Below are 144179 nucleotides of genomic sequence, written 5' to 3'. Positions count from 1 at the left end.
ACTCTCATACCGTAGCCTGGCCAGTCATTAAACTGGTTTTCAAAGCTTCTCTGATGTGCAGCGCTTCCTGGTGTGCTCTTCTAACTGCCCTGGTGTATGGCTGTGTGTAATCAGCAGTCAGGCGATTTGCCTCAACCTCACCCCCGCCATAAATGTCTCCCCTTTACTCGCACAGAGATTGTGGAGCACATAGCAAGCATCAATAACAACAGGAATATTGGTTTGGCTGAGGTCTGAGCGAGTCAGTAAAGTGCGCCAGTGTCCCTTTAAACATCCAAATGCATATCCTACCACCATTCTGCACTTGCTCAGCTTATAGTTGAACAGCTCCTGACTACTGTCCAGGCTGCCTGTGTATAGCTTCATGAGTCATGGCATTAAGGGGTAGGCTGGGTCCCCAAGGATAACTATAGGCATTTCAACATCCCCAACGGTTATTTTCTGGTCTGGAAAGTAAATCCCTTGCTGCAGCTGTTTAAACAGATTCGTGTTCCTGAAGAAGCGAGCATCATGAACTCTTCCCAGCCATCCCACGCTGATGTTGGCGAAACGTCCCTTGTGATCCACCAGTGCTTGCAGCACCATTGAAAAGTACCCCTTGCAGTTTATGTACTGGCTGCCCTGGTGCTCCGGTGCCAAGACAGGGCTATGGGTTCCATCTATCGCCCCACCACAGTTAGGGAACCCCATTGCAGCAAAGCCATCCAATATGACCCACACATGTCCCAGAGTCATTACCTTTGGTAGCAGCAGCTCAGTGATTGCTTTGGCTACTTGCATCACAGCAGCCCCAAAGATAGATTTGCCCACTCCAAATTGATTCCCGACTGACCGGTAGCTGTCTGAGATTGCAAGCTTCCACGGGGCTATCACCACTCGCTTCTCAACTGTGAGGGCTGCTCTCATTTTGGTGTCTTTGTGCTTCAGGGCAGGGGAAAGCAAGTCACAAATTTCCATGAAAGTGGCCCTACGCATACGAAAGTTTCGCAGCCACTGGGATCGTCCCACACCTGCAAACCTATGCAGTCCCACCAGTTTGTGCTTGTTTCCCAGGCCCAGAATGGGCATCCCACGGCCTGAAATTGCCCCATTAACACCATGATCTCCAAAGTGCCGGGGCCCGTGGTTTGAGAAAATTTTGTGTCCATGTCCTCATCACTCTTGTCGTCGTGTTGCTGCCTCCTTCTCACCTGGTTTTGCAGGTTCTGGTTCAGCATAAACTGCACGATAATGTGCAAGGTGTTTACAATGTTCATGGTTGCTGCGTTGAGCTGAGCGGGCTCCATGCTTGCCGTGGTATGGCATCTGCATAGGTAACCCAGGAAAAAAGGTGCAAAACAGTTGTCTGCTGTTGCTTTCATGGAGGGACGGGGAGGGGGATCTGACGACATGTACCCAGAACCACCTGCAACAATATTTTTTGCTCCATCAAGCATTGGAATCTCAACCCAGAATTCCAAGGGGCGGGGGAGACTGAGGGAACTATGGGATAGCTATGGGATAGCTACCCACAGTGCAACGCTCTGGAAGTCGACGCTAGCCTCAGTACTATGGATGCACACCGCTGAATTAATGTGCTTAGTGTGGCTACATGCACTTGACTTTATACAATCTGTTTCCAAAAATCAATTTATGTAAAATCAGAGTAATCCCATAGTGTAGACATCCCCTGAAATAATATAAGCAGGCTGATTCACCATTCACAGCCCCCAACTAAGCAGCAGCCAGAAGAGGTGGAAGGAGGAGGATACTTAAGACCAACTATATTTTACAACATTCAAATAGCACAGTCTGGAGCAGTTGTCTGGGATTTAGAGTCTAGAGAGTCAAGCAGTTAACCCAGCTTCTATCTCTGCTCATTTCTCCACACCAAACTATGAGGAAATCATCTCTATCTACAATACATGGGCTGAACCCTTTTTCCTGAACAGAGTCTATGTAAAGGTGCATGGCACAGGGTTGCATTATCAGGGATATAACCCTATTCCCTAAAACATGGGGGGCTACTCCACAGCTTCTGCTGTAACCTCGAGTTCAGGGGTCTCAAACTCTTTTTTCTGGGGCCCCTTTGAAAAAATTTCAGACTGTGAAGACCCCCCCACCCAAAAAAAAGTGATAGCAAATTACTGCACATACTCAAAGTATGTAGTCATTATTCCTGCAGTGAAAGGTCCTGAAGCCTCTCAACAAATGTAAAGCAACAGCATTCAGGAATAAATATATGGACATTTCAGAAACATGTTTTCTGGAAAAAAAAATAGACAACAGGATACATCTTGGGGAGCTCAAAGCCTTTTCCAGTGATTGTGGCAATAACCATAACGTTGTCCAAGGACTGTGGCTTTATACACAACTACATACAAACAAGGATCTAGACATTTAATGTGACGGGGTGCTGCTGCTGCTTTGAAGCACACAATTTTTTCAATCGTGCCTTCAGGGAACTGAGGCAACCCCTTAACTCATCCTCCACATTTGCTCTCTGGCCGCCCAGCTCTGAAGGCAGCACCGCCACCAGCAGCAGCACAGAAGTACGGGTGGCAATACCATACCATGCCACCATTATTTCTGCGCTGCTGCAAACATTGCCTTCAGGCCTGGATGCCCGGCCATCAGTCACCAATCTCACAACCCCCCTTTGGGTTGGGACTCCCAGGTTGAGAAAGGCTGCTCTAGTTTCTAGTAGCTACCATGGCAGCAGCATGTGTCCCTCTTACCCCCAATGCAGGGAGTGGGACTGTCTAGTGAATTTTCATAGTCATGTATCAAATGGGTTAATCTTGCAGCATCTCTGCATTCTGCCATGGCTGGAGCTCTTTGGAACACATCTCCTCATATGCTGATCCACCATGAACTGGAACTTCCCCAGTTCTACCAGCTATTGGGCATCACCCAGAGGAGAGGGAGCGGTTGGGTCTGACCCCAACTCATAGAGACTCTTCTCTTGAATTAGATGAATTAGAACCAATTAAAGCCTTCAACTTCTGCAGCAATAACCTACAGCACTAGGTTAATAGTGACGGGTTGCTTGGAGAAGACACAGCTTTGAAGGTTCCCTTCCACACACACACTGCCCAGTGGCAACAGTAAATGAGGGGTGAAAAGGTGACTTTGCTTGTTTGCCTTTTGGTACCACGATTACTATTAGTGCTATCCTGGAAAGATCAGCAAAAAAAATAACACCTGAAAAAAAACCCTCTTATGGTAATGTCTTTGAGCCATGTTTTGTTTGTTTTCTCTTTATCATGTATTTCTGAATTGTATTAATGAGGAGGATAATCGTTATTTAATATCCTCTTCCAAAAAAGCACTCAACCGAATCACATGAGGGCTTGAAATAATTAGGAAGCTATAATTGGGTACATTATAGAGGGCATGAAATTAACTGTAGTTAAATGAACTCCTCTCTCAAATGAGCATAAAGGAGAAATCACAAAGAGCACATCTTTCTCATACTAATTGGAAGCAGAGGGTTGTTGTACTTAGCTGCTTGAATTCTTCCTCTGAACCACAATTACACTTGTACAATCTCATGTGGGCCACATATAATTGTGGTCATCCCAGGCTCTACTCTCTTTCCACGGTACCGGGGCCTTTCCCACCTACTGCCTATAAATTGAACAACATACCAATGTTGACTTTCCACCTTCTGCTGTGATCCAGTCTAAGTCAACAACTGGATAGGAGACTTTCAAAGAATACTTCAATATATTGGCAATTCACTAGTTCAGTACTGGATCACTGCCCCACTACTAAGAAGGGACATTAAATGCTTTCTTTCTTAGGAGACATAAATCAGAAGCCTTGACTACTTGTGCTTAGAGCTCATGACACTTCTTGCATGAAGCACAGGTATTAGCATTAAGGCCCCAATCCTTCAAAATACTCATACTTGGGTTCAATTTTACTACCATAAATAATCCCATTGAAATTAATGGGACCACTCATAATAAAGTTCAGCCTGTGTTTAAGTGTTTGCAGAATGAGGTCCTAACAGTTGGGACAAATTCCAGTTTGAAGACTTAAATTTTGCCTTCTTAAATTTCTCCTGCAGTTTCACTGGGATGAAGTATTAATTTTCACCTCCTGTTCTCAAATAGTGTGCATCATTCAACAGCTGTTGTGTTTCACTTGAGTGTTCACTCTGTTTCAGGAGTGTCTGAAGCAATGCTTATATACAGTGCTAGTTAAAAACATTTCACTGAAAACTTTGGTGATGACAAATAACTTTTCGACAAAAACAAAAATTGTCACACAAAACTTTTGTTTTTGTTGGAATTTTTCATTTTTTTAATGGAAATTTTCTAAACAAAATGAAAGTTTCAGTTTTTACATTTTGTTTCAGCATTTTGGGTTTTCTCCCTTTCTCTAATCATTTTACTGCTCCCACTTTTCACTTTTGTCTCCCCTGGAAAAGTGGGGGTGGAAATAAACAAGGAAGGGAATAAAAGGGGGGGAAACAATACAAAATGAACAAAATTCCTGAAAATTTTAAAACAAACTGAAAACTGTTCGTGTTTTGAGTAAGCACCACCCAAAGCCTGCACCCCTGACCCCCTCCCATGCCCCAGCCCCAGCCCTGATTCCCGCCCTCTGAACTCCTCGGTCTCACTTATCACCAGATAAGTCTGCTCAATGGTCTGCGAGGAGATGTTGGATGGGATGGGAACTGAGTTACTGCAGAAAATTCCTTCTTGGGTGCTGGCTGGTGAGTCTTGCCCACATGCTCAGGGTTTAACTGATCGCCATATTTGGGGTCGGGAAGGAACTTTCCTCCAGGGCGGATTGGCAGGGGCCCTGGAGGTTTTTCGCCTTCTTCCGGCAGCGTGGGGCATGGGTCGCTTGCTGGTGGATTCTCTGCAGTTTGAGGTCTTCAAACCAATTTCGAGGATTTCAATAACTCAGTCCTGGGTTAGGGGCTGTTATAAAAGTGGACGGGTAGGGTTCTGTGGCCTGCCTTGTGCAGGAGGTCAAACTAGATGATCATATTGGTCCCTTCTGACCTACGAGTCTATGAGTCTATGAGTCAGCTTCCTGCACCCCAAACCCCTTATCCTCAGCCCCACCCCAGAGTCTGCACCCCTAGCTGGAGCCCTCACCCTCCACACCCCAACCCCCATGCCATCTTGGAGCCCCCTCCCACATGCCAAACCCCTCATCCCTGGCCTCACACCAGAGCCTGCACCCCCAGCTGAAATTCTCACACTTCTGCACCCCAACTCCCTGCCCCAGCCCAGAGCACCCTACCGCACCCTGAACCTCTCATTTCTGGCCTCACCCTGGAACTACACCCCCAGCTCAGAGGCCATACCCCTTTGCACACCCTAACCCTCTCCCTCAGCCCAAAGCCCCCTCCCATACTCCAAACACCTCAGCTTCACCCCCCAGCCTACAGTCCCCTGCTGTACCCCAAACCCCTCATCCTCGGTCCCACCCCAGGGCCCGCACCCCAAGACGGAGCCCTCACCCCCTCCCAGACTCCAACCCATTGCCTCAACCCAGAGCCCCTCCCACACCCTGAACTCCTCATTTCTGGAGCCCACACCCCCAGCCACAGCCCTCACCCTCTTCCATACCCCAACCCTGAGCCAGCCCAGTGAAAGTGAGCAAGTGAGTGAGGGTGGGGAGAGCAAGGGACGGAGGGGAAGGACTGAGGGGGGGCAGGGCTTGGAGAAAGGGCAGGGCCTCAGAGGAAGGGCAAGGGAGGCGGAGCAAGGGTGTTTGGTTTTGTGTGAGTAGAAAGTTGGCAACCCTACACTGGCCTGCTGAGTGGCCTTGGGTAAATCACATCGCTTCTCTGTGCCTCCATCTCCAATCCCATACTTTGTCTTGTCTATTCAGAGCATACATTCCTTGGGGGGAGGACTTTCTCAGACTGTGTGTTTGTACAGCTCATAGCACAGCGAGGCCCCAATTTCAGCCAGGGTTCCTGGTTGTTACAACACCATCAGTAATAATGAAGCAGTGAATATGCCTCATGGATGTTATTCCACAGCAGCTCTCATCAACAATCCCTCCCCCTGCCCCCACTTCAAAGACAGGGCACACACAATTCTGCTCCTTCAGTCCCATCATTGCATTTCCTTGACTGATCTTTTTCAATTGATTTTTTTTTAATATCTCGGTACTGATATTTGCAACCCATCACAACACAGCAAATGACCCCCAAACTCATCAAGAATATGGCACAATTATGCATTGAGCACCCAGTTCAGCAGCTCTTAGAAGACTGTACATGAAATCAAAAGCTTATTCGCATCACAGTCTTGCCAACCACCAGCAAAAAATCAGGAGTCAGGCCCAAAACAATCAAAGGATTGATTTAACAATCATTAGATTATAAAAAATAATAAATGTTGGGGGGGTTTAATTTGGCATCTGGGTTTTGTGCCTCTTGGATTCATAATTTCAGGTGTTTTTCTGCAGCTGAGAGGTCAAGAAACATCCTCTTTTTCAATGATAGCTGAGATTCTCACAAAACTGCTTGACAGCAGGAGCTGGTGCTTGAAGAAAATCACCAAGTATTGTGCAACTTGTGATAACAGTGTGAGAGTGGGCAACACTGTAGCAGTACAACATTATGATCATTGGTTCGTATTATGCAAATACCTGAGGGCCCAAATCAAGATTCCGCTCCCGCTGCACTAGGCACCACACAGGCACTTATTGAAAAGACAGTCACTACCCCCGAGAGCTACAGTCTAGATTACAAGAAAGGGACAAACAAATGGGGAGGGTTGATGGAGAGAGGTGAAGGACAAGGCAGCAGTAAACCAAGCACTGTGAGCGCTAGTCATGTTTCAGCACTTTACACAGTCATTCTTACTTCCTAATTGTTCTTTACTTTATTTGTGATTAATTATTTAGGTCCAAATCCTCAGCGGCTGTAAATCAGTGCATCTGCTGAACTCGGTGGAGCTATACCAGCTGAGGACCTGGCCCGTATTTTTTATAAGGAGCTCGATATCTTGGTCATGCTGAGTAACAATTAAATTCATCCCATTCCCCATTCATTCATGAGCCCATGTTTTCTCTCTGGGCCTGATGAAAAGCTCATTGACTTAACCGGGAGCCTTTCCATTGACTTAATTGGGCACTGGATCAGGGCCTATATTAATACTTTGTATTTCCGTGTGGGGCACCATGTTTTTCTCAGCCATGGAATTTGCACCCAGCAGCTCCCATCAACCTGGAAGAGAGCAGGAAAAGAAGCAGAGCTAATCAGGAGTGTATGGAGATGAAAGAGATTGATGCATTAGTAAAAGTGGAATGTGAAGCAAATTGGGAATAAATCCAGGTGTCTGGGAATTAAGACAAAACCCAGTATGGGAATAAATGGAAGAACAGAATTAGTAGTTGAAGATTCTCAACAGTTCTGCCCCTGTTGAAAAGAGAAAAAAAAATCATCTTTAATCTGCTCATGTGCCATTCGTTAGTTTCAGTTTGGGTTTTTCTAAGAGTAATTATGGAAAGATGTTTCAATGTCCGGCACTGCAGTGTGAAAGGATGACAATGGGCAGTGCTCTGTCCATGTGCTATTGTTCCTTCCTTTGCCTTTCAAGATGAGATGCTGTACATTACCTCATGCAGCTGACATGTAATGTGTGTCCTTTGTGTAAAACAAGGTGGGGGGGGGCGGCAGGGAATGGGGATTATTTTACTATAACTCAGTCTCAGCCAAGCACCTCTGAGGAAGGACAATAGCAAACATTTTTGGAGGCCTTCTTAGCCAGCATTAATACTGCAGCATAAATGTTATAAATATTTCAGATCGTCTCCTCTTAGGAATGAAACACTGATTCCTTTGCTTCTTGAAGCTACTCCCTGTTTGCTTTTTCTCAGCCAAAGACATCAACTTGCATGAAAGTGTTGGACAGGGGTGGATCTGAGACAACTGAACCAACATTATGGTTCACTGTCGACTAGGGACATGAAATACAGGGCTGAGAATTCAAGCCTTTCTGAGCAATAGGGTTGAGGAATATCACAAGACAGCTGAAATCAACATACATAATGATGCGTATGCTTGATTTTATAATGCCTGAACAGAAAGCAGTTTTTAAAGCCTTTAACTCCTAGAGCACTACATGATGTTTGAAGTCTGGGCCACCAGGGTTTATATAGCTATGATCAAATCCACTAGAACTTTAAAATGTACTGTCTGCAGCCAGAGAGCCATCCAGTTGTCTCTAATGATGACTTCAATTCTGTGGGGCCTGATAAAATAGGTATTGCAGCCACTTTAATTTTATAATAGACTGGACCACTGGAGTTCAAGTACACAAGAGTTTCCAAAATAGCAGCCACAATTTCTTTTATGTCCTTTTCATTTCTTTGATGAATAAAAGAAACCTGCCCCAAAACAGCATTCAATCTAGCTAAAATGACATACGATGGCAGGTGATAAACAAACACTCTTATTATTCGTTATTTGTTTTGCAAGCAGCAGTGAGGAGTCCTAGTCATGGACCAGGGGCCCACTGTGCTAGGCACTGTACAAACACAGAACAAAAAGACAGTCCCTGCCCCCAAAGAACTTACAGTCTAAGTAACCATTAGTGATGGCAGTAAGGGTTACAGCAACAAGCTCCCAGTTCAGCAAGGTGCTTCAGCACGAGCCTAAATTTAACCACAGGAGTAGTCCCTTTGATGTCAATAGAGCTACACACATGCTTAAAGTTAGATGTGTGCTCATATAACCTGCTGAATCGGTGCCTTACTTTCATTAGTAATGTGCACTCCACACTCCTCCACACTAGCACTTGATCCTACTCCCCTTGAGCCTCTGAGATTACTAGTTTATGAAAATTTACTCTCCTTTACGGTACCTATCCCCAGCTCCAATTCTACCTTTGTTTATCCACTTGGCTCATCTTTTTCTAATCCTAAACTTGGACCAACCAGGGGCAGGGACAGTTTTTGTGTTACTTGTTTTTACAGTACCTAGCAGGATAGGGCTCTGTTCCCTGTCTGGGGCCTCTAGGCACTACACAGCACAAGTGATAAATCATCATCATCAAAATCCTCGGAAAAATGCCTATCGACTTCAGCAGAAACAGGAGTGGGGCCTAAGGGTCCAGTCCCGATATGTGCTGAGCACCCAAAACTCCCATTCATTTCAGTGGGAACTGCAGATACCCATAACGTTTCAGGTTTAGGACCTTAAGGGTCTAGACTGCTGCCTTTGGCTAATATTTGTTCCTTAAACTCCCCAGCTGAGGGTATAAAGGATACTCTGAGCTTACAGGCCCCAAAATAGAAGGATCAGGAGAAAGCACATGCAAACTAATATTCAAACCTAAAACATTTTGGCCTCTACATTTTGGCTATCATTTGAGATTCCCAGGCTTCATGAAATAGCAAAAATCTGTATTTCTATACAACAAAATTCAGGCTCTTAGCTACGAGTCACCCATCCCTGGACAGCTTTTTGTACAGACAGACAGACTGATGTAGGTTCATGTAACGTGTACATTTACATTTTAGTTGAGCTGAAAGCACATTAATCTAAATCGTTTCTGTTATAGGCTTTGACGGCTTTTGAAAATTGCCATGCTACGTTATTTTGTTTGATCTTTCAACATCATTAGAGGTCATATAAGCAGGATACTATGAATATTTTTCAGTGACAGCCAGTATAATTCTAAACAAACATACTGTCACAGCCCCATCAATTCCTTGCAGCGAGCATGTTCAGGGACCTGTTTTGAGAACACAGCCCAAAGTTACTCACAGTAGAAAGGGCAGCCCTATGGATATTTCCCTTAGTAGCAAATTTACTCTCCTTAGTAGCTATCTAAGGGTTTTGTACAGTCACCCATCACCACAGTATCTAAGTGCCTACCATATAAAACAGATTGACAATAACAAAGTCCCTAGTGGGCTTCATAAGTTCTCTGGAACTTCTCCTTTCTCGGGTATTATCGCAGTATAATATGTAGTAAACAACATTGGGAAATCAATTCCGTGTACAAGTGCCTGAGACCAATGAAACTGAGAGACAGATTTTTCAGTGAGATAACAAGAACACATTTTCAAATCTTAATGATCAAATTAGTTATGGACTGCCATTCTGCAAGCATCGGATACCATGGTGATGGGCAACCACACCGCCTCTCTATGTCCGTCTGGTTACTTCGGGGAACTAGTCTGGCCGCGGGTTCTCCCACCGCTGCAGCAGTAGAGGCAAAACAATGGTTACTCACGTCCGGTTGGTAGGCAGTAGCGAGTCCTATGCTCCAGTCCTTGGACAGGGATGGAGCAAACTGTTAAGCAATAAGCCCGGGATCTGGGTTTGACCAGGCAGCAAAGAGTCCGTGGCTCAGGCCTGCAGGCAGGGCTGAGCTAACAATTAAATTCAACAGGCCCAGACTCTTGGCTCCAAAGGGCCTGGGAGAGGGGGAGACGGCCACCTGCACGTTGGGTGGCAGGGGGAACGCAGGCCCATCCACTCCACTGCGTCCCAGCCCGGGGCCCTAGCAGCGGCAGATGGCCTGTTGCTGTGCCAGAGGGGATCCTGGCTGCAACACACTGACATCAGCTCTGGGTGTGCTGCAGCCAGACTAGGGTCGGCTGCCCCCAGGCTACTTCCTACCTCCCCCTCTAGAGGTACCTGCATCTGGATGGTGTCTTTCTAGGAATCAAGCAGCATGGGCTCCTCAGGGTACACAGTGAACATTAGGCTTGGCAGCTTCTCTGGGTAGCTTGCCACAGGCAGGCTTAACAGCTTCTCAGGGGTCTGGTCAGCATCAGGCTTCAGGTCAGTTGCAAACTCCAGGAGTCTCCCAACCGGGAGCTAGGCCACAGACGTCTGGCTTCTCCGGCGGCTGGGGCTCTAGTGAGCTCTAGGGTTGGGCTTTTGTACTTCCTGTCCTGCGCCCTGACCTCTGGGGGGCGGACACAAGCTCCACTGGCTCCACCCACTTTGGCGTCTGGAGGGGCTTGTCCCTCTCCGGGGTGGCGGGGAACCACACAGTCTCACTACAGGGCTACTTTGCCCTTTTTAACCATTAATTTTTTTCCACTGATACAAGAAAAATGTTGGATTTATGGGGCCTGGATTAGTTTGTACCCTACCCATTTGTTTAGTCTGTTCAGTTGCTGCATATTCATAATCATTTAGTGAATGTAACACTGGCATCTTGTATATCTCCCCAGAGGAGAAACTTTCCTTTATTGGAGTAGTTCCACGCATCAGACTGAGGCCTCCCTTTGCCCTCCCTCCTGGGGACTTTACAAATAAGTTGAACATGATCATCTATAATTTCTGTGGCACATTCCACAACAGCTTTCTGCTAGGGGACTTCAGAGGGCTTATTTTGCTTGGGGAATTGGTATAAGCTACCTTGGCAAAAACACTCTTTGCTGGTATAAGCTATATCTCCACCAGGAGAGTTTGCCAATAGAGCTATACTGATATGGCTATACCTGCAAACCCTTAAGACAAGCCCTTAGACTGTAAGCTCCTTATGTCAGGGACTGTCTCTACGTTTTTGTACAGTACCTAGTACAATAGGGTTTTGATCTCAGTTGGTTCCTGTTACAATAAAGCAAACAGTAGTACTTTAGAATGGCAAAACAGATGAGAAAAGTGTGGTTACATCAGGAGAAATTTAGATGCTGAAGTACTATTATACAAGTGTAATGTAAATAGGCATGAGTATCAGGACTCACTCTGCTCCTGAGCTAGTAGGTGACATTAAAGGACTGCTAATACAGGGACAATTCAGCCCTTAGATGCATGTACACATCTCCTTTGGCCTTCTTTCAGCAGCTGGTACATAAGAACATACAAACAGCCATACTGGGTCAGACCAAAGGTCTACTGACAGTGGCCAATGCCAAGTGCTTCAGAGGGAATGAACAAAACAAGTAATCATCAAATCATCTGTCCCCTGTCTCCCATTCCCAGCTTCTGGCAAAGAGGCTAGGGACACTTCAGAGCATGATTTTGCACCCCTGCTAATAGCCATTGATGGACCTATCCTTCATGAACTTATTTAGTTCTTTTTTTAACCCTGTTATAGTCTTGGCCTTCACAATATCTTTAGGCAAAGAGTTCCACAGATTGACTAAGTGTTGTGTGAAGAAATACTTCCTTTTGTTTGTTTTAAAACTGCTGCCTATTAATTTCATTGGGTGACCCCTAGTTCTTGTGTTATGAGAAGGAGAAAATAACACTTCCTTATTTACTTTCTCCACATCCATGATGATTTTATAGACCTTTATCTTATCACCCCATAGTCATCTCTTTTCCAAGATGAAAAATCTTAGTCTTATTAATCTCTCCTCATACAGAAGATGTTCCATACCCCTAATCATAGGAACATAAGAATGGCCATACTGGGTCAGACCAAAGGTCCATCTATCCCAGTATCCTGTGCTCTGATGGTGGCCAATGCCAGATGCCCCAGAGGGAATTAACAGGTAATCATCAGGTGATCCATCCTGTCACCCATTCCTAGCTTCTGGAAAACAAAGGCTGGGGACACCTTCCCTGCCCATCCTGGCTAATATAGCCATTGATGGACCTATCCTCCATGAATTTATTTAGTTCTTTCTTGAACTCTGTTATACTCTTGGCCTTCACAACATCCCCTGGCAAAGAGTTCCCCAGGATGACTCATCATTTTTGTTTCACTTTTCTGTACCTTTTTTGAGATGGGGTGACCACATCTGCATGCGGTATTCAAGATGTGGGTATACCATGGATTTATATAGAGGCAATATGATATTTTCTATCTTATTATCTATCCCTTTCTTAATGATTCCCAACATTTGGTTAGCTGTTTTGACTGCCGCTGCACATTGAATGGATGTTTTCAGAGAACTATCCACAATGACTCCAAGATCTGTTTCTTGAGTGGTAACAGCTAAATCAGATCCCATCTTTTTATATTTATAGTTGGGATTATGTTTTCCAATGTGCATTACTTTTCATTTATCAACATTGTATTTCATCTTCCATTTTGTTGCCCAGTCACCTAGCAGTAGGAGACAGTCACTTGAGGGAGTAGCTTTCCTAGGAAGCACTAATATTAACAAATAAGAAGAGAAACCAAGTATGTATGATTATTATTTAGCACCTAAAAGGTAAGGTTCAAAATTTATTGTGGGAAAGAGCATTGACTGCTGGGGACAACATAAAGCCCATGTGAAAATATGTTAAAACAAAAGACGACTACTTTCACAATAGAACAATACAACTTTATTTAGGCAGGAAGCCAGTATTGTTTCAGATAGCTCTCTTCATACCTATTAAATACCAAGTGCTTTACAGAAATTACAAAGGGGATGGTTAGAGGAATAGATGAGTGAAAAATGAGATGGTCTTGGTTGAAATTTGGAATTTCCATGTAAGTGATGTAGATATTTAGAAAGACTTTCAAGAGGCAAGACCTGAAGAGGAGAAGGATCTCACATGTCATGTGCGGAGAGGCATCAGGGAAGCTAGATGAGTGCAAAGAGTGGGAGTGGAAGAAAAGGGAAACTGACTGAAAGTGACTGATAGTGGGTCAATCTTGGGATTCTTAAAAATGGGAGGCATTCAGGCTTTTAAAATGTGTATAATTAGACTAAATGAAGCTACTTTTCATGTCATGTCAATGTCACACTTCCTCTTGGCCAAGCAAGATAGGTGCCTTGTCTAATCATAAAATATCAGCTGAAGATCTGAGGACTTTGCAGTCTCTATTCACCTTCCTATCTCTCAACCTGCCAAGGCCCAAATGCCAGATGTGGTGTGTGACAGACTCCAAAGGAGGGACACAAGAAAAAGATTCATGCAGGAAATGTTGGACTTTCCTTCCCTTAGTAAAAGCAGCAAAGAGTCCTGTGGCACCTTATAGACTAACAGACATTTTGGAGCATGAGCTTTCGTGGGTGAATACCCACTTGGTCACATGCATCTGATGAAGTGGGTATTCACCCATGAAAGCTCATGCTCCAAAACGTCTGTTAGTCTATAAGGTGCCACAGGACTCTTTGCTGCTTTTACAGATCCAGACTAACACAGCTACCCCTCTGATACCTTCCCTTAGTGTAAATGGGTCTTTCTAGAACACACTGTTTCAGGGTTCTTGATTTCTGATGCAAGTAATTTTCAACAATAGAAGTGAGGCAACACCAAATTTGGTCAGAGTGTAGGCAATTTTGGCACTAAGACGAATGATGTACCTCATAATAAGGGCCTTTTGAGAGAAGAGCCTTATAGTACAGAAACAAAAACATCCAACAAAGACACATCCCCAAGTATTTCTCCATTCTCCATATACCAGGGCAGAGGAGAACACTCTCCAGAGAACATCATGAGTCAATTTATGTTTCATATCTAATTCCTGGAAAAGATTGATATTGCAAAAGTAATTTCTTTGGAGACTGCAGATACATATTTCCTGTCTAGCCGATCATTTGTCTGGCAGCCTGGAAAATGCCAGTATTCTAAGGGTTAAGTTGGCAAGTATAATACATATACTGAATCTTCCCAACAGGGAGATGGGGACAGCAGGGACTATTGAATAAAATGTTAACAGCATATAGCAGCATTTCTTTCAAATACAGTGTGTATGATTTGGAAAGAGTGTGCATGCAACTGTGGTCAAGCCTGAACTGATTACAACTTGAAACCCTTGCAAATCTCCGGGCTCATCTGCTCGGTTTGATCTCATGTCAACAATTGTTTGTTCAGAGCTCTGTGATAATTTCATGGCAAAAGTCTGTTTTGTGGGATTGGCGCTTTAACAGTAGGCAGTGTGTGATTGCAGAACAGAGCCTTCATTTGAATTTGAGTCTTCTGTTTATTTACTTCACAGATGAAGACTGTCACCAAAATGTAGCATTATTTTAGGCTGAGACTAGGGGAAGAAACAGCCCTGATTTTGAACACCTAGATGAAAACGACAGAAGAACTGGTCTATATTGGAGGGGTCTTGTGGTTAAAGCACAGGGCTGGGTATGAGGCAGTCAGGGGCAGGGGGTTTCTGGCTCTATCAGTTAACTTCTTGAATGACCTCAAGTAGCTGCTCACTCGAGCCCAGATCCTGCAAACACACGTGCTTAACATTCCTTACATGAATACCCTTGAATATAATTGGATACTCATGTGAGTTAAGTGCTTGCTGGATCAGGGCTTTGCCCTGTTATTTATTATTTGTGTTACAGTAGCACCCAGGATCCCCATAGACCAGGAGCTCAGGTGCACAAACACAGAACAAAAACACACTCCCTGCCCTAAAGAGCTCACAATCTATTCCCAAATTTCATCATTGCCAGCTTCCTCAGCTCCTTGCGTAAATGATTTCATGAAACCTTCCTGATTGGCACTCCCTGATTGTCATTTCATCCTACTTAGGAGATGGACAGCCTCCTTGTTTATGAGGTGTCGCTCATTCGTGAGCTTGTTATCTAGGCTCTGGTAGACTAAGTTACAGCATTTCCCTAGGGAATGCATTTATACACAGAGTTACTTAGTTATAATCCCTATTGCAAATGTTATCAAATGAATAAAAAGTGTTCTGATGAATCCCCAGGTACAGCATGGTCCAAAATCACTATAATTTTCTTCAATGAAGAAGGAAGAGAAGAAGAAACTCTTCTTCCTAAGACTAAACCAAACAGCATTTTTGTATTTCAGCTTGTATAGTCTCTCCAAAAGAAGAGATTTATGCATCCAAATCTCATTAGCAGGATGGACAGAAACACAAATGAATGTTCATGTATCAATCATTACTGTAATTATCATCATTCATGATGATTTATATTGTGTCATTTGTTTGTGTGGAATCTTTACAATCAATCTGATGCACCAGACAAAATAAGAGTATCTCTGCCCTGATGACTTTACAAATTAGTGAACTAATTCTGCTTCCATTGGCATGAGTGGGTTTTGGATATGGCTCTGTTAGTGAAGGCGGGTAAAATACAATACAAACCATGGACCAAATCTTGCAGTGCTCACTTATTATTTATATTGTGATAACACCCAGGGGCCCTGATCTCAGCTGGCACTCTATTGCGTTAGCCATTGTGCATGCATATATTAAGAAGAGAGAGTTCCTGACCCCAAGAAGCTTACAATGTAAACAGAAAAGTCATAACAGGAAGTATTTACTCACCTCATCAGCTAGGTGGGGAACTGAGGCAAAAAGAGATTTAAGTGACTTTCCCAAAGTCAGAGTCCGTGGCAGAGTGAAAATTACATTTTCACCTCCTAAGTCTCCAACCAGTACCTTAGAGACAAGGCCTATCCTTTCTTCTTTGCTAGGCAGAATTCCTAATGGGAATTTACCAGAGCAAGGGCTGAAAAGGCATGGCTGGATTTGGCCCGCTGCGTACACATGTGAAGAAGGTGAACGCAGAATGGCACCTGGTCACCACAGCTGAGCGAATTGATGAATAGCTGATGAGGGTATCAGCCTGTAAAGGAAGGGATCGTAAAGTGCTGCCTGCAATAACTATGGCATGCCCAACGTATAATAGAGCTGTATGAGTATTCTGGATAAAGAAAAATGTACTCTAATGTATAGCCAGAGAAAATAGATTAAATGGCACCCGGTCTTAATCCTGGTATTGATTTTCGAGTAGTTCCATTAACACGATACTGCAGTTAAACACTCTATCATTTTGACCAGTTTGGGAGTGTAAATAATTACATCACTATAATCCTAGCTGACAAATTTTACATCTCTCCTATATAGCCAGGAGTCGGTACATATCAATCAAAGCTGATGTATATTTTGACCTAGACCCGGCATATCTTCTTCACGCTTACCACCACAACATTCAGATAATAGCCATTTGAATCACTCTCTGATTCAAGCTTTGGATATGAATTGTGGCATTCCTTCATGCTGTCCCACAGGTTATTGAAATACATTGGCAATCTGCATGTGGACATGGGGAGAGCTGTTCTGAAGGAAGAGCAAATAATTGATCAGCTTGTTCTATCAAAGGTGTAAAATTGCTGGTAAATATTTTATACTCTTGCTCTATTTTCCCTTAAGAGAAAATGAGAAATCTGTTCTTAAGTATTATAAGGGCCTGGGGTGTGCAAGGGGAATGAGTAAAAGAGGGATAACGCTGATGTGGGTAAAGCTCAGAGGCAGAATTCAGAAAAACTGGGGTCTGTTCTTGGCTCTGCCACTGACTCCCTGTGTGACCTTGGGCAAGTCTCTTAATCACTGTGTGTCTCAGTTATCCTGTCTGTTCAAGTGGAGGTAATAACCTGCCACTGTGGTTCAGAGATTTGCAAATAAAGGCCTGAACCAAATCCCACTGAAGTTAGTAGGAGCCTTGAGTAGGCTTTGGATCAGGCCCCCAACGCACTATACATTAGTAATAATTGGTATTACAAGCAGTGTTTTAGTATAGCCACTAGAGACTTTGAAGGATGAGTGAGGAGCATCGAGTTGCTCGGCTCATGGTAGAATGAGTGCTCTGTGATAGCATTGCTGGAATATACAAGGAGATGAGTTGGCGGTGTTTCTGGTTGGCAAAGTGTGGGCTATTGGAGGCAGACGAGGGCTTATGTTTCAGTCAGAGGCCCGTATTAACAGGTTAATAGATCAGTGACCAAAATGTGGGAGGTGAGGGCTTGAGTTCAGTACATGGCAGAGATATTGTGCTACAGCACCGAGGTCAGCGACTGTAAATGGGTTGTTTGTGGGTAGACAGAGCTTGGGCTTTAATATGGGGTCATTTTTCAGGTGATTTCGCGAATCTTATCTATTAATTTGTCTCATTTATTTTCTAACAAATCCACAACATAGAGTTTGCTGGTATGATGGAAAAGTTCCAAAGAATTTAATGAAAATGATAATTTTTTAGTGTGTTTTGGACCATCCTGTAGAATTTAATTGAGAATTATAGCCCTTCTCTATATTTTAATAGGATGGCTCAAAAAACTCCACTGTAGAAATGATATAATCTGCTCTTAAATTCTATAGGTCTCCAGAGTAACTTCTGTAGAACCCCTATTACATTTCTATTGAATTCTATTCATTTATTCCCTATTCAATTCTACACGATTCCTCCACAGGGGGCTAGCTCTGGAGTTCTTTAAACTCTACAGGCCTTGTTCACAATCCCCATTAGATTCTCTCCCATCTAACCCAAGACTGGATGGCTCAGAAAAGGTCTGAGGATCAGGAAGTATTTAGTAAAAGAGCCATGGAATTGGAGCTTTGCAAGACTGATTCTCTGTCTAGCTTGGGTACTTATTTCCCCCGCCTTGTTACTGTAATATCTGAGCACATTGCAATCTTCTGTGAGGTAGGAAAGTGCTATTATCTCCTTTTTACAGATGGGGAAAGACCAGCTGATCTGTCTAAGGTCACAGAGGAAGTCTATGGCAGAACTGGAATCAAACCCAGGTTTCACAAATCGCAGGCTTATACCCTAACCATTGATACATCCTTCCTCTCATTCCTAACCTCCTCAGGAGTGAAACTGAAGGGACAATTCTCTCCTACCTGCCCTTCACAAATCCCTCCTACACCCCCCTCTCTCTCTCTCTCTCTCTCTCTCTCTCTCTCTCTCTCTCTCTCACTTCCATGGCCCATTTCTTCTCCAATTGCTCATCTCTCCAGCCTCTGCCTTCCAGCCCAGAATTCAGCTGGACCAACCAGCTTTAAGAAAGCTTCAGGGACAGCCCTCGAGATTTCCACTCCCACTTTCTGCAGTTCTCTCTCCTCCAGAAAATGTCAAGTAACCTTCCCAATATCACAGAAGAAGCCAGAATTAGTGTGCTTGGCCCACTAGACCTTACCCTTCCCTCTGTTCCAATGAATAAATAATAGTTAGGAATGTCATTTATTCATGAAAATTAGAAAAATGAAAACTATCCACCTGTTATTCATTTGATTCACCTACCACAGATTAAATGTATATGTCTTAAATATACAGTATATCCTGACAACCTCTTATTTCTACTTTAACTATAGGACCCCACAAAAGAAATAGACCTAAGTGCCACTGCTTTAGATTCTTATTTTTAGTTGTCACAGAATCGTTACCTGAGATACAGTAGAATCCACTTCAATCAATACCCGTTAAAGGAATACACCTATTAAAAAAGGCAAAGGTAAATTACAAGAATAACTCAACTTGTAAAGGGAATAAAACTGCTAGAAGGATACACATTTGCACTTTAAATTAAATAAATAAAAAATAATAATAATAGTCATGTGAAACCCTTCTAAACTAATAATTCATAATGGACAAAACAAAGTTCAGATAGATTTTCTGTGAACAAAGGTTAATCAGCCAACCAATTTTAAATGTGTACATGATGTGTGGAAATCAGTTTGTACCTTTGGGCAGATAGCGTGTATAAACATACATAAAAGCAATGACTAAAATAATATTCTGGCTTGAAAGTGCTCAGTAGGTGCGTCTTATCTACTATGTTTTCTGACTGAAAAGCCACAGACATGATTTGCTGAGTAAACAGTGGCCCTCGGGTACCAGAATTGTTCAATAACAAAGCATTGAGCATGGTCTAAATCCTGAAGTCTTTGCTCTGGTGAAAGCTTCACTGAAGTCAGTCAGAGTGTTGCTTGAATAAAGATGCCAGCATTTGATCCCTCTGTGCAACTTTTTGCACGCACAAAGAAACATTCACATCTCCCTCACCCTCAGACAATTCCACTTTCATTAACAGTGGGTCCAGCTTGTGACCTGAGGTGTCCAGCATAGCCCACACTGAAAATGCCAAGGTCAGGCCAGGCTACAAAAAGGAGAGGAGATTCCCCCCCCCCAAACTGGTGGTTAACACTGTAGTTATATTCACCAACCAGTCACAAACTGTGCTCCAGATCCCCCTCCCCCCACCCCCGGTTATCAAGAAGTTGAAAACCGAAATCACACAGCCCCCTTTCTTTCATTCCAGTTTCTGGCTTCCAATCAGCAGATAGGTCCAGTAAAGTGATAAGCTACTTGAAACTCTACTCGCTATACAAAATGTTCTTCTAAGAACGACGGTACTGGGTCAGACCAAGGGGCCAGCCACATTACCTGATCAATACTAGTTTGGATCTTACCCAAAATACCATGCTGCCAGCCAATCCTTTAGTATCTAAAACCGAAGGTTTATTATAAAAGAAAAGAACAAGAAGAGAGTTGTTCAATGGTCAAAGCAATCAGATACATACATGTGACTTCAGAATCCATATATCAGATTCTTAGCAGCATTGGTGAGTTTGCTGACTTGTAAAATCCCTCTGAAACACTTTCAAAGTTTGGATGAGTCTATCAGCCCTTTGTTCAAACTTCAGTTTGTAGAGAAGGTACTCCAGAGGTGAGAAGCAGGACTGAAGACAAAATAGAGGTTATGCAGTTGCCTTTGTATATTCTCTGCCATGCGGCTTGTACATCCTTTGTCTCAAACACAAACTCACAGCACATGAACATGGAAAAGGTACTTGGAGTCCCTGGTCCATAGGCATGTCCCTACATATCCTGCTGGCTCAAAGCATAGCCCCTGGCTTCTCTCAGTGAGTTAGTTGTACAGCTGATTGACCATGATAGGCCATCGTGTAGGCTGGATAGTGCTGATGCCAATCTGTCTGGGGGGTGTCACCCAGATACGCATCACAAATTTGAGATACAAATATTCCACACATATTTATAACTGACGATACAAAATTGATACATACATATAAACAAGCTTATCGTATTTAGAAAATCATAACTTTTCTACTGACACCTTACATGGCATATCTCATAAGATTCATTGCAACTTTGTAATATTGGTATCAATAATATTATAAATGGTCACCTGTATTCCATACAGCATCACACAATTCACAAGTACCTTTCTTGTTTTTAAAATTCTTTATGGACTTACTCTACATGCAGATGACTTCCTTGTGGGGAAAGGGTCTTAAAGAAAGAAGAGCTAATTCACTAATGCCTGAGAAATACTTAACATGAGAGCAAGGTGGACATCGGCCAGCTGGTTACAGCTCCCTGATTCTCTGGGCAGGTCTGCACTAACACCAGCTCTGGTAAACATTACAGTAGCCTTAAGGGCCCCACTGTAATTTATACTAACAACATGTAGTCCCATCTGATGATTGTCATAGTGTAGTGGTGATCTGTGCCACCCATACTCCACCTGTCCTGTTCCCATGCTCACTTCCTCCCCAGACACACCCACTCAGAATACTGCCAAGACTCTGTCTCCATGTGCTCAGAGTGAGTAGCAGGCTGGTTGAGTTGCCAGAGTCAGCCAGGTAAGGGAAATATGATCGCAAGCACTAAGAGAGCATATTACAAGAGCCCATGGGAAGGCCAGTATGTTAGTTGCACCTAAGTCAAAGCAGTTGTATCAATGGACTCAGGGATCTCAAAAGTATGGAGGAGTCTTTAAGAGAATGGAATAAAAGGAGGGAAACATGAAGTCTGAAATTGTGGAGAAGAGGGTTAGCGTCTAAAAGTAGGGATGGTGCTTTTTGGGGAATGAGTCTAGAGGAAGTACTTGTGGCAGGTGAGGCAGAACCCCATGGAAGTTCTTTCATCAGTTAGTGAACCTAGAGGGAGTCATTGGCTACATTAGCAAATAAATCAGAATGTCTTTGGGAAAAGAATTACCACATAGCTTCTGAGGATCATGTGTTGCCAGTCCAGAACAGACAGACTGAATCAATTTTGAATTGAATGCTGCCTTTCTCTTGTTTTCTATGGCATTGTGATGATGCATTCCATAATGTTTTATAAAAATATGCTTATAAGTGTAATATGATGTAACTAGAATATGCTTTATGCAAAACGTCTCTTGTATCATTACAAAGCTTATGATCTATTGAGTGTGTTCATCCTATCTGTTTGATGCATTATTTCTATGTCTGGAGTTAGGAGAATAAGATATAAACTTGTATTACTGATGTAGGCATATTAAATGGAAGCCATTAAGGGTGCTTCAGAATCAATGACCTGTAAATAGCTCTGTTTACTTGCAAACCTTCCTGGGTATGTCTGGGCCAGCCCTGGAAGAATGAAGACTGTGGTCTCAAAGGACATGTAAACATGTCACCTGTCAAGATTTTTTCCCCACTTTGAACTTTAGGGTTCAAGAAGTGGAGACCTGCATGATCACTTTTAAGCTTAATTACTAGCTTAAATTTGGTACTCTGCCACCAGCCAGAAGTCTGTGTCTGGCACACTTCTGTTCCCTCAAAACCTTCCCTGGGGAACCCAAGAACCAAACCCCTTGGGTCTGTAAAACAAGGAGAATTTAACCATCCCCCTCCTTTTCCCCCATCCCCTCTCCCCTCCCTGGGTTGCCTTGGGAAGCTTCACACCGATCCAAACTCCTTGGATCTTAAAACAAGGAGGAATTAATCATCCCCCACTCCTTTCCCCCCACCAATCCCTGGTGAGTTTAGTTTCTTAAAAAGAAAGCTTTTATTTAAAGAAAGAAAAGGTAAAAATAATCTCTGTAAAATCAGGATGGAAAATGCTTTACAAGGTACTCAGATTCATATAGACTAGAGGGACTCCCCCACCCAGCCTGAGATTCAAAGTTACAGCAAACAGAGGTAAAAATCCTTCCAGCAAAAAGACACATTTACAAATTAAGAAAACAAACATAAGACTAATACGCCTTGCCTGGCTATTACTTACTATTTTGAAATATGAAAGACTGATTTAGAAAGATTGGAGAACCTGGAACGATGTCCCGTTCCTCTCAGTCCTGAGAGCGAACGACGAACCAAACAAAAAGCACAAACAAAGACTTCCCTCCACCAAGATTTGAAAGTATCTTGTCCTCCTATTGGTCCTCTGCTCAGGTGTCAGTCAGGTTCACTGAGCTTCTTAACCTTTTACAAGTAAAAGAGACATTAACTCTTAACCATCTGTTTATGACATAACCTGATACTAGAATCCATCTAAAACCTGCTGCTTTTCCATTTAGAAGAAGGGTGGGGCCCCAGAGAGACAAAAGATTCCCACCTTATGCCAATGCTATAAAAGGGGGTGGAAGAGAATAAAGGGGGCTGCCAGTCATGAGAACACCCCTGCTTTCCAACTAAGATGTCTAGGACTGTACCAGGGGAAAGGATTGGGCCCAGACTAGGAAGGAGTCTAGTCTGTGAAAGCAGCTTATTGGAACATCTCTGAGTGTGAGAGTTTACCTGTAAACAGTTTCTTAATGTATTAGGCTTAGACTTGCATGCTTTTGCTTTATTTTGCTTGGTAACTTATTTTGTTCTGTCTGTTATTACTTTAAACCACTTAAATCCTACTTTTTATTCTCAGTAAAAACACTTTTGTTTATTATTGAAGCAAGAGTAAGTGATTAATACCTGGGTGAACAAACAGCTGTGCATTTCTCTCTATCAGTTTATAGAGGGCGAACAATTTATGAGTTTACCCTGTATGTGGTTTATACAGAGTAAAACAGATGTATTTGGAGTTTGGATCCTGTTGGGAGCTGGGTGTCTGGGTGCTGGAGAAGGTAGCCTACTGAGCAGTTTTTTGGTTAAAATCTGCAGCTGTGGGGGCGTGGACTAGACCTGAGTCTGTGTTGCAGCATGCCAGAGTGTTGGGCTCAACAAGGCAGGGTTCTGGAGTCCCATGCTGGCAGGGAAAACGGGCTTAAAGGTAACTTCAGCACATCAGGTGACAGTCCCAAGGGGGTCTCAGTGATTGAACCCGTCACAGGCATAGCTTTGGTTTTCCTTTCTTTTAAAATCTTATCTCAAGATTGATGTCACGGCATGAAAAACTAGATCACTATATCATTGCCAAAATGACCATAATGGTGTTGACCTTCTGGTACTAGTAGCCCTTCAGCCCTGCTAGCAATGGCGATGCAATTCTGTATAGTAGTTCCAGAGACTGCATTCAGACTACTCACGTGAGTAAAGTTCTAGGTTGGCAGAATCAGGAACAATGCTATTAACACTTCACATTTCTATGGTTGCTTCAGGGGGTTTTAACATGGAATAATTCAGGCTTTCTATACACCTCTAAAGTAATTCAAAAAATATAATACTTCATCCACCCTGGAGATGACACCAGTAAAGTAAAATGTCACTGCAAATGTTACTTTGCAAAGAAGACTACACAATAATTTAAAGACAAGAAGTAAAGAAGCTATATCCAGTTGAACCAGCAAATGTGATTTAGGTAAGTAGAATATATGCATGATTTGAAATGTGGCGGAGACATCAGGCTTAGCTCCCATACGCTTACAAATCACTCAAGAAAAGCTGTCAGCATCTTTGTTTAAAGTTTTGTTTGAAAGAGTAATGCCTTGTTTTGACTTATACCCTAATTTTCTGATTATTGTGAGTTCACAGCAGCATCTGACACACTTACAATGAAGATCCAAGACCAAATATTCAGAGACCATGTGTAAAATGATGTAAGTTAGATTCCCTTCCACCGATGTAAAGTCCTTTATGGCCAGAAATATTCCCATATACCTATTTACCCTCATGCTACCAACATGCAAGGGAATGTAAAGTGATGTAATTTTTTGCCAAAGATCTAGAAGAAGGTGGACGTTAAAGCAGGGTGGGAGCATCTTTAATATGCAGCTTCTTACACCCCCTATTACCTTCTCAGGGTGCAATTTAAATCTGGTTGGCCTTCATTGTGCAGTGGTGGGGGCATAAATGAGTTCAACAAAGTCTAAATGACTAAAAGGGAGTCTGAAATCAGCAGCAAGGAATCAGACTTACACATCACCTCTGAATTTTGTCCTGGCAGTGTCTAACTTGAACTTTCAGCACTGAATAGTTGGAAAGCATACAACTAAATAGCCATTAAGGGTAATAGAAGTCATTTTATTTCATTTGTTTATAAAAGTTATCACAAGCATCCTGCACACACACACCTTATCCTTGGGTGCCCTAGTTATATTCCACTGCGTGAAGAAAAAAAACACTGATATGGCTCTTGAACAAGTCAGTGTAAGATGTATATTGTGCCACGTGAATGAACCAGATTGGAAGAAGAAAAGGTTTGTACTGACTCAACCTTTTTTAAAAGCTCTGAAATGTTCAGCTGTGGCATATGTTTGTTTGTATAAAACTTAATTCGGGCCAATAAAGGAACCAGAAGTGTCAAAAATATGGCACTCAGATACTAAAACAAGGGTGGGATAAATATAGATTTGAAAGATTGGAAGGACAGATAGGAAGACAAGCTGTTCTTTAGGTATTTCTGGCAAGCACTAGATATGGACATGCCAGAAGTCTTGTGTGAAAGTCTGTTCAAGTGAAATTATCAGCCTAGTTCTGCAGACTCAAGAGGTTCAGGTGTACTTTGGAAAAGAACAGAGGCAGCCTGGGTGGGACACCGAACTGGGACTCAGGAGATCTGGATTTCATTTCCAGCTTTGATTCTGACCTGCTACATAATTTTGGACAAGTCACTTCACCTCTGTTTCTCTTCCCATCCTTTGTCTGTCTGGTCTTATCTATTTAGGCTGCAAGTTCTTTCAGAAAAGGACAGTCTCTTACTAAGCACAATGGGAGCCAGATCTCAACAGGGGCCTGTGAGTGCTTCGTATTTTGATTATGTAGCAGACTGAAACTAAATTCTGAGCCTTCTAAAATGTTTCTGATCCCTAGCTCATGAGTCTGTTCACATGCTCCTGTGAAAGATGCATGTTCTACCACGCAGCCAAAAGCAATAAAGGAATTGAACCACCATTAACCAGCCAGACAGGCATGAATATAGACATGGGGTTAATGAAAAAAGGAACAGCAGATGCCCTAGGAACGTCTGTAAAACTGTTTCTATTCTGCAGGCACAACAGAAGCGAAGTGTGGCAAGGTGATAACGAAGTTAAAAGAGCTACCTGACACAGGAACAAGGGAAATATACACGGGCATCAAATTCCAGGAAAGGGAGAAAATTCTATTGCATTGGTTGGCCAAATATCAGTGGGAACATTTCATTAGAGCCTGCCAAATGCCGAGCTAATGCTGCAGCAGAAAAGGAAACAGTTTACATAGTATTGGCAGTACAGAGCTGAAGAAAAGAAGCTTAGTTAGTCAGGATTAGACCCAGTCACAGATCAGTGATTAATGGATGGTGGAATTACAAATGCAATCATACACCTGCATAACACAGCCAAAAAGATGGATTGCCAAACAGGCTGTGAGAAATTAGAGGAAGAGGGGGAGAAAATGTTTCAATGTGACATTTTCATTCCAACAGAGGAGAGAGTGATTTCTGAATTTTACCTGTTGGGGGACATCCGTAGGCAGAAAAATGAGCTATCAGCAATTTAATAACTCTTTCATTAGTGCCTGTTGTATTGGATAGAGCCTTATTATTATTCTCTTCTTACAGATAGTATCTTCTTCCTAGTCTCTCTTCTGTGTGTGCATGAATGATGAAAGCCCTGACTTAAAACCTTTAGTAACAAAAATTTAATAACAAGAATGGGTGAAACTTGACTTCAACAGTGAAGAATGACGGAGTTAGCTCCTGTTTAGGCAGCCGGCAGGTTAGAACATGTCATTTTAAAAACAATTGGAGGCATAGCTTGCATACCCAAAGTCCTATGAATAGCTTTATCCTGATTCAGATTCTGACAAAACTTAGCCTAATAAGCCTTAGCCTTAATTAGAATGCCACAGTGACAGGCCTAACGTTTCAGATGGGCTTGTTACTGAATTTAACAGCATATTCACTGAAAAATGCCATTAGGGAATGTCTTTAAATAGCACCTCCGCATGCTATTCTTGTCTTTCAGAGAGGAGTATGTCTTTAAATAGTCCATAGAACTTTGGGCAATTGTAAGATTACTTAGATTTTCATGGGAGACGAAAGACCATTGACCTATTTCTTCTGGGTGTAATTCACCCCGTACAGATAGTCACACATCTTGGCCAGCCCCCCTTTAATCCCATTTAAACAGGACTGGATTAAGCCATAGGCCATACAAGTCCATGCCTGGCTTCTAGAGTCACAGGATGGCTTCAGAATATCTGCTTTCGTTAGAAAAAAATATTATGTTTCTAGCCATCTTGGCTGCACAGAAAATCTCACTAATGGGAAACAAGTGTAACTGATGCAGTTATGCCTGTCTGAGTCTGCAGACAGGCTGCAACAATAGCTCAGAGATGTGAAACCCCCCTTGTCCCTCCATACCATTTAACTCTGACCCCCCGCTGCTCTGGAGGGTCGCATCCACACCTTCCCAAGTAAGGAGCTTTATGTGCTGGGCCTTCACTGCAGCCAGTCAGCCAGCCAGCGGAGTGGATGGAGGCTGATTCCTCCTTCCTCCAGGATAGACCCTAACTGGTCTGAAGACATGGCATGGGAGGAAGGAGGCCCAGCCTGCCCAAAGAGGACTGGTGGGTTGGGCCTCCCATCTGCTCACTAAATAGATCTTGGGTGGGAGAGGGCAGGAAGGGGGAAGGTGCCACTTCCACTCTAAGGAGAGGTAGAGTGAGACCATGGGGAGTCAGCCATGGTACAAGGGATGAGGCTCAAGAGTTGGTGGGACTTTGCCCCTGGATTGCCTTAATGCAGCCTTGCACTTTGGCCCTATTTTGAAGATGTTAGTGGTATTTAAGTAGATCATAGGCCATGTACTTACCTTCTCCACAGGACTGAATTTCACCCTCTGATTAGAATACAGAAAAACTTCTATTCTGGAAAAATCTTGTGCATTTTTCTGCATGGATGAAGAAAAATCCAACAAATGTTCCTACTGGCAGAGAAGGCCAGAAAGCACACGGACCCTGTTCCACATGTCATTCCATTCCACATATGCAGCTTCTAACCATTAGGGATGGGCCAACTTCAAAGAATGATGCAAGCTGGGGGTGCTGTTTCACCAGCCAGGGAAGGGATGCAAATACCATTCCCAAGCCATGTTAAAGGCTCTCACTTCAGGGCACAATTTATGGTCTGAACACAAAAGTCATGACTCAGAGTAAAGCAACTCGACTGACAAATGCTGGCTACATTCCCCTGAGGCTTTTCCCTTGCCTCTGCCAGCCCTGGGGAAAGAGGACACATGCTTTTACTCTAGTCCCTGGTCCCACTTTCCCCCTCTTTATGTGTCTCACCGAGCCACAAGACTGCTGCTTCATCTTGTACCACACTCCTCTTCACAAGAGATTTGAAGCCATGCTAGCCATAGAAGGGAACTTTAACTTGAGTGTGGCCAGCAGCATTCTGACAAGGCCTTTGAAACAGTGCCATGGGCGTGCCTTCCAATACAGCTCCCATTGCTGAGATGGAAGAGATGACTGAGTGACATCTAGGGCCACTGTTGACACCAGAGACCTCAATCTCTTGTACCACAGGTGTGATCCAGAGGGCACACCCTAACATAACTCACCTCAGGCCTGACATCCACATAACCCCAATACATTGTTGTCAGAATCTGTCTCTAATAGGTGCCACTGAGGTATCTCATGCAAACTAGCAACACGCTGGTTATTCATATTATTGTGTGATTTATATATGGGCCCTGTATTAAGATTATAGCTATGTGATGGAAATATGTTCTTTAATGTGGTTTGTGTATAAACTCAACCTATCCTAGACAAAGGAATGTGGTCTTGCCTGTTTTCCTGTGTCCAGTGTACACTGAGCCAGGTAACACCTCAGAGGACAATGAAAAGTACATCTACACAAAAGGTAAGAAAGTCATCAAGCTAAACGAGCAGGGGGAAGACCACTTAATGATTACAACAGGGGATAGACCTTGCACTCCCAGGAAGCCTTCCTGGATCTTGAAACAAGGACAATAGACTTTGGTAAATATAAGAAAAGGAAGAAAGCCATTTTGGCATCCATCAGCTGGGCGAGCCAAGAGGCCAAAGTTCTTGTAATGTGAGAAAGGTGGCTCCTTCAGCTAAAGGGGTTAAAGTCTCTGGGAATTGACTATAGGTGATAAAACTGCTTAGATAAAGATTGCAACTTACTGATGTTAAGTTTTTGTCACTAGAAAGTGTGTTTTATTTTACTTGTGTCCACACCGGTGTCTTCTACTCTTACAATCACTTAAACCTCTGCTCTTTGTTAGTAAGATTATTCTTGTTTTATTACAAAATCATCTCTGTATTGTGTATTAAACAGAGGTGTGGGTCTTCAGCTAAACTGTGTGTGCTCTATCTCTGTGAGTGTCCAGTGAGAGGGGCTGGACACTTCAGAGGAGATGGCTTTGGGGAGACTCAGGACTGGAAGGGTTGTTGGTGTCACCCTGAAAGAAGTAACCCTGCTGGGGAAGTCAGGGTGAGAACATTGTGCTGTGAACAGGCTGCTGCTGTCAGGGCTCTGAGCCAAAGGTACAAAGCACAGAAGCACCCAGGGTTACAGGGCAAGTGGTGACAGAACCCCTTACTGGTCTGGGATAAACCCCAAAGCATCACAACAAGAACCACAGTTTGGCAGCTGACCCCTGTACAAAGGCATAACAACAGGGGAAATAGAGAAGCCAATGGGAATTACAGATGCTCAACATCTCTGAAAAAACAGTTCACTGTTATATAGGATTCTCCATACAGATCAAGCTGGCTAACTTTGGGCATCCAGGGTTGAAAACTATGCATAGAAGAGGGTTTGCGTTCCATCCACTTTGCATAAATATCCTCTATGACTCTTACCAGTTCAACTATGTCAATTTGTCACCTGATTCTCTTACTTTTGAAAGCAGCCACAAATTATAAAGCTATTTTAATACAGGTCTGTGAACACAGAAAGGTGTTGTACCAAAGCCAAGAACAATTGATTATTAATCTAACAAGGGAGATGTTGAACCAGGTACCTCCATTCATTTTGCATGTGACAATGTGGGACTTTAAAGCATTGGTACCTACCAACCTCCAATCACTAGAATGAAAGAGTTGCCTTCCACAAGTCTCTATAAATGACAGTGTGTTCTGTTGTCAGCAGTATCCTCCTGCATTCCATTCCTAATCTTTCCTGTTAGGGCCAGTGACTACCGAGCTACTTCAGAACAAGGCTGAATTTTATCAATGACATTATATTGTGGCTCCAGGAGGTTTAATAGAACCATTTTAAAATGTTGCTAAATTATTACATTAGGAAACAAATTCCCTTTTTCTCTTATGTTCATCAAATGTATCCTGTGCTGAGGGTATACAGAGAGGGTGCATCTCCAAAGAATGTAGATCTGAGTTTTAAAGGAGGTTTAACGTTTGGATTTGACTATAACTCCAATTTCCTTTCATGAATATTTTATTTAAATCCTGTATTAATCATAGAGTCACAATGATAGCCTGCCTCCTGCTCTTGCTCTCTCTCTCATTGTCTGTCACAGAAGCATTTCCTCTCAACCTTAAATATCTCTAATTAAAATTTTCCCTGAAGCCGACTGATACCTGTGTGATTAATGGGTTGGCTAATAAATAAAACACACCGTGTTCCTTTAAGATCATTGTACCATAAAAGACACAAAAAGGGTACTACTGGCCCCATCAGTTTGAGAGACATTTATTAAAGCAACAAAGCAAAGGTCCTAAGGGTTCTAAAGTGCTCCACATCATTAATAACTAGATAAGCCGTCCAGCGAGAAATCTGCTTCAGACATTTTCATTATTCTAAATGAGGCAGCTATGCAAACAGGAAGGAGATTTCAAGAGGGGAGGGAGAGACAGAGACATCATTTCTACAACAGATAACAACCCACTCTTCCTTCCTCACAAACACGTGTGGATGGTAATGGGGCACTGGATGCCTCAAGGGACTGCTAATGGAGTCTTTCAGACCCAGATTGCTGGCTCAGATCCAGCCCAGATGAGGGAAAGCTGTTCCCATCCGATGGCTGTTCCTTGGACTCCACGTAATGAGACTGGTAGTCTCAGTCCAGTTCCCAGTCGGACTATTGTCTGTAGCACAAAACCACCACAACTGGCTCTGTCCAGAGCAGCTCTCAGACTCTTGGGCAGGGCATTGTGGAGGAAGGTACAGCCTCAGTGTTTCACTCAGTGTTCCCTAGAAAAATCTCTGAGTGAAATTCATCCTTGTGTGTAAGGCCAGGTCTATGTGCCACTTTAACCGTAGTTTGAAGGCTGACTGGGTGTATAGGGCTTGTGCTGTTCCTCTGCACTGGGGTGATTTTTCATCCCATTTGCTGGAGTACAGTACAGCTTTGGAGCTATTCATTTTGGGCTATCTCATCACATTATAATCAAACACCAGAGGAGGGGCACCATGTAGTCATTCAATCCCTGTAGCAGGCCAGAAGGACACTCCCCTTCCTGCTCCAGGCAGGGCACGTAGGAGGCAGAGTCAAAACATCGCTAGCCCCTCCCATTTTCCTGGGCAATAGGGTTCTATAAGGCATCTCTACACTCTGAGCCTGGAGCCACAGACTCATGATAGCGGGGCTCATGTTACCACTCTAATCACAGTTGTGTAGATGTTGCAGCTTGGGCTGAAGCTCGGACTCTCTCACACACACACCCCAACTCCCGAGGCTTCAAAACCTGAGCTCCAGCCCAAACCGCAACATCCTCACAACTCTTTTTAGAGCACCAGTGCAATCCTCTCTAGTGTGAAAAGTGGGAAGCCAGGCGGGAAGCCTCACTCCCTGATGAAGTGCAGACATGCCCTGAGTAGCGCTGTGGAACCTACTATCTCACCCTCTCTTGGCACCACCGAAAGGGACTAAGGAGGAATGGTTACAGACCTGGCTGGGTCCCATGAGTGGCTGGATACCAATCTGTTGTAAACGGATCCAATCTCTGGACCAAATATGCTTCCAAACAGGCTGGGTTTGAGCATAGTCCGAGACCCTGAAACCAATGCTGAGACCACCCCATGCCTCCCCAGGCACTTTAAAACACTCCTGCAGAGTTCCCACTCACTGTGGGCATTCTGGTTTATAATTTAGCTCTCCCCAGGACCTGGTGGCAGGTAGAGTGAAGGAAGTAGAGGAGATTTTGTAAAGGGGCTGCTCAGTGTAACAAATATGTCTACTTACAAGACTGCAAGCTGGGAGCCTGCTGCTTTATTTAACTGCATCACAGCACAGTGTGTATGGGGCAAAAGGGGAGGGGGACCCAATAACTGAACATGAAGTAAGGGAGGGGTGCAGCACGGCTCCAACCCATAATGCTCTGAGCAACCCAGTTAAGCCCTTTGAAGACCACTTTACTACAGGGGAAAATAAGTGCAATAACTGGAACTACAGTAACTTTTACCCTTATACATCTTAAGGAAAAACACCAACATCTGTGCTATCCACCCCAAGTATATGCTCCCTCCTTCTTTGAGTCCTAGGCCCATCAATGTGTCAAGCTGGTAGGCCTTCCTGCAGTCTGCTGCTGTGGGGTGACAGTCAGAAGGTGAGATGGCAGAAGCCCGGAGCAGATCCTACCAATAAATAAGGCTTCCGTTCCCTCCATCATATGACCAGCTGATCAGCTGCATAATTCAGTCAGATGGTCAGCCAGGAAGTTCCAGCCATCCCTGGAGTCCAAACTGGGAAAACCATTCAGCTGAGCCACTCTCTGCAGCAAAACCATTGTTCTACAGGAGACCTCTTTGGTTGGGATACATTGATGACTCTTGTGTTAGTCCTCCAGGGAAGTGTCAGGCATTACAGTAAGCTGCCTTGGTGATTTCACAAAACCAGATCACTGGGCAACAAACTGGTAGTCAAAATTCAATGTTGATAAATGCAAAGTAATGCACATTGGAAAACATAATCGCAACTATACATATAAAATGATCAGGTCTAAATTAGCTGTTACTACTCAAGAAAGAGATGTTGGAGTCATTGTGGATAATGCTCTGAAAACATCCACTCAATGTGCAGCGGCAGGGAAAAAAGGAACAGAATGTTGGGAATCATTAGAAAAGGGATAGATAAGAAGACAGAAAATATCATATTGCCTTTACATAAATCCATGTGTAAGGAGGTGTCCTGGCTCCCCACCGCGCCTGAGAGGGACGAGCCAGAGCAGGTGCCTCAGTGGGCGGAGCCAGCACTGCCTGTCCCCGCCCCCCAGAAGTCAAGGGGCGGGACAGGAAGTATAAAAGCCTGGCCCCAGCGTTCAGTTGGGCACAGGCTGCCGGAGAGGACAGACGCTGCTGCTCGGGCTCCCGCCGGGCCCAGCCTGCCCCGCGCCCACTACCCAGAGGAGCGCTGGCCTGACCTGCCCCAAACCATTACCCGGAGGAGCGCTGGCCGGACCTGCCTCGTGCCCACTATCCAGAGGAGCGCTGGCCTGACCTGCCCCAGATCCGGTACCCGGAGGAACGTCGGCCTGACCTGCCGTGTACCTGATGCCCCGAGGAGTGGCCTGAGCTTCCCCACGACCGGGACCCGGAGGAGCCCATGGTCTGGGACCCCCCAGACGACACTGGCAAGGACCAGGTACCCAGAGAGGGGGAGGTTGGAAGTGGCCCGGGGAGTAGCCGACCCTGGTTTGGCTCCTGAAGAGCCCGAAACCATGTCAGTGTGTTGCGGCCAGGATCCCCACTGACCGCAGCGGGTCTTGACCGCTGCTAGGGCCCCGGGCTGGAACGCAGTGGAGTGGGAGGGCCTGCGTTCCCCCTGCCACCCGTAACCGGGTGGCAGACTCCCCCTCTTCCCGCCTATTGCCACTGCTCTGTCCTGATCCAGAGGGCCAGAGCTAACTAGACTTGTTTGGTGCCCCGCCCGGACCAAGGGCTGGGCCCTTTTGACTTTGCCACTGCGCTGCCCTGACCCAGAGGGCCAGAGCTAACTAGACTTGTGTTTGGTGCCCCACCCGAACCAAGGGCTGGGCCCCCTTTCACTTTGCCACTGCTCTGCCCTAATCCAGAGGGCCAGAGCTAACTAGACTTGTGTTTGGTGCCCCGCCCAAACCAAGGACTGGGCCCCTTTGACTTTGCTACTGCTCTGTCCTGATCCAGAGGGCCAGAGCTAACTAGACTTGTGTTTGTTGCCCCGTCCGAACCAAGGGCTGGGCCCCCTTTGACTTTGCCACTGCTCTGTCCTGATCCAGAGGGCCAGAGCTAACTAGACTTGTGTTTGGTGCCCCGCCCGAACCAAGGGCCCAGGCTGATACTGTGTTTGCTCAGCCCCTGCTAGAGGTCTGAGCTTGAACTGCTACTGCCCCGCCCTGCCAAGGGCCTGGGCTGATACTGTGTTTGCTCAGCCCCTGCTAGAGGCCTGAGCCTGAACTGTTACTGCCCCGCCCTGTCCAAGGGCTGGGGCTTATTTACTTTGAGAGCCCCGACCCCGGCTAGAGGGCCGGGGCTCTACCTTGATTGCAGACCCTGTACCCCCTCAACACCTGCGGAGGGGCTAAGCCTACCTGGACTGCAGCGTGCTAGGAGGCGCCCTGGCTCCCCGCTGCGCTTGAGAGGGACGAGCCCCGACACGACTGGCTTACACGTGGAAGCACCACTGGGAGGCCTATCGCCCAGGATGTGGGCGTGGACCCTTAACACTGGTGAACAGGGGGCTGCGGGAGAGGGAGCCCCCTCCCCCGAGACGGACCTGTCCCACCTCGCCGCCCTTCTGACCGAGAACCAGGATCGGCAGCAGGCGGCGCAGTCACGACGACAAGAGGAGCAGCAGGCTGCCCAGCTTCAGCAGCAGCAGCAGCTCATCGAGCAGCTGGGGACTCAACAACGCCAGCTGATCCAGGACCTGGTTCAGCAGCAGCAGGAGTTCCAGCTGCAATGCCTCCAGCACCTTGCAGCGGAGCGGGGGCCCCGAGAGGGGGTCCAGTCAGGGGACACCGATGGCGGCCCAGGGCCCCGCCCACCAATCCGACTGACCAAGATGGGCCCGGGTGATGACCCGGAGGCCTTCCTGGTCACCTTTGAGCGTGTGGCCACCATCGTGGGGTGGAACCCTGACCACTGGGCCTCCATCCTGGCGCCATACCTGACAGGAGTGGCTCAGGCAGTCTACCGAGGCCTGTCTGCCGAGGCCGCCCAGGACTATAGGCAGGTGAAATCCGCCATCCTGGACGCCCTCGATGTGAGCCTGGAGACGTTTCGACAGCGGTTCAGGGGCATGACGTACCCCACGGGGGCCCGGCCTCGTATGGTGGCCCAGGAACTGCGGGAGACCTGCCGGCGGTGGTTGCAGCCCGACTGTCGAACGTCGGAAGAGCTAGCAGAGCAGGTGATCCTTGAACAGTTCACCCACATCCTGCCATCGCGAGGAAGGGCCTGGGTCCTCCGTCATCGACCGGCAACACTGGCTGCCGCTGTCACCCGGATGGAGGACTTCCTGGCGGCAGAAGCCCCGGTGGGCCAGACAGGCCAACCGACCCCACCGGGGCCAGAACGCCCCAACCCCAAGAAGAAGGCGACACCCACCCGGGCGGCAGCCCCACCAGCACGGCTGGCCCAAGCCCCAACACCCGCTTCCCAGAGGGTGCCCGGGAACCCCGCAAGGGACTCCCCCAGGACCCGGCCCCGAGTCGGACGACCCGACCTAGGGCCTTGTTTCTCCTGCGGCAAATCGGCACATCTCCAGAGGAATTGCCCCCAAATGGAGTGTACATTTGGCCAAGTCTGCTCCGGGGAGGCTCGGGCCCGGCGCCGACAGCCCGCCAAGATTACGGCGCCTGTGCTGGTTGAGGGGTACCCGACCGTGGCCCTCCTCGACTCCGGTTGCGGACAGACATTAATCCGCAGCCACTTAGGTCCCCCGGCGGATGCACGCCTGGGGGAAATTCGCTTACAATGTATCCACGGCGACGTACGGCCGTACCCCAGCGCCTGGGCCCAACTGACCATAGACGGGGAGACCCGACGGATGGTGGTAGGTCTCGCACCGTGTCTGGTGTATCCAGTGATCCTGGGCCGGGACTGGCCCGGGTTTCCGGCCGTCCTACGCCGACATGCCGGAGGTGGCCTGGGTCCCGTACCAGCCTTGGAAGGAGAGGCCCCAGAAGGGAAGGACGATGAGCGGGGGGCCCCAGAAATGGAAGAGGATGAGCTGGACCTCCCGGGGGACCCCGCCGCCGAGGACGGGGATGATGCTTCCCCGGGCGAGGCCAGGGATCCCTCGGCCCCCACGGACTTCTGCCGGGACCAAAGAGCTGACCCCACCCTCAACGAGGCATATGAACAGCTCGCCGCCGTGGATGGAACTATCCTCGATCCCGGGCGAGCTGCCCGGTGGCCACACTTCGAGTTGCGACAGGACCGCTTGTATCGGGTCGAGAGGGACACACACACCAGGGAGCCTCGATCACAACTCCTCGTACCCCGCTGTCATCGGCGGGCCGTCATGAAACTGGCCCATGACATCTCGGCTGCCGGACATCTGGGTACTGAAAAGACCCTAGCCCGAATATTGGGGCGCTTCTATTGGCCGGGGATATATCGCGAGGTGAAGGACTATTGTACCTCGTGCCCGGAGTGCCAGTTGACCGCCGGCGAGGACGCCCAAGGCACCACTGGTCCCGATGCCGTTAGTCGAGACCCCTTTCGAGCGGGTGGCCATGGACCTGGTGGGACCCCTCCCTAAGAGTGTTGCGGGGTTCCAGTACATACTCGTGATGCTGGACTATGCCACCCGGTTCCCCGAGGCGATCCCGCTCCGTAACATCACCGCCCGCACCATCGCAGGCGAACTGGTTAAGGTCTTCTCCCGCGTCGGCTTGCCCCGGGAGATCCTCACGGATCAGGGGACCAACTTCACCTCGCAGCTGTTGGAGCAGGTGTGCAGGCTCCTGGGGATCAAGCAACTGCAAACCTCGGTGTACCATCCCCAAACCGACGGCTTGGTAGAGAGGTTTAATCGCACCCTCAAGGATATGTTGCGGAAATTCCTCCAAGAAGACCTCCGCCGGTGGGACCAACTACTCCCTCCCTTGCTCTTGGCGGTGCGAGAGGTCCCCCAAGCCTCAACCAAGTTCTCACCGTTCGAGCTATTGTATGGCCGCCAACCGCGGGGCCTGTTGGACCTGATGAGGGAGACCTGGGAGCAAACCCCCTCACCCGCCCAGGGTCTCCTGCAATATGTGATCCAGCTCCAAGAGCGTCTCAAACAGGCTGGGACCCTGACACAAGCAAACTTAAAAGCTGCTCAAGAGATGCAGGCCCAGACCTACAACCGGGATGCGCGCACCCAGGATTTCCAACCTGGAGACCGGGTCTTACTCCTCCTCCCCTCCAGCGAGTCCAAGATCCTGGCTCAATGGCAGGGCCCGTACGAGGTGGTGCGAAAGGTGGGCCCCATCACCTATGAAATTCGTCAGCCTGACTGACGGAAAGAGCTCCAGCAGTATCATGTTAACCTCCTTAAACCCTGGCGGGAACGAGAAGGGCTGCTGATCAATCCCTGTCCACCAGAATCCGAACTAGGGCCCCAGGTACACACTACGGAAGACCCCGAGGGGCCCCAGCTTGGGGAAACACTGACCGAAGAGCAGCTTGAGCAAACCCGCTGCCTCCTTCAAGCATTCCCTCGCACTTTTACGGCCCAGCCGGGGTACACCTCCATGGCCTATCATCAAATTCAGACAGAGCCGGGGGTGGTGATCCGGGCCACGGCCAGACCCCTGCCGTATCACCGAAGGCGAATCGTTGAAGACAAGGTACGGACGATGCTAGACCTAGGAGTAATTGAGCCATCACAAAGTGAGTGGCGTAGTCCCATCATCCTGGTGCCTAAACCCGATGGCTCCCAGCGCTTTTGTATTGACTTTAGGCACGTTAACACCGTCTCCAAATTTGACGCCTACCCCATGCCCCGAATAGACGAGCTGCTGGCCCGGTTGGGAGAGGCCCGCTATATCACGACCCTGGACTTAAGCAAGGGGTATTGGCAGATTCCCCTGGATCCGGCCTCCCGGGAGAAAACCGCATTCGCCACTCCGACCGGCCTGTACCACTTCACGCGGATGCCCTTCGGCCTGCATGGGGCACCCGCAACGTTCCAGCGCTTGATGGACTGCCTCCTCCAACCGCATCACGACTACGCCGCAGCCTATCTAGACGACGTGGTCATCTACAGTCGGCAGTGGGAAACCCACCTGGACAAGGTCGCCGCCGTCCTAAGGTCCTTGCGGGAGTCTGGGTTAACGGCCAACCCTAAGAAGTGCCGCATCGGCTGGCGTGAGACCACCTACTTGGGGTATACCGTTGGCAATGGACAAGTGAAACCTCTTGTGGACAAGGTTCAGGCCATTGCCACCTGTCCACCGCCAACCACGAAGCGCCAAGTCCACCAGTTCTTGGGGCTGGCGGGTTATTATCGGCGGTTCATCCCTCAGTTTGCAGCAATGGCCGCCCCCTTGACCGGGCTCCTTACCAAGGACAGCCCGCGACACGTACGCTGGACCCCCAAGTGTGACGAGGCTTTCCAGTCACTTAAGGCAAGCCTCTGCAGCAAGCCAGTCTTGTTTAGCCCGGACTTCCAGCAACCATTCGTCCTACAGACAGATGCGTTGGAAGTCGGGCTCGGGGCTGTCCTCTCACAGGAGGTGGATCGGGAGTAGCATCTGGTTCTCTATATCAGCCGGAAGCTGTTCCCCAGAGAACAAAACTACGCAGTCGTCGAAAAGGAGGCCCTCGCGGCGAAGTGGGCCTGCAATGCCCTGCGTTACTACCTCCTTGGGGCCCCGTTCACTTTGGTCATCGACCACTCCGCCCTCCAATGGCTATGCCGGATGAAAGACCACAACATGCGGCTTCAACGGTGGTACTTAGCCATGCAGCCCTATGCCTTCACTGTCCGCCACAGAGCGGGAAAGGACCACGCCAACGCAGATTTCCTTTCCCGCCTGCGGGGCCTGGATGAGCCTGGCCCCGTTGCCCAGGAGCCAGCCTTGAGGGGGAGGGTGTAAGGAGGCGCCCTGGCTCCCCGCCGCGCCTGAGAGGGACGAGCCAGAGCAGGTGCCTCAGTGGGCGGAGCCAGCACTGCCTGTCCCCGCCCCCCGGAAGTCAAGGGGCGGGACAGGAAGTATAAAAGCCCGGCCCCAGCGCTCAGTTGGGTGCAGGCTGCCGGAGAGGACAGACGCTGGTGCCCGGGCTCCCGCCAGGCCGGACCTACCACGCGCCCACTACCCAGAGGAGTGCTGGCCTGACCTTCCCCGCGCCCATTACCCGGAGGAGCGCTGGCCGGACCTGCCCCGCGCCCACTACCCAGAGGAGCGCTGGCCGGACCTGCCCCGCGCCCACTACCCAGAGGAGCGCTGGCCGGACCTGCCCCGCGCCCACTACCCCGAGGAGCGCTGGCCGGACCTGCCTCGCGCCCACTACCCCGAGGAGCGCTGGCCAGACCTGCCCCGCGCCCATTACCCGGAGGAGCGCTGGCCTGACCTGCCTCAGATCCGGTACCCGGAGGAACGTCGGCCTGACCTGCTGTGTACCCGATACCCCGAGGAGCGGCCTGAGCTTCCCCACGACCGGTACCCGGAGGAGCCCATGGTCTGGGACCCCCCAGACGACGCTGGCAAGGACCAGGTACCCAGAGAGGGGGAGGTTGGAAGTGGCCCGGGGAGTAGCCGACCCTGGTTTGGCTCCTGAAGAGCCCGAACCCATGTCAGTGTGTTGCGGCCAGGATCCCCACTGACCGCAGCGGGTCTTGACCGCTGCTAGGGCCCCGGGCTGGAACGCAGTGGAGTGGGAGGGCCTGCGTTCCCCCTGCCACCCGTAACCGGGTGGCAGACTCCCCCTCTTCCCGCCTATTGCCACTGCTCTGTCCTGATCCAGAGGGCCAGAGCTAACTAGACTTGTGTTTGGTGCCCCGCCCAAACCAAGGGCTGGGCCCCTTTGACTTTGCCACTGCTCTGTCTTGATCCAGAGGGCCAGAGCTAACTAGACTTGTGTTTGGTGCCCCGCCTGAGCCAAGGGCCCAGGCTGATACTGTGTTTGCTCAGCCCCTGCTAGAGGTCTGACCTTGAACTGCTACTGCCCCGCCCTGCCAAGGGCCTGGGCTGATACTGTGTTTGCTCAGCCCCTGCTAGAGGCCTGAGCCTGAGCTTTTACTGCCCCGCCCTGTCCAAGGGCTGGGGCTTATTTACTTTGAGAGCCCCGACCCCGGCTAGAGTACCAGTGCTCTACCTTGTTTGCAGACCCTGTACCCCCTCAACACCTGCGGAGAGGCTAAGCCTACCCGGACTGCAGCGTGCTAGGAGGCGCCCTGGCTCCCCGCTGCGCCTGAGAGAAATGAGCCCCGACACGACCAGCTTACACCATGGTATACCCACATCTTGAATACTGCATGCAGATCTGGTTGCCACATCTCACAAAGATATATTGGAATTGGAAACGGTACAGAAAGGGGCAAAAAAAAATTATTAGGGGTACGGAACGGCTTCCATATGAGGAGAGATTAATAAGATCGGGACTTTTCAGCATGGAAAAGAGATGACTATGGGGGAATATGATAGAGGTCTATACAATCATGACTGGTGTGGCCAAAGTAGATAAGGAAGTGTTATTTCCTCCTTCTCATAACACAAGAACTAGGGACCACCTAATAAAATGAATAGGCACCAGGTTTAAAACAAACAAAAGGAAGTATTTCTTCACAAAATGCAGTCAACCCGTGGAACTCTTTGCCAGAGGATGTTATGAAGGCCAAGACTATAACAGGGTTAAAAAAAAAAACTAAATAAGTTCATGGAGGATAGATTCATCAATATCTATTAGCCAGGATTGGCAGGGATGCAAAACCATGCTCTGAAGTGTCCCTAGCCTGTTAGCCAGAAGTTGAGAATGGGCAATAGGGGATGAATCACTTGATGATTACCTGTTCTGTTCTTCCCCTCTGAAGCACCTGGCACTGGTCTCTGTTGGAAGACAGGATATTGGGCTAGATGGACCATTGGTCTGACCCAGTATGGCCATTCTTATGTCCTTGATAGTTCTAGGCAGTTATGTTCTCAAAATGAAGGTCAAATTATTCAAAATGGCAGTTATAAGGTTAATTGAATGTCACAAATTTGATACAGACTTCAATCCATTACAGGCATCACACCCACTTAGTCCCTCATGCTGGCAGACAGGACATGTCACAGTCTGGCCTTCTATTCACTCTGAATTCGTTCCCTGGGTTTCATCTGCATTCCTCAACTCTAAAAATTAATAGGTATTTTCTAAAACTATAATGTGGGATAATAAAAGTAAAGGCCAGCAGACAAATTCACCCCCACTTACCTAAGCAGGACTAAGAGTGGTCTAGGTCCACCCTTATTCATGAGGTCCAATAATTTAAGCCTTGAACAGTCCCATTGAAATGAATGAGGGGCGCCTCTCGAAGCAAGGAACTACTCAGTTTGAGCCAGCATGACAGAACATGGCCCATTGATTGCATTTGGTGTCACACATTCTGATCCTGGCCTAAATCTGGTCCAAAACATAATAAAAATTACACCTCGCTACATTGCTTAGGCAATGATTTATATCACCTTATGAAGGTGCCCACGGCGTGGACACTGCATGCATTTGTACTGACCTCATCTCAATCATGTGAGCAAAACTTTGTACATTGGCCATATTTCACTAGCCAGGCACAATTAATTGCATGTGAAGGCTCTGTATCTATAGGTTATTTCTATTGTAAGAATATACACTTAATCTGAAGCTTCCAGGGCATTTGACATTGATATAATAGATTTATGGCTTCTCCATGGCTTATGTAAAACTAATAAAAGGGATGACACAATGACATCTGCATATAGTGTAAGGGTGGGAGCAATTATGTGAGTCAAAGGTCTCCCCCAGTCCTTCAGTGCTGTTATGGAAATGCCTGCATAGTAGGCGGGAAAGAAACAGTATTTTATTCTTTTGGCTCTCATCTGTATTTGTGGCTGCCCTGTGTTTCTGTAGATGAACAAGTTAGCAGATGTCTCGGCACCCTTTTGTCCACAGGGGCCTTAACTCTGCTTTTCACAAACAGCATCCTGATCTCACAAAGCTGTTGTAATGATATCAGCCTACAACCCTTATACTATAGGTTTCAGAGTAGCAGCCGTGTTAGTCTGTATCCGCAAAAAGAACAGGAGTACTTGTGGCACCTTCTCTAAGGTGCCACAAGTACTCCTGTTCCTTATACTATAGACTCCCATATGACTCCAAGTTTCAAAGTCCAGATCCAGATGCAAATCTGGATCTCAAATTATCCAAAGATCATCAACAGAGGCTTGGATATGGGTGTTCCAGTTCACACCCATCTCTATGCGTTATTGTATTATAATCTTAGAACATGACACAGTAAGGCCAAAAACCATCTGGCTATAAAATCTGCTACAAGCAAGCAGATCAGTAATCAGCTACCTAGCATTTCATAGCTCTGAATCACCAGTGGAGACTTTGGTCAAAACTATGAACCAGAACATTGGGTAAGGACCTGATACGGGGACGTGGAAAGGAGGCAAAGGTGACTTAAAACCTCATTTGTGCTCCCTCAGTCCTGGAGCAGCCTGGAGCCAGTTCATCCTTCGCACAACTCAGAGCAGTCACAAGGGCCAGCGTTCCTGAGAAGGTTAAAACTATCCACACAAAAAGAAACATATTGTTACTGGCACATGTTGGCCTGTAGCCATACACATACTCCCATGTGTAATTAGCATGGTTTTCTACAGGAACGCAGACAGACTGACAGCTTTCTGCATGCAGGGCTGTATAATCTATGAACGTCCTGGCCAAGGTAAAGACAACTAGTTCAAATCCCTGAGCCTTTTACTGTCACTGATCCAAATTCTGACTTCAGTTATAAATACACTTCAGCATATGGAATTACTCTATATTTATGCCAATGAGAGCTGGTCCAAAAAGTTTCTGCTGCATTACTGTCCATCAGAAATGCAGTTTTGTCAAAATCAAAATACATAATGAAATTGTGTCAGTTTCAACAATATTTTATTGGGAGAAGGAGGGGGAAGGAGTTCTCAAAATGCCCCGTTTAAACATTTTTGGAAGTAGATGATTAGATTTTCCATTTTGATATGATTTTTCATTTCAAAATATTGTAATGTTATATTGAGGGAGAAAGCAGTTCCTTCTGGACTGCAGCTGGCTCTCGGCTTCCATGATGGATCATAAGGGTCAAATGTCCTTGATATTTCAGTGTTTATCTTGTCCAGTGTCACTGCAGATCCTATTCTTATTCCTACAAACATCTAATCCTTTTTTAAAAAATGATTTAGTGTTATATATTATGAAATAATATATAAAATTTTACAGATCTAAATCAAAACACAACTTTCTGATTTTTACTGAATTGAAACATTTCAATTGATCTACAACATTTTCGTCAGATTTTTCTTTCACTGAGAATTTCTAAATTTTTTGGTTTTATTCCAAATTGGAATTAAACCAAAGTCTGAAATCTTAAAATCCTCAGTGAAATCGAATTACTGTTCTCTGCCAAGGTCTAATATCAATGCCATGGCATCAGATCCGGCCCATTATGTGTAGCACAGGGCTTCTTCACCTTGACAGGGTGGGTCAAAAGACTGTCACGACCTAATCAGAGCTAAGCACCAATTATCATGTAGAATGTGAAAAATCCCTGATTAGCATCCTGACTCCCACATCCATGCACAAAGGAAGCCATTTGATTAAATGACTTGAAAACATACACAGATTAGTCCATCTCTTGGGTGGAATAAAATATTTATGTGATCAGCAGAAAATGTATGTTTACAAGCTGAGCTACAAAATTTCATTGCTTTTATCCTGCTCCTGCCCCCTATTAAATATCTGCCTCATCGCTTATGGAAATTACGCAGAAATGTCAACGCATTCTTGATAATGCATGTGAGGATATGGGCCGAAGTGATCATGGATGCACTTCCTGAAATGCAATAGCTGCGCCCAACACCTCAGACTGCAGTATACACATTGCGAACCTGAATTTGGCACTCTGCTAGGAGTGTGCTATTGATTTGTAGTAGACACCTTAGGCTTTACTCTTGCAGATGTTAAATGAAATATTCCTGTTGGAGCTACAGTATCAAGATTTTTTTAAAAAATCAAGTATGTTCTATATTCTATCCATCTTCTACAGTAAGAGACTCATAAGCTATTTGCAAGTTTCCTATCTGTCTCACTATTCGTATCTAGCTATTTTACAAAGTATTATAGCTTTAATCCGCACACTAAAGTTACTGGAGTTTCCAAAACAGAAATCTCCTAATCCCGGTATCTGAGACAGTACTGTGTTCCACTGATAAAAGTATTGGTTCATTCACATCTTATCCTGTTTACAAGTTGCAATTCCTTTGGGGAGCTCTCAAGGCTTTAGTAGGATAATGTCCAGCCAGATTTAAAAAACTGCTGATTATTATATAGTTTGCACAACACTGGGAATCAAACAACAATCAGTTGAGTACTGGATTGCAAGTTTAGCTTTGATCGTTATCTCGTGCTCCTGTTATAAATCCATTCTCTCAAGTGCCGCAGCAGCAATGAGACATGTTGTGTATTAGGAGATGGCTACAAATTGCAGCCTCCACCAGCAGATTATTTGGAAGATGCAGGCATTTTCTGACATCCCTGCTGTTTTCTTTCACTCCGTGCAACTTCAAAGGGAAGGTCTTTGCATTTCAGCCCCAGGAAGAAATGTTTGGGGAATAGCCTCACACAGAACAACTTTGGAAGAATGATAGAACAAGTATTTTCATATTGATTTCCTGGTCACAGACAATGCTTACATGCATGCAATGAGGACAACCAGGTGACCTATGCTACTAGCATTTAATGCTGATTTTGACTGAAACATTTTATGAGAAATCTGCAGCCAGAAAATCTCCATCATATCTCCAGAAAAGGTGCTGACATAAGAATGGCCACACTGGGTCAGACCAAAGGTCCCTCTAGCCCAGTATCCTGTCTTCTGACTGTGGCCAGTGCCAGTGCCCCAGAAGGAATGTACAGAACAGGTAATCATCAAGTGATCCATCCCCTGTCACCCATTCCCAGCTTCTGGCAAACAGAGGCTAGGGACATCATATTAACCTTTCTCAAACCCAAATGAGGGCTTTAATTATTAATTAATTATATTATTAATTTATTATTATTATTATTATTTTATTTGTATATCAGTAGCTCCCAGGGGAGGCAACCAAGACTGGGACTCTACTGTGCATGGCCCTGTACAAAAAACATAGTAATAATTAGTCCTTAGTTTGAAGAGCTTACAGTCTAAATAGACAACACAGACGAAGGGTCGGAGAAAGGAAATACTACTATCCCAATGCACAGCTAGGGAAGTGAGACCCACAGATATTTCAGTTGATTCTGATCCTGTTGGTAAGGTTCAGTAGCACCTTTCTGCACAAGTAGTCCCACTGATTTCAGGGGACAATTCATGGAAGAAGCTACTAGGCCATGAGAATGGGATTATCAGAATCTGGCCCTAAATGACTTGCCAGAAGTCACACAGGAAGTCTACAGTCAAATTGGGAATTGAACCCACGCTTTGAGCCTAAATTCAGTGTCAATCAGAAGACCTTTTCCCCCTCTCGCTAGATAGATAACAAAAAATTTACATATGCATGAGTTTTTGATAAATAGAGGGAAAAGGGATTTGATTTTTACATGGGCTTGGGGTGGTTGTTTTGTTTGCTTGTTTTATACTGTCACTGGTATCCTAGAATAATTGAAAAGGAGAAGATGCTTCACAGGAAATACATTGCACTATCAATGTACAAACGCACAGTCCTCTGCATGATTAAATATTAGTTGATTAAAGATCACTAACAAAGAACCTTCAACACAATCCTCAGCAAAAGTTTAGTGCAGATAAATGAAGCATTGTGGTTTTTTATGGCATGTTTACAATCAAGCACAGATTATTAGTGGCAATATTTCTTTTATAGAAACAGCAGATGCCAATTTGTTATTAGAAATGCTGTGAATGGTAATTAATAACCTCCTTTGGTGTGTTAATAAGACACTAGTATCCAGTAAATACTGGCCAGATAATTAAGTGAGGTTTTTTCCTCTTAAATCCCACATGGAATTTGCTTAATTTGATGGATTATTATAGAAAATGCAGAGATGCAGTTAATATTTAAAAATTAACAGTTAAATTACATCCACTTACATTGCTCCCACACATCAGCTCCATTACAGGAAGCAAACTGAACTAGACAGGAGGGGACAGCTTTTCAGAAGTAGCTAGGCATGTAAAGATGCAGCTAGGTGCCTAACTCCCATTGAAATCAATTCAGTTCGACCGAGGAAATACACACAGATGCACATTTTTAGCTCAAATATTCACTGAAAACTATGGGATTTGGGTACCTAATTTGCTTAGGTACATTTGAAAATCACATTAGGTTTTTAGCTGAACCTAACTACCTTTGTAAGTCTGGATCAAGATGATGAAGACCCTGATCCAGCTCCCACTGACTTCACTGGACTTTAGATCATGCTCTGAGTGAATAAAAAGTAACCTCGCCATGCTGCTGAAATTCACATATTTAGTGTTTCCATTAAACAGTTTCCAGAGCCATTCAGTCCTCTTTTATATTTCAATCTACAGCATTTTAGTTGGCATATCATTAGCACCCATAAATTCTCTCATAGGAATAGAGGCAGACTTGGAAGTAATGGTTCTGTACCTCCCCAGTACTGCCAGCCTGTTTGAAGCAGCACCAATCATTCACACCCGCTGCAGTTAACTGTCTCCCAGAGCTTTTGAGTGCATCATCATTCCATTGCAAATAAGATCTGTATACATGAAGGCCAAATTCTGCCCTCGATTACAACTGAGCAACCGCATTAGAGTTAACACACAATCCAAAGGCTGGAAGTTGAAGCTAGACAGATTCAGATGGTAAATAAGGTGTCAATTTTTAACAGTGAGTGTGATTAACCATTGGAACAAATTTACCAAGGTCATGGCTCCTTCTGGCCTTGGAATCTATGAATGGGTTTGCACAGTGTAAGAAGACAGAACAGGGCCTAGTTAGTGGGTTATATAGTCTGAGATTTTTAAAGGCATCCAAGGGATTGGAGTCAATTCCTATTAAAATTAATGGGCATAGGGTATCTAAATTCCTGTGTGAATTTGAAAACCTCAGCTAGAGCACATATGTGACACCGAAGGCCAGATTTTGGCCCCAGTTATATGCACATAAATCCCATTAAGGGCCACAGAAGTTGCAAGCATGTCTTTGGAGCAGTACAGGACCCCCTGCTATCCAGTCACTGCCAATTAACAGCTAGAAATGGAATAAATTTTAAAAAAGCAAACTCCTTTCACAAGGCCACATTGAAATACAAGGGGTCTACACGTCATGGTGAGATGTGTGATACAGAGTGAATGTTTATTACAGGCAGCAGGAGACTTGCAGTAGTAGACAAGATATATATACGTACAGTACATTTGTATTGGAAGATGTCAAAGCTGGGGTGCAGTCAGTGGAAGGTCTTTTGGCAGAGAATGCTTTTGCCATGCTCCTTCTGCTCATTTAGAAACAGCTACATTACAAATCAGTGAGGAGGAAATTAGGAACGTAACCATTTCAGAGATATTTTACTTCTATATTTTGCTTAATTTTTAAAATAACCTTTCATCTTTAGGTCTGGGGTGATGCCCAAAAATCAAACTAAAAAAATCTAGACATATTGCAGCTGGAGCTCAGCTGACAGTAGAAAACCTCCTCCAGAACATAGTTGCGTGAATTTCAGTCTGATCACGTAGGCGACCCTGTCATAATCACTTGCCATGAACCTTTGCGCTCTCAAGATTGATTGCGAATACTTGTGAAAGGCTTACCCTCCCGCCCCATCCCCCATCCATACACACGTTTAAACTCAACTTTTCAATGAAAGATTATTCCGTTGTGAAATTCACAATGTACAATCTGTTCTATAGGTCTGCCCTGACCAAGGAGTAGTATCAGAGGTGTAATACCCAGCTCAAGTAGACGTACCCATGCTAGCTCCACTCAAGCTAGCATGCTAAAAATAGCAATTTAGCCAGGATAGCGTGGATGGCAGCTCGGGATAGTCACTCACATACATACCCTGAGAGTCCAGGGAGGGTGGGTATGTACTCAGGCGCTAGTCTGAGCCACCGCCCCACACATGGTACACTGCTATTTTTACTAGTGTGCTAGCTTGAGAAGAGCTACAAATCACACCTCCCGGGTCAAATATAGACATACCCTCGGAGACATATGATTTCTTCCTTGCTCTAAGGGGCAGTAATCTATTACTGGTCACTTCCAGTCATCCCACACACACACACCTTCCATCTAACATTGGTTCACTGAAAGGGGTGGAGCTGAGGCTCACCCTCTACCCATCCCTCTTCACCAGATCCCCACTCATCTGCTTGGGCGGGGAATAGTAGAGCGCATGCATCAGCTGCTTACCCTCAAGCACTTGGACCCAAAGTCCAGGGATGCTCTACAGGAGTTTAAGAATGGGTTTTATTTCCCTTTATGCCAGGATTTGGGCCTAAATGTTGATTAATTGCTCATTAAGTCAGATAATTTTGTTTCTGTTCCCAGATTGGGCAGCCAAGTTACTGACCCACACTGCACAAATTGCAAAGATTGCAATCAATTCTGTTATTAGAAATTGTATGTTGGTTGTTACATAAATTAACTACAGGCATTAAAGTACAAATCGTATTTTGGATTGTAATAGCAACAATCTGAATGATCTACAGACCAGGAATTACTCTCCAAAAGAAAATTCACATTTTTTTCTATAATGAATACATTAGAGAGATCTCTGCAATCTCTTCATGGATTCTTTGTTAACAGGAAAAGGGGAAAATCATTAAATATATTATTTGTTTTGAATTATTCATTCCGCTATAACTGGGACAAATGTCCAAATCCAAAACAGACATTCCCACCCATTCTGACTTTTCTGCATAAGCAGAAAAATAACAAAATCAGATTCAATATGGATCCAAGACAAACTGAGGACAGCTGTTAAATTAGGCCAGCACAGAGGTTAGCCCAGTGGCTTTATCCTGGGCAGGCCTCTAGATTGTAAGTTCTTACAGAGGCAAGGACAGCATTTACTTTTATGCTTGTACAGAGCCAAGCACACAGGCTATGCTCTGTTAGTGATTAATTATATAGCTCACAAGGTATCTGTAAGATGTTTGTCAAGCAGTTCAAATATAAAAATATGTATAAGCGCAAAGTTTTGTTATGTTTCTGTAGCCCAGACTCACCCGGGCTTTTCTGCCACCCCTACATGTTATGAACTCACACCTTATCATACGTATGCTTTGACTATTGAATAGTGGTGTATCAGGTTCTGTTTTCCCAGTTGTACCGGTTTTAATTTTTTCCATGTTAAATCTCATTTTGGTTTTTGTGCTCATATATGTGGGTGGAAATAATAAATATCTCTTGCTATTACAGTGCTTTTCAACAGAGATCTCAAAGTGCTTCACAAAAGAGGTCAGTATCATTATCAGCATTTTAGAGATGGGGAAACGGAGGCACAGAGAATAGGCCAGTGGCATTGCTAGGAACAGAACCCAGGTCTCTAGTCCCAATCCAGTGCTGGGAAGTCTGATTCTAAATAATTAAACTGAACTACCCTTGTCAAAGTAAATGGTAATATATAACACTCTGGAATTGTCAGGCTTAGATGAACAGGTGGCAAGGAGTTAGGCCAGCAAAGAATGTGGTCCATTAATTTTAATGATTGCTCCAGGCTTATAGAGCAGAATTTGCTCCATAATGCAGATGAATAGAAGATGTCAGCTTTTAGGGCTAGCAATCAAGCACCTTCCACCAGCACTAAATTCAAAATAAAATTTAATCTAAGCATCCTAGTGGGTCCTTCCAAGCTCATGGCTCAGTGCCAACATACCAGGCTGCCACATGAGAACCTCTGCTTGGAAATACCATTCAGACACCCACTGTGTGAACACTGACAGAAGCCAGTCATGCACTTTGGCTCCAAGGAGAGGTCAGGTTACAGCCACCCACTCAATTTCTTTTCTGGCTGATTGATGTACCATCAATGAGATCATCCTTGGAGGGAGTTGCTCACCAGTTATCATGGCAGAAGCACAAGTTACCATGATGTCGGATGCCTGTAAGGAGTGAGAGGGCATGAGGAGTGTAACGACTTTGCTCAGGGGCCAGCAGGCCTAGTGGTGAGGCCCTTGCCAAACAATTTCTTGGAGTCTTGGGATGGCTCTTTTGTGCAGCCCAGGGACACTCAGTGGCCAAGTCAGAGTTGGTCTCACACACACCCCAGAGCCCAGGGAGGGAAGAAGGGTAGAGGTATCCCACCCTGCCTCTCCACCAGGTTCCAACCCAGGGTCCAAAGGTAGAGATGCCAGGGGTGGCTCAGTCACTTCTGGCTGCTAGTCCTGATCAGCCTCCCCTTGGCCACTTCCTACCTTCCCTGTTTTCCCTTCAGTTTGGGGCCTGGCCCCAGCCTTCTGCTTACATAGCCTCAGTACTTCAATGCCTCAGCTGTGGGGGCCTCCAAGTTCACTCTCAGAGTCCAATTGTTTCCCCCTGGTCAGAGAGACAGGCCCCCAGACTCCCAGTCCTTCCCCTGCAGATCACTCCCTTTCAGCAGCTGCAGCGTGTCTGCCTTCTTGTAGCCAGTCTCTCCTTCACTTCCCCCCCACAACTTGACTGCCAGAGCTTCCTTTTAAGCAGGCCCTCCATAGGGAGCATCCCCAGCATCTGACAATAGGTACGGCCTTCTTGGCCCAACACTGCTCCACCATTCTTTTACCCTTAGCATAGAGGCTGTTAACCCCATCACAAGGAGTATAAAGAAAGAAAGAGACCACCCCCACATGGAGAAATAGATGCCAACACAAATGCAGGCAAGCTCATTGAATTGGAATGTTGCCTGGATTGGAGCAGTTGTGAAGTGAAGTGCATAGTGCATGTTTGATGACATTCTGACATTGATTTGAGCAGTGCTCGCTCCACAAATCCCATGGGAATGCACATGAATAATAAACAGTTCTTTTGAATCAGACCTTCAGACAAACCCAATTCTCCCTTCCCCTCCTGGCCAAGTCAAGTAAGAGTGTGGTCCCGTGGGCAAAAGCAGACATACTATTCACCTGGAAACAGGTGGGTGAGAAGAGGAATGGACATTGATATTGCCCCTCCAGAGCACAAGGCAATGCAGCTCAGCCAGTGCATGGAAACATTTTTAATGTATGGCTGGGGCAGCCCAGCATGAAATGAATACTCTCCCATCCCAGCAGAACAAGGGGGAAGCAAGGAGGGAATTCCTCCCTGGAGGCACAAATTCCTCCCTGTACTGCTTCATAGGCAGTGCAACCTGTCATGTCTTGCAGAGGGCACAAAAGAAAATCTAGCCTGATGTCTTTCTGACATATGCAGTCATCATAGTGTTAAAAGGTAAAGTGGTCTCCTGAAACAAAACCATTAAAGCATGATAAGATGGGTGCTTTCCTTATATTGCCTAAACTAAGCCACTTTGTTCCAGCAGTTCTTCAAATATCAGTCCTCTCGTAGTGTGTGATACACAGTAACACACCCAGCAGGTTCTCTTAACACACACTCTCTGTCACCCACATCTGGGCTGTTTGAACAAGTTTCGACCACTGTGGTCAGCACACAGAACAAACACAAAGTTAACACATTTAAAGGCACATGACACAAGAGTCAGGAGTTCACAACAGGCCAAGACCAAGTGTATCAGGGGTTTTAAAGGGATTGGATAATTACTATGGGCCTGGTTCCCACCTCCCTTACACCCACAGGACCAAATTCCTTCACCTTTACTCATGCTGAGGAGCATCCCACCATCCTTTCTAGATTCCTGGCTGGTGGGTCTTGCTCACACACTCAGGGTCTAACTGCTTGCCAGACTTGGAGTCAGGAAAGAATTTCGCCCCAGGCCAGATTAGCTGGGACCTTGGCGGGTTTTCCTCCTTTCTCTGCAGCATGGGGCATGGTCCACCTGATGGGATCATCTGAGTAGAGCTCACTTAATCAATTCCCTGCCACTGCAAGGGCAGAGCACATTGTTGGCACCTTGCTCTCTACTGTTCTCTCCCTGTGGCTCACAGGTTACTTTCCTGAGGATTTAAATAGTTTAGCTAAAGTCTTTGGGATTAATATAATGACATCTGGGTGGAAATTAATGGCCTGTGATACACAGGAGGTGAGACTAGATGATCTAATGGTCCCTTCAGATCTTAAACTCTGTAAAACCACATGTACTAATACACTATACAAGTGTGGCAGAATCTGGCCTGTAATTAGTTCCACTGATCACTGCATTGGTTGCCAATCAGATCCAAGAACAGTTCAAACTCCTTCTCAGCTTCACCTAGGCTCAGGGACTATTACTTCATGGCTTGTTCCCCTTTATAGCCTCTCCATGGATGGTATGAACAGCCAGGATGGTTTGATGGATGGAATTCAGATTCCAGCATGTGGCAGCAGTGAAGGGACTGTGTCTATTGAGCCCAAATTTCAGCCGCTTTAGAGCACCCAGCAAGACACCCTTGTTTAAAGAAACATGTCTACAAACAGTCATGCAACAGTGATACCCAGGGCAGAAGAAATCACCCATCAGACTCTTCCCTTAGTAATAAGGAGCAAGACTGAAAGGAGAAGGCTGCTACTGATATTACTGGGATGGAACTAGATTTTCCATTTAGTACAAAATTCAACAATTTTCAAAAAAAAATTGCAGTTCCAAAACGGACTGAAAACCAAAAAAATTGAAATTTCCTGCAAACAAAACTCTGGGGGAAAAAAGCATTTCAGGTTGATCAAAATGGTTCATTTCAATAAAATGTAAACACTTCGTTCCAACTTTGACTTTTTAATTTTTTAAAAAATTATATGAAAACAATCAATTCTGTTTTGAAAAGTCATTTTGAAATGAATAACAAAACGTTTTATTTCAAAAATGTTGAAATGGGACATTTTGAAATGATCAAAATGCTTCATTTAGGGATTTTTTCAAACAACATTTCATTGAGATTGACACATTTTTCAAAACACTTTGATTAACAGAACAGGCATTCTTCATCAAAAACATTTAAACAAAAAATTTCTGACCAGCTATAGTGATGAATGCAACGGAAATGAATAAAGAGTTAAATAAAATAAACAACACTTGTTTGTGCACTTGTTTTAAACAATTATAAGGCTATTACAATCATGTGCTTTAGGGCATAAACTCTTTGCATGTATAGATTAGGAGAAAATACACACACACTAGAGAGAGATTTAGAGCATCATACAGGCGTAGGGTGAAATTTTGTGAATTTATGACAGAACAGACCTAATTTTGAGTCCACAGAAACCTTTCAATTTCGAGTAGTTTCATCTTTCATTGCAAATATTTCACAACATCTACTAAAATAGCACATGGGGAAAGTGGGGACTAAATTGTGATTAATAATAAAAGAAACTGATGATCTGAACTTGCCAGGCTTTACTTCTGGAGGTAGTCCTTACTCACATGAGTAAGGATCACAGGATCCTGCCCTAATACAGTAAATGAAAGGATTATGTGCCACTTACTCCACCTTGTGTGAATCGACATATCAATGGAGATATCTGCTTTCAATGAGAGTATGTCCATTGACTCAGCTGATTCACACCAGCCAATGCTGAACTCTTAATTTTATTTTTTAAACTAATGAGTTTTTCAATAATTGCTTTGTCTTATTTAGGATTTCTATAAAGGAAAAGTGTATTCAGATGATCAGAGTAATTTACATACACTTACCGAGACACACACACACATGCATATAAAATAACATGCCTCATGGTTTGTAGTGGATGTTTTATTGCATGTTTTAAGTGTGCTGGAATTGCTGCGAGAGGCTAGCTTTGAAGATTTTTTTTCTCCTACATCACTGGAAAATGCTGAGATATAAAGGATACATCAGAGAATCTCATTAGGGCTGCAGATCTTCTTTAGTCTACATAAAAGGCTTTCTTCAAAACGTTGCAGGATGTTGTATTACTTAGTTGAACTGGGAGCATATTTTTCCATCCCTCGTACCTAGTCACCAATGCCTGAAAGCGGAGGTCTGAGAAAGACACCCTGAAGCCCGGAGGTGGTTGGGGACTGGAATATCGGTGCACAAGTGCCAGTTCAGAGTTTACACCTCCTTAGCTGCCCAGGACCCGGTAAAACAAGTCAGCAAACCAAATTGTCTGATTAACCCTCTGCCAGGGGTCCTCTAGTTCCAAGAACAAGAGACATTAGTGAGTCAAAAAGTCAAGAGAGTATGAATCAAACAAGAATTTTAGAAAATTTAATTTTCCTCGATATATATGGGCCAGATCCTCAGCTGGTGTAAAACCAGTGAAACTCCATTGAAGCTAATGCCAGTGTACACCAACTGAGGACCCAGCCTGTAGAGACTTCTTCAGTTCTATTTGCATTTAAATGAAGGATCTGGAGCTCTATTGTAGCTAGCTGGCCGAACCCTATGTTGGCCACAGTTCAGAGCTGCACCCTCACAGAGAGGGAAGACTAGGAAAAGCTTACAGGAGTGCACAAACTGTGTGCCTGCTATTGCATCTCTTTAGGGGGAAGTTTGCTATCTCCCGGCAAGGGCAGCCAGCGCTGTTAACCAGTGCATAGGAGGCAGGGTGGATGGGTGGTTTCCTTAGCACTCTGGGGCGCTATGCACTCCCAGGGAAGTAGGAAATATACATTAATCCTTCCTAGCCCTTGTGCAGCCCGCACAGGGAGAGGGAATAGAGCAGGGTACAAAACTATTTTCCTGTCTCATGAAAATTTCTGAGATTTAGAGAAAAAAAAATCTGTCCTGAATCAGGTTGAAAAGTCAAAATCTTGAAAAGTTTTGCAAACCAAAACTCTAGGGGGAAAAATGTAATTTGAGGCAATTGAAACATTGTTTCAACAATTTCAAAAGGTTTCATATTCAATATGAAATAAATATTGTTTTAAATTTCTAAATGAAACATCCTTTTGAACTGGAAAACCCATTTTTTTTTCCTTTGACAATGTCAAAATAAAACATTTCAACAATTGGAAACTTTCTTTTTCAATCTTTTTGGTCAAAAAAATTTGTTAAAACCAACCCCTAGCCATAGCTGGCTGGGCTGGGGGGAGGTCTCTGCTTCAGGTGCAGGATAACAAGTGCCTTGCTGTGATCCAATCTGCTCCTTGCAGAGCTTCTGACATTGGGTATCTTCTACCAGAGACAGTGTCATCTCAAGCTCCATATCGTCATGATTTGGGCCTACTGCTACAGCAGGCAAAACTTGAATATCAGAACTGAACATCCTAGAACTTTAGGGATGTTTAGTTTCAAATCTGATTGCAGAGCTGAGCTCTGAGTCTTGCATCACTGATTAGCACATAGGGCCCGCTGCCCAATCATGTAGCCCTTACTCACACAAGTAGTCCCATTAACTTCACAGATTTTAAGGCCAGAAAGGACCATTCTGACCATCTAGTGTGACCTCCTTCAATAGGGATACTCACATGGGGAGAGAATGATGCACATGGGCCAGAGTCTGCATTATTCCATAAAAAAAATCAATACTCTCCATATACATAATACATGTTTTATAAGATTTCTCACAAAAGGCTGAAATTCTCAAACATAAGATTTTAGGAAAACACAAGTCCACCGTAAAAATTGCACTGAACAAGAACAAGCTGAGTTCATGTCTCAGGATTTTAAACTGAGTTCTGCAGCTGAGGGTTTTCCCCCATGATTTTACTTATACAACATTTTTCTAGGATCACCTAAAAGCCTAGGACCACATCCTCAGCTGGTGTAAATCAGCCTAGTTGTATTAATTTCACAGAGCAAGGCTGAATTACACCAGCGTAGGAGCAGGGTTTTGAAGTACCAAACTGACAACAATGCACAATATGCAGACTTTCTGTCTTGTCTCCTCTTAATCATGTCACAAAAGACCCATAAAGATTTCTTTTTTCAAACAGTGCCATCCCAGGCAAGTCACGCATGGGAGATAAGCGGCTCCCTCCCCAAAAGGTCACAGCCTTCAAGACCCTGCATCTTATTTCCTAAAGTTATAAAATGAAGACATCCCAGCAGCAATCCCAGGCCATTCTGGGAAGAAGCAATGGAGCCCTCTCCCAGAAACAAAAGGCTGCCTGTTCTGTGATCTATTCATAGCCTACCTTAAGTGTTGTATATGACATGATCACTTTTAATGCTCTGTCTTAAACTATGTTTAAAGAAGCAAGATTAGTATTGCCCAAAAGTGTCTCAATGTAGTGCTGGAGTAAAATCATTGCCTGAGTGAAGTCAATGGGAGTTTTGCAATTAACTTTAATGAGGCCAGAATTTCACCTGTTTAGCACCATCAACATGTCAGCATGTACTTCATACAATCAAGCCTTGGGAATTGAAATGACCCACTGTGGTGTTAGCAACAGAGTAATGATTTGTTTTCCAACTGAATTACTGCTAGGATTTATTTTAAAAGGCTACACAGTACTTCAGGAGCATCTAGAATTGACACTAACCTTAGTATTCAAACGAAGGACAGTGCAAAGGCCATCCATGTGGTGCACTTCTCTCAGAAGTTGTATTCTGTATTCAGGTGTCTTTGTTTATTGGGGTCCATGACGTTCCTACAGCTGCTAAACTTGATGACATGCAGTGAAAAGTAAGTAAACTTCCGTGCAACACCGCAGACACTATCAGCTGTTTCCCAAGCGCAATTCTGCAGTTTACCTAATCTGACATATGGCAAGTTCGGGAGTCACTTGATAATGTACAAACCTAAGTAATACCAACATCAAGAAGAACCATAATGAGCAGCCCTGCATTTCTTGCTACTTTCAGAAGTTGCAATGTGAAATACATTTCATGGAACAATCTTGTATGAACAGGGGAATGATAATACATTCCTGTAGATCAGGGGTAGGCAACCTATGGCATGCAAGCCGAAAGCGGCACGTGAGCTGATTTTCAGTGGCACTCACACTGCCCGGGTCCTGGCCACTGGTCCATGGGGCTCTGCATTTTAATTTAATTTTAAATGAAGCTTCTTAAACATTTTAAAAACCTTCTTTACTTTACATACAATAGTTTAGTTATATATTATAGAACTATAGAAAAAGACCTTCTAAAAACTTGAAAATGTATTACTGGCACGCGAAACCTTAAATGAGAGTGAATAAATGAAGACTTGGCACACCACTTCTGAAAGGTTGCCGATCCCTGCTGTAGACCTTTTCCTTAGTGTTGGTCAAACATTTTCCACACAAAATTTTTATTGACAGAAAAAAAAAATTTTAACCTTTTTTTTTCTTAAGAGTGTCTGCTTTCTGCAACAAAATTTGAGTTTTCATCTGAAAACACAAAAGCCAAAATAATTTCAGGCAAAGGGGAAAATTTTTCAGTTTTCAACACTTTCTAACTGAAAATATTCTTCTTTCACTTGCTGACCTCTCTCCTTCCCACCCTAAATAAATAGATTTTCAACAAAAAGTCCAAGTTTTCCGTGGAAAAATATCCCCATTTTCCAACAAGCTACATTCTCTAGGTCCACATTTTTAGACCAGCTTTAATTGGGTTTTTAGTTTTTGATAACAGTTCCGATTACTTAACCTTCTGAGAAGCTGACTCAGCCTGTCAATTAAGTACTTAGACATCTAAATGACCTAAATTTCAGGCCTCAGAATAGAGGCCAGTGTCCCAAAATCTAACCATTAATGTGTGGGAAACTTATATACATCAAAAACCTATTTCAGTTCCTAGGTGTTTCTATTACAAGTAACTCATACAAGATAAGTGATGGGATGTTTCATAGAAGTGTTATCCATACTAGTTTGTGCTAGTTTATGAGTAATAAAGTTGTCACAGTTCAGGGCAACTGCACCTGTATTTCCCCTCAGTGGTTCAGTAAGGGAACCCACTCTCAGGCTTCAAGCCTCTGCACCCGTTGCCTCTCTTGGATGGAGAAGTACATCTCTCTCCCGCCTGGCTGGGATATTTCCAGACTGAATAGTTCCCTGCTTTCACTGCATTATTCCCAGCAAAATGCAGTCTGCCTAAGCAGGCCTGCTTTGCTTTTCCCTTCAGAGATGGTACACAGTGTAATTGCCAACAATTAACTTAGTTACCACACAGTATTTCCTGTGTAAGCCTATTTTATTCTTAAGGTAAAAACACCACAGTGAGAACATATTAAAAGCAGTAAAAGAACCTATAAGCATGCTAATAAGTTTACCAGTGATCACCCACAACTGACTCCAACATGGACTCTGATATGTGAATCCTTCAACCCCCACCCCACCCAAAAAAGGGGGTCTCTTTTGTGGTCACAAGTTCATAACAAACAGTCATATGAGGCCTCAGTAAGTCAATTCCTTCCAATTCTTCCCTGAGGACTGGGGCCCACCATGGAGAAGAGGTCCTGTCTGTTTGCTGGATCAGAACAAGTCCCCTGAGCCAGTTTAAAATCACGCTATTTATCCAAAAATCCTTTCTTTCTCTGTTAGTCCCCTGAAAATCCAGTTTGAACTAGTATACAAGGACCAATCCAGGGGGTGGTATTTCTCTGGAGATATTACAACCTGAGTGAATTTGCCAAATCACCCCTCTGCTGTTCTCCTATTTACCCTTCCCCTGGAAATCCCAGACTCCAAAGATATTACACGCAATTCAGTAAGGTATGTCCAGGATATTACAGGAGGGAAGTGCTGGCTGCTGCAGGGACGTGCTGACCGCCGCTTCGTACAGCTCCCATTGGCCAGGAACGGCAAACCACAGCCACTGGGAGCTGCGGGCAGCCATGCCTGTGGATAGTCAATGTTAACAAACTGTCTCATGGCCCGTTAGCAGATTACCCTGACTGGCTGCATGTGGCCCACAGGATGCAGGTTGCCCACCACTGGTATAGAGAGACCTGAGCAACAAATCTCAGTTGTCCAGACTCTAATATATTTAGAATGCTGTTCCCTGCCTTCCCCTGCACATCCAGAAACACGAGCACATCACACCCATCTTCAAAGGGCTCCCCATTCCCAAACCGCCTCAAAATTACCCTCTTTATGTGCAGAACTCTCCACAGAATTGCCTCACCCTTTGTCACAGACATCTACTGGCTTTACTCGTTCCACTCAACCAGTATCTGCCCCCTCTCAGTCCCTACCCACAATATCACCACTGCTCAAGAGCCTCCTCCTCTTCCTTACTTGCTATCCAGAATGACCTTCATTCTGTCACAGCAACTCTTCAAATTTTATTTTAAACATCTTGTTGTCTATACCTCCACTTCTGTCTCTCCCCTTTCTACTCAGCTTTCATCTATTCATCTTACACTTCGCTTATATCATGGTTTAATCTAATTTATTCTATCCGCAATCTGCTGTCCTGTATTATTTAACTGTTTGAAGCATTTTGAACTACTGTTTAAATGCAAGCTGCTGCACAGTATGAAGTTGCATTCTGTTGTGCTATCACAGTGAAACTTAGCACACAGTTTGTTCCACTGACAATTCTGGTATATGTTCTAAGAGATGGAAAATGAAGCACTGGTTTTTGGTCTCTTAAAATATTCATTTACTTTTAACAAAAGTAAATTGCGCACCTGAATTGGAAACTGTCTCTTTCTCTGTGAGTAATTCAGAAGAAAATGGCATCAAAAGGATGCCAAAGAAAAGTAAATTTCACTAGTCAACCAATATATTTTAAGAATGACATTTTAACTTATAATAATATATCATGTATTCAAGGATTCCAGATTGAAAGGTATCATTGGGCCTTCATCCTCACCTGGTATAAATCAGCTTCATTGACTTGAGTGGATTTATACCAAATTATACCAGCTGAGGATCTGACATAATATTGCATTTTAAAAAAATGTTTACCTGTTTTCTCTATACTCATGTCTAGAATCTTAATACTCCATCAGTTTGCAATAAATCAATGAAATGACACAGAGATGTAGTCAAATGCTAACATACAAAGGAAACAACAGGTCTTCTCCAATCATGAGAGTGTATTTATAGCTGTGGCTTCAGTGGGTGGGAAAACTAATAACCAACAGAGCTAAGATCTCTGTGACAGCACGGCCCACTCTTTACAGTAAATCTTAACTTGCCCTCTGGAATGTCACAGTATCAAGCTGTCATCTCGTAGGGGTTTTCCCTTGATGTTTAGTGTATGGTTCCCATATATCAAACTTAAATGCATACCAGTAATTAACAGGTTTAGTACGGTAAGCATGAGAATAGGTTACATGCTATCCTGCATATCTAGGCAGGCCTGTACATGAAAGTACTGCAGACAGCCACACCTGCTTCTATTTATGGAGGATGCTGTGCAGGGTTATGAAAAGCACATTACTTTTTTTTCTCCTAAACGCTTGCAGGTCTAGCATGTTGGGCTGTGATCTTGTTAGCTCTCAAAGTCAGCTAGGCTGGATCTGGGCATCCTCCAAGAAAACTCAGATGCTATAGGTTGTAGTGTGAGCTACAAAGTGTGGTGGTGATGTGAATCAGTAAGTAATACTCGTCCATCTGAGTCAAAGCTAAAGCAATACCACATGATGTTGTCATGAAGTACCAGGAACCCAGAAGGAGTGTCTTTGAAATTAAGCACAAAAGAAAAGTTTAGTGCTGACCTCATGACATGCATTAAAGCCCATGCCACTTCCTGCTTTATATAGGAAGTTAACCCTGTGCTAACCGAGTTCCAAATTGGTGAATGATGCCTGCCTCTATAATAAATACTCTGGACTTTTAAATGAGACAAGTTATTCCTTATTTCCTATTTTGTTGTTAGAACCAACTGAAATTTTCCATTGATTTTTTTCCTAGAAAATTTCCATTTTTGTCCAAATTCTTTGGGTTTTCCATCAACCGCCCCTGAAAAAGTCAGTTGTTGAAAAGCAAAATATTTTCAGCTTTTTTATATAAACCCAGAACGTTTCTACAATACATTGTAATGAAAACTATTTTCTTCAAAAATTTTCACAGAAAATAAATTATTCAACCAGTGACTGGGCAACAAAATGGCAACTGAAATTTAATGTGGATAAATGTAAAGTAATGCACATTGGGAAAAATAACGCCAATTATACATACAATATGATGGGGGCTAATTTAGCTACAACTAATCAGGAAAAAGATCTTTGAGTCATCGTGGATAGTTGTCTGAAGACGTCCATGCAGTACACAGCGGCAGTCTGAAAAGCAAACAGGAAGTTGGGAATCATTAAAAAGGAGATAGAGAATAAGACAGAGAATATCTTATTGCCCTTATATAAATCCAAGGTACACCCACATCTTGAAAACTGTGTACAGCGTACAGAGATGTGGTGTCCTCATCTGAAAAAAGATAAACTTGCATTAGAAAAGTTTCAGAGAAGGGCAACTAAAATGACTAGGGGTTTGGAACAGGTCCCATATGAGGAAAGATTAAAGAGGCTAGGACTTTTCAGCTTGGAAAAGAGGAGACTAAGGGAGGATATGATAGAGGTATATAAAATCATGAGTGATGTGGAAAAAGTGAATAAGGAAAAGTTATTTACTTGTTCCCACAATATAAGAACTAATGGCCACCAAATGCAATTAATGGGCAGCAGGTTTAAAACAAATAAAAGGAAGTTCTTCTTCACACAGTGCATAGTCAACGTGTGGAACTCCTTGTCTGAGGAGGTTGTGAGGGCTAAGACTATAACAGCATTTAAAAGAGAAATGGATAAATTAATGGAGATTAAGTCCATTAATGGCTATAAGCCAGGATGGGTTAAGAAGGGTGTCCCTAGCCTCTGTTTGTCAGAGGGTGGCGATGGATGGCAGGAGAGAGATCACTTGATCATTACCTGTTAGGTTCACACACTCTGGGGCACCTGGCATTAGCCACTGTCGGTAGACAGATACTGGGTTGGATGGACCTTTAGTCTGACCCAGTACCGCCATTCTTATGTTATGTTCTCTACTTGTCGTGGTTCTGTTAAACAGCTGCTACCTTCCACCTCACAGGCCTTGCCCATGATAAGATTTTTTTTTTTTACCCAAAATTCCCCATTGTTACACAAGCTATGAGTTCCACTAGTGGTAGGAATGATAAAGGCCATACGGTAGGGTTAGAACCACCAAGACAGACCTGATGTGAGCAGGATTAGACAAGATGGTATTTAAAATATCAGCCGCTATCTGAAGCCCTCTCTACATTAACACTCCCACTATTGTTACCACCCGTGGCATAGAACTGATGGTAGAAATGGCAGGAAATTTGAGACAAAAATTGTGGTGTGGACGAGATAAGATGGAAAGTGCACTGCAACGGTACAAGGCAAGCTATGGAGTGCACTTTGTGTGTTTGGACTATAATAATGCGACAGTACAAACAGACTGAAAAAAGCTGAGGGTGGTTGGCTCAGGTGTGTTTGGTATCTGATTTAATAACATTTTCCGTGGCACTATGCTTCTTTAAAGCACTGTACAGACCTAAACTAATGAATCCTCCCTACACACCTGTAAATCCTGTACCGTTTTACTTATAGCAAAAAGAAATAAACGGCAGACCTGGTGTAATCGTTGCTTAGGAAAGGCCACATCAAGGACATTCAAAGCAGTAGTTTTTCTGAGAGCTAAATTACTTTTGGCTGTCTACCAGCTCACTGCAGGGGGTGTCCGAAAAAGGGACACAACGGGACCAGTCTCAACTCAGAACACCTTCCTGGGAAGCAGCTATAAACAAGCGGTAGGAATGCAAGGGGCTGAGTAGTGTAGCACTCACTACTCTGTTACAGGAGTGAGCTATGTCTGTATATATGAACATAGCTAACAGATAATATGCCAGGTGATGGCACTCAAGAACATATTAACCTAGCTCTTGGGCTTTGTAGGACTGGTAAGACTTGCTGTGCACTAAAAATGGCAGCCTCTCGCTGCCCTTTACATCAGCTCTTAACACATTCCAGATGGAGTATGGCTGGGCTGGATCATCTCATCCCACTCCAGACCAGGTGGTGGGGTTGGGCACAGACTTCCTCCCACCAGAGAAACAGAATAAGCCTGAATTTCTGACAAGTGCTGCTTTTTAAAACGTTCTAGAAAGCAATAATGCCAGTACTGAGGCTAGTAGGGAAGTAGATGAGCTGCTCAAGTCTGACACAGGGAAAGGCTGCCCTTTTCTCTACCAGGGAAGAGGAAAGCAGTCTCTGGACTTAGCCACTTCTGCACAGAGAACCTGAGGCACTACTAAATGATGATAAATCACATGTGATAATGGGCCCTGCACTCCATTAGTGACTGAGTGGAGATCACAAAAGATATTTCTCTTGGGTCACCAGGACAGATATACTGCAGTCTTGGAAACAAAATAACAGTTTCTTTTTCCACTAATCAGATGGGGGACGACTGACCTTTGGTTAAACAATGAAAATATCCTTCAAACTACCAACGAGCTTATGTTCCCAAAATAATTTTTGTTGTGCAAAACTGTTAGGATTCAAATAAAACGCTTGCAATGTTATTACAAATATATATTTGTACATTCCTCTTTATCTTCTCAGCCCAATAGCTGCCTAATCCACCCTTTACACATGAAACTCTAAGAGGAACACCGCTAGCTTTTTCCTTTTCATAAGAATATAGGTGTTTGGAAGGACAGATCCATTTAATGAGAGTCACCTATTATCACTAACCAGCGTCTAGATGCTTTACAGATAGGCAAACAAATGTGGTCCCGGCCCCAGAAGTCTGACAGCATGAGCAGACATGGAATAGACAAAGGACAGACTGCTAGGAATTCTGGGATATGGGTGATTGGAGTCAGGCCCACATCATGCAGTATAGATGTTGGAGCCCCAGGCTGGGACCCAGATTTAACAATTCCTAACCTGGGGTAACAAATGAATGTAGGCACTCAAACTGTAGGGTAATGAGCTCAGGGTCTGCTAACTCAAGTTCTACTAACCCTGGGCTTAATTTGCAGTATAGACATACCCCAAGATAATACTTGACATTTACATAATAGGTGCTACATACAGATCTCAAGGCACTTTTCAAAAGTGGATAAATGTTATGGATCTCCATTTCATGCAGGGAGTCTCTGAGGCAAAGAGAGGTCAAGGTGACTGTACCAGGTGGCTGTATCCACCTAGGTAAACCCATTTACCCCTGTGGGAATGCCCATCTGGGTAGCATGTGCAGGCTTTGACCCACTGTCATCTTCACAAGCAGCACTGGAAGCCAGGTCTCTGCACTGCTCATCCCATGCTTAATCCACAAGTGCAGTAGCAGTCAATTAGCATCCCTTTGACGACTGAACTATCTATCCCCTGATGTATGGAGGTCTGTAGAAGCCAGGGGTCTGCTGCTGTGAGTATCTCACTTCCAAAGCCTTTTCACACACTGCATTAGCGCTTAACAGATGGAAGAGACGGGAGCTATTTTTGGCAACACTGCTGTTTCCTGAAGGGGTGGAATGTGTTACACTCCCAGCTCCTGCCAGGATGCAAGGACACGACTGAGGCCAATTCATAATACCTCTCCCCGGTATCCAAGCGCTATATGAGATCATGTGTGCAGGAATCACATCTCCCCTCATTGCCAGGCACCACACTCCATCCCGAGTCAGTGGGGAGCACTCTAGCTAAACCAATGGACTGGGGATTGGATGAAATGTCATTCATTATAAATTCAGTAGTGCATTCAAGATTAGAGAAGGGTGTAAAATAAAACGAGAGAACCTATTCCCCCCTGCAGGAATACAAATAAACCCCACTGAAACTGGCAGAGGCTGAAAAAAGCCCCAGGATAGTAATACAATATCATGATGAAAAGTGACCTTACATTGCCACACTCTGAGGCCATCAAAAAATTTGTTGAGCGAACCTCTGGTTTAAACTATTATCAGCTATGAAGCTCCAGGTAGGGGGCCAGATCCTCAGCTGGTGTAAATCACTGTAGCTCCACTGAAGTCCACTCTGACTAATGGGTGTGCTGGAAAACCTGCTGAGGATCTGGAGGGTTCTCTATGTCAAGTATGTTACGCTGGTGTGCAAAGTGGGGACTGTCTAGGAAGATAATATTTAAGAAAAGTGGTTGGGCACAATACCGTACCTATTACTACTTGCTGATATGACCATTTAGGGCCTTATCTGCTTTATTTTGTGCCTTTCTCTTACACACACAAACACATTTGATTCAGTGTGCACTACTGCTATGCTTTAAAAACAAAAAAACAAAAACAAACAAAACAAAAAACTCCACAAAGATGAAAAAATGCTCTAGCTTGGAGTTTGTATCTTGTCTATCTGTTCCCCAAATGGCAGCATTTGCCTTGCATGAAAGGGAATAATTTGATTCCTTAAAGACAGTTTCTTCCTGTGACAGGCTGGATCACAGAAACCCCCTTGGGGCTGCCAACTGACGTGCCAAGACTACCTTTGCCCCTGCTTTCGCTGCCCTCCCAGCTTGGGACATCAGTGTCCTGCCTGGATTGAGCCAGACCCGCTAGCTTACTGCAAACCCAGACCCAGGTCAGAACCACATCCCCCTAACAGCTGTAGGCTTAATTGAAAGCAGGTTAAGAAGTGTTCCTGTCTTTAACACTCAGATTCTCAACTCCCAGTGGAGTCCAAACCCCAAATAAATCCATTTTACTCTGTATAAAGCTTATATAGGTAAACTCAAATTGTTCGCCCTCTATAACACTGATAGAGAGATACGCACAGCTGTTTGCCACTCCTCCCCGCCCCCCCCCCAGTATTAATATGTGCTCTGGGTTAATTAATAAGTAAAAAGTGATTTTATTAAATAGAGAAAGTAGGATTTAAGTGGTTCCAAGTAGTAACAGACAGAACAAAAGTGAATTACCAAGCAAAATAAAATAGAACATACAAGTCTATGTCTAATACAGTAAGAAAACTGAATACAAATAAAAACCTCACCCTCAGATGAATTCCAGTAAGCTTCCTTTTACAGACTAGTCTCCTAGTCCGGGTCAAGCAATCACTCACACCCCCTGTAGTTATTGTCCTTTGTTCCAGTTTCTTTCAGGTATTTTGGGGGGTGGAGAGGCTCTCTTTAGCCAGCCAAAGACCAAATGGAGGGGTCTCCCAGGGGTTTAAATAAACTCTCTCTTGTAGGTGGAGACCCCCTCCTCTCACCTATGCAAAGTCTAGCTCCAAAATGGAGTTCTAGAGTTACATGGGCAAGTCACATGTCCATGCATGACTAGGGTGACCAGATGTCCCAATTTTATAGGGACAGTCCCGATTTTGGGGTCTTTTTCTTATACAGGCTCCTATTGCCCCACACCCCAGTCCTGATTTTTCACATTTGCTGTCTGGTCACCCTATGCATGACTCAGATTTTACAGGCTACCCTGAATGTCCTCAGGTAGACTTCTTATGTGGATTGGAGCCTTCCAAGATTCATTGTCTTTTAAGTATTTCTTGACTGGGCACTTAATTTGCACATTCCTTTCTCGAGACGCTGACCAAATGCTCTACTAAGGCTACTTAGAAATCAAACAAGTACACAGCCAATATTCATAACTTCGAATACAAAGACACATACATTCAGATAGGATGAATATATTCAGTAGATCATAACCTTTACACAGATACGTTACATGGCATATGTAGCATGAAACATATTCCAGTTATATCATATATACATTCATAAGCATATTCCCATGAAGCCTTACGGGGTGCAATATCACACACAAGGTCACACATCTTTTGATCCCATGATTTGGCATTTCCCCAGATCTTTCCTGTGTGTGGTCACCTCTTTCTTTTTCTCCATCTCAATCTCCGTTTGCAATTATACATTCAAGAGAAACCTAGGGTACGTCTACACTACGGGATTATTCCAATTTTACATAAACCGGTTGTACAAAACAGATTGTATAAAGTCGAGTGCACGCAGCCACACTAACCACATTAATTCGGTGGTGTGCATCCATGTACCGAGGCTAGTGTCGATTTCCTGAGTGTTGCACTGTGAGTAGCTATCCCATAGCTCCTGCAGTCTCTCCCGCCCCTTGGAATTCTGGGTTGAGACCCCAGTGCCTGATGGGGCAAAAAACATTGTCGCTGGTGGTTCTGGGTACAGCCTCACCCCTCCTTCTGTGAAAGCAGCAGACAACAGTTTCGCGCCTTTTTTCCTGAGTGAACTATGCAAACGCCATAGCACAGCAAGCATGGACCCTGCTCAACTCAAGACAGCAATCATGGACATTGTAAACACCTCGCGCATTCTCGTGAAGTCTATGCTGAACCAGGACCTGCAAAACCAGGTGAGGAGATGGCGGCTATGGCAGTGCAGCGACAAGAGTGATGAGGACATGGACACAGAATTCTCTCAAATCGCGAGCCCCTGCGCTTTGGAGATCCTGATGGTAATGGGGCAGGTTGTAGCCCTTGAATGCTGATTTTGGGCCTGGGAAACAAGCACAGGCTGGTGGGACCGCATAGTGTTGCAGGTATGGGACGATTCCCAGTGGCTGCGAAACTTTCGCATGCGTAAGGGCACTTCCATGGAACTTTGTGACTTGCTTTCTCCTGCCCTGAAATGCCAGAATACCAAAATGAGAGCAGCCCTCACAGTTGAGAAGAAAGTGGCAATAGCCCTCTGGAAGCTTGCAATGCCTGACAGCTAACGATCAGTTGGGAATCAATTTGGAGTGGGAAAATCTACTGTGGGGGTTGCTGTGATGCAAGTTTTCAAAGCAATCATTAAGCTGCTGCTACAAAGGGTAGTGACTCTGGGAAATGTGCAGGTCATAGTGGATGGCTTTGTTGCAATGGGATTCCCTAACTGTGGGGGGGGGTGATAGATGGAACCCATATCCCTATCTTGGCACCAGAGCACCAGGGCACCCAGTACATAAACCACAAGGGGTACTTTTCAATAGTGCTGCAAGCACTGGTGGATCACAAGGGACGTTTCACCAACATCCACATGGGATGGCCGGGAAGGGTTCATGACGCTCACGTCTTCAGGAACACTACTCTGTTTAAACAGCTCCAGCAAGGGAATTACTTCCCAGACCAGAAAATAACAGTTGGGGATGTTGAAATGCCTGTAGTTATCCTGGGGGACCCAGCCTACCCCTTGATGCCATGGCTCATGAAGCCATACACAGGCAACCTGGACAGTAGTCAGGAATTGTTCAACTATAGGCTGAGCAAGTGCAGAATGGTGATAGAATGTGCATTTGGCCATTTAAAGGCATGCTGGCGCACATTACTGACTCACTCAGACCTCAGCAAAACCAATGTCCCCTTTGTTATTGCTGCTTGCTGTGTGCTCCACAAGCTCTGTGAGAGTAAGAGGGAGACCTTTATGGCGGGGTGGGAGGCTGAGGCAAATCACCTGGCCACTGATTACACGCAGCCAGACACCAGGGCGATTAGAAGAGCACACCAGGAAGTAGTGCGCATCAGAGAAGCTTTGAAAATGAGCTTCATCACGGGCCAGGTTACGGTCTGACTGCTGTGTTTGTTTCCCCTTGATGAACCCACCCGCCTTGATTGACTCATTCCGTGTAAGCAACCCACCCTCCCCCTTCGATTACAGCTTGCTTAAGGAAATAAAGTCACTATCCTTTAAAAATCATGTATTCTTTATTAAGTCATTATAAAAAGAGGGAGAGAACTGACAAGGTAGCCCGGTTGTGGTTTGGGAGGAGGATAGGAGGGAAGGAAAAAGCCACTAAAAAAATTTCAAAGTAATGACAGGCTTTTGGTTGGGCTGTCCACGAGGGTGGAGTGGGCCGGTGCACGGAGCCTTCCCCCACGCGTTCTTACATGTCTGGGTGAGGAGGATATGGAACATGGTGAGGGGTGAGGGTGGTTACACAGGGACTGCAGTGGTGCTCTGTGATCCTGCTGCTGTTCCTGAAGCTCCACCAGACGCCAGAGCATGTCAGTTTGATCACGCAGCAGCCCCAGCGTTGCATCCCGCCACCGCTGATCTTCCTGCCTACATCTCTAATCTTCCTGCCGCCACCTCTCATCTCGAGCGTCTCTCCTATCCTCACGTTGGTCCCCCCTGTCCTCACATTCACTGGCATCTTTCCTGTAATTTGATACCACGTCCTTCCACTCATTCACATGAGCTCTTTCATCGCGGATCACTTCCATGATTTCCGAGAACATTTCGTCTCATGTCTTTTTTTTCCTCCGCCTTATCTGAGATAACCTTCGGGATGGAGTAGGGAGGCTTGAAAAATTTGCAGCTGCATGAGGGAGGGAAAAAAGGGAGAGAAGTATTTAAAAAGATACATTTTACAGAACAATGCTTATACTCTTTCATGGTGAACAACACTATTCACCTTACATAGCACATGTGATTTCACTACAAAGTCGCATTTTGCATCTTAATATTGAGTGCCTGTGGCTCTGGTGTTAGAGGTCTCACAGATGCAGGTCCGGGCAGCATAATTCAGCTTGCATGCGGCCATGGAAAGCCATTATCTTTCGGCTTCTGCAGCCTTCATATACGCAGTGTCCTCCTTTCCCAAATACCAAGCAAAGCCCGTTCAGTGCTGCTTTTTTCCTGTTAAGATGCAGCAGCAGAAATCCCTCCCCCCATCCAATTCTCTGGGATGATCACTTTACCTCTCCCCCAACCGCGTGGCTGGTAGCAGGGAAGATCACTGCTAGCCAAAAGTGAAAAAGCTCAACGCCAATCACCCCTCCACTCCCCCTGCTTGGCTACTTGCAAGGAAGAATTTCTTTTAAGCAACAGGCAAACAGCCCAGTAGGAATGGCCATGTCTGTCCCCTTAAATTTCCGAATTTCAACTAGGTTACCATGAACGATATCACTCTCTTGAGTATAACACAGCGAGATAAAAAACGGATGTTGCTTGAATGCCAGCAAACACCAGGACCATACGCAGCTAGGCTTTGTCATGCAGCGATACCAGATTACTTGCTGTATGCATGGCGTGGTCAAGTGTCCTACCATAGAGGACGGAATAAGGCTGCCCGGCCCAGAAACCTTCTGCAAAGGCTTTTGGAGTACCTCCAGGAGAGCTTCATGGAGACGTCAATGGAGGATTTCCGCTCCATCCCCAGACATGTTAACAGACTTTTCCAATAACTGTACTGGCCGCGAATGCATCCCAAGTCCCTAGGGCAAATTAATCATTAAAAAATTCTTGCTTTTAAACCATGTTTTATATTTACAAAAGGTACACTCACCAGATGTCCCTTCCATGGCTTCATTGTGTGGGATAGTGGCTTGGGAGGGCTGGGAGGGTAATTCCATCAGGGTGAGAAAAAGCTCCCGGCTGTTGGGGCTAACGGAGTGCTGTGCACTCTCTGCAAGCTGATCCTCCTCTTCCTCCTCCTCATCTTCCCCGTCCACAGAATCCTCAGCCATAGCTGAGATTACCACCCTCACCTCGGAATCCACGGACAGGGATAGGGTACTGGTGGCAAAACCCCCAAGAATTTCAAGCAGCTCAGCGTAGAAGCGGCATGTTTTCGGCCCTGCCCCGGACTTTGTTTGCTTCTTTGGTTTTCTGGTAGGCTTGTCTAAGCTCCTTAACTGTCACATGGCACTGTATTGAGTCCCTGGTGTGGCCTTTCTGCATCAAGGCCTTGGAAATTTTTTCAAATGTTTTTTCATTTCGTCTTTTGGAACGGAGTTCTGTTAGCATGGAATCTTCTCCCCATATAGCGATCAGATCCAGTACCTCCCGTGCAGTCCATGCTGGAGCTCTTTTTCGATTCTCAGGAGACTGCATTGTTACCTGTGCTGATGAGCTCTGTGTGGTCACCTGTGCTGGTGAGCTCTCCATGCTGGACAAACAGGAAATGAAATTCAAAAGTTCGTGGGGCTTTTCCTGTCTACCTGGCCAGTGCATCCGAGTTCAGATAGCTTTCCAGAGCGATCACAATGGTGCACTGTGGGATACCACCCGGAAGCCAATACCGCCGATTTGCGGCCACACTAACCCCAATCCGACATAGCAATACCGCTTTCAGCGCTACTCCGCTCTTCGGGGAGGAGTACAGAAACCGGTTTAAAGAGCCCTTTATATCGATATAAAGGGTCTCGTTGTGTGGACAGGTGCAGGGTTAAATCGGTTTAACGCTGCTAAATTCAGTTTAAACCGGTAGTGTAGACCAGGCCCTAGAGAAATGTCATCTGTGAATTAACCCACTTGTTGTCAGCATGACTGTAAATCCCACAACTTTGTCTACTGCATCCACCTGCCTTTCCAGGTGATAAAACACTATCTAGTTGGTTTTGTATTTAAGTCAGCAGATGCCAGTATTACCACATCTCAAAGGTTTCCAATCAATGCCTTTTCTTCATGGTCCTATTCTCACAAAAACCTAGCCAGAAATGCCTGAGGCTGTGTCATTTTTGAAGTGTTCTAATCTGGACAGATTTTACCATTCCTGTCATAATTGATTAAACTGTTGCGAGCCTCTTCTGCATCTCCCTCAGAGCTGCCATGTTCACATTCCTCAACAGGTGTTCCAGACCTCGCACACTTCCACAAGGCATAGATCAACTTGAGTCTGGAGTTATTAGAATAATAATACTTTGCACCTACACCTTGCCTTTCATCTGAGGCTCGCAAGACACTTGACAAATATTCAGGGTCCATTTCTGCCACCCATACTCATGCTGAGTTGCACCTTACTCCACAAGTTGTCCTGTTTACCACAATGGCCCTACTCACAGAGAAAGATCTAGTCAGTGTGAGTAAGGGCAGCTGAAGCTTGCCCTTGATCAGTTAAGATTCATAATACCTTTGTGATGTATTAGTCCCATTTTACAGTTGGGGATACTCAACATAGTTATGAAAAGTAGGCTTCTGAAACAAAATCAAACAAAAAGCTAGCTACTAAGGATTGGCAAAGTGGTTTGGAAAAACAGAAGCCATCATTACAACCACCACCCTACTCCTATCCCCTAACCTTGCTCCCATTTCTACAGCCAAGCCAAAGTTTTGCTGTGATTCTGAAATGTTTGGGTTTTTAAAAAAAAAATTCTATTTTCCAGCCAGGACTGGATCCAAGAAAGACAGTTCTGACCATGACCAGAAAAAGAAATAGCCGAGATCACATGGGAAAACTAATTTCGGAAAGATATCAAGCACAATTCTGCAAACTCCCTGGTTGAGCTAGCTCCTAGGACCTTCAAATATGCAGCTAGGAGTTTGGCTGCTTCTTCAAATTGAACCTAAAAGCTGAATCTTTTTAGGTTAACTCATCACTGCTAGCCGTCTTCTCAGGCCTGATTCATCTGCCGAAGGGTGGTCCAGTGATTAGGGCATTAGCCTGGGACTCAGAAGACTCATGTTCAGTTTTCTGCTCCATCATACTACCTGTGTGACCTTGATCATATTAGTTAGCCTCTCTGTGCCTCAGTTCCCATCTGTTACATGGGAATAACAGCACTGCTCTACTGTGCAGGGGTGCTATAAGAATAAATACACTAAAGATTGGGAGACACTCAAATACTGTGATAATGAGGGCAATATAAATACCTTAGAGAGTCCCTCCTCCTTCCCCTGTCTGCCTCCAGCCTTCCTTTTCTCAGCTCGGTCCCAGTTCCTTGCTGGAAGGACCCCTCAAGCAGCAGCAGCTTGCCAGCTCTGGTGATTTTATCTTGTGATATTTTGTGTGTTCTTAAATCCTCAGCTCCTGGAACCATGTGATTGAGTCTTATTTTAAAACAGAAAAGGACAGAAAGTGTCTATTTTCTGGGACCATGAGGCTAAATTTGAAAACATGAATCCCAAAGGCTCATAAACCAGAAGGCAACTAAAAAAGACCAAACCATCTTTAAACAATGATTTTTAAGCCAATCTCATTATTTTCTGGAAGCAGAGCCAGGATTTGTGAACATTTGGGGTTGGAAATACAGACCTTTTCTCTCCATATTATTGGGGCAGATATTTTATAGTCTGCTACTCTCCCTTCCCAGCAGTCTAATGGCACCTGAACTCCAAAACCCAGAATTCCATGGTTCTGGGAGAAAGCTAGGCACAGTTCAGAGCTGGGGCCTGAATTGTTCAAAGGTCCAGTTCACCCTTTGGTAAGCTCTGTTTAGGGTAACTACCTGTCCCTAATTGAGCAGGACAGTCCTGAAATGTACATTTCAAGTCCCAGTCATGGGCTGAATGACTCCAGGACAGCATTTGTCCTGGATTCCCTGCAGTGCTGCTCTGTGCCTGCCCAAGACTCAGGTGCAGTGCAGCCTTTTCCTGCGGGGGGCATCTGAGGTGGGCCTTGGCACCTCTCCCCACAAGGCCCTGCTCCTGCTCCTCCTCTTCCACCTGATGATCCAGACAGGCCAGAAGGCAGAGATAGGCAGTGGTAAGAACTGCCCAGGCATCCTGGACTGCTGTGAGGAGCCCCAGAATCCCAGATGCCTCCATCTGCCCTGGATGGTACACCCCAAGGTGTGGGGACACAGGCCAAGGGCTGCTCTTCAGCATCCCAGCTCCCCACCCAAGGCAGGTAAAAGGCTCCCCACTGCCTGGGCTTTCTGGGCGGGGCTACATGTGGAAGAGGAGGAGCAGGGGTGGGGCCACAGAGTGGAGGGGGCTCTTGCATATTTCCCATTTTTGCTAGGGTGACCAGACAGCAAGTGTGAAAAATCGGGCTGGGGGTGGGGGGTAATAGGAGCCTATATAAGAAAGACCCAAAAATCAAGACTGTCCCTATAATATCAGGACATCTGGCTGCCCTCATTTTTGCATTTTGAAAAGGTAGTCACCCTAGCTCTGTCTCTTATACAGTGTACTAAGTGCTTTACCGATATATACGAAGATGAGATCTCTGCATCTCCCAACACTGCACAGACGTTAGTGACAGTGGCAAAAGCAGTTTCAGAAACAGCAGAGAACATTGTCCTTGACCATCCTTGTAGTTCAACTATGGTCGGCATCAGTTCAGCTGACAGTCCTTGTCAGCAATAGCATATTGTGTAAACAAACCTATGGAAGCACTGGGTACTATGTAACCCTACGCAACTTACAGTAGTAGGCAGCATATGGTCAAAATATATCAGGCATTAGCATTCCTCTCCTGAAGTAGATCAGGCTGCTATGATGAGCACTGCAGGCCTTGGTCTCCCTGCACTTATTGTATTGCTTTTTCAAGGAGGAAAAAAGTAAACAGATCAGAGCCTCAGCTGGTCTAAAGCAACATCCCTTCCTTGAAGCCAATGGAGCTACCCCAGTGTGCACCTGCTGAAGATCTGGCCCAATGAGATTAGCGCTGTGGGGTTATGAATCATTGTTATCACACAGCACTAAACTTAATTGCCTGCTCCTCTCCCCCATGTGTCCCCATAGGAGCTCCGGCTCTGCTCCTGTAATGCTGCCAGCCAGGAGGGGAGAGACCCTGACTCAAGTGTAATGTGCAATTATCTTTGCATGTTTTTTCAATAGTAAATCACAGCATGGGATGTGACCCCTGCTAATTGGAAATCACATCCCAGAGGGTTTTCCACTTTGCTGCTATTCAAATATCTATGTTTTTATTAAATATTGATAAATGACACAAATAGGAAGAGGCAATAGATTCTTCATCGTTAAAACTGTAACCAGTAGTCTATTATGAGCCCAATTTTTACCTATCTTCTAAAACATTCAAAAAAGCAGCCCTTCTACTTCAACTTCAGCATGAGTGGCCCAAGCTAATGGAGAGTTCTCTGGCAAAATGTGACCAAGCAGTTTCTCATCTATGGTTGTGTGACATTTTTTAAAATGGCCTTTTGCGAATTCTTATAACCCTTCTTTGCTACTTTGTGTCTCAGAAAGCCCCGAGACTGAAATGTGGTGCAAGGGCAAGATCTTTGTCTCGTGCACCAGGAGGCCAGTTTTGGGGGTGGTTTTTAGACTTTTAAAATTATTCTCCACAGGCGAAATTCAGGCCTCCGCCAACAACCCACCTGAGTCCCATTGCAGTGCAGGAGTGAGTAACATATAGGTCTTGTGCTGGCCCTCTGCACAGTGCTAAATTTCACCAAACTACATCATCACTCTGTCAGGCAATGGTCTCCTTTTCCAAGCACCTGTCGGATCATGAGATACACACCAAGGGTATGTCTAAAGCAGGATAAGAGATGTTTCTTAATAAACAAGTTAGCAAACACATTTTAACTACTAAATTTTAAAACCCGAGTGCAGATAAGACTAGTTGTATTTCAACATGTATTAGCTGGTCAAGGTGAACCCCAGAGGGAACTTTAAGGGCTGTAAAGTAAACTTGGCAGACTGGAGAATCTAGCCCGTAGAGGATTTAATAGGAATTAGGGCCCTGATTCAATAAAGCACTTCAGCTTGTACTTAACTTTAAGTTTGTGCTTAAATCCATCTCTGCTCAGCACAAGTTAAGCTAAACTTAAGTGCTTTGTTGAACCAGGGCCTAAACCAAATTTCACAAGGTTTTATAGATTACACTAAAATCTTTTAAGTTTTGTAGGAAATGATCTCCCTCCTTTCCATAGGTCTGTAGAAGCTTCCTATAGAATTTGATAGTAGGGTTCTAATCTTCAATCAAATTCTATGGTATGATTAAAGAAAACCTTTAACAAAGTGATCACTTTGTGTCAAATTATATAGGACTTCCCCAGAAGGGGAATAGTTTTCTAATCTCAAACGTCAGAATTAATAATCAGCCATTGTATGAAATCTAAATTACAATACATTGGAGAAATGTGACATGAAAGTATCCACATGACACATCAGAATGAGATTTTATAAATAGTGCTGCTGCCTTGTTAAAATAAGAACTGATTATGAATACAAGTGACAGTTGTCTAACCCCTATGCATTGCGATTATTGCAATGGGAATGTTACAACAAGAGTAGGTAGATGCTCAGATACCACAGTGATTGTTGTGGCATAAGAAGCTGAACAGAATACAAACTGTCCCTAGTGAACGCTAGTGTAGCAGGCGCTCTGGCCGGGGCTCCAGCCGGGAGAGCAGGGCGGCGGGGCTTGCCACGCTCTGGCTGGGGCTCCAGCCGGGAGAGCGGGGCGGCGGGGCTTTGCCGCTCTCTGGCCGGGAGAGCGAGGCCGCAGGGCTTGCCACGCTCCGGCCGGAGTGCGGCAAGCCTGGCGGCTTCGACTGGAGCTCGGCAAGCCCCGCGACCCCGGCTGGAGCTCTGGGCCCTTTAATAGCCCCCAGAGCCCTGGGGCAGTGAGGGGCTCCGGGGGCTATTTAAAGGGTCCAGGGCTCCAGCTGCCTTTGGCACCCCAGTCCTTTAAATAGCCGCCGGAGCCCCGCCTCTCCCATGCATTTCCCAGTGCTCCCACTGCTATTTAAAAGGTCCGAGGTGGGGTAGAAGAGGGTTTGGGGGCTACTTAAAGGGCTGGAGTTCCAGCTGCCTCTGCTGCACCCCCTGACCTGCCCACACCAGTCCGGCCCCCCCTGCCTGCAGCCAGCTCTGCACTCCGTGCCCACAGCCAGCCCCTGCCAAACCCCCTGTCCTGTCTCCAGCCAACCCCTGCCACACACCCCTGCAGCCCTGCCCAAAGCCAGCCAGCCCCACACACACTGCTGCCCGCACCAGCCCTGCACACCCTGCCCAGCCTGCACCCTCTGCCCTGTCTCCAGTCAACCCCTGCTGCACCCCACTGCCTGAAGCCAGCCAGTTCCACACTCCGCTGTCTCCAGACCTGCAAACCCCTGCTGCACCCCCCCTGCGGCCCTGCCTGAAGCCAGCCCGCCCCACACCCCCTGTCTCCAACCAGCCCCACACCCCTTGCCCTGCCTGCAGCCAGACCCTACCTCCAGTCAGCCCCTGCCCTGTCTCCAGCCAGCCCCATGTCCACTGCTGCCCTGCAGTTTCCAGGGCAGTAACCCTGCACACCTGCTTCAATGAGGGGAGCAGGGAGCAGCTGGGACCAACACATGTGCACACTCCCAGGGAGTGGCGGGGACCCACACATGTGAAATGGAGGTCATTAATAGCCAATCAACAGCATATATGATGCAATGTATATAATATATAATTTTATTATTCATATAGTTATGGAAAGTAAATAATACATGAAAGAAATGAAAGGCTTTTTTTCCACTTTTTTTTTTAAGTCATCCCTGCCAGGGCCCCACCGAAAATGTTCGAATTGGGCCCCGCACTTCCTAAAGCCGGCCCTGAGCAGCCAGCCTACTGCTCATTCTAGGCAGCACAGAGGAAGTAAGTTTGGACAGCATTTCTAAGGAGGGGAGAAGGGATTAGTGAGGCAGAAAGAGGATGCAGGCTGCTCTAAAACTGCTGCAGTGGCAGCAGAAGAGGCCTCTGGCAGAGACGAGGGAGCAAGGAACAAAGAGAAGGCAGATGCTGCCAGCATGGAAGGAAGATAAATAAAATAAGATCATATATTTGTTAAGTTTACTTTAAAGCAGTGATACTCAGATTGAGGTTCACAAGCTGAAAGTTGCTCTTTAAAGTGTCTCCTGTGCCTTTTTTGCAACACGTGATATTAAAACTAGAGCTGTCAAGTAATTAAAAAAATTAATCACGCTGTTAAACAAGAATAGAATACCATTTGTTTAAATATTCTTGGATGTTTTCTACATTTTCAAATAAATTGGATTTCATTTACAGCACAGAATACAAACTGTACAGTGCTCACTTTATTTTTATTACAAATATTTGCACTGTAAAAAAACAAAAGAAATAGAAAAATGAATTTACAAATGTTTAATTATGTAAAAAAAACCCCTGCATTCAAAAATAAAACAATGTAAAACTCCAGACCCTACAAATCCACTCAGTCCTACTTCTTGTTCAGCCAAATGCTCAGACAAACAAGTTTGTTTACATCTGCAGGAGATAATACTGCCTGCTTCTTATTTATAATGTCACCTGAAAGTGAGAATAGGCATTCTCATGGTACTGTTGTAGCCAGCATCACAAGATATTTATGTGCCAAATACCCTAAAGATTCACATGTCCCTTCATGCTTCAGCCACCATTCCACAGGACATGTATCCATGCTGATGACAGGTTCTGCTCAATAATGATCCAAAGCAGTGAGGACTGATGCATGTCCATTAACACATTATTTTTTTATTGAGCATCGTCAGCATGGAAGCCGGTCCTCTGCAATTATGGCCGAAGTATAAAGGGGCATACGAATGTTTATCATATCTGGCATGTAAATACCTTGCAATGCCAGCTACAAAAGTGCCATGCGAACACCTGTTCTCACTTTCAGGTGACATTGTAAATAATAAACAGGCAGCATTATGTCCCATAAATGTAAACAAACTTGTTTGTCTTCACAATTGGCTGAACAAGAAGCAGGACGGAGCGGACTTGTAGGCTCTAAAGTTTTACATTGGTTTGTTTTTGAGTGCAGTCATGTAACAAAAAAAACTACATTTGTAAATTGCACTTTCACAATAAAGAGATCGCACTACAGTACTTCTTTGAGATTAATTGAAAAATATTATTTCCTTTATCATTTTTAGAGTGCAAATATTATTAATCAAAAATAATAATATAAAGTGAACACTGTACACTTTGTATTCTGTGTTGTAATTGTAATAAATATATTTGAAAATATAGAAAAACATCCAGAAATATTTAATGCATTTCACTTGGTATTCTATTGCTTAAGAGTGTGATTAAAACTGCGATTAATCATGATTAATTTTGTTATTGTGATTAATTTTTTTGAGTTAATCACGTGAGTTAACTGCAATTTATTGACAACCCTAATTAAAATACTGTGTGATGTGATTATTAACCAGTGAGGATGCTTTTACTATGTTATTAATCAATCACCGTTGATAAAATAATAATACTTAGTCAGTCATTTTGCTGTGAGAATGTATTCACACACATATATATGGGTAACGTTGATAGCTAATTTGGCTCCTGAACCACTGAGGTCTGAGTATCACTGCTTTAAAGTGTTTCCAAAAAATGACTGCCACCACCAACTGCAGTCAAAATGACAAGAATCAAGTATTCAGCCAAACATTTTATTATAAGAGATTTGCCTTGTATTTCTTTCTCTATTGAATCTGCACTTTCATCTTTGTATAGTCAAGGCTTCCAAGCCTTGTATACAAGGTATTTGCATTTGTGCAAGTGCACACCACCATTGCACTGCACAGAGGCTGCAGCTTTCACCATGCCCTTTTGACTTGGTCTACTAGAAATAGGTCTGCATTTAGATAATAGCAGAACCAAATGTGTGAACCCATACCATACTCACCTCCCCTTTAAGCTCAGGGAGGTGAAACCTCCACCACTTCCCCCACTCACACATGCCCTCATTTCAAGAACGTGTTACCTACAGAGCTTAGTTGAGGCTATTTAAATGTTACTGCTATTAAATAAGAACAATCTACGGACTTCCTCGGCCCACATTACTAGGAGCTAAGTGGCTGAACTGGAGGAGCTGGGGGAGACAGAGGTACACAATGAGACTTTCAAGGATACAGTAGAGCAGTCCCACCCCGAGTCTGACAGCCTCTGTGCTGCTGAAGAGGATGAAAGTCTTGGGGAAGGAGAACATCAAGCTGGTGCAGAGGGAAACAATCCCACAGTTGGGACACTCAATCCAGATGATGTCACGGTATCCCCTTGCACTGAAGATAATCCTCCGGGGTAGGGAAACTCAGTTACTAGGACAAGACAGCAACAGTAACGGGGGATTCAATTATTAGAAATATAGATAGTTGGGCTTGTGATGACTGAGAGAACCTCACAGTAAATTGCCTGCCTGGTTTAAAGGTTGTGGCTCTCTTGAGATATCTAGATCAGTGGTTCTCAAACTTTTGTACTGGTGACCTCTTTCACACAGCAAGCCTCTGAGTGCAACCCCCCCTTATAAATCAAAAACACTTTTTTATATATTTAACACCATTATAAATGCTGGATGCAAAGTGGGGTTTAGGGTGAAGGCTGACAGCTCAAGACCCTCCATGTAAATAACCTTATGATCCTCTGAGGGGTCCTGACCCTCCTTTTGAGAACCCCTGATCTAGATACACATATGTGCAGTGCTTGGGAGGAGCTGGTGGTCATGGTACATGTAGGTACCATCACATAAGGAAAGGTAAAAGAGAGGCCCTGGAAGCCAAAATTAGGAAAGACATTGAAATCCAGGACCTCTATGGTAGCATCCTCTGAAATGCTTCCAGTTCCACGCACAGGAACAGTTAGACAGGCAGAACTGCAGGGTCTCAATGTGTGGATCAGACAATGGTGTACGAGGGAGGAATTTAGGGAAGTGTGGAGCCTTTTGGGAAAGGAGGAGCCTATACAGAAAGGATGAGATCTACCTAAACCAAAAAAGAACCAGAGTGCTGGCATGTAAAATGTAACAGGCTGTAGGAGTTTTTAAAGTAAGGGCTTTATGAAAGCAGGCAAATGAGAAGAGGCACACAGTTCGGACAGAGACATCCCTTAGGGGAGGATTCATTAAAGGGAATACTCTTCATCCTAACAAAGAGGAGATGATAGAAGTACAGGTAGAAACTGAAGACAAGCAGTCAAACAAAAAAGAGTCCTATTCAATTACATCATATGAAGATAAACCTAAAATTTGTCAGTATTTATTTAAGTGCTTGTATACAAATGCAAGAAGTCTAAATATTAAGATGGATGAAGTTGAGTGCCTGGTATTAAATGAGGATATTGATATAATAGACATCACAGAAACTTGGTGGAACAATAATAAATCGATGGGGCACAGTAATACTAGAGTACAAAATATATAGGAATGATAGTAGGTCAAGCTGGAGGAGGGGTGGCACCATATGTGAAAGAAAACAGAGTCAAATATAGAAAAAATCTTAAATGAATCAAACTGTACCATAGAATCTCTGTGGATAAAAATTCCATGCTGGAATAAAAGAATATAGTAGTGGTACTACCAACCACCTGACCAAGACAGTGATCGTGGTTGTGAAATGTCCAGGAGATTAGAGAGGCTACAAAAATAGAAACCCCAATAATAATGGGGGATTTCAACTATTCCCTTATTGACTGGGTACATGTCACCTCAGGATGGGATGCAGAGGTCAAATTACTAGACACTATTAATGGCTGCTTCTTGGAGCAGCTAGTCCTGGCACCCACAAGGGGAGAGAAAATCCTTGATTTAGTCCTAAGTGAAGCACAAGATCTAGTCTAAGAAGTGAATGTAGTTGAACCACTTAGCAATAGAGACCAAAATGTAATTAAATTAATCATATTTGTAGGGGGGAAATACCAAAGAAACCCACCACAGTAGCATTTAACTTCAAAAAGGGGAACTGCACAAAAATGAGGAAGCTTGTTAAACAGAAATTAAAAGGCGCAGTCACAAGAGTGAAATGCTTGAAAGGTGCATGGAAACTATTTAAATAGAGGTTCAAACTAAATGTATACCCCCAAATTAAAAAGAAAATAAAGCAAGAGGACAAAAAGCAACGGTAAAGAGCCATTTAACAGGAAAAAGGCATTCTTTAAGAATTGGAAGTCAAATCCTACTGAGGAAAATAGAAAGGAGCATCAACTCTAGCAAGTCAAGTATAATTAGAGAGGCCAAAAAAAGAATTTGAACAACTAGAAAAAGACACGAAAACTAACAGCAAAAAAAAAAAAATTACATTTCATCAGAAGTGTGCCAAACAATCAGTGGTGCCACTGGACATTTTAGGTGCTAAAGGAGCACCACGGGAAAAGCTACATTAATTCTTTGAATTGGTCTTCCGTGCAGAGGATGGAAGGGAAATTCCCAAACGTAAGCCATTCTTTCCCAGATTGAGGTGTCACTAGAACAGGTTTTGGAACAAATTGATAAATTAAACAAATTAAACACCAGAACCAGGTGGTTTTCACCCAAAAATTCTGAGGGAACTCGAATATGAACTTGCAGAACTAAGTGTGGTGTGGAACCTATGCTTAACTTAGCCTCTGTACCAGGTGACGAGGACAGCTAATGTAACACCAATTTTTAAGAAAGGGTCCAGAGGTGACCCTGGCAATTACAAGCTGGTAAGCCTAAATTCAGTACCAGGCAAACTGGATAAAACTATAGCTAAGAACAGAATTCTCAGACACATAGATGAACTCAATACACTGGAGAAGAGTCAACACAACTTTTGTAAAAGGAAATCATGCCTCACCACTCTTAGAATTCTTTGAGGGTGTCCACAAGCATGTGGATAAGGCTGATCCAGTGGATATAGTGTACCTGGACTTTCAGAAAGCCTTTCACAAGGTTCCATGCCAAAGGCTTTTGAACAAAGTAAGCAGACATGGGATAAGAGGGAAGGTCCTCTCATGGATCAGTAACAGGTTAAAAGATAGGGACAAAAACAGGAATAAATCAGTTTTCATTGTGGAGAGAGGTAAATAGTGGGGTTCCCCAAGTATCTGTACTGGGACCCATGCTCGTGCTGTTCAGCATAGTTCTAAATTATCTGGAAAAAGGGGTAAACAGTGAGGTGACAAAATTTGCACACGATCAACAATGATTTAAGATTGTAAAGTTCAAAACAGACTTTGAGGAGTTAAAAAGGAATCTCACAAAATTGGGTGACTGGGCAACAAAATGATAAATGAAATTCAATGTTGATAAATGCAAAGCAATGAATATTGGAAAACGTAATCCCAACTGTTTATACAAAACGATGAGGTCTAAATTAGCTGTTACCACTCTAATGGGAATGGGATCTTGGGGTCATTGTGGATAGGTCTCTGAAAACATCCACTCAATGTGCAGTGGCAGTCAAAAAAGATAACCGAATGTTAGGACCCATTAGGAAAGGAATAGATAATAAGACAGAAAATATCAGAATGCTGCTATATAGATTCATGGTATGCCCACATCTTAATGCTGTTATGATCATCCCACCTCAGAAAAGATATATTGGAATAGGAAAAAGCACAGAGAAGTGCAACAAATATGATTAAGGGTATGGAACAGCTTCCATATGAGGAGAGATTAAAAAGACTGGGACTGTTCATCTTAGAAAAGAGACAACTGAGTGAGGATATGAGAGAACTCTATATAACCATGGAGAAAATGAATAAAAAAGTATTATTTATCCCTTCACATAACTCAAGAACAGGGGGTCACCCAGTGAAATTAATAGCAGCATTTTAAATCAAACAAAAGGAGGTACTTCTTCACACAACACACAGTCAACTTGTGGAACTTATTGCCAGGGGATGTTTTGAAGGCCAAAACTATAACTGCTTTCATTAAAAGCATTAGATAAATGTAAGGAGGATAGGTTCATAATCACCCTGTTTTGTTAATTCCCTCTGAAGTCCATTCTGCACTGGCCACTGTCAGAAGACAGAATACTGGGCTAGACAGATCACTGGTCTGAGCTGTATGGCAGTTCTTACATTCTTGTATACAAAAATAACCAGGCTGCACAGACGAACTCCCGTTGACTTCAGTGGAGCTGCTCCCGATTTACACAAGTATAAGTCCTGAGCTACATCTAAAGTTTTACCAGCATGTCAGCTAGGGGTGTGATCTTTTCTCCAACATGGTTATTCCTTAACATAGTATGCCCGCTAAAAGCCCTAGCATAGATGCAGTTCTACCAGCAAAACTGCACTTTTGCCAAATCAGAATAAGCTATACTAGTATAAGCCCTTTTATACTGGTCTACGCCATTTTATATCAATAGAAACGTATCTACACTAGAGTTGGGGGGCTGATGTTGGATGATTTAACTATGTTAATATATTTAAAGTGGTAAAACTTTTAAGTTTAGACAAGATCTAAAGACTTACCTACTTTGGGAAATTCATCAACATAATTATACCAGTACAATTATACCAATATAACTGTCCATGTGGGCACTTTTTCCAGAATAAGAGTATATACTTAAAATACTACAGTGGCACAGCTGCAATTGTTGTCACTGTAGCACTTCAGTGTAGACGCTCACTACAGAGACAGATGGGTTCCTCCCATTATCGCTATTAATCCACCTCTCTGAGAGAGGGTGGTTGGGTTTGCAGAAAAATGCTTCCATCCACATAGCGCTGTCTATGCCAGAGGTTAGGTTGTCTTAACTACATCTCTCAGGATGGTGCATTTTTCACACCCTTGAGAGACGGACCTATGACAATGTCAGTATAGCCCAGCCCTTAGAGATTGTCAACACAGGGAAATTGAACACCAGAACTATAACAGTATAATTAGTGCTATAAAGTTTAATAAGAGATGCTCTTCCTCTTTTCTATATGACTAGAAGCTGAGCCCCAGCTCCTACACTGCTTGTTGGACCAAACATAGATTAGACAAGCAACTAATATTTTAGGCCTTAACTCCCACCATTGCTACCACTAACAGGGCCAAACCAGGAAAATCTGGAGCACTAGGCACATCTTTCCCATATTGGGTTCCTCATGGACCCGCAAGGAATCATCTTGACCCCACCCTCATGTGGTAGCCTCCACATGTCTTAGGGTGGTAACATGTTTCAGAATTTAATATTAATAAGGTAATTTACACCACGTGATTCTGTTGTTTCAGACTGTCTACAGACAACAGTTGCACTCAGATCACATTTCAAGGTTGTCTTTGCACCCAGGAAGGCTGGAGACATTTTATTTAAATGAAGACTGAGCTTTTGATATTGCCATGTGACTCCAGACAACAGGACCCTACACATATTGATCCCTATAGTCCATATGTCTTAATCTAGCACTAACCACTAATGAGGAAGCACCAGTGATAGCAACAGAGAGAATATTTTAGGAAGATCACCAGCGTAGGAGGGGATCTTACCAAAATTACCACATGGTTTTGTAGTTACCAAATTTAGAACTTGGTTCTTTCATTGGGTTGTACCATGCCCACACGGGCAAGGAGAAACACGTTTGGACACAAGCATGTTTAAATATTACAGCTCATCAACGTTTCTCAAATTCTGATGGAATTTCAAACTACAAAAAAGTGGAACTTTTTTTAAAAAAAACATTACAATTTTCCATGCATTTTTGACCAACTATAGAGCTGTACAAAAATTCTTTGTTTACAAAATGTCAAAAAATTCAAACAAAAAATTGCTAATTTTTCCATCCATCCCCCAAGTAGTTCTAGTAAATATGAGTATTGTCCCAGCGTGAATGGAGAGTAGGAAATTAGCAACCAGCTGGAGCTGAGGCACCAGCTTAATGCTATGTCTTTCCTTTCCAGGCTGAAACGCTCTGGAAGAAGAAAAAGGTCCAGTCATGCAAATCTGAAAAGTCCTGTAGATGAGCACAGAATTGGGCAACAGGGTTCTTATTCTGGCTTTGCCACTGACCTCCCGTGTGGCTCTGAGCCAGTCATTTCACTTCTATGACTCAGTTTCCCCATTTAAGCAATATGAGGATGAATGAATCAGTGTCTGTGAAGTACTTCAAACACACAAAGCACTGTGTAAGTGCAAAATATTACTCACATGAGTTAAGTCTTGCAACACTGAGCCTATAAGTAATGAATTGTTGCAGACATTTTATTCTACATGAGCTTTAGTTGTATATTTCCCTGCATAAATGTTTCCTTTGGTAGTGATGTATAATTCAGAACTGTCAGATTTGATATCATGTGCTGTGCAGAAAGTAAGAGTAGGTGGTATGTGTCCTACAACTCTTACAAGAAATCTTTACAATTGCCCATTGACCCAGTCTATGAAATTTCATTCCACATGAGTGGAAGTTTCTAAAAAGAAAATGGGATGAAGATAGATTTTGTTCTCTGGTGAGGGTGTAATTTATGTGCAAATGTTCTTTGGGTTTCCTGTGAATGGAAAACCAAACCTGAGGGGAAAATAAAAACTCCCCTTTTCAAAGAAACACAGATTTTGATTTGCATCAAAATGTACCATCTTTCTGGTGCTTTCCCGAAGTAAATTGTCTGATGAGATAACTAGCAAGGGGATGGGCCCATGATTGCTTTGGGGACAATCCTGCATGAGCAAGGAAGTGGACTCAGGAGTGGCTCTAGACATTTCGCCGCCCCGAGCATGGCATGCCTGCGGAGGGTTCGCTGGTCTCGCGGCTTTGGTGGACCTCCCGCAGGCGTGCCTGCAGAGGGTCCGCTGGTCCCGCGGCTCCACCGGACCAGCGGACCCTCCGCAGGCATGCCGCCGAAGGCAGCCTGCCTGCCGCCCTCCCAGCAACCAGCAGAGCGCCCCTCTCGGCATGCAGCCCCAAGCACGTGCTTGGCATGCTGGGGCCTGGAGCAGCCTCTGGGTGGACTAGATGGTTTGACATAGCCTTGCTATCTTGCATGTGTCCAAGCTCTGCTCAGCAGAGGAATGGGAAGCCATCAGTGAGACAGATATGATTCTCTTATTCTGGCTCAGCCATGATTTAGATCAGTCTATGGGCTGCTCTAATTCATGCCACGGGCATATGGTTCCTTACATCAGTGGAGGATTTGCATAGTGTAAGTGTCATCCTCAACACAACCTATTTCCCACCCCAGCATGCTCCCCTATGTCAGGATAAGGCTGGAGCAGCTGGTACAGGAACTAGCTCCACTAGCTTTATGCAAATAGGAAGGTTCCCTCTGCCAGGAGGGTCTCTGCTGGTGAGTTACAGACAGAATTTGGCACTTTTGTACCTGAGTGGCATGAAGGGGACAGAATATAATACAGAATCTGTCCCCGGTGTCAATGAGGCAAACATGGTACAGAGATTAGGGCACAGGACTAAGAGGCACAGGCCTAAATTTTCAAAAGTGACTAATGATTCTGAGTGCCCAACTTGAAACAGCTTAAAAGGACCTGATTTTTCAGGGAGGAACGTACAACACTTTCTGCAAGTCAGGCCCCTTTAGAAGATGTCTCAGATTGGACACCCAAAAATGGAGGCATCTAAAATGAGCAGTCACTAAGCCATGGTTTCTACTCCCTTCTCTGCAACTGACCTGTATTACTTTAGGTAAGTCCCTTAACATCTCCATGCCTCACTGCCCCCATCTGTTTAATGGGTATAAAGATACATATTTACCCTTATCACATTTTCTTAGAGCTAGAGTTGGTGGGTGCTTGGATACTCTGATGAGTCTATCACTGGAAGAGAATACCCATTCAGGATTTTTTCGGTGTTCTCTTCAATATAGTAAGCATCTAAAGAAGAAGCCAAGCTGAGCAGTGGTGATTAACATTTTCTACTTAATCAACCTCTGCAGATATTTTCCACCCTCTGCTCCCCCTTAGTTAATGAATCAGCACCTGATGATGGTTTTAACACCTATGCAGCTGATAACTTGCTGTCTTGTTCTCATGCATTGAAGTGGGGTAACACGAAGACTATTCTGCTTCAGACTGACTGCTCCTTCATTGCTTGAAAGAATTATTTTTGGTTGGAGCCTCAGCCTAACCTGCCCCATTGAAGTCACTTCAGTTAAAGGAATACTCGAGTGATGATTTCAGGATTGAACCCTTAAACTCTCACCTTAATCCCACCCCTCTACAATCTCAACTGCTCTTTCCTTAATCTTCCGCCCCCAACACACATATACTTCATGTTTCAGCCTCCCCTTTGCCCCTTATCTTTGAAGAGGCCTTGCTGGGCCAATTTGTGATGCTAATTCTGATGTACAAGGATACAAGGTACAGAGCATACTTTGTGCCATTAACATAATACGTTGAGTCAGTTCTGTGACTCTGTTCCTCTTTGTGTCCCCCCCCTTTGTCCTCTTGTGTATTTAGGGGATTGTACCCTGAAATGCAGTGACATTGAAAAGGTTGTAGGGGTCCTGGTGGATAACCAGCTGAACAGGAGTTCTCAGTGCAATGTTGTACCTAAGAGGGCTAATGTGATACTTTGATCTATGAGCACGGGCATGTCGAGCAGGAGTAGGGAGGAAGTATTATGTATGAGATGGCATTACTGATGCCATTCTTGGAATACTGTGTCTAGTTCTGGTGTTCACATTTCAAATATGCAGGCCTCAGAAAAGAGTTACAAGAATGTTTTAAGTGCTGGAAAACAAGACTTACAGTCAGAGTCTTCAAAACATCAATCTAGTTAGTTTATTCAAAGAAAGATTAAGAGGTGACTTGATCACAGTGTATAACTACCTACATGGGAAGGAGATTTCTGATAGTAGACAGCTCTTTAATCTGGCAGAAAAAGGAGTAACAAGGTCCAACAGCTGGAAGCTGAAGCTAGACAAATTCACACTAGAAATAAATGGCAAATTTTTAAAGGTAATTAACCATTAGAACAACGTACCTAAGGACGTGCTGGAATTTCCATCACTTGAAGTCTTTAAATCAAGACTGGAATTTTACGCAGGAATTACCAGATAAAATTTTCTGGCCTGTGTTATGCAGGAGGTCAGACTGGACAATCATAATGTTACCTTCTGGCCTTGAAAATCTATTAATCTATTTAGACTGTAAAATCGGCAGGGCTGAGATTGTATTTTCCATTCTATTTGTATGGTGCCTAGCACAACGGGGCCACCTGATCTCAGCTGAGCCTCTAAACACTATTGTAATATAAATAAAAATAAATGGGCTTAAACAAGCTTTAAAAATGGCTTTAGCCATCTAGGGATGACTTAGTGTTCGGATCTTCTTTCTAACACCTTAAAAGGAGACTATGTTTGTGGGGGTTAATTTTTGTTTCTAAACTGTTTTTATTTCCTCCCTTTTCATTTTTAGCTATATGAGCTTGTGGCTTCCCTGGTTTTGCTTGAGACTCTCTGCAGAGCCAGTGGGATTATAGCAGCACAAGAGACTGAAACGTGAGCGACTGAGAGGGAAAAGAGATGTCTAGTCATCTTGTTTAAAACCACTTAGGGTTTGTGTTTGCTTTTAGACCTGGTTGAAAACTGGCAGGAAAAACTGAACAAAAATTAAATCTTTCTATCCTTTTTTCAGTCAAATTTGAAAAATGTCAACCAGCTCTATCACTGGGTAAAAAACAGGAAATGCCAATGAATGGAAATGTCATCAACATTTCTCCCCCAAGTCCTCTGCACCCCTTTTTTCAAATCAAAATATTTCATCAGAACTTTGACATTAAAACATATTCAGCCAGCTCTGTTTTATTAGCATGTGTTTAACTAAACATGTAAACAGGGCCACCCTTAGGAGGATGCGGGACCCAGGGTGGAAGTAACGGATTCATCTCTTCCGGGACCGACTGCGCCGGCCAATCACACCACCCTGGGGCCCAGAGCGGTCACCCCAATTCACCCTACCCAAGGGACGGCTCTGCACATAAAACAAACACTTGGGAGTAAAAACCTCCTTGTGAAAGATTCACCACCTTGCCCCTTCAGCCTTCCAGCAAAAGAGAGGGAAGACAAGATTTGATATCTCTGAAATTTCTAAGGTTAAAAACAAGCAGAAAGATTGTTTTAAGGCAAAACGGTTCTTGAGACTGACTGAATGGATCATAATAGGAACAAATGGATGCAGTTTCTCTGACTTCAGTGGGATTTCACTCATTTACATCAGCCTAGAATTTGGGCCTTAATATTTAAATCAAGAGGAGAGTCAAGTTAGCAAAGCATTGAAGTTAATGGGACTTAAGCACATGCTTTAAGTTCAGCTGTTCTCAAACTGGGGGTCAAGACCCCAAAGTGGGGTTGCCAAAGCTGGTGTTAGACTCACTGTGGCCCAGGGCTGAAGCCCAAGCCCAAGCCCCACCACCTGCGGCCAAAGCCCCACTGCCCAGGGCCAAAGTGAAGCCTGAGGGCTTCAGTCTTGGATGGTGGGGCTCAGGTTACAGACCCCCCACTTGGGGCTGAAGCCCTTGGACTTCAGCTTTGGGCCCCCATCCCAGCACCTATGCACAAACTTTGGTGAACCAGGGCCCATGTGACCACATAGCACTTTGTGAACACTTGTAAGAACCCCATGGACCATCAGTGGTCCACAGACCATATTTTGAGAACTGCTGATCTACCATGTATGTGTGATTATACAACACCATCACCCCCATTACAATGCACTCATATCTCACATTAGAACTTCAGTATCTAACAAGTTCAAGCTGCTCGGAGTCATTTAATGCTTCCAAAGGGTTTCCTAAATTTCACATCTCTGTTCTATCATTCACACAGGATGGAGCTCATTGCTCTTGATTGGACATTGTTGGCCTCCCTCTCTGCCCCTTCAGGGTCTGCATCCATGAAAAATGCTTGGATGTGCAGTCATGTGTGTGTTTCATATACATTACAATGGAGTTACATGGTACAAAACCTTCCTGTTGAAAAACACCTACCTCTCTCCAGTGAAACACATAGGTGTAACAAGGCTGAAGCCATTAGTCAAACAGGACCCTGATATCTGAAGCAAGTATTCACATACAGAAAACAGACAGTTTTCAAATGTCTTATAAATAAATTATTTATAAAAGGTGCAGTTTGCTTGTTTGTCAAGATAGGAATTGTCTGAGCTGAATATCTTTGGCTGGCATGAATAATTAAGTAAGAAAACACTGAACTCTGCCTCATACGGACACCTTTGTCCAGGAGAAAGGAGATTCTTACATAAGAACATAAGAATGGCCCTGCTGGGTCAGACCAAAGGTCCATCTAGCCCAGTATCCTGTCTGCTGACAGTGGCCAGTGCCAGGTGCCCCAGAGGGAATGTACAGAACAGGTAATCATCAAGTGATCCATCCCCTGTCGCTCATTTCCAGCTTCTGGCAAACACAGTCTAGGGACACCATTCCTGCCCATCTTGTCTAATAGCCATTGATGGACCTATCCTCCATGAATTTATCTAATTCTTTTTTGAACCCTGTTATGGTCTTGGTCTTCACAACATCCTCTGGCAAGAAGATTCTTCTCATACAACAGGATGGTTCCGGAATTTCAACAATGGGGCCCAAATTCTCCCTCAATTCATTCAATTGCATCTCATCTGTGAGAGCAAAAAATGGGATTGCCCTGATGTGCAGAATATTATCCTTAAGGAGAAGCCTCTCAGGTTCTGGAGACCCTCTACCATATCTAGGCACCACAGCTCGCTGCATATTTGCCTGTTACTCTTACCTTTCCTCCTTATTTTCTCTACTCTCCCAGCACAATATCAGTTTAACCAACTCTTCTGTCCCCCATGACCTAAGCAGCTCACTATAGTAATAAAATTTCCCAATGGATGATGCTGGTGGAAACTGTCACATAATCCACTATGAAAATCGCCCCCTGTGAAACGCAGAGGGATGCTGGGAGTTAGTATGCCTAACTGCAGACAGGTTTCTTGTTGATTCAGCACTATGAACATTATTTATGTCCCAGTTAGAGAGATTCAAAAACATTTTATGTTATCTTTGGGGACAGTGCTGAAAAGTAGGTCAGGTAGAATAAGTGTAACAAGACAGGCCACTCAAGGGGGGGTGGAAAGTTCAGTTATAATAAGTACAGTCTAGACAAATTTAGTCCTTGGCATTTGTTGTGTGAGCTGGGTCTTTGAAATAGCTGTAATAAATTCAACCTTCTTTCTAAAGCTGAGTGCATCTTGGTTTGTCCTTTAAATATTTTGTGAAACTAACACTAAAATGCAAATAACTTATTTCAGGGGCTGCCTTTTTCATTGAAGTAGGCAATTTGAAAGTAGTAGTATGAAAGGATAATGTAATAATTTCAGGATTTTAGATACCTAACATCAGTTTGTCGGTTCCCAGGCATTGTATTTACTATTTAAATACAATGTAGTAAATTAATAGGAACAATGTGATTAAAATCAGGTAGGTACCTATATAAGCATATGTGAAGTTATGACCCATGCAAGTTAAAGATGTGTCATGTAACAAAGTGAGCACACAGTGTATTTACAAATGAGAATGTTGTTTCATAAATACTGCTATCTATAGTTAATTATGTACTAAAATATGCAATAAACTCTATTACATATAATTTTATTCATAAACCCTGCAGCACCATTAACACAGTACAATAAAAATCAAATGTAAATGCAATCAAAACATCATAAAAATGCAGATTATAATGCCAAATTCTTGACCTAAAACTATGGACCTGATCCAAAGCCAACTGAAGGCAATGGAGAGCCTTTCCATTTATTTCAATAGGCTTGGGATCAGATCCTGTCAAGCATGGGCACAGGCACAAACTGGCCTGTATTCATTCCAGATGTGACCCACCACAGATTACCTCAGACAGGGCAGAAATAATCTCATGCACTCTTTAACAAAATTCCCACCAGTGTTAGCGCTCAGAGAAGAAGGATAGTCTAGTGCAGCAGCTCTCATACTGTGGATTGGGACACAAAGTGGGTTGCGACCTCTTTTTAATGGGGTCGCTAGGGCTGGCATTAGACTTGCTGGGGTCTGGGGCCGAAGCCCAAGCACCACCACCTGGGGTTGAAGCTGAAGCCCAAGATCTTCAGTCCTGGGTCACTGGGCTCAGGTTACAGGCCCCCTGCCCAGGGCTGAGGCCTTCAGCTTTGGCTGGCTCACGCACCTGGAAGAGTGGGGCTGGGGCTTTGGCCTCAGACTTCAGTACCCCTCTGGGGTCACATAGTAATTTTTGTTATCAGAAGGGGGTCACAGTGCAATGAAGTTTGAGAACCGCCAGTCTAGTGGTTAGGGAACTAACCTGGGTCTTAGGAGACCTGGATTTAATTCCTGTGAGACCTTCAGCAAATTGCTTAGTCTCTCTGGCCCACATCCACAAAGGTGTTGGGCACCTAAATCCAAGCTTTAGGCTCCACTGCAAGCCACAAACTACTGCTGAGCTGTGATAGTGCCCAGACTCACTCAGTGCTGAAGTCTGCAGGGTAAAAGTTCCCTCAGCAGCGCCTGAGTTTCTGTCTGGGCATACGCACTGCTGCTTCACTCTAGGCATTCGGGTGCCTATCTTCTGCTTAAGCCCCAGAGTGATCCAGGGGCAGACAGGAATTTGGCCACCTATCTTGTATGTAGGGCCTGATCCAGTGGGTGTGCTCAAAGGGTGCCTACCGGATGACAGTATTAAGTATTACAGTATTGGAGGACCAGAGATAAATATTTCAACCAATACTAGTGTTACCAATACCGGGAGCCCAAATGTAGCTGGCCCACCATTTCAAGCATTGTGTTCATTTATTTAGATTAACTACAATGTTAATAAAAGTGTTTAGTCATAGGCTCTAGGTAGTCTTAACATAACTGGAAAATGCAAATGCAGCCTCCTAAGTTATCCCGCCACATTTCTCTCTCCCCCTTGAATAATTTTTCCATCTTCCCCAAATATAAAGGCTTTAAGATGACAACAACAAAAAAGGAGCCTTGCAACATGCCCTGAAGACAATCTGAATCAGGCTAGTTCTGACCAAGTGAGGAAGTGAATTCCACAACAATGGGGCCATCACAGAGAAAGCCCTGCCAGCAACCCCCTCTCATGTACATCAATGGCTTCAGCTTGACCCACATTGCTGATCTCAGCTGTGACAGGATGGTATACAAAGGGGGAACCTACCAACATGAGAGACAGCCCAAGTCACATAGGGCTTTAAAGGGAAAACCGAACACCTTAAATTTCACCCATAAGCCCAAAGGCAGGTTGTGCAGGTTAGGACTATTCTGATCTCCCAGAAATAAAGACTTGGCAAAAAGAAAGGGAAGGAGCACAAGCCAGAATAAAGAAAGAGTAGGTTAAAGAAAATTTAGATAAGTTAGATTATTCAAGTCGGCAGGGTCTGATGAAATTCATCCTATGATACTCAAGGAACAAGCTGAAGCAATTTTGGAACCATTGGTAATGATCTTTGAGAACTCATGGAGGATGAGTCAGGTCACAGAGGACTGGAGAAGGGCAAACACGGTACCCATCTTTAAAAAGAGGATAAAGAGGACCCAAGGAGTTATAGACCAGTCAGCCTGATTTCGATACCTGGAAAGATAAGAGAACAAATTATTAAGCAGTCCGTTTGTAAGCACCAAGAGGATAATAGGGTTACAAGGAATAGCCAGCATGGATTTGTCAAGAAAAAATCTTGCCAAACCAATCTAATGTCCTTCTTTGACAGGGTTACTGGCCTAGCGGATGGGGGAAAGCAAAAGATGTGATATGTCTTGATTTTGACACATTCCTACATGACATTTCTATAAGCACACTATGGAAGTGTGGTCTATATAAAATTACTACCAGGTGGGAACACAACTGGTTGAAAGATAGAACTCAAAGGTTAGTTATCAACAGTTTGTTGTCAGACAGCGAGGGCATATCTAATGCTGTCTCACAAGGGTCAGTCCTGGGTCCAGTATTATTCTATATTTTCATTAACTACTTGGATAATGGAATGGACAATATGCTTCTAAAATTTGCAGATGACACTAAGCTGGGAGGAATTGGAGGAGAAGGTTAGAATAGAGAACAACCTTGATAAATTAGACTCCTGGTCTAAAATCAACAAGAAGAAATTCCGTATGGACAAGTATAAAGTACTTCACTTAGGAAGGAAAAATCATATGCACAACTACGAAATGGGGAATAACTGGCTAGGTGAACGTACTGCTAGAAAGGATCTGGGGGTTACTGTGGATCACAAATTAAATGCAAGTCAACAATGGGATGCACTTTCAAAACAGGCTAATAGCAAGAGTTCTATACAAGACACAGAAGATAATTGTCCCACTTTACTCAGCACTGGTGAGGCCTCAGCTGGAGAACTGTGTCCAGTTTTAGGCCCCACACTTTAGGAAAGATGTGGACAAATTGGGAAGAGTACATAGGAAAGCAACAAAAATGCTAAAAGTTTAAAAAAAACTTCATCTGTGAGGAAAGGTTAAAAGTGGGGGGCATGTTTATTCTTGAGGGGAGACCTAGTAACATGTTAAGGGCTGTTATAAAGAGACTGGTGATCCATTATTCTCGAAGTCTACTAAGGTAAGACAAGAAGTTATGGGCTGAATCTGCAGCTAGGGAGATTTAGGTTAGATATGAGGAAAAACTCTTTCTGGTCAAGTTCTGGAATAGGTTTACAAGGGTGATTGTGGGATCCCCATCATAGAAGGTTTTTAAGAACGAACTTGTCAGGGATGGTCTAGATTTACTTTGTCCTGCCTCAGAGCAAGGGGCTGGACTTGATAACCACTCAAGGTCCCATCCAGCCCTACAATTCTATGATTTTGTGTGACAAATGTGTCCTATGACTATTAGCCAGGATGGTGTCCCTAGCCTCTGTTTCCCAGAAGCTGGGAATGAGCGACAGGGAAAGGATCACTTGATGATTACCTGTTCTGTTCATTCTCTCTGGGGCATCTGGCATGGCCACAGTTGGAAGACAGGATACTGGGCTAGATGGACCCTTGGTCTGACCCAGTATGGCCATTCTTATGTTCTTATAGTGAGTGAGTGCTGGGTGATCCTTTACACTGTTAATACAGTAGACTCAAAGTTGCAATAACAAATGCTGCCAAAAATTAAATAATTAAGAGCTTAGGTTCAGTTCCCTGTTGCCCTGCACCTTGTATAGTCGTTATACCAGTACAGAGGATGTGTAAAATGCTACTCAGATCAGAAAGGCAGTGTTTTACATCCTGAGGTCACTCTGGCAATGATAACTGAACACTGCACATCCTTTATATTTTCTGGGGTTCGTTAATAACAAAACAAATATCCTGACTTACGTCAGATTTTCCTTGTCAAGTGTATGTCCAAAAAGGCTGCACCGCCTTAACTTTTGGAATTCCCTGAGTGCTTAGTGCTTGATCTTGCAACCTTAATGTTGAATGAAGACTAGATTTTTTGTATTTAATTTCTTAGGTGTTTTTTTAAAAGAGGGGGAAATGCTGTTAGTCTGTTTGTGTGATTTATAATTGCTGCTTCCTAATGGAAATCCCTTGCTCCATACTTACTCTGCTCATAAATTTCTCTGTTTCCCCTCACCTGTTCAGCTTGTGTCCCCCACACAAGGAGCTTTCCTCTAAAGCTATTTGCATTGCACAGCTTGCTGTCTTTGCTTGCTTTCCCAGCAGCTTGCAACTCCTTTCAACCAACCAGTGTGCACCTAAGGGTTCCGTGCTGTTATCACTGAAATCAATGACAAAGCCCATGTGAAACAGCTGTACGCGAAGGACCTAGCAAAGTACACACACAAGTAGTCCCAGAGACTTGCATTTGAATACTTACATGTTTAAAGTTAAGCATATTAAGTGCTTTGCTGAATCAGGACCTTACCCAGCATCGTGTAATTGCTCAGTGCTTCTGCGTTTAAATGCACACCTATAGACGCAAGGGCATTTAGTTTTCTTCTGTGTTCTCAGTAGGCAGTATCCAAATGGCCATGTCTTTCCTTAACCAAATAATTCCAAACCAAACAAACTACAAGTACTCATTGAGACTGCGGGCTTGGGCCAAAGCCCAATGAAGTCAATGGAAAAACTCCCATTGATTTCAGTGGGCTTTAGATCAGGCTCTAGGTTTGTAAGATTCCAAATGTAAGCTGTTTTGCTGTAGGTATGTCCAAAAAATTGCAATCAGAAGATGTGTGTACACACACAAAACTTAAGGGTAGAGCCCTGCAAATCTGCGAACATACGCTTTATACCCATGGACCATGTTTGTGGATCGGATGCAGATACAAATTTCGTATCCACACAGGCCTCTACTTAAGGGACCTGGCTCAAACTTTCTGAAAGCAAACTCAGCATCAGGCAGAGACCCAGCCCAGGAAGTTTCCAATCAAAAGATTTAATGTTTCAGATAGTTGTGAGTATGCAAAACCAATAATTGAAACTCTTTGAAATCTTTAACTAGAGTGGGTGCTCCCTGGCATCCACTATAATAAATAAGCCCTGTGCGTTTCCATTCCCTTTTGGCTAGTGTCATATGATTTCATTAGACATGTGAGTAAAACGGTGATTTCTGTGCAACTTTCTGCCTCCTGTGAACCCCCCTCCCACCTACCTCCATTTCTTCCAAGAAGAGGACCTGAAAATGGCAGCTCAAGGTTTCCCTTTCTCTTCAGCTGAAAATGAGAGAGAAGCTGAGACTTTGAGTATGTCTGTACTTTCCCAATCAATGGAAGACTGTTATTGAGAGCTTAACATGCTCTGTACAGTTAAACTCCCAGCATTTCCTGTCACTGCCTGCGATGAAACCTTCCATTGCTTGTTATGATGATTCATTTCCAAAACTTCAGTTAATTTATCACAGTGACAGGTGGCCTCTGAACTTCACCCCTGTCTTTTCCCCACCCTTGCTTTCCTTTATTCTTTGTAAACTGCACCGTGACTCACTGAAATGGAGTTTTAATATAGTACATGCAAGTTCATCCTCTTCCTCCCCAATCCCTTCTTGCAGCCATTGTAAATTGATATTTTAAGTCCTGTATTGTTATCTAATACATATGCTGTGGTAGCACCTAGATGGGCAACTAGGTCAGAAGCCAAGTGCGCTAGGTGCTGCACAGACATAGAAAGTGACATTCACTGTCCCAAAGAGCTTACAATGAAAAAAAGAGCTTACATCATTTAATCATCAGTCATTAACCGCACTCTTCCTCTCACTCTTTCTCTTCTAGCCCTAATCCATCGCTGCATCTTCTTCCTTTCTACTTCTCAAACTCTTATCAGTAGTCACATAAAAAATAGTAACCTATTTCTGCTCTTAGTCTGACCAAGGCAAATCTAGCGTAACTCCACTGGAGGCAGCGGAGTTATTCTAGGTTTACACTATGGTGACAGAAATCAGAACCGAGCCCTGTATCTTCATTTAAAGCCACACTGGACAAGACAGTAGAAAATGTACTAGAGGGAACAGTTCTATATTAGCAGGGAGAGGTGTTGGATGAGCTAATAAGTCCTTTCCATTTATAATGTCCATGATTCTGTATAGTAATTTCTTTCCAAAACACTTGAACTGATATATTAACTATTCACTTTATTCAGTGTACTTTACCCATCACCACTTTGTGCCGGGATGCCATCAGTGGTCACAAGCTAAACTAAGGAGGCAAGGGATGGCACTAGAAGAGGAGACCTCTAGAGGAAAGACTGGGAACTACAGGAAGTGTATTGGTTCTGCATTGTACATAGCACTCTTTTCCTGTGGGTCTGTCTGCACCGCGATGGGGAGGTGTGATTGCATGCAGCACATGTAGACACACCAAAGCTAGCTTTGCTCTAGCGGTGCCCAGCACCCTGAGTACATACTCAAGCAGCTAGCTCATGACAGTGCCTGTACTGCTACAGCTACATTGCTATTGTTACTTGAACTAGCCTTGATCTAATTAGATCTAGTTAGAGCAAAGCTAGCTCAGGAACGTCTACATGCCCTGCAGTCACACCTCCCGATGGCGGTGTGGACACTCTTAGTCAGAACTAGACCAATGCCTCAGTACGATGTTCAGATCTCCTTTGAATGAAATGAGACACTGAAGTCCTGACTATGAATGGCTGCCAAGGTCCCTATAGCATTTTAATAAGAGTATATTGCAGTATATTTGCGATATATTTCATAGGATTCAATGGGTTAACTTCCTTAAATCGCTCTAGCTGATTAAGGGACTGCCAAGGAACCCTTAACCTGAGCGTCTGTGAATCAATCCATTCTCATCATGCACGCTCTCTGAGTTAAATCCTTATCTACCCATTCCCTAAACAAAATCAGTCCTCCCAAACAACCCCCACACTGTAACCAGGTCAAATTGATGCAACTTTCTTTGTGCTTTACACTGGACTTACTAAAGTTGTGCAGGGAAGAAATCTTTGTCATCATCACACATGCTGTCCCTCAACCATAGCAGCTCTTTGTCAAATAATTGGGCAGACACCATAAGACTTTCCTTTAAACTCCAACAGTCAGCCGTTGTGAACCATGCTAAAGTGACATTATAACTAAGAGTAGAATCTTAAACATTCCAGTTAAACTCTAATAAATAGGCCTCTCTCACAGAAAAGTGCAAATGAACCTATGTAAGTAAAAGATTGTTATGGATGCGAATCAAACACTCGGCATCCAAAAAAGGGTAACCTTGTTATGAGAATAAAGTGGCAGATCTGTTAGGGGATGATCTTGCTGAGGACATTGTATTTGTTTTTGTTGAGGTGGGTAGAAGATGATACTCTCTCATGCTTGAAAGTTTGTATGACACTGTTCCTCAGCTGGGAAGTTTTCCCCAGCATAATATATATATATTATATCAGTGGTGGTCAATCTGCGGCCTGTGGGTAATCTATGGCAGGCCACAAGACAGTTTGTTTACACTGACCATCCGCAGGCATGGCCGCCCGCAGCTCCCAGTGACCAAATCCCATTAATGAGCTAGGAAAGGATGAATCTATGTTTTTTTAAAAAGTGTCTCTTTTCACAATATTATCAGCTAGAGTAACATCACTCATTCTGCAACACACCTTTCAGTAGGCCACCTATGGGGGTTAGTGATGGGTGCATATGACAAAGTTCTGAAGTACAGACAGACACATGAAAAAAAAATTCAGCTATATTCAAATCTCTTGGATCTGAAATATTGGGCTGGGCATCTCAGAAGTATGGGCTTTTGCAGGAGATTTCTGGTAATTCTTTCTTCTACTCAGGCCAAAATAGTTGAGAATATAATGGATTACATTGATACTTCTGCTTTGAGGTGCCTCTACAAGCAGGAAATGTAAACCTCAAGACAGATAGTTTAGGCTTAGTTCAAATTCTGTGGGAACACTCAATTTGTTTCTCATTTTTGCCAGGACAATTTCCCCTTCCATAATTGTGACAGTATCAAACAGGGCAGACAAAGAGGAATAACGAATACTGGAGGTAGTCAAAGTAAGAACAGAGATAGACCTCTATAATAGATGGTATAGAAACATGGGCAACTTATGCGCATCAGAAAAAAATGTTAAACTGTTTCCACCTATGCCATTTATGCTGCATACTCAACACGAAATGGCACAGTAAAGTCACCAACGTAGAGGTTCTTCAAAAGGCAAATTTACTAAGTATGACAGCCCTGCTCAAGCAAAGATGACTGCACTGGCTGGGCCATCTTAGTAGGTTGGAAGACGGATGCATACCCAAGGACATACTATCTCGGGACTTATCAGAGGGAACAAGAACAACAGGACATCCCAAGCTTCGCTATAAAGACACATGCAAGCGAGATATGAAGAAATTTGGAATTGATCCTGACCAATGGGAATTCTTGGCAAGTGATCGTAACGAGTGGCCTCATCATCTCCATCAGAACATCAAAGTCCATGACAGGAGTTGGCTCCTATCGCTTGAAGAGAAAAGAGCCCATAGGAAGCAAGAGGATCCCAACCAAGATACATACATTTGCAATAATTGCCAAAGATCATGCAAATCTCAGATTGGACTATTCAGTCACATGACACATTGCAAACCTTCTACATAATAGGCTGCAATTCCCACCATCTCTTGTAGACGAAAGGATGTCAATATGGAGGAATAATTTAACAATATTACCCTGATGCAGACTGGCTCTGATATCATGGGCCACATGGGAAGCCCCTTCCTATCCAAATGTTTCAACATCACACTTTGAGTGGCACAATTTACAACCTTTTGGTATATTGAACAGTTTACCACATTGCACTTATTTCTGCAGATTGGAGAGAGAAGTGTGATCCCTTTCTAATCCTGCCAGACACTCATTTAGAAGTAATGAATACTGACATATTTCAGAACTGTGCAAACCTCTTGTTCAAATTTAAGTAACCCAGTGCATCACTTGGAAGAAGACTCCACTATCATTTTCAGTAACAACTTCCCGTATGCACCTGTTTGCAATCCCAGCAGAGCAAGTTCTTGATTGAGTGTGCAACAGACATATCAAGCAGCCTGTTGATTAAAGGACACAAAGACATTTAAAGCAGATATCTCAATATTGCAAGCTATATGGCAACTCTGACATCCCTTATACATCTGTAAGCGTGGGCTTGGTCCCACTACTATGCGGAACTTTCTTGGCTTATACATTACCTCGGTGAGATTGGCTGGCAAAAGGATGTCTCCCCTCACTCCCACTTCCTTTACCCAGAGACCTGCCTGACCTTGAGGACTCCCCTTCCATTCTCCTGTCTGGCAGAGTCCTCGCAAACCCAACAAGGCTGGGCCCAGGATTTCTGGGGGGCTCGACCCCCAACCTTGTCGTGGTCACTTAGGACAGGGACTATGGTGTCCCCACTCCAGGGTGCTCTCTCTGCACTGGACGCTTCCCTGACCTACTGATCATTACATACAGTTCAAAGCAAATATAATTTATTAAACAGCAACCAATTTAAAAAAAATAAGGAAAAAATGAGAAAGGTGAAAGGAAAACATCATCACCCCACTCTGTGGCATGGGGACATCACAACCAGTGTCTCTGGAATGTGAGGGCAATTCAAAGTCTCTTTCTCACATGTGCCAGGCCTCCTTCCCAGAACATGGCTCTATTGCAGGGATGCTGCGTGTTGGACACTTACTCTGGCCATGGTCACATGCTCTCAGGCTTTAGGTGACAGGACCCTTCTTCCCAGTATCGGCCCCCCTGTTGAGGTTAGATCCCCCTCCAAGTCTGGCCTGCAAGGGCCTTTGGCTGGGGGCATCTCCCTGCACTGGGCCTGCTGCCCAGGGTCCCCCCTCACTCTCCCGAGCTGCTCACCGCACCCAGCTCTGGACTGCTCCAGCTCCAGTCCAAACTGCTGCCCTGCTTCCAGCTCCCTGGGCTGCTTCTCTGTCCTCTTTGGCTTTAGTTGCTGCAGTTCTCCTCCAAGCACAGATCTGCTCTCTGGGCTGCTTCTATGGCTCTTGCTGCTGTGGCTCTGCTCCCAGCACGGATCTACTCCCTGGGCCGCTTCCCTGGTTCTCTCTGTCTGGCACAGCCTGCTCCCCAGCTCAGCTCGGGCCCCACTCTGTTCCAAGCAATTCCAGCTCACATGGAAGACAGGACCCCCCGGGATTCCTGACTCCCTCATTAGCTTGTCCACCCTGTCACTCAGGCTGACCCAGAGAGTTGGCCTCTCCCGATTGCCCCTGGGGACCGTCTGTCTCAGGGTCCTGATTTCCCATTGACCCTTCCTCTTTCTTTTGGTCCTTACAAAAAAGTTTTAGTAAGGGGCCAACAGTCCCCTTACACATCTTTTCAGGAAACATAGTTGACTTCACAACAGAAGATTACTATTGTTCCTGGAATTTGATTTATAATATTAAAGATTTTAAAACTTGGGTGTCCAGAGGACTGAACTGTACAGTAAATGGATAATGGAATACGGACCTTTCCAGCTCTAGGATGGTGGTTCTTATCTCATCCATGCTGGTGTAAGCAAAAGTAATTACCATATGACCACTGTTGTGTTAAATGAGTCATCGGTCTCAGTCCATTTCCAAGTTTCTTCTCTAAGTGTTCAGATCAAAAATCTATCATCTTTAACAGATGCCCACACACTGAAGCCTCAGTGGACAAAATCAAAGACCTGGTCAACACCTAAAAGTTTTGCTGGCATAACTTTGTCAGTTGGGGGCATGGGGAAAAAAAAATCACATCCTGAACCAACATAGTTCTTCCAGTAAAAGCCACAGTGCCAATGCAGTTATAACAGCAAAAAAAGTCTATTCACTCACAAAGTATATTTACTTTGTAAAAATGGTATACGCTGCATCTCCTCTAAGACAATCTGTCAGTAAAGCTATACTGACAAACCCTTTCTAGTGTAGGCAATGCCTCGGTGGTATTGAAAGCCATATGCGCCTAATCCACAGACCACTAAAGTCAGTGGGAAGTCTATTGACTTCAACTAGCTTTAGTTCATGCCCTAAATGACCCTTCATTCCTGTGGGGTGGGGGAATCTCTCTAAAACTGGATTATGGCATATTGTCATGACATCTTTACAAAGTTGCCATTCCCCATGCTATGCCTATTCAGTCATAAAATGAATGTCAATTTGCAGCATTAAAATTCATTTTCTAAAGGCTTCCCTGGTTTAAATGTGATTGCCTAAAACATATGAGAGAGAGAGAGCAATTTTATTACATACACCAAGTGTACTGATGTGAGCATTCCTGATCATATCCAACATGAGTTAATGCCCACTGGAAACAGATTTTGAATGACCACAGCAATCAGTATGTTTTCTAATTACTTAGGGGATTAATAATGCATTAGGAGGCCCATTCCACATTGGCCAACAATTATTTTACCCAATTGTATAAAGAACAGGTGATGAATTAATAAATTATAACCAGTCATGTATTAAGGCTATAATGACAGATGGCTACAAGAAGACTAAAAAGAGTCTTAGCATTACAAAATGCTATTTGGGGTATGTGTTTTTCAATGTATTTTAATGAGATGTACATAAAATGCACCAAACATATCATTCGTTTATAGACAAGCAAATTATGGAGTTGAATGGACCACTTTTAATGGAAAGGACAATGCTGTCATCATATTATGCGTATTACAGTAGCACCTAGAGACCTCCAACTGACCCCTTGTGTTAGGCACTGTACAAATGCATAGACAGACAGTCCCTGCCCCAGGGAGTTTACAGTTTAAATTGACAAAGGGTTTGAGGTGGAAATGGAGACACAGGCCTTGGCTACACTTGTGAGTGACAGCGCAATAAAGCAGCCCCAGGCGCACTAACTCACTCCCCGTCCACACTGGCAAAGCACGTAGAGCACTTTGACTCCGCAGGTACCGCGCTGCTGGTACTCCACCTCGGCAAGTGGAATAACATTTGCTGCGCCCCCGCTGGAGCGCCGCAGAGCCAATGTGAAGGAGGTCTTGCGTTATTGCGCTCTGATCAGCCTCCAGAAATGTCCCATAATCCCCTTAAGTCAAGTGGCCACTCTTGTCATTGTTGTGAAATTGGCTGCAGGAATGCGGAAATGCCCTTTAAAAGTTCCATTTTGGAGGCTTATCAGCTCCAAGAAAAAGCAAACATTTACTGTTTGCTTTGAGTGAGTGAAAGAGAGGCGGGAGAGGGGGATCTGAGCTTACAAGACAGAATGCTGACATACTCTCAGCACCCCAAAAACCCACTCTCTCTCCCCCTACATACACACAACACACTCCCTGTCACACTCCACCCCACTAGGGTGACCAGACAGCAAATGTGAAAAATCAGGACAAGAGGTGGAGGGTAATAGGAGCCTATATAAGAAAAAGACCCAAAAATCGGGACATCTGGTCACCCTACACCCCATCCACCCTCAATTTGAAAAGCAAATTACAGTCACTTGCATGCTGGGGATAGCTACCACAATGCACTGCTCCCAATGCCACTGCAAGTGCCGCAAATGTGGCCACACCAGTGTGCTTGAAGCTGTCACTGTGGACAGACTGTAGTGCTTTCCCTACTGTGCTTTACGAAGGAGGGCTTAACTCAGAGCGCTCTACATCTGCAAGTGTAGCCATGCCCACAGAGATGGGAAGTGACTTGCTCAGGCCATGGCTACACTCACACTTTACAGCGCTGCAACTTTTGCGCTCAGGGGTGTGAAAAAACACCCCCCTGAGCACTGCAAGATACAGCACTGTAAAGCCTCAGTGTAATCAGGGCGGCAGCACTGGGAGCGGGGCTCCCAGAGCTGCACGCTACACCCGTAAGGGATGTGGTTTACGTGCAGCGCTGGGAGAGCTCTCTCCCAGCGCTGCCGCTCTGACTACACTCATACTTCAAAGCGCTGCCGCGGCAGCGCTCCCGCAGCGCTGCCGGGACAGTGCTTTGAAATTCCAAATGTAGCCATACCCTCAGTCACACAGGAGGTCACTGGCATAGCCAGGAGTGGCCCCAAGGTATCCTAAACCATACACCTGTGATGTATGAACTGGATCACACCACCACTCACTGTTCCAATTAGATGAATGCTTAAGTGGTTGTTTTATTAACTTAGTTTTTCAGAACTTGAGGTGAAATTCAGCTTTGTGAAGAGGGCCTGCCTTAAGTCCTTAGTGGTTCATAGGCCTTGTCAAGGCCTTGTTCAATCCAAGGATGCATTTCCCCCTGGGTGCTTAAATTTGAGTGCGCTGTGTGGCAAACCCAGGACAAATGGCTACAAAGGGAGGGGTAGTAATTAGTCCCAGGGGATTAAAAGGTCTCTCTCTCTCTATCCACTGAGAAGAGATAGCCATGGGGAAATAAGGTTCAGCTGGAAAAGAAGTTACCAGGGAACTAATTGGGTTCAGCTGGCCCCAACTGCTGGAGACCTTTTCAAACCCTCCCTGGCATGGAAGCAGGGGGGAGAGTGAGAGAAGCTGCCTGCAAGTTAGGTGCAGCAAGGTTCTGAATCCTTGCAGCAAGGAAGGCAACACTCTGTCCCCAGAAGGGGAGAAAACCAGCATAAGGGACTGACTGGAGGGAAGGATCAGCCAGACCCTGTGCTGCCTGGAAGGATCAGCTTTGCCCAAGCTGGTGTCTCCAAGGCTAAAAAAGACTGAGCCTGCTGAGGAGAAACAGGTACTTTGCCACAAATCATATTTTGCTAGCACAGTTTGTATGCATAAATCTGCCATGGTATGACCAAAGTGAGTAACTGCATGAGCAAACAGGTGCTCAAATTTGCAAGAACTCATTAATTAATGAAATTATCTCTCCTATTATTTTCCTTGAAACTGAATAGGTTGCTTAAACATTTTATCCCCTCTCCCTCACGCTTTGGGTGAAATCCTAGCTCCACTGAAGTCAATGGTAAAACTTCCATTGACTTCAATGGGGTGAGAATTTCATCCTTTGTCTTTATCTTTTTAGACTCTAAGTTATTCAGGGCTGGGACAATTTCCTCCTGTGTGTTCATACAGCACCCAGGCTATGTCTGCACTGGCCCCCCAGTTTGTTCATGTATCCCTGTTTGTAGTGGATTACGTTAATGCAAAAAAGAGGTACCTTTTAGTTCCTGCCTGCAGTGTCCTCACAGGTGAGTTACAGCACAGCATCTTAGCACGTGTGGCAGATGTCACCCCCATAATCCAAACGGGGGGGCCATGTAGACAACACCCCAGCCGAGGTCCTGATCCTTACTGATGCTGAACCTTTGAGTACACCTGCAATTCAATTCATAATAGGTAATGAACCCTGAAGCCTTTTGCATTGTGGTGACTAGCTCAAATAAGCCTGAAGTCAATTCGCTCTATGTGAAACTAGTCTGGTATCCCAATTCCCAATACATCTCACGAAAAATCACCAGCATAACTAGCGCCCTAGTTGGCAACATCAGCCGAGAGGTAAAAAACTGAATGACCTATAGAGACCTTTGCACTGCTGCCCCATGCTGACAGGTATTGACTCTGTGCTCCTTCATATGTCAGCATCCACCAGCTGTCTCTTGTTTTGTCCTTAGGTGTAGACCAGGCCTAAAACTTAGGTGGACCTGACTACGTCGCTCAGGGCTGTGAAAAACTGCATGTCCTGTGGGACATAGTTAGATTGACCTAATCCCCACTGCAGATGCAGCTAGGTTGACAAAATAATTCTTCCATCAATCTAGCTACTGTCTCTCAGATGTGAATTTACTACAGCAATGGGAAAACTCCTTCCATCCCCTGTATCATAGAATATCAAGGTTGGAAGGGACCTTAGGAGGTCATCTAGTCCAACCCCCTGCTCAAAGCAAGACCAATCCCCAGACAGGATGTAGGATGTGTTTACACTACAGTGCTGCAGTTGCAGCACTCACTGTAACCACATCCTTAAATAGTAAGGTCTTTGGGAGGGGCCCATCCTTCTGTTCTGTGTTTGTACAACACTTAGCACACTGAGGTCCTGATCCATGACTGAGGCACTACCACAATACACACAAACAAAACAACAACATGGGCAGGGCAGCAGAAAGGAGTTTACACTCATGCTCTCTGTATCGTCCCCAGCCTGTGGATAAAGGGAGGATATTCAACTTCCAGGGCAGTCATCCTGGCACCTCTCACAAGCAATAATACTCACATGAACATTTCTAAATGGGAGGAATCGTAGGACTGGAAGGGCCCTTGAAAGGTCTCCTAGTCCAGTCCCCTGCAATCAAGGCAGGACCAAATGTCTGCTCTCCACCCAAACCCTCTGGCTGATCCAAGGCCTGATGTGGAGGAGCTTTGAAGTTGGGGGAAGTCTTCTGGTGGGTCACTGTGTTGGATGGCCTCAAGGGATAGGGAAGATCTTGCAACTCCATGGAACTGCTGGGGAAAGCTCGCTATACTCAGGGGCAAGAAGAAAGGTTAACGCATAGGGTTTGTATATAATCATGATCTTAAATGAAACGGCCTTCACATTGAACTGACCTTCCCAGATGCCCTCCCTGTGGTAGTCGGCTGATTCATTCAGCTGCTATGAGATATTTCTCTGCCTGCTCCTTTATTACATTCACCCCTCTCCCTCCCCCCGCTCCCAATTCCCTTTTGTTTACGTGCAGAGCAACTCTTGACTGACCTGGTGCTAAACTAAACGCACCACATCAATGGGGAAATATTAAATAGATTCTTATAGAGCCCTTCATATTTAACAACTCAATACATGATTTTCATCTTGTTTATGTTCCTTGCTCAGAAGCAATAAAACTTCCATATATTTACTGACTCGTTTCTAAAGCAATTCAGATGAGCCCATAGGCTCCTCGCTTTCTCTTCCAGTTACTGGAAACAACATGGTCTCAAGTATCAGAGGGGTAGCCGTGTTCGTCTGGATCTGTAAAAGCAGCAAAGAGTCCTGTGGCACCTTATAGACTAACAGACGTTTTGGAGCATGAGCTTTCGTGGGTGAATATCCACTTCGTCGGATGCATGCAACATGGTCTCGTGCATTAAAAAATGAGTTTTTAATAGATAGTGGCAAGCCCTGCTCTGGCACGCTTGCACCAAGGGACAGAAAGCTAATGATTTCCCCTAGCTGAAAGGAATCTCTGGGTGGCACAGAGCCTGCATAGCTAATCCTAACACTCCCCTCCTAGCACAAGGGCATGAGGAGGCTTTCCCAGGTGAGAGAGAGTGAGCACATGCTGCTCTCCAGCTGGTGCACCAGGCCCTTGGGGTCAGAACCAGCCAGGCAAACTATGCCAGGGGGCAAACTGGCTCGGAGCCAGCCCTGGGATAAGGGAGGTAAGCTCAGCTACTTTCCACCCCCCGCCCAGTTTCCTTAAGCTGCTGATAGGGGCACAAGTAAGAATTGATCCCATGTACTTCAGACCCTGTTCTCATCACCAATAAAAATCTGCATGCTTCCCACTCAAGTGCTTCTCCCTTTCTCTCTCAAGGATAATGTGAAGCATTTTACTATCTCCTCCAGCAAAGTCTCAAGAACAGCTTTTCCCAGAAGTCCCGCATTATTAATCGTCAGTATGCACAGGACCCAGCCATACATCCTACTTCTCTCTCCTGATTCTGCACTCCCAAGCTTACTATCATTACTCTACATTTATCTGCTTTTTATTGGATGTGCCATCTGCCAGGCTGGATACTTTAAAAAGATCTAAATCCTTCTGTATCTAATCGTGATTTTCCTCATTGTCCTCCAAATTTAGTGCAAGAACTTCAGCCAATACAGTCTTGTTTTCAGTTGAGTCATAAAAACCAATTACATCAATAATGAAAAAGCCAAGGACCCAGCAGCAATCCCTGAAGCCTAGAAAATATGCCATTCCCTGCAGACATAACAATTGCTGGGTTAATTCTGCAGCGTTCCTTGACTGCACTCTAGGCATCAGCCTCAGACTTGTCAAACATGTTCCCCCCCCTCCCCCGCCATCTGATGCCCACATCCCTTTTTGTCTCCCATGGCAGCAATATCCTCAAAGAATTCCAGCAAGTTAATGAGGCATGCCCTTCCTTTCCTGAAACCATATTAGATATCCTTAATTAAGCCATGCTTTTCCAATGGTCCCTCCCTTGGTCTCTCAGAAGAGTGCCTAAGTCTTTCAACCACCCAGAGCTGTGGCTTTCCAGTGCATCCCTAAATTCTTTATAAAAATATAAAGAAGGATCGCGTTACCTCCTCGCCAACCTTAAGAGCTCTCATGAACTAAGCGAACTTATAAAATAGATAGTTACAGCTCCTCCAGTTTCCTGTCCAAACCTATTACAGCTTAATTGGAGGTGTATTTTCTTTCCTAGTCAAGGGTGAGCTTGGAAATTTGATTCATATAAGCAAATATAGGTGGCCAGATGCAGCTTGTACTAGTCCAGGGTCCAAGCCAGGGTCCAATTTAGCTTGGATTGTTCATTCAGTGTCTGTGAAATCTTACAGGAACAACCTCTCTCATAAAGATTTCCTGTCCATCTAGCTTAGGGTCCTAGCTGCTGCATGGAAGTGAAATGAACCTATCCAGACATTTCAAAACCTTGGCTCACTTCTAGAAGTGTGCAAAGGTTTCTGGAAGCTCTTTATTTTTTCTAGAGAGAGGCGCAAAATACATGTTCCAAACCTCTGCTGGCTTGGATAATATGGACCTCTGATCTGAACCACTCTTGCTTTGTGTTTTGCATTACCAATAGCTAACTAACAAGACTTTACTAACAAGTTTGCCCAGTAGAGAGAATAAAACTAACACCATTTACCCAGAATCTGCCGCCTTACTTTGGTGGTTTGGATAGACTGAAACCAAACCGCTAGGTGGTTAGTTTTGAAAAACTAAACTAAAATCTAACCCTTCTTCACAGGTTGCTAATTATTTTCTACAATGCTTCAGAATCCCTAGCTTTGCCCTCTCATATATTGGTTCCATGAGTTTGACAACACCTAACTTGCTTCCATAACAAACTTGAAAATTATTTGCTAATATCTTTTCTTCCGCTCCGCCCCTGAGTTTTTAAATGTAGGATCATCTTTTCGACAAAGAACATTCTTCTTCCTATCTAATTTCTTAAAAGCCACTACAGGTTTTTGGTTCTTGCAGGTTCTTAACATCAAGAGGGTGAAATTCACTCCACACAAAAGGCCAGAACGAGGCCTGAGCAGAGTTTAAAGCCAATGTAAGGTCTATTTTGAAGGTTTAAGTGAGACTCGGGTGGTACCTCGGTCTTGCATCTCCCCCTCCACATTTCACTCAAAGCTTTTCTACATGAGGGAAAGGGGTTAGTTCACACTAAACTGGTGCACAATACGTAAGCTGTACTAATAGCAAGCACACAGGATGACCGTGCCCTGTTTCAATTTGCATCATTTATATACAGCTGTGGTTTGGTGCACACTATGCATGCAGCATCTCAGGCTGTCATCAAAGGGTCCTTTGCTTCACTGCCATTCTGGAATTTTTCTCGCTGCACATTGTGGGATGCCAGTGGAATTCTGGGATTTAGGGTCAAAATCCCATGATTTTGCTCCCTCCATCCCATGGATCCTCTTTTTCTGGGAAGGCTAGCACCATTTTCAAATTGCCGTTGGCCAGCATGGACCCAACAATGCTCCACGCTGCTATGCTGGTAGTTGTGAATAAGCAAAGGCCATTTGAGTTCTTGCCAGTTGACTTCGGTTTTAGACCGTACCCAGTGCACCACCAAGCAGCTGCTGGGGCTGCCACAGCAGCTTCTCCAGCAGCAGGAGGGAGGAAGATGACAACACAGAGGAACTGCTACTGCACAAGCTATTCCTGGAGCCACTTCAAGCCGTGCTGTGCCATTTCTGGGCTCAGAAAATCACATCCGTTGGTAGGAGAGGAGTATTCTGCAGACCTCGTATGACCAGCAGTGGTGACAATTTCAAAAGGGTGAAGGTGGCCTTTTATGAAATCTGTTCTGGAGTAGCCCCAGTAGCAGCATACCAATATGCAATGTCCCTACCCATGGAGAGGCATGTTGCCATTGCCATCTGGTATCTGTCCACCTACTACTGTTACTAGTCCATTGCCAATCAACTGTTAGGGCCACGGTCATGCAGGTGTGTGATGCTGTGCAGAAGGCTCGGTTGAATTTGATTAGAAAGTTTGGTAATGAGAAGGAGATTATTGATGGCTTTGCATATATGGGGTTGCATCTATTGGGGCAATTAATGGGACCCCTGTGCCTATGAATTGCCCTCCTGCATCAGTCCTTGAAGTTTATAAACAGAAAGGGATATTTCTCCATGGTGCTCCAAGGCCTGTTTGACTATTGTGGCAGGTTCATAAACAAATGTAGGATGGTCTGGAAAGGTCCATGGTGCCTGGGAGTACATGCCTGTTCACCCTAATGAACAATGCAGTATGCCCCACAATGCAGTATGCACTGTGGAGATGGCACCAATTATTCTAGGGGACCTACCTTATCCTCTGCTTCCCTGGCTCATGAAACCATTTAGAAGCCCATTGGACAGAAGGAAGAAACGGTCTGTTTATTGCCTCGGTAATTGCATAATGACAGCAGTGTGCGCATTTGGCCATCTCAAAGCAAGATGGCTCTGTCTTATGGTTGGGTTAGAAGCTGCAGAACAAAACTTGCCTAAGATAATACCTGAGTGAGTGCTGTATTATGGATTTATGCACAGGATTTATGAGAGTAAGGGAGAAAGTCTGAAAAATGGGGGGTGGAGGGAGCTGAAGTGCAGCGATTTTGATCAGCTGCATGAGTGGCCATCAAGGCATCCACCAGAAAGTGTAAACCACCAGGACAACACAGTCAGCGATGCCTTTTGTTCTTTCTTTGAGTCTGGAGCCTGCAAAGGTCTGGATGTTATGTGGAAGGATGGCGTTCCGATTGGATCCCGAGCACTGGAGCTTTTATGGGTGGTAGCAGGGGCAAATTGTTGCCGCTTTAAAAAATAAACCTTGTGTGCACTTTTACATTTTTGTAAAACCCTCTACCTATGAAAATTTGTGCTGATCATGCGTTCCATGCATGCACGGCAGATTCTTTTGTGACTTTTTGAAAGATTTTTAGTGCCCAAATTATACCATTACATAACAGCCAAAAATAAAACTAGAAAAAATGTTACAAATGTGGCTTACAGTAATTGTAAAAACATGAACAGGTTTAAAGTGGAAAAGTCCAAAATTCAAATCCAGTGCAGCGATGGCAGTTGAGGGGGTTAGCCCAAAGGATTGGAGAGAGAGAGTGCCTATTTGCTGACATGCAAACTTCTTGCACCTTCGCTTCTTGTTCTTCTGCTTTCCAGGGTTGAGCATTAGGATTGTCTGAGCACCTAACAGCAGCATTTCCTCTGGGAATTGCTCCTGCATGTCCCTGTCTTTCTCCTCGGTGGCTCTGGTAATGATAATACTTTCCCAGGCCCCTTCAACACAGTCTCTGTATATAGCTGCCTATTTTACTCCCACTCAGACTTCAGAAAACCCCTCCAGGTCGCTGTAGTTTTCACTCCCTCCTCTGGTCTAAGGAGGGTGCCAAACATCTCATCCTTAGACCTCTTTTTCTTCCCCAAGATGCTCAGCCATTGATAGAAGCCCTGTTCTTGAGGGTCATACTGCTGCAGCTTCCATGGCTCAGGGAGTAGAGGAAAAAGCCAGTGGCTATTGTACAATTTACAACTATTTCCCTAGAAGCAACAATCGGTTTTTTTTTTTTTTATTCTCTGTTCCTGATTTCCATCCCCTGAGATTCATTCATCCCAATCTTGGAGAGAACGGAGAGATGGTAAATGGCATGTGCATAAAGGCTACATTGAGATGCTAGTCTTCACGCTCCTGGCTTGGGTCTGGAATTTATGCCTGTGCCTTGGAGATACTTCTATGGGGTTGGAGGGAGTTAAGGCGTGGGCTGGACAGTAGAATATAGTAACCTCCTCTGCATCCCTTTTAGGCTGTCCTCACTCTCAGTGACTTCAGACTGAGGCAGGTGACTAGGAGGCAGAGAATGGCCTTATTCATAAAAGCAAAGGGCAGACCAGCAAGAGATGCTGTCAAGTTATTCACCAAGATGGTCCCCTCCCCCAACATGGTCCCAGGAGTGGAAGGGAGTTGCAAGCGATGGCAGGAACCACACAGCAGTCCCACGGAACATCCAGCCTAAAATCATGCAGTTTCCTCGCTCTTAAATTCTGCTTTATGGCCCCTGAAAGTGTAGAGAAGATTAGTTCAGGTTCTGCTCTGATTGTTTGAAACCTTAACCACTCTCACTCTTTTTCTGTGAAGTATGTAAGGCTGTGAAGAGCCATTAACAGCTACACGATTACCCTATCCCTAACCTAAACTACTACTTTTCCTTTTATAATCCCTGCTATTGGGCTTGTCTACCTCAGCAGGGAGCCTTACTGCCTTTACAGGCAGGCAATATCCATGCCTATGTACACCTCATGTAAACTGCAAACATGAACAAAGTTATTGTCCTGGAACATCAGTCTGAATAAACTTTTGAATTTCACACAAATAGACAATATCGCTACTTGAATCTGTGGCACCAGTGAGAAGAAATAGAGGTTGCAGCTGGTCCAATGTGGCTGCCATTCTGAGCACACGAGGGGGGTTGGGGTTGATCAATGAGCAGGAGGCAGAAGAGGAGAGAGAGATGCCCACTGTAGCATGGGTTTCTAAACAGTTGACAGTCAGAGCCTTGGCATGATCTAGACCAGTGATACTCATATTGAGGCTTGGGAGCTGCAATTGGCTCTTTAATGTGTCTCCTGCAGCTCTTTGCAGCATATGATATTAAAGCACGGTGTGATTTAATTATGAACCAATCTAAAGTGATTAACCAGTGTGATGGGGCAAGGCCAGATGGCTATAGTAAAGTAATGAGAGGCAGATATATTAGCCACAGGCTAAACAAATCCCTGTTACCAGGATAAGCAAATGGCAGCTGCTTCAGGTCAATTAAGACACCTGGGGCCAATTAAGATCTTTCCAGAAGGCAGGGAGGACAGTTAGGTTGATTGGGACACCTGAGGCCAGTCAGGGGCTGGCTGAAACTAGTTAAAAGCCTCCCAGTTGGTCAGGTGAGTGTGCATGTCAGGAGCTGTAGGAGAGACTGAGTAGTACAAACCATATCAGGCACAAGGAAGGAGGCCCTGAGATAAGGGTGAAGTGGATCTTGAGGAAGTGGGAGCTGCTGTGGGGAAGTGGCCCAGGGAATTGTATGCATCCTGTTTCTAAAAAGTCAGCTACCATAGCTGATACTATTAGGGTCCCTGGGCTAGGGCCTGGAGTAAAGGGTGGATCCGGGCCCTCCTCTTTTGCCCCCTGATTAATCACTGAGACTGGGAGACAACAGACTCTGCAAGGGAGAGTAGCTTCTCCTCACGTCCCTGCCCTTGGTGTGAATTTTCCAACTCCACAGTAATTTCTGACCAATAACAATCCGGCGTTACAAGTTTCCACAGTGCAATGATGATTTGCTTTGACACTGTCAGCTCAGCTCTCGCTTTGGTGTCCCTGTGCTGGAGTGAGCTCAGCACACAGATCCAGGAATGTGGCCTTGCACATCCAGAAGTTCCGCACCCACTGCTCGTTATCCCAAACCTGCATGATGATGCAAGGCCACCAGTTACTGCTCGTTTCGTGGGCCAAGAATTGGCACTCCACCATCTGCAGCTGCTCTGTGAACACGACCCACCACGTTGAATAGTTTTTCATTATGTCCCACAGCAATCCGTCCTCCAAGAAATCATCACATTCCCTGCTCTTTCGGGTCTTTTTACAGCTCTGCAGATACCAGAGTATCATGGATTCTGTGCTTGCAATGCTTATGACAATAGTGCAGAGCTGTGCACTTTCCATGGTTCTGTCACATGAAGATGGCTGCACAGGATCATGGGATTTTTTAAACAGGCAGAAAATTATGGGAGATAGATATTATGGGCTGGAGAGAGTTGCTTGCTGGGAAGTTGACTCCTTGCTCCCAGTCACTCCTATGTGAGTCATTTCTGCTCCACCATGCATTGCCAAGACTTTCCAAAAGAGTCTACTGGTCAGGGGCAGGTTGCATTCTGGGATACCTGCCCACGGTGCATTGCACTATTCATCAATACAAGCACTCCTGGTATCAACCTAAGGAGCCAAGTATGTGGCACACAAGTCTTACACTAACTGTGGCAGATTTACGCCAGTGTAACTTGCATCAATCCAAGTTTGTAGTGTAGACATGGCTGCTCTCTCATGGAAATTGTTCCTTTAATCCAAGGTTAGGACTTCTATTAGAGTATAAATGTAAACAAACACACACAAAGGAAGAATAGTTTAGGCTGGTCCGGGAGGGTAGCAGGGCTGGGGAAAGAGTAATGAGCTTGAAGCCGATTCTCCGGCCTTCAAGTATCGGGGGTAGCCACGTTAGTCTGTATCCACAAAAACAACAAGGAATCCAGTGGCATCTTAAAGACTAAAAGATTTATTTAGGCGTAAGCTTTCGTGGGTAAAAAACTTCACTTCTCTAAATGCATGGAGTGAAAGTTACAGATGCAGGCATTATTATACTGACACATGAAGAGAAGGGAGTTATCTCACAAGTGGAGAACCACTGTTGACAGGGCCAACTAGATTAGGGTGGATGTAGTTCACTCCCAATAATAGATGAGGAGGTGTCAATTCCAGAATAGGCAAAGCTGTAATGAGCCAGCCACTCCCCGTCCCCATTCAAGTCCAAATTAATGGTGTTAAAATTTCAAATGCATTTTAGTTCTGCTGTTTATCTTTGAAGTGTTTTGTTCAAGATTAGCGACTTTCAAATCTGTGTTAGAATGTCCAGGGAGATTGAAGTGTTCACCTACTGGCTCTTGTATGTTACCACTCGTGATGTCCGATTTGCATCCATTTATTCTTTTATGTAGGGACTTTCTGGTTTAGCCAATGTACATGGCAGAGGGGCATTGCTGGCACATGCTGGCATATATAATATTAGTAGACATGCAGGTGAATGAGCCCTTGATGGTGTGGCTGATGTGGTTGGGTCCTCTGATCGTGTTGCCAGAGTAGATATGTGGGGACAGAGTAGGCAATGATGTTTGCAACAAGAATTGGTTCCCTGATTGGTGTTTCTGTGGTGTGCTCTGTAGTTGCTGGTATTTGCTTCAGGTTGGGGGGTTGTCTGTAAGCGAGAACTGGCCTGCCTCCCAAGGTCTGTGGGAATGAGGGATCTTTTTCCAGGATAGGTTGTAGATCGTTGATAATGCGCTGGAGAGGTTTTAGCTGGGGGCTGTATGTGATGGCCAGTGGTGTTCTGTTGTTTTCCTTGTTGGGCCTGTCCTGTAGTAGGTGATTTCTGTGTATCCATCTCGCTCTGTCAATCGGTTTCCTCACTTCCCCAGGTGGGTATTGTAGTTTTAAGAATGCTTGATAAAGATCTTGCAGGTGTTTAGTATCAGAGGGGTAGCCGTGTTAGTCTGGATCTGTAAAAGCAGCAAAGAATCCTGTGGCACCTTTATAGACTAACAGATGTTTTGGAGCATGAGCTTTCATGGGTGAATACCCACTTCATCAGATGCATGCACCCACAAAAGCTCATGCTCCAAAAGGTCTGTTAGTCTATAAGGTGTCACAGGATTCTTTGCTGCTTTTGTAGGTGTTTTGTCTCTGTCTCAGGGATTGGAGCAAATGTGGTTGTATCTTAGAGCTTGGCTGTACACAATGGATCGTGTGATGTGGTCTGGATGAAAGCTGGAGGCATGTAGGTAAGTGTAGTGGTCAGTAGGTTTCCAATATAGGGTGGTATTTGTGTGACATCACTTATTTGCACTGTAGTGTCCAGGAAGTAGATCTCTTGTGTGGACTGGTCCAGGATGAGGTTGATGGTGGGGTGGAAATTGTTGAAATCCAGGTGGAATTCTTCAAGGGCCTCCTTTCCGTGGGTCCATATGATGAAGATGTCATCAATGTAGGGCAAGTAGAGGAGGGGCACTAGGGGACGAGAGCTGAGGAAGCGTTGTTCTAAGTCAGCCATAAAAATATTGGCATACCGTGGGGCCATGCCAGTACCCATAGCAGGTATAAATTGTCCCCAGATCTGAAATGGTTGTGGGTGAGGACAAAGTTACAAAGCTCAGCCACCGGGCTTGGCCTCATCAGGGATACTGTTCCTGCCTTCAGTTCATTGATTGCCAGTTAACTCAAAGTAGTTCATACATTTGTAAAGGCTAGCGTGGATGGGGACACAGAGTAAACAACAAACTTAGCCTAGATCAAATGTATGGACACTCCCCACACTAGCTTTTACAAATGGGTTAACTGCTTAATTAGCAATCAGTTAACTCTAGGCGCAAAAAAATCAATCTAGTGTAGACAAACTCTTAATTGAGCAAAGCTAAAATGCAGGCTGAATAGCAGAAAAATTACCCCGGAGTGGGTGGAATTCCCTCGGCTGCCTGAGACCAGCCCAAGGCCCATGCACCACTCAAATCCCTTCCAGAGGGCTTGGGTCTGCCTAGCTCTTGCGTTAGGTGTGACACCGGGGAATGATCTCCAAAGGGAAATGGGGGGAGCCAGGTAATTTAAAGCCAGACTGAAAAAAAGTAATAAATATAACTGGTGAAATAATCCTATATAGGTGGGAGAGGGACAAGATGACCTAATTCTTTTCTCTCTCTCTCATTTCTAGGAGCCACATCCCAAGATCTGCATTCAGGCTGACCTGCGTGAATCCCCATTGACTTCTTCTGGAGTTTTGCCTGAGAAAAGATTGAATGAACTGCACACTGATCTCAGGAGAAAGTCCATAGCATTGTGTACCTTGAAAGGTCTGGATTACCCAGACCATGGAACCACTGGACCTGCATGGAGTCTCTGTGCCACATAAGTCTCATATAAATCCTATTTGGAGAGTTTAAATGGGTTCACGGAGTTCAATGCTGGCCCTCTGCACAGGGGCAAATTTCGCCTTCACAGCCATGATGCCACATCCACCGCTGTACTGATCGCACAGTTTCACCTCTGCTTCTGGTTTAACGAGCCCATTGCCTAGTTTAATGAGCTGCTTCAGGTAGGGCTGTGGTTTTCATTTCTGTTTCCTTTGTTACAGTTTTGTTCCCAGCACTGTTCGTTCTCTTCTTGGTCACTGTGGAAGGGTCTCTCTTTCACTTCAGCATTTGGTCATGAGGTGTGAAAACACATTGTGGGAGGGGTTGTGCTGCCTGGAGGGGTTCATCCTGGCCCAGAGCTGTGACTCCGCCTCAGAAGTCACTCTTTGCAGGGAGGGGGCACTGTTGCCTCACCCTCCCTCCGCTGATCTGAGTTCCCTGCCCTGCTGCATGCTGTGAGCAGCTGATGCTACCTGCTCTCTCATTTCCATTGACACCATCCCACTTTCCTTGCTCCTTGGGAACATAACCAAGTTCAAACGGACCTTCAGGCACTAATTCAAAGAAGGAGCCCACTTTGAAAGCATTCCCTTCTTTGTTTCTCTTTTGCCATCTGCTCAAGCTTCCATTCTAACCCACAACCACCATCACAATACCCTCTTCTTTACCTTGAGTTCTGCCCATTTAACACCTCTCCTTTAGGTATCTTTATTAAACTTACTCTCCTCTTCTCCTCACCATCACAACAGTATCAGAGCACCTCATCATCTGATGTATTTATCCTCACAACCCCACTGTGAGTAGAGAAGTGCTATTATCCCCATGTTACAGATGGGAAACTGAGGTACAGAGAGACTAAATAACTTGTCCAAGGCTATACCAGAAATCTGTGGTAGATTAAGGACCTGAACTCATCTTCCAGGCCAGCACCTTGGTCTTGTCTTTAGAGAATAGTCATTGTTTATTGTAAGCACTCTGGATGGGCTTCATCAAAAGTGCATTGTCAACTGACCTCTGTGGGAGGAAGCATGAGCCAGTGGTTTGGGGACTTATCTGGGATATGGGAGACAAGGGTTTAATTCCCTGATCCATCTAGTGAGGTTAAATAACTATATAGAGATTGAATAGAGATAAATGTCAGAGAAATTGTGGCGAAAGAGGAGATTTTATGCATATATGGTGGATATGTTCAATTACTAAGAGAGTATTGGGATGCAATCAGTAAACAACTATCACAAGTTATTGGATATTTGTTACCAAATGATCCAGTGGCTTTCCAGGGTTGAGTGACCAGATGTCCTGATTTTATAGGGGCAGTCCCAACTTGGGGGTTGGTCTTATATAGGATCCTATTACCCCATACCCCCGTCCCAATTTTTCACACTTGCTCTCTGGTCACCCTATTCCAGGGGAAATAGTCACAGAGAGGAAATGAAGAATTAATCCTTCATCTGCTAGTAGCTGCACACCTATCCAATATTTATGAACATTAACACTTGATAGATACACCTGGTCTGTTAAATACAGTAGTTAGGTTTGAATGGATTAGATTTTTTAGATCAGTAAATGTCAGTATGTCAATTTCACCACACACACACACACACACAGAAAAAACACATTTTCATTGACAATAATTTAAATTTACAGATAGGCAAAGTAAGCAAAATGCTGCTTGAGACACTAGAGTTTAAATTAAGGATATTTACTTTGTATAATTTGTGTTTTAACAATTTAAATATTTAACTTTTAGCATTTCAATGTAAATTGTCTGACTCTCCACCCCATAATTTTCCACAACTTAAAATCAATCATAAAAATAATACTTAAAAGTAAACATTGATATTATCCATCTAATACATGTAGATAGATTTCTGCTAAATGTGTATATAGAGATTTCACTCAATTTAATAAAAACACTAGAAATGACTTTGTGTTGTAATGATGCTGACTCTGTAATATGGTAACACAGATCTGATTACTATAATCCTGTATAATGTCTCTAAACAAAAGCTAACTATTGGAATGATTGTTTGGTTTGTGATATTTACATAGCAAGGATTTAAAACTTCTTGTACAAATAAATAGTTAGAATTTAGATATCGTTAGGCTCTAGAAAAGCTTCTTCAGAGTGATCTATACAATGAAATGTCCTTGTCTTTCTAGATCATAGAAGCCATCTGAACTTTCCATTGGATCAGTCCCACTCCAAACACATAATGCTCAAACATTTAGCAGAAAGAAAGACCTTTGCTAAACAATGACAAACTCCTTCACACCGGTTGCTTGAAAATCCTATACTTAAGAGTAGGTGCAGATTGTTAAAAGAAAAATGCCCCTACCAAGGCCCTTACCAAATGGAAGCAATTAAATGGCAACTGACCTAACAAGTATTTCAGTCTTTCCCACTTTTGTTTTTTAGCCTCTTCCCTGTTGGGGGGGAAATCACACTGAGCCATGACAATTTAGACCATATCATGACATTAGTAAATCATCGTACAGACCTACTGTAGGGATATCAGGGGCTGTAACATGTTTATAATATAAGACACAAGGTCGGTGAGGTATTATCTTTGATTGGACCAACTGCTGTTCTTCAGAAGAGCTCTATATAGCTTGAAACTTGTCCTTTTCACCAACAGAGATTGGTCAAATCAAAGATATTACCTCATGCACCCTGTCTGTCTAATATCTTGGGACCCGTCTGGCTATAACACTGCAACCATGGTTATAATATGGTCAGACCCCAACTACATAGGCAAGAATACCATGTTATGACATGCTTGGGACACAGTTGTGTTGATGATCTCATAAAACAGTCAGTTTGGTTCTGTTGCCAAGCCCTAAAATATATAATCATGCTTGAAATGCTTTCCAAAGATAGTTTAGGGGGAAGAGAACTGAACTGGATTCTAACCCAAGCTCCGGCACTGCCTTTGTACAAGTTACTTCACCCCTCTGTTTTGCATTCTCTCTTCTGCAAAATGGGGGGAAATGATGCTTTGTAAAAAGCTTTGAGATCTACGGTCATATAAAAGCTATGTATAAGTTGCAGCCAACCCTGGCTCTAAATTGTCTACCTGGGGAAAATTTCAGCATAACCTAAGGTGTGAATTTAAATGCATATCGTTATACCAGTAGATCCAGCTGCGTGGACCCTTATTCTGGTATGAGTGTGTGTCTTTTTTTTTTTAAGCGTATGTTACCTGGGAGGATGTTGAAGTTAAACCAAAAAAGGTGCTCATATATTGGACTGTGTGTCCACACAGGGGTACACCAGTGTCACTGCTCAAATTTTCCCCATGTTGACAAGGCCTAATGTTTCTGGCACTTTACAGATGTCCTGACTGCAATGGGAATTGAGAACACTCAGTACCATGCAATGCCAGACCTCTTCCCACAGCTGTGTACAAAACCAGCCCTGTTAGGGGTGAGTCTGTAGCACAAATTCTTCTTGCACAGGAGTTCTCAAACTTCATTGTACCGTGGCCCCCTTCTGACAACAAAAATTACTACATGACCCCAGGAGGAGGGGCCAAAGCCTGAGCTGCACCGCCCTGAGCTGGGGGGCCACGGCTGAAGCCCAAAGACTGCAGCCCCAGGCAGGGGGCTGTAACCTGAGCCCCACCACCCAGGCTTTGGTTCCAACTCCAGGCGGTGGAGTTCGGGCTTTTGGCCCCAGCAAGTCTAAGCCAGCCCAGGTAATCCCATTAAAACAGGTTCACAACCCACAGTTTGAAAACTGTGCTAGAACAGCAATCATTTCTTTAAAAACAAAAATCCCTGCCCATGCAGGGCATGGAAACCATACTATCCTAGTGACAGTGTTTGGATCTGACAGCAGGGAATAGGAGTTGCTTCCATTGTGATCAAATCCTATAGAATTTCCCAGCGATTAAAGCAAGAGGATTCTATAGAAGTGTAACAGGATTCTATGGAAATTACTCTAAAACCCAATAGGGCCTGATTCGGATCTAATCCGTACTGTTTTTACACTAGCATCAGTCCATTGACTTCAGGGGTGCTTCTCCTGATTCAACCCATTGTGATCAGGATCAGGCACATAGAATTGAATGAAGAATAATGCTTCCTATGGGCCTAATTCTCTACTCTGTTACACCAGCGTAACTCCATTGACTTCAATGGATGGAGTCGTGTGTGTAAAACTGGTGTAACAAAGTGGTAAATCTAGTCTTGTAGCTTTGCATCAGCCTCTAGAATTCTACAGTTGATATATGAAATGGGCCAGATTTTTTTCCTCAGTTAACGAATGTAAGTCGGGAACAACTCCATGGAATTATACAGGTGTAAAATTAGTGCAAGTGAGATGAGAATTAGGACTATTATTTTCTATCAAATTATATAGGACAATGCACAAAAACAAACAAACCATAATCCTATACGATTTTTCCATACAAGTCTTATGCAACAGTGGCATACTAGGCCCATGATTTTATTTTTATTGCAGATTTCTTGCTTGACTAGCACAAAAGCAACAAATTGATAGCTGCACCATGTCTCCTTCCTATAGCAAATGACATGTAAAAGTGCAGTAGAACCTGTACAGCCTTTCCCTGGATTGTGTTTACAATGTTCTCCAGCTGAAAGCATTGTGCTCAAATATATTGCTTTTCATTTTTGCTCTGTAGGTCACTCCTTGTGTGAAAGCAGGACATACAATGACATTCAGTTGCCACTCAGGTGTCTAGAAATGGGCAAGGATTAGCTACACCCAAGTCAGGAAGGAGTGGCTGATTTCTGAAGGCTTCCAGTGGCCAATGCAGGCCAGAGGGTAACGCATTTGCAATTCAACTCCTTTGATCCAAAGGAAGCAAACTTTCCTATTGCTATGTACAATAAAATGAGTCAAAGAGCTGAGACAATTAGGCCAAGTAATGTTTTAGTTCAGGGTAGCTATAAAGTCAGGGATTATAAACCCTTTCCTCTCAGACAAGCAAACACTGAGGGCCCTGTTCTATCTTCAAGGAATGGATGCTATCACTCAGACAAGATTCCAACTCCCAGTGGGTGATAAAAGCTTATCGCCTCCTGAATAAACCAGTCTAGCAACTGGTGGAGACCTCTATCTCACAGCTCCAGATGTTGGCTTCCTTTGCCTTGAAGTAAGTGAAACATAAATAAAACACTCACCATATGGATATTGCATTATGTAAATAGCAGTGGCTGTGAGAAATGCAATTTAATATAATATTAGAGGAAGCCTGAATCAGGGCCATCCTTAGGCATACGCAGCTGCGTAGGGCACCCAAAAATTTGAGGTGTCACCGGGACTGCAGGTAAGAACGGGTCAGCTCCCGCACATCCAGCATGCATTGCAGTCTCCATAGGCAAGGGCTGTATTCACAGAGCCAAATGCGCCAGCGCAGTGCATTCTGCGTGAGGGAGAGGGTACAGGGGTCTCTGTGGGGAACTGTGACTCTCCACCACTGTAAGGTGGGCCGGGCAGCTCAGCATCCTTTGCTGCCTTGTCTCTCTACACCCCTGCCCTCCCCACCCCCCAAGTTGTGAGCTCAAGCTGCCACAGTGTCTTTTGCATATGAAGCTGGGTGTGTCAGCAGTGGGGGAGGGGTTCTTCTACGGGTCCACAAGCAGGGGTGGTGGCTGTGCCCCAAGTCGGGCATAGGGGCACCAATTTAATAATATGGCATAGGGCCCATAAATCCTAAGGACCACCCTGGCCTGAATTCAGCAGCAGCAGCCCAGGGTTGGTTGAGCTGAGTGAAATGTTTCTCCAGCACATTCTTGCAGCAGCAGGGGATGGCTGTGCATTATCTCCGTGACAGTCCTTCCCACTAGCTGACACATGGCTAGAGTTTGAAGATAACAGCAGGGGGTTGAGGAAGGGTGAGTCAGTCTATTAGCCACGATGAATAGGACTCAGTACCAGGAGAAAGGCCTGGTGTTTCTTGCCTCCAAACAGCAGTTCTACTTAATGATTTCCAGCAGGCATGGAGCACAGAGCTTTGCAGCCACACAGACTCAGGAAGCAGCATTGGCGGGCTGATTCCCTTCGTAGTTACACTGGTGTAAAAATCAGGAGTAACCTCACTGAAGGGTAAGAAGAGAATCAGATCCTGTGACTCCAACTCCTGGGTGACAGGGACTTATTTATCATACACAAATTAAACAGAGCAGTGTTCCTTCTTCATAGCCTCAAATAGGCCAAAGCTTAATTTGCTGCTTGTTTCAGAGTAGCAGCCGTGTTAGTCTGTATCAGCAAAAATAACAAGAGTACTTGTGGCACCTTTGAGACTAACAAATTTATTTGAGCATAACCAAGGCAAAACAGAAGTAACTCCACTGAAGTCAATGGCGTCACTCCTTACTTACACTGACCTTTGGCAGTGAATGTCTCTTATAATTAGGGTGTGATTCACTCCTACAAAGAGAGCCCAAGTAGGGCTTATTCTCCACTTTAAAACGTGTGTAAGTCAGGAGTAACTCCATTGACTTCTGAAGCATTCTCAATACACACCAGCATAACTGTAGAGCAGAATTTGGCCCAAGCAGCATATTCAGAAACTCTGACCCTTCAAGAGTTAAGAGAAGGGGATGCTGGTCCAGAATTGTAGGCCTTGTATGATTAAAAAGGTCTTTGGGAGTGAGCCTGGAGCATTCACTTAGGTCTTGGCAGGACTTTCTGCCCAGGTATGAATTTCATGCTTACAGATTTTGCGCAACATAAGCTATATTTAAATAAGCCAATTTTATGAACTTGCTAATCTTTGAGATGGGGTTTTTTTAGCTTGTGCATTCTGACTGCAAGAATGAAAAATTAGTGGTCATACTGGTAATTTTCAGTTATTCTGACTGTTTCCTTTACCAGTGATAATTATTATTACCTCTATGACTTTGACTTTAAAAAAAAACAACAAAAAAGCCATCTTTCATTGTTAATAATAACTCTGAAGACATCTTGAAACAGTATAGCACATACAGTTTTACAGAAGTAGAAGTCTGAGTTTTCTCTTTGCTAAAACCTGTGTGATCGTATCAGTCAGACTGTAAAACACAAACACACACATATTAATACTGACAGAACATAGTGAGTCATAGCCATTACACAAACCACAACTTTAAAAAAAAATACACCCACTGCTCAACACTATTATTGTTCCTGAAGTTAGGCAAAAGGGCCTTCTACAATCCAGTAAAGCAGTATTTCCTTTACTAAAGAATTGTCCAGCTGTTGCCATTCTAGTGGTGTTTGCCAATAGATGTCCTTGGGTAATGAGGGCTCTGAGAATGGCAACCCCTCATAACTGCACGAACAACGTTCCATCTCTCTGCCAGAAGAAATTGTCCTGTGCTGAGGTTAGGAGGGTGAACAGTTAAAGAGGTTTCAGGTGTGATGCGATAGTGAATACTATTCATTACACTGGAACAAAATTAGAGAGTCAGATTAATTATGGAGATTCACATCTCCAGTTTGGCACTATACCAGGTTATTGAACATTTTAATTTTCTGCCAGTTAATAGTTTAATACTTCTTTTTTCACCCCTTCCTCCAGTTTCAGCTCCCACAGGGTTGAATTTTAACAAATTTGAAGCCTGAGGCCCAGACATTAACAGGGTCCCAATGCCAATCAACCTTTGTGGCATATATGTTGCCCTAAGGAGAGGGACTAGACAACTACACGAGGAAATCTCTCAAATTACCTCTAGGGTACGTAAAGCCCTTATATCTTTATGAAGCCTACCTAGCACACAGAATCTCACCCATCCAAGTTCTACGAGGGCATCAATACATTACATCACGATGGATCTTTTACAGGTCCAAGGCCAACTTCTTGGGTTAATCATGTATGTCAGAGAATGTGTCCAAAATGGGGCTTTTACCAATAAAAGAGTGAGCATGACAAATTCAGCACAATTATTTCACCTCCTCTGACTGGATGCAGCCTGATTATCTAGACAAACAATTCCAGTAGATCCAGAAGTTATACTAATGTTTACTATTGCTATTATGTCACTACCCTTATGTCACTAAGGACACGACTGGAGGCCATCTTGCAAAGCCTTTTTCAATCAAGGTGGTTTTTGTTTTATTTTCTTTTAACAATAGATCTACAAAGCCCCTGCTGGCTCGTGCATATACCATCTGATTTATAAAAAGGGCAGATGCATCTGCATCACAACACAGTAAGACATCTTTACTCCCAGAGCAATTCTGTGCCAAAAAGTAATTTATTTAAAACTACAATGCAGAAAAAAGTCACAATAACTGTTCAACATTTCCTAAACACATGAAAGTTAAGTTACAAATACTTGATACCAATACCCTGCATACCAATTATAATCCTGGCTGGCTACTTTGGGAAATGCTTGGTTCTGACATTTTGTTGACTGCTTGATAAACATCTTATTTGCCCTCAAAATCTTTTTTTTTTTAAAGTAGGTAAATAAAATAGATCCTGAGCTGTAATTTAACCTCATTGTTCCACTCTGGCGCAGGAAAAAAGCAAGAAAGCACATAGATCTTTCTAGCTGAGGATTCCCTTACTGTCCTTTATGATAAGGCTCCTTCGCATCACTCTGGCTATTAAAGGAGTCTTAAAACTTTTACACCTGTTTTATGCTTCTGGGGGAATTCACTAATAATGGGAACAATTACCTAACAACAATAGGAACAACTACACAGGCAGTCCGCTACATTTTCTGCTATGCCTGAGAGGACAGAGCCTGCCTCATGCCTACCTCCAAACAACCCAGAACCCTACTCCTCCATGCTGGATACACCACAATAGGGAGTGTAAGGGACACAGCCTCTCTCACTAAGTCACATGCACACCAAACTCCACCCCACGGGGGTGATTGATGTCCCTCATGCATGCCCGGCCCCATCCGACACTGATTTACATCTCTACTAGCTGCTTCGGGTACTCAAAACAGGTATGTGCAGGTTGCCAGGAAAGGGGTGGATGTCCCCCCTAGATGTATTTGCTTCCCCATTTTTCTGTGGGAAAGCAAAGAAATCTGCAGGGGACATGAATTCTGCAAGTGTGTAATGGCACAGAATTCCTGCGGGAATACATCTTCCCCTGCCCCACAGAATGATTCTCATATCTAATATGCAGCCACCATCAGCCGTATAGATGCTTTCTGTCCTGTCACCACACAACTCATAGCCATAGGACAGGATTTTGTCCTGTGACCGTGAGCCTGGCATTTTATACTTCTGTAAAGAAACTTGAAATTTTCAAGATGCACAAAGCTTGCATCATTGTCTGCAGTATTCACACTTCTTTGAAAGGAACTGAGACCAAGAGAAGGTGCAATAGTACTTTAGTGTTCTTAAAACACATATATTTTTTCCTAAAAATGCTTTTCTCCTTTTGCCACTGCTTGCACTTTCTCTTTTAAAAAGTGCAAACGTGAGTAATCCAGGAACCACAAGGAGATTCCTGGATAGAATTTACTGAATGTGGCCTTATGCAGATTCTTAAAGTTTCTTCCTAATCGTAGACATAGCTGAGCACTGCAAATCTTTAGTAAGGAGCTTAAGCAGCAACTGCTACTCTTTAGGGTATTAATAAAGTGCAACCCCTCTCCAACCAGAAAATATAGTTAATCTCTCCATCACCATTTTCCATTAATTCTGCTTTTGAAGCTTCTAACAGTAAGACCTCTAGATTTATTTAAATAGAAAGAAGAATTTCAAGGTAACTTTCTAAACTGGCTGTCTTCACTACTTCATGAACGATCCTAGGAACTTAGGCCTGCTGATCACAGGCCACATTATTATAAAATATACTACTGGGTTCTCCAAAAACTGATCAGCTGCTAGAGCCACCTTAAATGGAAGAGTGAATCCTTGTCTGGGACAAAGTTGTCCTGTCTATATAACCAGGACCAGTTTAGATACACCTAAGTTGTGCACTTGTGTTCCAAATGGCAGTCACTCTCCCTTCCCTGGGGTGTCAATTTAACATAAGCCATGTGTACCAGCTGTTTTCCCCAACCTACTGATATTATCTCTGTTTTATCTGGATTAAGTTGCAGTCTGCTAGCCCTCACACAAGGACATCTAAAATGCTAGGTTATTTATTCCACTCACCAGATAGGCTAGATGGGAAGGAAATGTACTTGATACACAGATGGTACCTTACTGGTACATCACAGCATACATCCTCTCACTGGCCCTTCTAGGGGCCTCTTATGCAGTGAATGAAAGGTAAGAATACAGACCCTGTGGTACCTCACAAGACAGCAGACTCTGGGATAGTGGAGCAATGCCCATTTACCCTTTGGGTCCTCTCAGAAAGGTAGGGATAGCACAACTCAAAACAGTAGGTAGACTCAAAGCATGGACTGGCTGTGTTCCCTCATTTGACAGCACCACAGCGACTACTGCTCAAAAGAAGCCTCAGGCAATAAGAAGGGTCCTGAACAAACATTCCCACCCCTGAAAGCTCATCTGCTAAACCTTGCAATCAGTGGTCTCAGGATGAGTCTAAAAGACTCAGCAGACACAGGCCTGGTCTACACTATTTAAACCAAATTTAGCAGCATTAAACCAATTTAACCCTGCACCCGTCCACACAACGAGGCCCTTAATATCAATATAAAGGGCTCTTTAAACCGGTTTCTGTACTCCTCCCCAACGAGAGTAGCGCTGAAATCGGTATTGCCATGTTGGATTAGGGTTAGTGTGGCCGCAAATCAATGCTATTGGCCTCCAGGCGGTATCCCACAGTGCACCATTGCTTTCCAGAGCGGTCACAATCTGAATTTGGATGCACTGGCCAGGTAGACAGGAAAAGCCCCGCGAACTTTTGAATTGCATTTCCTGATCAGCATGGGTGGCCATGCAGTCCCAAATCCAAAAAGAGCTCCAGCATGGACCGTGCGGGAGATACTGGATCTGATCGCTGTATGGGGAGACAAATCTGTTCTATCTGAGCTCCGTTACAGAAGACAAAATGCCAAAGCATATGAAAAAAATCTCCAGGCTATGATACAGAGTCCACAGCACGGTGCTGTGTGACAAGCGTAACGGAAAGCCAAAGAGTCAAGTGGACGCTCATGGAGGGAAGGAGGGGGTACTGAGGACTCCAGCTATCCCACAGTCCCTGCAGTCTCCGAAAAACATTTGCATTCTTGGCTGAGTTCCCAATGCCTGTAGGATCAAACACATTGTCCGGGGTGGTTCAGGGTATCTCTCATTAATTTACTCCCCCTCCCCCCCATGAAAGAAAAGGGAAAAAAATTGTTTCTTGACTTTTTTCAATGTCACCGTATGTCTACTGCATGCGGTAGACGCGGTACTGCGGCACTAAGGGCAGCATAGTCTCCCCTTCCCTCCCCTCCCCGGTGGCAGACGGTACAGTACAAAAGGACTGATAGCCGTCCTCATCATCATCCCATGAGTGCTCCTGACTGGCCTCAGGTGAGGTCGGCCAAGGGCACCTGGGTAAAAATAGGAATGACTCCAGGTCATTCCCAGCAGATGGTACAGAACAGCTGGTAACCGTCCTCATCATAGCAACTGGGGGCTGAGCTCCATCAGCCCCCCCTCCCCCTTTCATGTCTAAAGAAAAGATTCTGTACTGCCTGGATTACCATAGCAGCAGGATGCTGGGCTCCTCTCCCCTCCACCATTTAATGTCCTGCCTGGACTATCACAGCAGTGGGATGCTGGGCTCCTCTCTCCACTCACCGTTTAATGTCCTGCCTGGACTATCATAGCAGCTGGAGGCTGCCTCCCTCTCATTTTATCTCACTAAAAAGTCAGTGTTTCTTATTCCTGTATTCTTTATTACTTCATCACACAAATGGGGGGCCACTGCCATGGTAGCCCATGAGGGTTGGGGGAGGAGGGAAGCAACGGGTGGGGTTGCTGCAGGGGCACCCTCTAAAATGGCATGCAGCTCATCATTTCTGCAGGATCTGACATGGAGCGGCTGTTCTCTCTTGTACACTGGTTCTCTAGTACACTTGCCCCATATTCTAGGCAGGACTGACTCTATTTTTAGATAAAACATAAAGGAGGGAATGACCCAGGGTGTCATTCCCATTTTTATCTTTGTGCCCCCGGCCGACCTCAGCTAAGGCCAGCCAGGAGCACCCATGATAGCAGCAGACGGTATAGAATAACTGATAACAGTCATCTCATCGCCAATTTACAATGGCATGGCAGATAGTAGAGAACGACTGATAACTGTCTCTGCTACCTTGCAAAGGCAAATGAATGCTGCTGTGTAGCGCTGCAGTACCGCCTCTGTCAGTGGCATCCATTACACATACGATGACAGTGACAAAAGGCAAAATGGGCTCCATGGTTGCCATGCTATGGTGTCTGCCAGAGCAATCCAGGGTAAAAGGGCGCGAAATGATTGTCTGCCGTTGCTTTCACAGAAGAAGGATTGAGTGACAACATTTACCCAGAATCACCCGCAACACTGTTTTTGCACCATCATGCATTGGGATCTCAACCCAGAATTCCAATCGGCGGGGAAGACTGCGGGAACTATGGGATAGCTACCCACAGTGCAACGTTCCAGAAATCGACGCTAGCCTCGGTACATGGACGCACACCGCCCAATTATTGTGCTTTGTGTGGCCGCATGCACTCGACTTTATACAATCTGTTTTACAAAACCGGTTTATGTAAAATCGGAATAATCTCGTAGTGTAGACATACCCACACTATCCTTATCCATTGGCAAGATAGATCATGAATCAACCAACCCATGCAGTTTCTACCCCATGCCCAGGCCTAAAACTGGATAAAATAATTTTTAAGGTCCTCATATATCCTTAATCCCAGTCTGATACGATTGGCTGATTCTGATATCACTTTTCCTTTTAAAAGAGAGGGAGCTCTAATTGGACAGGTAGCTATGTACATGTTCCAATTTTGTGTTTTGTGTGAGGCAGATTTAAATTGCTAACAGCCTGCTGCTTTCTGGAGGCAGCTGCCATTTTGTGTTGTTCAGGTATAGCCTGGTGCAGAGCAGCCGCACACACACTGCTTTCTCATTGCTTGTTTTGGAGTAATCTGAAATTTAAAAAATTGACTGAAACTGTTTGGTGGGTCTTGTGTGTGACTAATTATCTATCAGCAGTTCTAAGATACCATCACCACAGGCACTGACATGGCAGGTCATTTCATAGAACAAAATCAAATGAACTGCTTCATCCAAATTTCAGGGATGGAAGGAAGACTTAAGGTTCTTATATTTAAAATGCACTTAAACAGGTCTTCTATAGAAGACGGGCTTCTCAGTTCTCCCCTGCTTGTGTCCTGCTGTTGTAAAATGCTTTCTTTCCCTGTGAGGGATTCGGAGAACCTCACTCCTGTGGTTTGCAGTAATTGGCCTCACCCAGACAGGCCTCTCCACAATGTGAGTTGACTTTTACTTTCACATGCAACTGAAATCCTCTGTCTTATCACCTGCAAAAATGGTAATTAGCGGTGTTGTGGTTCTTCTGTGACAAGCTACAGGAATCCCAAAGCACCTTGTCAAGGCATGTGGAGGGATCAGTAGCATTAATACATTTTATTTTCAAAGTCTACCTAGACAGTATGTGGGAGTGATCAGAAAATGTACCGATGAGAGAGAGACAGACATATGCTAGCAGTCTGAGCAGCCATTAATTCTCAGCTTCTAAGCCTTGCTCTGACAACACAGGACCCCAGTCAGGGTGCCGTCAGTTCTAAAGCCCTGTCACTGATTTGCTGAATGGCCTTGAGCACATCACTTCACGTCTGTGCCTCAGTTCCTTCATTTGGAAAATGGGGATAATGACATTGACTGACTAATCCTGTGAGACTGGTCAATGTTTGTAAACTGATAGATACATTGAAAATAGAAGATGCTAAACATTACTGGAGTGGCTAAGTGCTAAGAGGTAAAACATGATTCGCTGTTGCCCAGCTATGACAGTAAGTTTTGCCTTGATAAAAAAAATACTAACAAGAGTTGGAGCATTTTAGAAAGGCTGCCCCACACTGCACCTGCATTCATGATGGAGACAATAGGACACTTTCCCACCCACCCCCTTGCAATGTAGCCCGCATCAGGTGAAAAGCAAGTTTCCAGCATGAAATTGCCCAGAGTTAGTTACTGAAGTTTGGGTCAGAGTGGAACATAGGGCCTGATCCCAAAAGGTGCCAAAAACCCATCTATTCCCATGGCATCACTGGGAGTAGAGGGCCCTTTTTCACATTTCCAGCCTGATCCTAAAAGATATATAAACAACAGCATCTGGATATAAACAAAATTAGTCTCTGAGCCTATAAAAGGAGTATTATCAGCAGAGAACTCTGCCCATGAACCTCACGATACATTTGCGTTAACACATATGGGGAAAAATAAAAGTCTGTGTACAGTATTAGATCATCAGTTCTTACCGGGGGAAACAATTGGCAAGATGGGGTTTTCAAAGCTGAAATGCTTCTGCATCTGGAGTTTGTGTCACACATAACATAAGTCCTAAATGTTCAAGAAAGGGAACCAGTAGTGACTCAAGTAGCAGCAAAACATCTGTATAACGCATGAAATGTCTAGAAGGGTCTGGCTCTCTGGGAATCAGCTGAAGCTTTCAATTGCCACTTTAATGACAGTAACTGAAGTTTGCTCTACTGGTATATTAAAGATGAGTAATTAGATGGATTACAGTCTTTCTAGTTTCACAGCATTCCTCAGACAACTTCAGCTTGTCATATAGTCAACACTCTAGGAGAGATAAATGACACATTAGTTCAAAGGCAAATGTGATTTAAAGGAAAAAACATCTTCACTGAGTATTAAATAGACAAAACTGTAGAGATGTGAGGATTCAGAGTGGTAGCCGTGTTAGTCTGTATCAGCAAAAATAACTAGGAGTCTTTGTGGCACCTTAGAGACTAACAAATTTATTTGGGCATAAGCTTTTGTGGGCTAAAACCCACTTCATCAGATGCATGGAGTGAAAAATACAGTAAGCAGTATATATATGAAAAGATGGGAGTTGCCGTACCAAGTGGGGGATCAGTGCTAACGAGGCCAATTCAGTTAAGGTGGAAGTGGCCTATTCTTAAGAACTGATAAACTTTTGTAGTGCTAACAAGGCCAATGCAATCAAGGTGGACGTCACCCATTTCCAACAGCTGGCAAATGTGAGTATCAGCAGAGTGAAAATTAATTTTTGTAGTGAACCATCCACTCCCAGTCTTTATTCAGGCCTAATTTGATAGTGTCCAGTTTGCAAATTAATTCCAGTTCTGCAGTTTCTCATTGAAGTCTGGTTTTGAAGTTTTTTTGTTAAAGAGTTGCCATTTTTAAGCCTGTTATTGAGTGTCCAGGGAGATTGAAGTGCTCTTCTACTGGTTTTTGAAAGTTACAATTCTTGATGCCTGATTTGTGTCCATTTATTCTTTTGTGTAGGGACTATCCAGTTTTGCTGGCAATGGTGGCATATATCACATTGGTAGATGTGCAGGTGAACGAGCCCCTGATGGTGTGACTGATGTGGTTAGGGCCTATGATGGTGTCCCTTGAATAGTTTTGTGGATACAGTTGGCAACAGGGTTTGTTGCAAGGATAGGTTCCTGGGTTAGTTTTTTTTGTTGTGTGGTGTGTAGTTGCTGGTGAGTATTTGCTTCAGGTTTGGGGGCTGTCTAAGTGAGGGCTGGCCTGTCTCCCAAGGTCTGTGAGAGTGAGGGATTGTTCTTCAGGTTAGGTTGTAGATCCTTGATGATGTGCTGGAGAGGTTTTAGTTGGGGGTTGTAGGTCACGACTATTGGCATTCTGTTACTTTCTTTGTTGGGCCTGTCCTGTAATAGGTGACTTCTGGGTACCCTTCTGGCTCTGTCAATCTGTTTCTTCATTTCCCCAGGTGAGTACTGTAGTTTTAAGAACGCTTGACAGAGCTCCTGTAGGTATTTGTCTCTGCCTGAGGGATTGGCACAAATGCGGTTGTATCTTAGAGCTCGGCTGTAGACAATGGATCGTGTGATGTGGTCTAGATGAAAGCTGGAGGCATGTAGGTAAGTATAGCAGTCAATAGGTTTCCAGTATAGGGTGGTGTTTATTTGACCATCGCTTATTTGCACTGTGGTGTCCAGGAAGTGGAGGTGGCTCTTTTCCATCTTAGAATGTCCTATTTTTCATAACAAAAGGCCAGAGCCTGAACCGGTGTAAATGGGTATAGTTCTCTGACTCTTCTGTTCACACCATCTCAGGATTGGTCCCTAAGTATTTATGAGTGGATGCTAGAAAGGATGATATTCTGACTCAGCAGAAAATAAAAGTATGGGTCGAGGTGTGGGGTGGAGGTTAGGGAAGGATTTCAGTGGATCAAAGGAAAATTCAGACTGCAAATATTGGGGGTAAAATTCCTCACTGAGATCTAAACATGTAGTCACCCAAAGAAAGTAACAGAAGCCCCATTGCTTGAGTCTTTTAAATTGAACCTGGACAAAGGAAGAGAGATTCAGGAACCATCCATCAGTCACAGGGGAACAGAAGAGATGACCTATTGGTCTCTTCAGTCATTGAGTCAGACCCAAAAACTAACAGCAAAAAACAAAAACAAAAATTGTTCTGCTTATACCAGGAGCAGGAAGCCTGTCAAAAAAATCAGTAGGGCTCTTGGACAATTGAGGTGCCAAAGAAACACTCAAGGAAAATAAGGCCATTACAGGTAAGTTACATGAATTCTTTGCATCAGTCTTCACTGCAGAGAATGTGAGGGAGATTCCCACATCTGAGCCATTATTTTAAGTTGACAAAACTGAGGGTCAAGTTTGAGGGGTCAGTAGAGGAGGTTTTGAAACAAATTAATAAACTAAACAGTAACAAGTCACCAGGGCTACTCACCCAAGCATTTTGAAGGAACTCAAATCTGAAATAGCAGAACTACTAAATGGTGGTATGTAACCTATCATTTAAACTAGCTTCTCTACCAGATCACTGGAGGATAGCTAATGTGACACCAATTTTTTTAAAAAGCCTTCGGAGCCAATCCTAGCAATTACAGGCCAGTTAGCCTAATTTCTGTACCAGGCAAATTGGTTGAAACTATAATAAAGAACAGAATTATCAGACAAATAGGTGAACACAATTTGTTAGGGAAGAATCAACATGGCTTTTGTAAAGGGAAATCATGCTTCACCAATCTATTAGAATTTTTTGATGGGGTCAACAAACGTGAATAGTGTGGAGAAAATGAATGAGTTAGTGTTATTTACCCCTTCACATAACACAAGAACTAGGATCACCTGATTAAATTAACAGGCAGCAGTTTTGAAACAAACAAAAGGAAGTACTTCTTCACACAAGACACAGTCAAACTGTGGAACTTGTTGCCAGGGGATGTTGTGAAGACCAAAACTATAATGGAGTTAAAAAAAAGAACTAGATTAGTTCCTGGGGGATAGGTCCATCAATGGCTATTAGCCAAGATGGTCAAGGACACAACCTCATTCTCTGAGTGTCCTTAGCCTCTGATTGCCAGAAGATGGGAGTGGACAACAGGGGATGGACCACTCAATGACTGCCTGTTCTGTTCATTCCCTCTGGAGCACCTCGCATTGGCCTGTTGGACGGCAGGATACTGGGTTAGATGGACCATTGGTCTGCCCCAAAATGGCTGTTTTTATGTTCTGAATGCCTAATTCTAGTTCTATAAATTGTTTTCTGATATGGCCTTAACAATGGCAACATCTAGCTATGGGGTGGCCAATCTGAGCCTGAGAAGGAGCCAGAATTTACTAATGTACATTGCCAAAAAGCCACAGTAATACATCAGCAGCCCCCCATCAGCTCCCCAACCTTGCTCCCTGAGCCTCCCACACACCGGCAGCCTCGCTGATCAGCACCACCCCATCCCTCCCGATCAGCTGTTTCATGGTGTGCAGGAGGCTCTGGGAAGGAGGGGGAGGAGCACGGGCACTGCAGGCTCAGGGGAGGGAACAGGAAGGGTTGGAGTAGGGCAGGGCCTGTGGCAGAGCCAGGAGTTGAGCAGTGAGCACCCCCGGCACATTGGAAAGTTGGCGCCTATAGCTCCAGCCCCAGAGTCGGTGCCTATACAAGGATCTGCATATTAACTTCTGAAGAACCACATGTGGCTCCAGAGCCACAGGTTGGCCACCCCTGATCTAGTTCATACGTGGAGCACCCATGGTGGAAAAAATGGTGGGTGCTCTGAACCCACCAGCATTCCCCCCATCAGCTTCCTTCTCCCCCCAGCCCTTACTGCCCACCGGAGGGTCCTGCAGATCAGGGCCTCCCACCCACCACAATCAGCTGTTTTGTGGCATGCAGGAAGCTGGGGGGAAAGGGAGAGGAGCGGAGACAGGGTGCGCTGGAGGTAGGGAGTGGAACGGGGGGGAGGAGAGGAGTAGGGGCGAGGTCTAAGGCAGAGCCGGGGGTTGAGCACCCCCCGGCACATTGGTAAGTTGGCGCCTGGGATCTAGCTACTGTTTTTTATGTTTAAAGCTATTGAAAATGTGCTACAGTTGAGAATTTTATTTTACTAGTGGTACTTCTTGTTTCTGCAGTAGCTGGGAACAATCCCTTGCCCCCTTTTTCAGTGTTCACATTTACAGTTTTGCTTCCACTTGGATGTGTAATAGTGACGGGAGAACTTCAGAAACATCAGAAGTTTGGTTCAGACAGAATTGTGCAGCTTGAAAGTTCATCCAAACAAATCCACACCCCTTTGTTCTGACAACTGGCTTGCTTGGGTTTCCCCACTGTGATGGAAGCAGATCCACGAAGCATAATGTGCAGGTGTAAACATTTGCTCTCTCCATTTGCCACATAAAACAGTCCACACTAGAAGGAATGCCATAGGTTCTTACTGCCCTGCTGTCGGGTCATTACCTCAGTCTCCCTCCCAAAGACAGTTTCCCTCTGGCAGGTGGTTGATTTTGATACTCTGGCCATCCAGCCAAAGCAAAAATCCTCCCTGCCAGAGTAAACAAAAATAAAACATCCTTGGCTCTCCCCAGACCACAGCCTTCCTCCTTGTTGATGCAAAGCTGATCCCACTAGACCTTTGCCCTCTTGTCTCTTCAGGCCTCCCTCTGAGCCCTTTCACAGCCTCCTGGACACCTAGGCCTCTTCCCTACAACAAAACACCTCCTGGGCACATTATCTGGAGAAAGCTCAATATCTGTTGCCTCAGTTACATTAGCACAGAGCTCCCACGCTGGATCTTACCTAATCCCCGGGTTCCCTCCCTAGACTGAGCACAAAGCTTGATTTAAGGAGTCTCACCTTTCTCAGCATTCATTGTGGTTCCACTCTCCAGTCTGGGCTGTAATTATAAATAGGCTGCACAAGGCCGGTAGCCTCTCTTAAAGGGCCATGCTACCCTGCTTCCAAGACCAATCAGGATAACAGGATAAAACTCCCGAAATGCACAAACTGCAATGAGAGTCACTAAAGTTCTGATCCAAAGCCTACTGGAGTCCAAGCAGAGATTCCCACTGACTGCAAAGGGCTTTGGATCAGGCCTCAAATCAATTTCCACCATCACATCCACATTAAAACATCCAAGTGCACCCATGTGTTTCTTCTGGAACGTGCAAGGTGCTCAGATACTAGGGTGATAGCACACTATAAAAAGCAGGAAAGCATAAAGAGCTAGAATTATTAATAGATTTCAGACAGCAGAGCAAGAGAAGCTGTAAGTCATTCAGCGATTCTGGGTTGTGTTTCCAGTTGTGCCACAGACATGCTATCTGACCTTGGGAAAGTCCCTTAAAAAGCAGTTCTACCCTCAAATATGGCTACATAAAAATAGCACCTTCTTACTCAGCAGATCCGTTCCCTAGTGTATTAAGAGTCATATCTGCTTCCTTTGATGACAAAAAAAGTTTTTGCTGCTTTTCCACTGCTGTAAACCCATGCAGACTGAACAAGCTGAAAAGGGTGAGCTCGGTTCTATTCCTCCTTGTGCATCAAAAGAAGAGCTCAATCCCAGCCATACAGCTCCATCAAAGACATGGGTTGCATTGCATGCATGGGCAGCAGATGAAACTTCCCTTTAGAGAGTCTAGTCCCCTGCCCTGCCTCTTCTGGCTGAGGGCTGAGAGCTCGGTCAAGCCCGTGGTGGGGGAAGAGGGCTAGGGTAACCAGACAGCAAATGTGAAAAATCGGGACTGGGGTGTGGGGGTAATAGGAGCCTATATAAGAAAAAGACCCCAAAATTGGGACTGTCCCTATAAAATCGGTACATCTGGTCACCCTAGAGAGGGCTGAGAGTTCGGCCCCAGCTGGGGTCAAGCACTCAGCCTCAGCTGGGACCATGGGAGAGCATTTTCAGCCATGGCCAGAGCTCAGAACCAAGAGCCCATCCTCTGTTCCACCCCTTCTGCCTGCAGCCCCGCCCTCATTCTGCCTCTTCTCCCTGGTCCCACCCCCTGTTCCGCCCACACTCTGACTCTTCCCCCAAGGTCCCATCCCCACTTGTTCCTTTTCCTCCCCCCCAGCTGTGGCCCCATGATCAAAAAAGCTCCACGGCTGGGAGTGAGAGCTCCTTCAGCCCTGGAGCCATGGCAGAGGGAGATTTTTCCAGATGCCCCATATTGGCCAGGGCCTCTGGGCACAGGCCTCATGGGGTAATCCACCATTGCCCTCCCCCCCATATTTAGCCTCCCCTATACTTAGCCTCCTCCATTATGCGCCACCTATGATTTCGTGGGTATAATTCAGGAGTCACTGGGGTCCTTTATTACTGCCCATGATTCCAAAGTGCAAAAATTTTTTACTAACAGTATATTTCTTAGGTCGATCTATAGAGTGACCAGACAGCAAATGTGCAAAATCGGGATGGGGATGGGGGGGTAATAGGAGCCTATATAAGAAAAAAAAATCGGGACTGTCCCTGTAAAATTGGGACATCTGGTCACTCTATCGATAGATCAGTTGACTGTAACGTCCAAACATCCGTTCAATTGCAGACGCAAGGTGCACTGTAAGCACAAGTGCTTCAATTAACCGATCTGGAGGCCATAACCAACAGACATTACCATGATCACTTGTAGGGGTAAAGCCACAACTGACTGCAGCTCAAACAATTGTGCACCGATGTAGATGCAGCATTGCCACAGTCAGGGTCCTCCAGCCAGCAAGCCTCTTTAGCCCACTAAGCTCATTGGAAGCTGCAGGGTGCTCCACACTTTTGAAAACTAGGCTACTACTTTGGGCATCTAGATAAGGATTTTCAAAAGTGATGAGTGACTTTGATGCCTAATTTCTTGGGTGCCCAATCTGATATACCTTAATGGTGGAGGGGGGGCGGGAATTGATTTCAGACGGCAGGGTTTCAGCACTTTCTGAAAATCAGGCATCTTTAAGATCTCTCAAGCTGGGCACCCCTAAAACAGAGGCGTCTAAAATCACCATTATTCTTGAAAAATCTTGGCCTAACAGCCTAACTTGAGGCACCTGCTGTTGAAAATCGTGGCCACTGATGATGTATCACATATGTGATGGTATATCCATGCCGTAAATTACAGACCCATGCACCATGTGTGCCCAACTACCACACTTGCATTGTGCCTACTAATCCAGCTCTTCTGAGGACTACTTCTAAACATCTTCAGCTCCCACCAATAGGCTACCGCACCAATGCACACACATTTAGAAACTGAAATTTACACGTGGAATTATACAGATGTTACAAATGTTACAGAGAACACTAATAGCCCAATTCAGAAGAATCACTAACAGCTGGCAACACCCATTCACATATATTTTCTGAAGAGTTACCGGAAGACATCTTAGGCTACTATTTGTAGCCTGATACCACACCTCACACACACGTTCAAAACTCCCTAAGGAGCTATATACAGTGCAATTTATGAAAGCCACACCAGTTCCAATCATCAAAACACGCAAGCACTTCACCAAAGAACATGGTTGTCAGTTGTTCAGGACAAGGTGAACACAAACATAGGCTTTGGGACATGGCAGGAAGGTAGCAAAGGTTGAGAAAAGGAACCAAAGGGTGGAGTATAAATGGGGTACTGAATGATTTAAACAGAGGCAATGGGGGAGGGGGATGCAGGGTCATGTACCCTACTCCAGATTTGCTGCATGGCTTGTACTGCACATTCTTACATGGACTGAGAATGCTCAATAATACTGTTGAATCGAGTTAACCTCACTTTCCCCTCCTCTATATCGGCAGGCATGGGTCATCTCTGGTTTAAATGCATATTTCTTTGTGTTTTAGGATTTGCATATGTAGGCTATGTGGACCAGCAAATTAAGTCAGAGATAAGGAAGATTTTTTGTGGGGAAATGTTATAAGGCTGCGTTCACCAGCTGACACCCTCCCACAATTGAGCAGGGTGTTGCAGAGAGTCAGGTTTATAAAGCCCCGAACAAGGAGATATCTATAACATTGGGGAGTCCTCAGTGAGCATACAGCAGACAGACCAAGCCACCTTCCCATAGCTCCTGGGGGCTGATGATCTCTTGGGGACCACTGGAGTAGGGCCGGCTTCATGAAGGGTGGGGCCCGATTTGAATACCCAGTGGTGGTCCAGCATTTTGGCAGCACTTTGGCAGCGGGGAGTTCGCTCCAGGTCTTCCACGGCATCAAAGGACCCCCCACTGCCAAAGCCCCAGGGTGGCCTCCCCCTCGCTGCAAAAATGCTGCCGAAGCCCTAGAGTGGGACCCCCCCGTCACCAAAATGCCGCCGAAGCCCCAGAGTGGACCCCCCCAAACTGAGTGAGTAAAAAAATAAAATTAAATTTAAAGGACACCTAAGGCATTAGAGTCATTTAGCTGCAATGAAATTGTGTTTAAATTGATGGGTTATATCCAGATAAATGAGGAAATATGGAGCCAAGTGTGAAAATCCTAACCCAAGTTGACGTTCTGGGTTTAACTCAAATAACTGCAAGAAAAAAGAAGAGCCTGGTGTCTTGTGAGTATTTTCAATCTGATATAATTTCAGCCTTCATTATCTGAAAATTCAAGTGGAGATCAGCCACATAGAGTAATTTATCACCAAGTGTTTGATAGGCACAGTATACAGGAGTCATACATGATCCCATTTTATTTACTCAGAGGAGCTTCCACTCCAGTTTCAGATCAGTGTCTTCCAAGGAAGAAATATACCAGATCACAGTGGTAAAGAAAGTGCTCTCTCCAGGTGCAACACTTTCTCATTGGTCGAGATACAGGCCCTCTTTTCCCTTTGTCTGCAGAGTGTCTCTTGGGCCATTTATTCATTTAAAAGGGGAAGCTGGCCCAGAATTGCAACTGAAAAAAAAACAACAACAATGTGTAACATTGTCTTAAGTTAGGAAAGCCCCTTGTTCAGTGCTCACCCCTCTTTCAGAGAGTTGGGAACCCAAGATCCAGGCAAACGGACTCTCTTGGGTGTTTGTTTCCTCAGAAGTGTGGTTGAAAGGCCGCGGATGGGTTCACTGCACTATTGTTCGAAGATTAGGAATGGAGCAATGAAAATAGCTGGGTCATCCAGTCCCTTGCCTACCACCAAAGCAGCTCTCGTTTGAGTGCTTTGTCCAATCGAGCTGTAAAAGTCTTAAGCAACTGGGGCTTCACCCCTTCCCTTGGGAGTCTATTCCAGTCTAATGATAGAACTCACTGCTGGGAAGGGTTTGACATTCAGCCTACATTTTCCTTTGCTCAATGTCATTCTGTTGCTTCATTCACCCCCTTGGATAACTCTAAACAATTCTCCTCTCCTTACTATTCAGGTCCTTCATATAGTTATATAGTCACTCATAATTTAGCCAAGATACATATTTTAACGCTTTGATCTTAAGCAAGGACCTTTCATCCTCCCCGCCCCACACACACACTTTCTGGAATTCCCTCCAATCCATCACAATCTTTTTAGTAGGAAAGTGCCCAGAATTGAATGCGATATCCTGGGTGTAGGCTCAGAATACATACCATTCTTCTGGCCCATTAAGCATTATTTGTCCTGTTGTAGCACCTGGTGGTCCCAGCCCCCATTGTGTTAGGCACTCAGGATTTACAAGCTAAGTAATTCAATGGCGTATTTGTATAGGTAGCCATAGAGACAACCACTAGGGGCATGAGAGGGGACATTTCTCCTCACCCCATCTTTTTTTGTCTTTGTTTGTTATCCTATTTATGACTCTCTCAAGAGGGCTGCATAGTCTCATCACTTCTGCCTTCCCCTGGCCTTTATGTGCTTGCTCCAAATGTATGCAGGCAACATAGCATTGTCCTGGCTTTCTGTTGCCCTACCCCATAGCTGTCTAATTCACTGTCCACCAGGTCACTTTTGGCATCCTTGTTTTTTCAAGCATCAACCTTCTACTTCTTCTTTTGTATGGCAAATAGTGGAACAGCGCAAAAGCAACGACATGACTATGGTTGGCTCTTAAGGTCTCTTATCCAGTCCAGAGCAGAGGAGATAACCATACGAATGGCTGTGACACCTCCAGGATGAGCATAGATTAGGCAATCATCCATGATGTATCTGACAGTTTGCACTATGCCACAGTTGCAGTTCGGTGATCCCCTCGCTTTCTATCTATGGAATAAGTATGTGCATCTACCACATCAGGTTCAGTTACCATTTAGAGCTGTCTATATGCACCATGGGGAAGAGAAGCCCGGCACACGAACAGCTGGGTTATTGGTTTGATTTTTGTTTGGTCGATTGGCAGCCACCCAGGCTTCAGACTTATCTTCCACAAGGAGGGCTGTGGCATGAGACTAGAAGGGTTTTCTTAATTTTAGTCAGTAGCACGGGGGGAGAGGGGGGAGGGAGGGGGGAAATTCTAGGTCATGGTGGAGCAGTAGCCTGACATTTGCCATGATTTTTGTGTACTCCCTAATGTCCCAGCATCTTCCAGTGTGTGACCTGATAGAGGGAAGGATGGAAGGAAGGAGCAGGTGACAGGCTAAGGAGATTACATACACACTTACCCCTGGCAGTTTTACAGGTTGAATTTCAGTAAGGGCCAGATTCCACCACTTTTGCTCATCCTGGGTCAGATCCTCAGCTAGTGTAAATTAGTGTAGCCTCATTGACTTCTATGGCGCTACACTGATTTATGCCAACTAAAAATCTGTGCCATTGAAAAGCAACACACATCACAAGAAATCAATGAGACTACTCAGAGTAAAATACAAACCCGCCCCCCCCATTAAGGATGGCAGAATTGGCCCTTTGTTACCTCATGCCTATATTTCCTCACTGACTTTGACTCCTTTAGTTGTTAATGGATCTGGTTTGTAGATTCTCTCTCCCCTTAAGATAGCCTTGAACTCTGTTCTCTTTCCTGCTGCCCTAATCTTTAACCCACAAGTCACCATATCTTGTGGAGCTCACTGCTCCACTGTCCACCACTGATTTTTTTTGTCTTTATCCTCAGATCTTTGATCCCCCATGATGTCACACTGGCTCCTTACATTTTTCATTGTTGACACTGACAATGTGACATGGTGCCACACTTCCTGTTACTTGGGGAAAGATAGGTCTTCTGATGCCAATCGGTTACACTAGATAGGAGATGCAACAGTCCTCTGTGCAAATATTTGACTAACCTTTCTCTTTGCCTAGCAGAATCCATATATCAACTCAGTAAACCACTGAGGGGGAAAAAAGAAAGAAAAAAAAAACCACCTTGTGATTTCAGGCTAATGGATTGTGAGGAGCTTCACCAAAAAATTCCAGGCCAAATCTAAACTGTAAACTATTCATTGAAGTCAAGAGCTATGCTGCTTTACAGCCGCTGAGGATCTGTGTGTAGCAGATTATATTCCCTGCACACCACTCTGTTATAGGACTACGGTTTTCTACTATGGGGGTTTTTAGTCAGGCTGTGATTTGGTATCATGTTCAGTAACAGACTAAGACTGCAGATTGTTGGTATGTAAGAAACGATACATCATAGTCCAGTGGGATGAAACCAACAATGGTGCCTCCAATGGATTTAGCTCAGGCCTTTCATTTATGAAGAAACCTTGTGTTTTAATCAGCTGGACTTCACTCCACACTTCAAATGAATGTCTTAGTCTCAGCTTGATTGGCAGCCCCTCTGAAAAGTAGGCCTCTTGGGGAGTATGAAGGCAAAGAAAAGGTCCCTTCATGTCAACAAGCAGCAACCAAAGGAGGAGGGTGGGAAACATGAAATGTGTGTGGCCTGAGGATATAAGTGAAACTGCTGCTCCATCAACAGACCAGTAGCTGTGTTCATTCATAGACTGGTGTTTTGTGTGACACACCGATGGAATATAGATATGCCTGCACAGTACAGGCTAGAGATGGGCCCAACCCAAAACTTGGAATACGCTCAGCATAATACCATTTGAAGAACAACTCATGCCATTTGGATGTCCTGTGCTAAAAGAGAGAGAAACCAGCCAGGGGAACAAGAAAGCAATTTTCCATCTATGCTGTGAGAATGGAGCTGTAGAACATGGCAGGAGGAAGTTACCCTGAAAAAGTACATTCTCCGGAAGGGTTAACAAAAGACATTCATTGCATCTCGGTGTTTGTGATCAAATCTCTCTACTTTATTATTTTACAGACGTGGTTAGAAAGGTACAACTAGCTGTATCCAGAGAGCAGCAGAGGCAGTGACAGTCCCTGAGGGGGAAAAGGTAATTTAAATATTGGGCCTCATGCTCATAAGGGGACAAGATGTATTTTCTGTTCTCTGCTCAGCTACGGACTTCTCCTGTGACCTCAGGCAAATCATGTTAATCTCAGTTTCCCCATTTGAAAATGGGGATGGTAATACTTCCTGATCTTGTGGTGCTTAATTTGTTTTGGTGTAACCCACACACCTGCAGGGTGTGGTGTTCTGTCCCGTCTAGTGACACTGAGACCACTTAGAGAGAGAGAGTTTAGTGAGCCTGCTCTACAGCCTTAGCCAACAGCCAGTTGGCTTTTAGTTCATTCGGCAGAGGCTCATGC

This window comes from Gopherus evgoodei, chromosome 2, assembly GCF_007399415.2.
Source record: "Gopherus evgoodei ecotype Sinaloan lineage chromosome 2, rGopEvg1_v1.p, whole genome shotgun sequence".
Lineage (NCBI taxonomy): Eukaryota > Metazoa > Chordata > Testudines > Testudinidae > Gopherus > Gopherus evgoodei.
This window is presented reverse-complemented; position numbering follows the sequence as displayed.